Consider the following 144,179-nt stretch of genomic DNA (forward strand, 5'->3'; position numbering starts at 1 on the left):
CGGTGCCGCAGTAGTTTGCGTCCCAAGTGCCAGACAGAGCTGGGAGGGAAGCGGGCGCGGGGCCGAGGCCGGGGCTGGGGGACAGCCGCGGCGGGGGACTCGGAGCCGGGGTGCTCGGTACGGGAGTGGTGCGGTATTTGCCGGCCCGGGTCGGCGGCCCAGGGGGCTCCGCGGCGTCGAGATAACACCGACCCTTCGTCAAAAGTCCTCCGTGTCAATTCTACGTCATCGCACATTACGAGACAAAGAAAGAGAGAGAAAAAAAAAAAAAAGCCTCCACACCCTTGATGTCTAGTACCAAGCTTTAGCAGATTAAATTAGGCTTTCCAGCCATAGACTAAACATACCCTCCTCGCCTATGGCACACATATTTGGCGTGATTAATCTGAGCTTCGCAAACACGCAGGAAAACAAGAATTGAACTTTTCAGCCCCAGGAGTGCTGGTGCTTTTTTGTTGGGTGGGGTTTTTTTGTTTTTTTTTTTAAAAAGCCATATGGCAGATTGATTTGTTCGGAGGTCTTTCAACTTCCCCAGCGTGGCTGTTGAACAGTATTCCTCTTTGATCTTGATTGAGGACTTTAATGTTGTTGTTTCTGCGCATTTCAATAGATCCATAAATATTTTACCAGTGGAATTCGCCAAAAAAAAAAAAAAAAAGGAAAAAAAGTTTCTAATAGAAATGCATCTGGAGCAACTCCAGTCCGCACCTTTCGTGGCAGAGAGGTACGTGGGAACCGGGACGGCGACGGGCAACAGCCACGCGGAACCCGGCGGAGGGGCGGTACGCCCGGCTTCTCCCCCCGCCCCTGCGCGGGCCCCGGGGCGGCGGCGCCCCGCGCCCCAACTTTGCGGCGCGGAGACAATAGTGGCCGCGGTGTGGGTGCGCTCCGCACCGGCCACACCATCGCGGCGGCTGGGGAACGCGCGGGGCGGCGCGGCGGGCGGGGCGCGGTGGGCGCGGGCGGCGCGCGGGCGCGGCGGGGGCGGTGCGCGGGCGCGGCGGGGGCCGGCGGGCCGCCCCCGCCCGCGCCAGTGGAGCCGCTCGGCGGATCATGTGCAGCGCGGCGCCGTTCGCATGCGGCGCGTGGTTTCACCTTCAGGGCGGCGGGCGGTTCGGCGCGCCCTTCCTCGAACCCTGCCGCCGAGGAGGTGAGTGAGCGAGGGAGGGAGAGAGCGAAGGAGCGAGGGGCGGCTTGCGCACCAGGGGGCAAAAACCCCACAACTTCGCGCCGCCCCCCCGGGAACAGGAACTGTCCCCCCGGTCATCGGAGCCGCTCCAAAATGGTAACTTTGCGCTGTTTTGGGAGGAGAAGGAGGAGGTTTCACTGCAGTGGTGGTGCTGGGGGGGGGGGCGGCTTGCGGGCTCTGGAAGCCTCTTGGCTTTGTACGCTCCGTCAGGGGTGGAGGGGGGGAGCGAACTGCGATATTAATCCATTAAGAGACAAAGAACAAATTGCCTCACTTTAAAGTAAAATGCTTCGGCTTAATGAAGGTGGGTGATGGGTTTTCCAGCCTCGAGTAGCCACTTAAATTATTCAGTGGTTTGTTGGCTTTTTTTCTTTTCTTTTTTTTCCTCCCCCTCGGCTGATAGTATCGATTCGGGTGTGCGTGAAATGCCCGATGTGTGGCTGCGTGTCCTGTGTCGTTGTCGTGTCCCCCCGCCTTGTTTTTTAGCTACTCTCCGCTCCGTTGCGAGTCGATAGCTGTGTGATCCCAGTTACAGAAGTACACAGTTTATCAAAGGAAGTTGGGGGTGGGCGGGCAGAGAAAACAATTATTCACATATAGACAGCGAGAAGGACTCGAAGGACAATGTCTCCGTAGTGATTATTTCCAGAAGAGGAAAATGGCCCATTTGATGCGGGTGAGGTGGGGAGAGAGGCAGGGAGTTTAATGTATATCTTAAAAAAAGGCGGGGGAGGGGGGGTGGGAATCGAGGGGTGCAGGGGAAGGAGAGAGAAAAGAAGAATAGAAATAATGCAGTTCCAGACATTTTGTGCTATAAAAGCTTTCCTCCTCCTCGTCCCTCCTCCCCCCCCCCCCCCCCGCTACTATCATCGATGATAATTAGCATAGCGCCTAGTCGCGATCCTAATGCGAATTAAGTACTTGGGCAAGTTGAGGAAAGTTTGGATGGGTAAACTTTGCTATAAGGGAGGAAGGTGGGGTGTTAAAATCGGCAGTATGTGTGGGGAGGCGTGTAGAGCCTGACAGCCGGCCGTTGTTTTTTTCCCTCAAACCAGCTAACCTCTGCAATTAACTGCTGAAGGCAAACCCTACGTTTTAAGCCGAAAAGTGTCGGTTTGGAGTCAGCACCATTTATTAGGAGCGTTAATAAGCTCCCAGCAGCAGACAGAGATCTTCTGGGGAATGCGCATTGTGTGTACCCGCAGCTTATCCTTTCCATTACCCCTATAGATAGGGAGGCGCTCGGGCACTGGATGTGCAAATATAATTTTGCTTGCACTACTTTCTAAACATTAATTCGTGTCTTTATTTAATCCAGATGCAAGATTCGCCTCCCCCCCCCCCCCCATTTGCTGCCTTATTGTTGGTTTACGTTTTCTGAAAAGGCGACTGGTGTAACCTGTGGAATTTGAAATGCAAATAAAAGCCTGTGGGAGTTGAGGCAGAACAAATCAGCATTTATAAAGTGAAAAAGATTTAATGTCTTTGAAACCATTGCGAGATTTTTCCTCCCCCTTTTTTTAATAACTGAATCGTGACGTCGTTTGCGAAAGATTTTTTTTTTTTTAATGTCTGAAAATCGAGTATGCGAAGTGCTTACAGGAAAAACAGATTACAAGATTAACATCTGTTAACATGATCGTTTATCTCCAGCCAAAAATAGGTCAGTCCTTTCTTAAGGAAACACGATTGCTGGGCGCATGATTAAATAATGAAATTAGGCTGATGAGTTCATAAATTAGACGCTGTGCCGACATGTGTTAGGATCCGACCGGTGACAAAAACGTGTATTTCGGGGTCCGCAGGAGAGCGGTGCGAGGTCAAAGTCCCTTTTTGGGGAGAGGCACAACTCCCTTGCCTCCTCCTCCTTCCTCCCCCCCGCCCCCGCCCTCTTCCCTTTCCCACCGCTTCCCATCGCCAGGAGCTCTCCGCCTGCCCCCCTACCCGGGGGGAGAGCCGAACTCCTTCCCTACGAGCTCAGAAGTTTCCCCGGCGGGGAGGTGCGGGCGGGGGGGTGCGGGTCGGATGCCGCGGGCGGGGAGGGCCGGGGCGGCCGGCCGCGCCGCGAAGCACCCGCCTCCCCGCCCGCAGGCCCCACCTCTCCGGGGCGGCCCCAGGCCTCAGGGCCGGCCCCCGCCACCGCCCGGCCCCCGCCGCCGCCCGGCCCCCACGTCTTGGCTTGGCCCGGCCCGGCGCCGGGGTGTGGGAACGCGGCGAGGTGGGACGAGGAGCTGGGTTCTGTCGCTCTTCCTCGGCTCTCTGCGCATCCTCCGCCCGGCCTCCTTATTTATATCCCCTCGCAGTTTCCCCTCTCAGAGGTGGGGTTGGGCCTTTTTTGGAAGTAGGTGCAAAAGTACTCTCACGGAAAATCTCCTCAAACCTGGCGGTGCCATCGAGATAGATATCTATATTATTTTTTTTTAATATAATGTTTTTGGAGGCAGATTGAGTGGTTTCGACTAGAAGGTCGCAGCTTCTCAAAAGCATGGCCTGGCCACTCGCCTCTGGGCTGGCTCCTCAGCAGTCGGCTGGGGAGAGGTCCCAGCAGCCTGCCCGGTAAAGGGCTGCTGCTGCTGTGCCTTGGCCCCCTGCCATGGACTTTATTTCATGCTTGCTGCACTAAATGAGTTAACAGCCAAAGGGTTTTTCATTAACTCATCTTGGCAACCGTGTATTTGGTTGGCTCCCTACCCCCCCCCCCCCAAAAAAAAAACAAAAAAAAACCCCAAAAGAGAAGGGCATAATTTTAAGCAGAAGCTGAATGACGTAAGATGTGTTGATTTAGGAGTGTCAGATTTTTAAACTCTTCTGTCCGGTTTCCTTTGTGTCCCCCTCCCCATGCATGGCATATGGGTGGGTTGATAGCTGAGACTTCTATGTTGGGGGGCGTTTGTGTGTATGTGTCCTGATTTTTGACCATCGCTTTCTGTTCATGTGTTAAGGCCTTGCATGTCCTGGTGGGAACCAGGCAGGAGGATGCTGCCCCTAAGAGAGGGGAGTGGCTTGCAGCTCCTTCCCCTTTCATGACCCCACCATCCCAGGGGCCTATGTGTGTGTGTGTCTACATGATGGGGGCCACACTACTGCATTCAGGGCAGGTGCATGAGAGGCCAGGAGTTGGGGGGGGACTGTGTGTGTGCAACATGTATGCAGGGCTGGGGTTGGGAATGGGATGCGTTGCTTCATTGCACATGAGCCACGAAGCCGTGTGTGCTGAAGCTGTGCTCTATGGATGAGTGTGGATGATAGCCCCCCCCCAGCTCTTACCCACAGGCTGGCTCCTGCTAGTGGGCCAAAAATAACTCTACTGCAAGAGATGTTTGGTATTTTGAGGGGAGAACAGTGCTGGGGAGGAGTTGTGTTGATGGGATAAAAGGTTTCATCGAGGCAGGGAATGTCTTAGTAGTCTTACTCCTGTAGTTTTGTCTATGGCAGTACACTGGGACGAGTCATCTCTTGGTGAGCACCGCTGCTTTGTTTTCTGCCAACATGTCCTTCAGGTCTGTCAGAGCAAAGCTATATCTGCCTGGTTGGTTTGATTGTGGGCTGATCTGTACACTTCATCATGTCCTGCCAGGTGGTGAGGTGAAGTGGGCTGCCGTCATTTTTGGAGCTTTTCTCTGCGGTAAAACTGCAAGCTGAAGTTGTGCAGGAGCACCTGTGGTGTGATTAGTATTACAGTGCTGTTACTCCAGGAGTCTTAGTTTGACAAGTGTAGCTGCCATTCATCTTGAATGAGTTCTGTACAGTAAAGCAGTTTGTGTGGAGCTTTGTGTTACTGGCATGGTATGCACCTTTACTGCCTACTGGTGTAAAATATTTTTTAGGTATCTCTAATAAATCTTGCCTGGGATTTGTTTTCAAGCCTTTAGTTCTATAAAAATGAGTGATACTGAAGTGACATCTAGTTAGTGATAAGTAACTGTGTGGTCTGTGTGAACAATAGGGTATTACAAACCCACTCTAAACTTTTAGTTTAATATGCAAAGGTAATGTTTACAAAATAAAGAGATAAAATACGTATCAGTGATAATAATATTGTCTTAAGGAATGATTCAAAATGTATTTAAGGAGAGCACGTTTGTTAGCATGGCTCCTGTCTAAGCTCAGCACAACCATCTAAATTGTTACGCACAACTAAGACAATATGCATCAAGAGCTGCATACACTCTCCTTGAGTGTGAATGATTATTTCTCTGTGCATCATACAGAAGAAGACAGTTTACATCACTAAGGCGAAAGCTACCTATTATTTTCAAGTGACCTTGGTAATTTATAGCTGGAATGAAGCAAAAGCATTGACATTCAGCTTTTGTAGATTAAAGTTTTCCTGTGACAATGACTAATGTCTTTGCTTTGTAAAATTAGGTTCATCGTATGTTTTTATAGTTGGTCATAGTATCATGCTGTCACCAAGATTTAATAATAGCAATTATCAGTACAGAAGTACTCATCGACGGGGTGAAAGCGGTTGTGCGGTAGTACTGAACCTCTGCCTGTTGAACTGCCTGTAAGTGCAACAGTCCTTCATTTTAGCAAAGGAAGATGTTTATGCCTTAACACTTTACAGATCTGCTTTGAAAGGAGGGATGTTGGCTTCAATTGACTGAAAAGTAAGTAGCCTTTAAAATGCATCTTGCTGTGAATGTTTGTGTAGCTGGTGCTGTGGGGCTGGTATCTGGAAGAGTATCATTGGATGAATGATCCAGTGGCAGTGTATTTATTTGGATTTATTTTTAAGGTCTTTGTGTGCAGGTGATTACAACAGAGTTATCTGTAGTAGTTACCTGTAATTTTAGCTGGCAAGTGTTACTCTGAGGTCCCATGTAACGGAGGGCATCTGTATTTATTATGATCCACAACCTGTCAGCTCTGAAGAGCCTCTGTGAGCCTTCATATCTGTGAAGACTCAAATTCATGCTAAGTTACTTCCAGGACTTCTCATGGGTTTCATACAGTATGCAAAATGAGCCAGTGCATAAGCTTTTGTGAGACCAGTGATGAAGTCTATGCATGAGTACTCAAACTGGAAAGCTAGGTTTGGCTATGCTGTTCCTTCAAGTCATCAAAATAGAAAGCTGAAATACAAAGTGATTGCATTTTACAGGAAGCAACTTGTCTGAGCTTGCAGATTTTACAAGTAAAATGTGCCTGTTTAAATTTTTGAGACACAAGTATGAATTGGTAGATACATACCTTTTAAGCCTGAATGGGCATTAGATTTCTGCGTAGAAAGGGGAAATGGACTAGTACTGTTTTTCATAGCTTTGTAATGTTCCTCAGTTGGGTAAGAGCATGTACAACCATACTGTAAATTGACTTGTTACTTGTGAGCCTGGTACTGTGTCTGATAAGTGTACTTGCCACTCCCATTGACTATTAGGAGTTGCATTAAGATGTCTCTGAATGGAATTACAGTTTCTATATGTGAGTCTGAAATCCTTAACAATATTGGCAGTTAGTCATCTGAAACTTGCTACAGTGATATTTTTTTTTCTGTAGCCATAAACTTAATCCGGATCATTAATCACTGCATGGCAAAAAAAAAAAAAAGACAAAACCAAAACATTCGTCACATTTATTTGATTAGATATCTGTAATATAAATATTTGAACCTTGGAGAAGCATTGCTTTTTGAAAGCAGACATCTTCCATGCTGCAAATGTTTGTACACTTCAGTGCTAGGATAAAGCTGTTCTGACTCAGTTACTGAAGGGAAAATTCTGTTTTTCAGTCACCCACTGTAACTGCACAGTATAACTCTCTGGGCATCATCAGTACAGTACTAGGGAGCTGGAAGGACTTAACAAATAGCACTATTTCTTGACCGCCGCTTCTGTGTTAGAAGTAAGTGAGACTTCCTTTCCTTTTCCAGCGGATTCTAGTAAATATTATGTTAGTGAGCTTGCATTAAAACGTACTAGTGGGTGATGGTCCAGGTGGTTAATGTTCCTGTGGCTTTCATTAGGATGATGACTTCATTGCAAGTGTTTACTTTCATTACCTAACTGTTAGTCAGCAAATGTTACATCTCTTGATCTGCTGAACCTGCTCTGCTATTTGAAGGCAGTGATCTCTGTTTTTCTGATGCGATGATTACTCAACATGGGTTATTCATTTTTTGATGTTGTTTACATCTTGGTTATCTATAGAGGATCATCAGTGTTGCTGCACACTTTATGTTAGCAGTTTCTCCTTGCGTTCCTGAAACTGTATTACGGCAACAGCGCTTATGCAAACGGACTCAAAGCATTAAGCATGTGTTCTGAGATTAAATTAGTTCATGGATGGACAATACTCAAAAATACATCTCTTAAGTTACTGTCAAGCTCTTTATTGCCTATTAAGTTCTAGCAGGTATTTTGTAACAGTAGCACTGGGCTATTGGAAGATACTTCATTTGTTTACCACTTCTGAGTTGGTGAGCGAACATTGCAAATAGAGCCTTGCAAATAGAGCCGTGTCACAGGGACACCAGGACAATGGCTATTTGCATGGTGACAAAGTCACGTGTTAATGAAGATGCTGTTTTAAGTCTTCTGTCGGAGGAACAGAGGGTTTTATCTTGGATTCAAAACCATTTAACGTTCTGACGACTACTTAAAATCCATCTTTTCTAACCTTTCATTAAAGTGATTGCTGCTTATGGAAAAAAAAATTACCAGCAGGATATCGTGTAGCTTAACACTTATTCAACAAAATCCGTGTTTCGTGATGGGCTGTTACTGAGGCCAAAGGCCAGGCCTTACTGTTGTACAGTCCTTGCAAACTCACAGCAACTTCAGTAGAGTGACTCTGAATTTAGAGGTCTGTGTGTAGGAATGAATTTAGCACACAGCACTTAGCTCCTAATTAAAGCTTATGGTATTACATCCGTAATCAGGGCACTCTTAGAACCTCTAAGAAATTACTTTTTTTTCCTTTGTCTCCTCCCTTTTCTTTCTTGCCATCTTACTGTATGGCGTTGGGAGCTTACTTCTTTGTGTTGGGGCTGTCATATTTACGTCCCAAAGGAAATGTTTCCCAGCAGTGTACTCCAAATTGCAAAGTAGAATAATTTTGTGGCTTCCTAAATCTGTAAGGCCAGTTTCTAAAACGATCTAGTAGCTTTTAATCTTCTTTTCAAAGTAAAACAGAAACTGCAAAGTGTATATAATTACAATTTGTAGCTATTTTTAGACTCTGATATGTTCCATTTATAATATAATGATAAAAACAAATACTTAGCGCAGAAGCTAGACAGACAGTTCTCAGACCACTAGCATCCACTCCAGCTACCTTTTGTGCATTCATACATGCTTGCTTTAGTCCCTTTTTTTGTTGGTTTGTTTGTTTGATTTCTTCTTTTTCCTTGGGAGTGTACCGAAACTGTATGTTTCAGTAGGTGACTTGGGTGGGGGGTGTGTGCAGAGAAAACGAGAGCTCTGCCTATTGAGCCAGTCCTGTCTGGAGTGTTTGCTGAAAATCAGATCATATGTCAGTGAGTTTTAATGTATTGCGCACACACACACACACACACACACAAGCTTTTTTATTCCAACAGGTAAAAGAGAGAAGAACGGTGAGTTGACTCGTCACCCTTTTTAAACTGCATGGGAATGCTCATGTAGGTTTATTACAGGGATAAAGCTGGTCTAATAGTATTTTTTCCTTGTCTTTTTAAAAAAGATGGTAAGCAATGTAGTGGCAATAGTTCTTAGGAAAAAAGAGAGAAAGAGAGACTAGTGGAAATTGAGGTGCTTTAATCACAATTGCAGCTTCATTTTAAAATAATCACGTTTATTTAGCAATAGATTTGGGAAAGAAATTAGCCACGTTTTTTGTTTTTAGAAGGGTAATGTGTGTGTGCACTCGCCATATGGTAGCATTTAACCCATATTGTATGAGCTGACAACAAGACACATTTGTGCTCTGATTTATTTCAGTGTTTCAGAATGTTCTTTTTCTGAAATCTAGCACCATAAATTATGCAGTTAGGATTATGCAATGTATCTGTGTCTTTAGCTGTTTTGTCTCATTGTTATAATGATACCAGGTTCATGAGTAAGCAATTTACCCCCCCTCTCCCTTCTGAAATAATTTCCTTAAGAAATAGTCGGTTTCTGAGTGTTGTAATGATTTGCAGGAAGAGTTAGGAACAATAGCCCGTGACACAGTGTGCTGTAAAGGATTGCGGGGCGAGATGTTACGATCTCTGCTGGCTGAAACTAGAGCTGCTCCTTTGATAGTTGAGGATGTGCTTGGAAAGACTTTTCCTCCCCCTCCTGTTTCAGTCATTACAGAGGTTGCTTAGTTGCCTATTTTAATGGATGCATTCTGGCTTCTCTTGCGGTAGACTGTGAGGCACCTGTATTGGTGAGCTGGTGCCAGTACTGGCAGCCACAAGTATGATAAAACCATGAATCAGGCAACTTAAGGACAGACTTAAACTATGCAATTAGAGAAATAAAGTCTCTTATTTTCCCTCTGGATTTGGAGCCCATGGGAGTTGTATTTTTAGACTTGCTTTCCCCAGTGCCATCCTAGCTGTGTGTATCTTCAAGGCTTCAGGAGATGGGGCTTGCTTTGGCAGTCCCAAGGCGCACAGCAAACAGCAGTTAGCCCCATACAGTGCATCACGTGAGAACTTCCAAAACTTGGTGGTGCTCCTCGGTGAGATACCAGTTGCTCACCATCTGTCTCTTAAAGTTGTTTCTTTTAACCTTGGAATACAAAAATACTTCAATGAGGTTATTCACGTGTTTGAGTGAAGTGTCTACAAACGTACTGAAAAAACTGCCCAGCTTGTAATTTCAGTGGGGTGTTTGAATACTAATGTACACCAATTAGGAATAGCTAACTTTGTAATTTATAGAAGTTGAAAGGAGCATCACCCTACCAATGTTAAATACAGCTTTTCCTCCTGTGTGTAGCTACTTGTATGAAACCAGGGCTCTGTCTTCCAGGTTGTTATGCTAGCACATTGATACATCCTTAGATAAATGAACGGTCTTAGTATTATCACGTCAACCCCTTTGCAGCATCCTGTGTGTAACTGTACCTTTAGCTGGTTAACACAGTATTTTCTTAATACTGTTTTTAATGATTCTGTGAATGGTGACTGTAAGACCGTTTTAAAAAAAGTGTTGTCATCACTACTGAGAAAAGCCATACGAAATCTAGAAATACGTACTTCAATTAGATTTGCTCTTTTTTTTTTTCTTTCCCCCCAGATAAATTTTACCTCAGTAATGAATGCTGTGATCAGCAATGCATAATTTATATTGATATTATTAATGGTATTTGGAGAATGTTTTAATGCCAGTTTGAGAAAACATCGCAATTCATGTTGGTAATCCCAGTCCTATAAAATTTGAACAGATTTTAGTAGAGAGCCATGACTATTGGTGGTATGATGAAATAACCCACTTCTTCTCATTGTGTCAAGCAAATTGTAGAGTTCATCTTATCTTGAACAGTACATACCAGGTGTCAAGTGACATGCCAGACGCACAGCTTTGCTTCTGAATGTCTCCTTCCAATTAGAAAGTAATGGCTTTAATGGGATCACCCAGTAATCGGAGTCTCTCAGTTCTCCAGTGCCAGGAGGTGTTTATTTGCAAATGTTACTTATTTATCTGCTCTTCAGTGAGTTGAAAAATTGTTGGTAACCTTGGGTAAATTTAGGGAAGGGAATACTAGGTGGAAATTGTGGGATTAATGGTTTAGCAGCTGGGAATAAAAATAGTCTCAGCAAATTACCCTGTTGATACTGAAGCCAGAATCTGTTAATGGGGTTAACAAGCAGATTGGTTTATCAGTCATTTGTTTTCTAGGTTGATTAGGGATTACAGGTTGCCATGTATTTGTATCACAAAAGTAAGCAATGCAAAAGGCAATGATAGCTAATATTTACTTTCAAAGTTTCATGTACTTAGAAGAAGAGTTATCTGGAGCTCAAAAATGTCCTCAAGGCTATGGGCAGTCTCTTTGCCCTGAAGTGAATACCTAAGGAACCTGCATATTGTAAAGGGGTGGCTTGGCTTTTTAGAAATGTGAAAGACAGCAAAATCAGTAAGGTAATGTGCGAAATTCATGGAGGCCACTAAGCACAAAATTTTAAGTGCCTGTTGCAGAATTGTCTACAGTTATATCTCCTATTGTTTCCATGCAAAACCCAGGACAGTTTTTTGTCAACAATAATGTATATGATGTGCTGTTTATGCAATGGATAGAAGACTTTTGTGTGGCCTGTTCTAACTTGCAAACAAACTGTCTTCATGTGTACAAAATCTTTCAACTGCCACTTGTGTATTGCAGGTCATGTGTTCATCTCTGTGCTAGGTATAGAATTGCAAACTAGGATGTTCGCTCTGAATCTTCATAGAATGATGAGCCATGATGGAGTCCTTTCAATATTATTCTTATTTTCTACCTAGCTCAGGACACATTGTGGCTTTCACACTCTTTGCTATGTTGTCCTGGTGTACAGCTTGAGATAACCTAGTGACATTATTTGGCTTTTCAATACTTGCCAAGTGAAATGCAGTAAGATGGCAAATGAAAATTTCGCAGCTTTGTAGCTAGATGTGGCTGGAGAGGATCGGTGGAGGGACTTGTAACTCTTCTTGCTTCCTTGTCTTTGACAGAAATTAAGGAGGAGAAGAAGAAATTTAAGAAGATAAATACTGACCTAGTTTGAAAGAGAAATGGTAGATACTAAAGAGGAATCCACTGGGGATTGTCTAATCTGGCAGGCTGAGGAATAAGAAGGAAATGGATTCTTGAGGTGTAAGAAGTGAGGCCAGTTACTTATCCATCTAAAGCCTAGGTCCTTGTCTCCCCTTGCAAAAAGCTTGTCCAAATATCCTGCTGGTTCTGGGAGTGATGTCCAGCACACAAGGCTTGTATCATCAGACTAGAGAAGAAGACAGATGGTTGACCCCTTAATATGTCTCTACTGTGCATGACTTTTGTTCTGGAGGATGGAAGATGCAACAGAGTGTGTAATGGACATGGGGAAGGATGAGCAGCCCAGGGCAGCAGCAGGATCAAGAAGTTCCTCTGAAGGTTCGAGTCCTGTCTCTTGCAAGTCATTGTACAGACCAGTGCAGGTTACTCTGCAGTGTGTAGGAATCCTTCGGTGGTCCTGTTGACTCAGTGGGGACAGGAACACTACCCACTGAGTTGGGACTTCCCCTGCACCCATCACCTCTGCACCCCATCATTCAGGAGAATCACCATCCTCTGTTGTTCCCAGTGAAGAGGACACTGAAACTAAACTCTTCTTCAACATCTAAGAAAAAGGACAAGATGATCAGAAGTGTGAGTCTGACAGCTAAGAAGATGCTAGACATGAAACAGATTTTTGTTGTTCTTACAAACGCAGTTTATTCTGCTTTGTTTAGTGTATTTTACACTTTGGAGAAGAGAATGATGTTTTAAGGACTGAAATCCCAGTTTGTCATTCTAACAAGCAAAGTGAAGTTTTCAGTTTGTATTTTCTTATTAATCTTTTAAAAAGAAGGTATCTTATGTAAATATAGGGGTATGTGAATGTGGAAAAAAACACACAGAAAATAATTTTGTGGAGGAGCAATAAAAATGCTTTTCACGTGGTGCTCCCTACTTTACTTCCATGCTCTTAAAGTCTAGTGGGTGAAGTTTATTGATGAGTAGATTTACTCTCTGTGTAATTCCACCCTCAAGATTACTCCGTGTGTTTGGGATAGCAGGGCTGTGCCAAGATGAGCTGGTTGACTTGTCAAGATCTCTTAGCTGTTTCACAGCTGGCATCAGCATTGGTCTCTGCAGAAGCATTGAAGAGCAGGCACGAGCAGCAGCCACAGCAGAGACCGGAAGAGAGGAAAACACAGGGTATGAGGGACTGAATGCAGCCTTAAGGGAAAGAAGGAATTAACAAGAGTATATTGAAATAAGGGCGGAGAAAATGGGTGTTTGGAGGAGAAATGTGTGTCCAGCGAGACTGTTGAAGGTAGAGAACCAGATTCCCCTGTACCTAGGGACACGGGGTTTCTGTAGATGGATGTCTTTGTTCTTTGTTTCAGTGGATATTACCATGGCAGGAATCTGGAATTATCTGTGCTAAGATAGTAAAAGGATCATTGCCACTTTGTGATGCTTTTGTTCGTGAGCGATGAGGCTGAGGTGACAGCTGGAGCTCTCTCAGTCATTATGTCCCTGTACAGGGTCACTGGACGTAGCTCTCGGGGATGAGTTAACATGGTCTAACTGAGATCTTACTTGTTTTATTTCGCATGACTCTGGCTGCTGAGTGGTCTCTGTCATCCCACAGCAACAGGAGAAGGAGGTGGAGTGTGCAGAGCTGTGCAGGAGCAGGAGATGGAGATAGCTATTGTTCACCTGTCACACAGCTTGTGCAGTCATGGAGAAAATGATGGTGCAAATAATGGTGGTGGAGTGGGTTATGGAGAAGAAATGCTGAGCAGAAGAGGTGGTTGGCCAAGCATATGTGTTTGCATGTGCGTGAAGTAACTGAATTTTTCTTTTGAGTTGTTAAAGGACCAAAGACTGTACAAATCACTGTTTATCGTATACTCTTTTCCTGCCTCTTGTCCCCCAGCTTCACTTTACTCCTCAATCATCATTTCCTGTCTGCTGCACGCTTCTGAACTTGAGCTGGTGTCAACATTCAACATCAGAGGCGATGGCGACTTGGGATTAGTGCGTGGTTGTGGCGTGCTGAGCATGAGATTTTTTGGAGGAGGAATATGAAGTGGAGCAGGTTTGCATTTAGGATGAAAATGATAGGGATGCAAGTGTTGCAAGGGGCCTGTGAGAAGGATGAGGCTATGCCGAGAAACCAGGCTGTTGGCACAGGAGGGCTGGTTGAATGGCAGGCAGGATGCTGACAGCCATCTAAGGCAGATAAGTTTTTAGCACTGGCAGCAAATGTCCTTAAAAAGGAAAACAAAGAAATTGCTGTGAATGAGTAGAATTTGTTAGGACTAACCAGGTTTCTGAAAGATGCATGTCAGCAAAACCAGCCATTAAAAAAAACCCACTTGGGAAGTCTGTTGCTCATCACCTGTTTTTTTTTGGGTTTTTTTTTTTTTTTAATTGTGTGTGTGTGTAAATACTCATGAATCTGTCCTGAAAGTACATTTGCAAGAGGTGACTTTTGCTGCTACAACCTTAACTCTTATTTCTTCTACAAAGAATGTGCTGGATATGTCTCTGGTCTCTTAACAGTAGTAACAATGTTTTGAGCATTATAGAAGAGATGAATGAGGACAGACCGCAGTTTCTTTTTCCATCTTCCATAGTTTTGATCACTTCCTTTTGCTAACAGTCATCTTCTAAATCAAACCATGATGTGATGATCAGGTAAAGGTGTGTGGGAACAAAGCAGGCATCTGTTTTTATCTGACACAAAGTCAGCGGTTTAGGCTTACAGAAGATTGTGGTTTATCAGGACAGTATAATTATAGCTATTGTCATATGGTGGCACCCAGTAGCAATGATAATCTGTTGCTGTTGTTCCGGATGTATACAAACACATAGAAAGAATCAGTCTCGGGACTTGATTGTATCTTCTCTGTACATACACATGTGGTTGTATGGATCCATTAACAGGTCATTAAAATTCTTCAAAGAATATCTGCTGTCAAATGTTAATAAATGTCTGTTAATTATCACAGCCCTCTTCACAATAGTAAGTTATTAGAATTGAATTTACTGTGCATTTTACTAGAGTAGGGGAGAAGCAAACCTCAGTGTTTGATCCTTAGCTGGTGTTTGAATGGTATCCACAATAGGAGGCAGAAGTTTGGCCAGCTGTCAACTGCTTTCTACTCTCCTTCAAACTTAGGTGTTTTTTGTGTGGGGGTTGTCCCTGCCCAGGGCTTGCAGGAGAACAGCACCGTGAGGCTCTGGTTCCAGATTGCTCTGTGGGTGCCTAGAAATGCAGTGAAATGCCAATGTACCTGGATCATCCCAGAATTTGACCTGCCAGCTACCTGGGAAAATAAGAGTGTCTCATTTATATGTTTATCCCTATTTGTATCTTTTACAGAGAGGCAGTAATGAAAAGCAACACAAGGGATGAGAGCAACCAAGGAGAAAAAGTTTTATGTGCCATGTAGTATGGGTATATTCATATGAGTATAGTGATCACCCGTGGGATGAAGTACTATTTGTGCAGTGTTCCTTCACTGCAAAGATACGCTGTTTTTGCAAACAGCAGTAGCAACTTTTTGGCTTTGGTAATTCAGCTTATTAGTAAGAGCTGTGTGGCATAATAAATATGCACAGAAACAAAGCTCTTTTTTATGTATTTTCTGAGCAGTGCAGCTGGGAGTAAAACGGTGCCATATGCCATGAACTTGTAAATGGTTTTGTAATTTCTTCTGGACACTGGTCAGAAAACGATGCAAATTCTATTGCTTTGGGACCTTTTATCAACTTGACCTCAGAGACTAAGCCTTGCTCAGTTGCTCTTCATTTGATTGGTGTTTTTCCACTGTCTTCAGTCATGTTAATTGAAACTTACATCAGCATCTGTGAGACTAGAGTTAGCATTCGGTGCTAAATATGCACTGCGGCATAGAAAGGAGTGCAGTGGACTGAGCTATCAGAAGGAGAGATGGTAATGGCATATATCTTCTGCCTCTGCATACTTCACCCCTGCACTTCCTAAGTTATGTTTAGTCCTGGTATAAGTAGGCATAGCCTGCGCTGAGGTTTTTCCTACTTTGAGGTTATAGCATAGGGTCATTTATCTCACTTTCTGACTGCTCATCTCTAACCCATACTGCCTTGTAGGTTGATGCTGAATTCATGGCTTTTGGGTAGTCATGTGTACCCCTGTGCGTGTGCACACACATATGCTTGTATTACTGCAAAACAAAACCTTCAAAGCCCTCACTGAATAATCTTTACTGACATCAGTGAGCACTTCTTACTCATCTGAGGAGTCTTGCTGACTTCCGAGGCACTTTCTCGTAAGAATTTGCCAGTGTTAGCAATGGTTACCCAGCCTGGCTTCACAGGGTGGTGATATGACTTAGTCATCTCAAGGTTGGCATTGCCTGGGTGCAGACACACACATATTGGTATTACCAGGTTAGGACTTGAAAAAATGTGATTTTATCGGTTTCACCTGTGTAATTGATGTTGACCTTCTGTGTAAAACCAGGCAAACTTTGGCCACGTGGTGATGTAGAACCTTTTGTGTTTGACGGCACACTGTGATGTGCTTCTGTCCCTTTGCCTCTTCCTTAGCATTGCAGGCTGGATTCTCCTCCACTCTTTGCCATCAATACCTGCTGACATGGAGATTTCAGGGATGCAAATTCATCATTTCTGTACACAGGACATAGACCTGCAGGCTCGGTGAATGTATTTGTTTTAAAGTACAAGTCAACTGTGAGGAGAAAATGGTACATGACTTGTTAGGTAATGGGAAAATGAAGGCAATATTGTCATGACGATGACTTTAGAAGCAAATTGCTTTCAGTAGTTCCTCAAATATGACAGAAGATACCTAGCTCTGAGTGTTGCTAAATACCATACTTGCTTGCTAGGATAGCAGTAAGTGTATGATAAACTTAGTGCCAAAGTTAAGAATGCAGTTTAATATTGTGACTTCAGAATCCTGTAGTTCTTCAGTATTCTGCTTCTCTTACCTTGGTAAAGAGCAAAATATTTCTTTTTTTTTTTTTTCCACCCCTCCCCTACTTCCAGTTTTGTAGAAATAAGTTGTTCGTAATCCTCTGTAGTTTTGAGGTTATACATTAGCAAGCATCATATTAATTAACCCTTGCAAGTCAACAATGACTTTTTTGTGATGTAAGCATAGTATATGCCTATACATGTGGGAACAAAAGTCATAGATTTATTTTAAAGCCATAAAGGTGGATATGTGGTGTTGGCAAGAACCAGAGCATACCCTGAGGCGTCCTGACATTGCCATTTGGGATATGAGCTTTTATACAAGTAAATTTTATTGTCTAGGTTAAAAGCCAAATTCATTGAACCAAATTAATCTCTGGTTCATTTCCAATGTTGGCAGAGTTTAAACAGGGACAAATGTAGCTGGTTAAACATTAAAGAATATTATTGATTTGATATTTTTAGACTAATATTAGAGTGAGGTCAACATTAAATAGGTTTTGAAGTTTTTTCATGGATTTGCTGTGCTGCCAATAATAAATTGGATCTTTATTTATTTATTTAATAATCATACTTGCTGTGAGTACAAAGCTTGTAATTTAACACTCGTCCTTGATCTGGCAAGCTGATCTATGTAGGCAGATGCTAGTGGCCACTTGGAAACCTGTTGAGCTGACGGCAAAGATTTGCTCGTGTGGGTCAGTCTGTAAAACTGGGGATTTAATTTCAGAGGGAATTAACAACTCAACTGTTGCCTAATTTTAGAGCTCAAATAATTGCTTTGCTTATCCATGAAAAGAAACAGTGCTTGTCTTTACAGTGTTCCTATCTAGGGTGTAAAACCAGGTAATTTACGTTAAATAGCAAGAGAAGCAGTTTGTCTACTGCATGAAACCCTGCTGTTTATTTATCAATGTAATAACATCCATTAGTTTCTGGATTCAGAGTCCTCTTGGAAGTGCCACAAATCTGCAGTGTCCCTGTGTGCTAGATTTAGCACTCGACACTCAGATGCAGTTTTCAGCTCTGTTAAGTGTCTGGATCCTTACAGCTCCCAACTGGCTGTGTTACTGAAGACGTTCAGGCACTCAGAATCTCTCCCAGGTCAACTGTGACTTATGTGCCATCACAGAGGGCTCAGGGAGACCAAGCGATAGCACTGCAGTTATCCTAAGGGACACTGTCATCATCAAGATGACTTAAAAGCCTAGTTGGATGTGTAATGCAGTGCCAGTGTGTGGGTTGGCCCTGTTGCGCCTGCTGCTGCAGGCCGGGGGCTCGAGCCCTGGCTGATAGTTCCATCCAGATACCTGCAGGACAGCAGTGTCTGTCTGCTGCAGGTGCAGTGTCAGGAACTGCGGTATCAGGCAAGACTGGTGCTCTGGAGTTTTCTGAAAGCAATGGGGAGGGGAAAGAAGGTTTAGGAAAGCTGAAGTACCAATTTGGGTAAATGAAACAATTGAATAAATGCAATGCTGACATAGCACCTATGCTATTCTTGCCCTGTTACTCCATATGCCTCATCGTGGAGCAGGAGTGGTTGAGCAGGAAAACATCACTGCTCCCCTCCCTGTGTTTTCATGCTCCTTCTTCTTTTGGCCAGAAATTTCTCTCTGACATCTCTTTAGGAATCATGTTTTCACATTGCCTGTTTGCACCTGTGCTTACAGGGAGTCACTGCAGGTGTCACTGCAAAGAAGACTCTTCTCTGGTGTGAGATCAGAAGATTCCACAGCAAAGAAGTCAGTGAGAATCACAGAATCTTAAGGATTGGAAGGGACCTCGAAAGGTCATCTAGTCCAACCCTGCTGCCAGAGCAAGACTATCTAGAGTAGGTCACACGGAAACTCATCTAGGTGGGAATGTCTCCAGAGAAGCAGACTTCACATCCAATCTGGGCAACTCGTTCCAGTGCTTGCTCACCTTCACAGTGAAGAAATTTTTCCTTGTGTTTCTTTGGAACCTCTTATAGTCTTAAAGAGTAACTAACTCATCCTCCTGAAAGCAGCATAAATGTTAGGAAATGATGTATCAATGTTTGGATTTGTCAGAGGAGAGGTGATCTGTTTGAATATGACAGGTTTAGGAAGTTCCAGGTGAAGGACATCATATTACCAAGTTCAAAATTTTAAGGTAATGCAAAATAGTGTTTTACCATTTAAAAAAAATACTTGCTGTACAGGTACCCATTTTAACCAAGACTCAACACTTTTTAATAGATGAGCAGTTTTACTTAGCTGGGTGATCTCAGTAGGAAAGTACAAATTTTAAACTTGTAAGCAAGACTGACATATTCTCTAGATCTGTGTCAGTGTGTAGAGGTATATATAAACATGGAATAGTCACCATTGTGTGAAAGAAGAAAAACTTTATTAATATTTACAAGTATATAAATGGTGGATGTCAGGAGATTGGGGCATCACTTTTTTTCTGTTGTATCCAGTGATAGGACAAGGGGTAATGGAAAGAAGGAAGAACACCAAAAGTTCCATTTAAACATAAGGAAAAACTATTTCATTGTGAGAGTGAGGGTGCCCTGGCACAGGCTGCCCAGGGAGGATGTGAAGTCTCCTTCTCTGGTCTTCAGAACCTGCCTGGATGCATTTCTGTGTGACCTGATCTAGGTGGACCTGCTTTGGCAGGGGGGTTGGACTAGATGATCTCTAAATATTCCTTCCAACCCCAATCGTTCTGTGATTCTGGTTTTGTAAGCAAAGTTTGGATTCCAGAGTCGTCTTCAGAGAGTGAAAAATAGACCCTCTTGCCCAGTCAAAAGTAGAAATGTGGGGTTTTTTTCTTTCTTTGTTTAATCACAACAGTATATGCACTTAGGCATGGAAATGACATTTCACCAGATCATTGGTGCAGAGATGATGTTAAGAATTGTGGTGGCTTGGATGGGTTACTTAGCCTGCTGTGCCCCTTCTTTCAGAAAGGGATTGCTGTGATACTAAGAGATGTGGGGTTTTTTGTTTGTTTTGTAATTGTTTTTTTTAATCTGTGTGCATTGTTTCTTTTGTGGTTGTGATGTTTATACCTGTGAAGGCCAGGTCTGCTGAGACATCATTGTTAACACACTAGATGTCCTGTGTACTTTTGCAAGGGAAGGATTTGCTTGGTGTTTAGCAATTGGCAAGTATGCTCCAGTGTTGTAAGGCCAAGTCGATGCAATCACTGAGGGTGCAGTCAGATTGGGTTGTCCTCTGCTTAGTTACTCTTCCGGTGCTTACTGACAGGTGAGACATTCTGTTGTGTGGCAGGCGTCTGCATGTTTGAGCTGGGCCATACAATACCTGATCTTACTGATTTAATCATCTGGATAGGTTTTACAGTGTAACAAAAAAAAAAAAAAAAGGAATATTTAATTCAGATTAACAAGATTTGTCTCTTAAAGCAAGGGCACTAAGATATAATTATTTTGTATGTATATGACAGTTGTAGTGGTGTATGCTAGGTAACATATAAAGTTTTCTTTAGCATTGTTTCTTGTTACATCATGTCTAAAAGCTATTAGGTGACTGAGAGGGTTTTTTTTTAAATAAAAAAAAATAGGTTGCAGCTGTGAGGAGGCAGGAGAGGGCAGGGATGTGGCACAGAGGAGATGGCTCCCCTCCACTGAAGGTGTTGAGACATTTTTGTTTGAATTAGGGAGTACTTCGAAGTCTGATGGAAAGACTACCTCCCCACTTGCCATCTTCACTTTCAGGTGGTTAGGTTTCTCTGCCTACACTTTACCAGAAGTGTAGGTTTAACTGCTGTGCTTTACAAGGAGAAAATGTTTCCTGTGACAAGCAGAAATTGTGTACAGAAACGTATGTTTGACTTTTTAATTCTGGGCCTCTCTGTTCCTTCAGAAGAAAAGATTTGATGCACATCTTTTTGTTCCATTTGTTAAATTTCAAAGGACAAGATTAAAATTGTACTATTCAAGACCATGTGAAATATTTAACTACTTGACTTGGCCAGCATGGAAGACCTGAGGAAGTGGGAGGTGGAAAGGAAGAGGAGACGAAGACGCCTGTCTAGTTAAAAATAGGGGTGCAGTGAAGTTAAGGATCCTTTACTATTTTTATGGCAAAAGTCAGCAGTTTCATTTCAGCTGTTCATTGACATGATTGTTGCCCCTGTTGCAGCATCTGACTAACTGTGAGGAAATACCTGAGTATCTCCTAATTGCTGATGATGTCTTGATGACCTCATGCACTAATGTACCTGTTTTCTCCTCCTGGGGCCCGAACACACACAGCTGCCTAGGTTTTCCTCCATCCACTGGTGAAGAGGAGTGAGCACCAGGCTTCATCTCTACTGCTGCCCATCCTCAATTAAAGCTGTTGTTGCCTCCTCTTGGTAGATGGAAGTACATCTCTGGACATCGAATGTTAGTGTCTTAGTCTTCAGTTTGAAGCATAGACAGCCCTACCTACCTTGGGCTTGGAAAAATTGCTACCTCAGTGTGTTTTATCAGGTTCCTGTCTGTTTCTGTTCATTCTTCAGCCCTTGAAACTTGCCACTGTTTGAATTTTGAGCGTGAAATTTTAGTTGCTAAATAAAACTTCATTTATCCATGTAAATTATGAGGGAAGCAGTAGCAGCTTCATGTTTCTTACTGTTCTGGTTATGCCTGCTAGGAAATTTTAAGGAAATATATGGAACTGTCAAAGATGTAAAAGCAGGAGAGTCTTGTTCTTGAAGAGAAAAGACTTGGATGGCTGATGAAATCACAGCCCTTGGGTGCTGTGGAGAAGTAAATTGAAGTCATTATGACATTATGGCAGAGAGTGCCTGATCTGCCAAACTGTCAGCATTTGATGGACGTGGTATCTACTGACATGATGTTGCATGAGCGCCAGCCAGTTTCTCTTTCTGTCAGTGCAGTGTTGAGACTGCCAAGTGCCTGTTACACTCTCGAACTATTGCACGTGTAGGGAGAAAAAAAATGCTGCTGATCAATACTCTAAATGGTCAATTTATGTTTGGTTATTATCAAGTGTGTATTGATCTGTCTTTTGTTTATGAGTCTGTTACAGTAGGAAATTGTGAAAGGGTTTAAGTATTGGTAACAGATAATTTTCCTGAATTAAAACAAACATTCACAACATTTAATAACTTGCAGGATAGGAATAGTTTCCTGATGGCTTTCCAGCATCGGTTTCATTAGAGAGATGACTTGTTAACACTCTAAAATTGAAGAGAAGAAAAATCAATGAAAGTATTGGCAAGTTACCTTTTTTTTTAATGTTTGGTGTACTTTTTTTGTTTGTTTGTCATAGCACAGAGTGATCATCCCAAGAAAGTAATTTTACCACTCTGCTATGACTAAGTGCCTCCAAAATGAGTCTGGAAGCAGGTTCTGAAAGTGGAGATGCAGCAGAAATGAAGGCAAAAGCTGAAAGAGCAAATGCCAGCATTACGCAAGGTAGCCTATGAGAAATGATTCAATAATGGTTACAAGCGTTCATACAAGGGAAAAAACACCTCCAGGTTTCCACTTAACAGTATTGATTCTACATTTGAAAAACAAACTGCGTCTTATTGCATCCAAGTTGTAGAGAATGCAGTCTGCAGATACAGGGAGAGGCATGACAGGGAGGTTTTTGCTATGTGCTTAGACAACAAAGCAATGTGGTAAGGATTAAAGGACTTCTCAGGTGAAGTCATCCTGTATTAAATGCTTGTTGAGAAAGCACTGGCATCTTGTTGCATTGACTGAATATATTTTGGAGGGTTAAGGGTATTTCTGCCACTCTATGAGTGATGGTTAGAAAGAGGATCAAAGCTCTGGTCCTTGATTTGCATTCTCTCATGTGATTCATTGAAAGGGAGTGTGCTTTTTTTTTTTAGGTGTAAAATGATTTCTAGGGGGTTGGATTTGGAGGGTTTTCGTTTTGTATGTGTGAGATAGTTTATAATCTCTAAAACAACGTACAAATTAGTTATTCAGACAAAACCTGTGAATTCTGGATGACCTAATTATAGAATTCTAAATGTGCACTCTTGTGTCCTGGTATTAAGTATTCCCTTACTCAGAAGAGCTGAGTACTTAGAAATCCCATTGCAGTCAACGGGAATTGCAGTAATAAGCACTTTAAAAAGCAAGCTGTCCTTGTTAAGCACTTAAATGTGATGTTTTATAGAGATACTCAAGACTTGAAAAGTATTTGCCTAAATTAGTAACCTAGTTAATATTTCTAGAGCCAATTAACTGTTTGAAAAATATTTGCACATAATTTGGGAAATTTCATGTTTAATTTTGTGTAATTTTAAGTATTGTGTTGTGTTTTTTTTTTTCTTAGAGCAGATGAGTAGTGTTTGATCGAGTGTTTTAAGTACTGCCTTTTGGGAAGAAATCTTGATGTTTCATGCTGAAATCTCTGATTCCACTTCTTGTGAAGTCTACTGTGACACGATTCTACTCATACTCAGTAGATAGGGGTAGCTTTGAAAATATGTGTAGCCCCACTGGACTTAATCAGATCATTTGTGTGAAGCTTCTTGGTTGTGTGTTAGCAGAATTGGGGTTTGTGTGAAGTTTCAGTTAATGACTTCAAGTTTCTTTTTGTTCCATTCTTCATAACTTTTTTTTTTCTTTAAGATGTCTGAGAAGCCTGTATTTACAGCACAGCCCAACCTGTGCATTTGATTTCAGACTTTTAGGTCAACTTTGGCTTCCCTGAAAGGAAAATAGTAATGAGGAGATTGAGCAGATTTTGACTATATGTGTTGTTTTGTTGGTGATCCAGTGGATTCGTTCATAAACCTTTAGAAAGATGTATTTTGATATTTTTCCTCTCACTGTAAAATGTAGGTGCAAGTTTTCCTGGGTCATAACAACATAAAAGCCTTAATTTAGAGTTACAATTATCAAATGTGGACTTCACCATTCAGAGCAGTTTAATGGTTTTATGTGGAATGATGAGACAGATGAGGCTTTCTCTAATGCAGGCCACTTTAGGACACTCTAATTTTTGTGTATCAGATATTTTTAGTCAGGCAGTGTACAAAAAAACATAGAAATGGTTGGACTTTGTTTTTTAGTAAAGAAAATTTATAAAATAGCAGTTTTAAGTAAATCCCGTGGTACTGCCATACAGTTTGGATAAACTGTGAGACTCATCATAGATTTCCTCAGACAATATAAAATGCTTCTTGTTACTAAATTTTAAATGAGGTTCACTATGTGTCTTTTTAAATAGCTGTTCTGGGTAGTACCTGGAAGTTTAATAGCTTCAGACACTTCTTTGCTTGCTCTGCAACCAAAATAGGGCACTTTCAAATAACAATTAAAGCATACTGAACCCCCCCACATACTGAAAGGTAGACCAAAAAGTGCTTCCTTCAAAAAGTCACTCTGTAACCTCCCTCCCTCCCTCCCTCCCTCACTCTCTTGTTTTGCCCTTTTTTAAAAAAAAATTCCTCTACTGTAGGAGAGAGATTTTCTTTTATGGGTGTGCATTCTTGAGTGCTTACCACTAAATTATCAGTTAAACCTGTATACAAGAAAGCAAATGAGAAGACTTGGAAAAAGCATGGCAGAAGTTTTCAAAGGACTCTCCAAAGTAAGATGCCTAAGTTTCCTTGGCTACTTTGAAAATGTCAATTTACACCTCTTTCTTTGTCTAACTGCTATGTATCTGTTCACATACAGGGATATAAAATTTACTGTATTATAAAACTGGCTTAACATCTCTTTTAAGGTAGATGTAGGCATTGAGGAAAGGTTGTTTTAGGCTCAGGTTATTTTACAAGTATTCTACACTGAACCGATGTTCAAAACTAATACTGCCTGTAACAGTTTGTGTGATGCTTGGTTGAAAAGAGATGTCTTCATATGACTGCATGCGAGAGTGAGCTGACTGCTCAGAGACTTTTAATCTGTGGAACTCGCTATACCAAGATACCATCAAAGTTACAAACATCAAACATTACAGCTCAGGCTAACTAATGAAGAGGTTATGATGTAGGGTTTAATGGCAGAAGAGGGATGTTCAAAGCATGGAGTCAAGATGATGCCTTTTTGAACCAGGGTGCTGTTGCCTACTTCAGAATTAGTTTTCACTGTCTGAAGTTGAGGACGTTGGTATTGTTTCTTATGCGTATTCTTGTGATGGCACTGGTTTTAGAGTTTTTTTTTTTTTTTTCCCCAATGAATCACTGCTGTAGTGACATAAATTTAAAAAATGTTCTCATGATTGTGCGTGCTCTGTTATCTTGGTACCAAGTATGGACAGTGTACATCATAAAATGTCTTTTTACTCCAATAAAATGGTTTTAAAAAACTTAATGCAGCAGTTAAGCTCTGGGTCAGCCAAAGTAAAGCAACAGAGTGCCTGCGATGTCACTGAAACTACATGAGCTTGTACAACGATGAGTGGTGACCAAGCAGCATTCCTACTTGGTTATCTTCAGAACTTTTTGTATGGGAGACTCCAGTTCATACTGTGAATGAACACTGTATTATTAGTAAAGCGACACACCATTCTGCATTTTACGTGTCATGCACTTTATTGAAGAGCAGCTTTGTTAAAGCAGCCACTCCTTGCAGATCTTTTCCAGCAAGATCAAGTCTGAGGCTTTTCAAAAAAAGGTGCTGCTTTTCTTTGTTTTGTTTTGGCTTGTTTTTTGTTTCTCTCGATGCAGGTTGCTACTCCTTTCATGGGAAAGCTGAATTCAGAACTGTCAAGCCAGTTTCCTGTTTAAATTGCTAGACTTTTTGTTGCCCAGAAGTGGAATTCAGATGAAGCAAGAGCCAACTATTTATCTATGACCTTGACATGTGTTTGCTTTTCTTGACCAGCTGAAAAAATATTAGAACAAATTTCATGGCAAGACACTAAGAGACTAATTAAAACCTTGCATATAGTTTTTCGGTTGGTTGCATTTCTTAAGTGATTAAAATAATTAAAAAATAGTGGTAACACTCCCAGGAAGTCTTCCTGTGGGTGCTAGAATTGGTGGGTGAAGAATGGTGATTTTGTGCACGTTTGATGACTGATATTAGAACATGCAGGAATCTGTTCCTGGAAAGATTTTATTGTGCTGAATGAATGAGACCAACTTTTGGCTTCAGCCTTTGTTCTGTATGGTACTTTAAATGAGGAGTGCCTTCATTGCTCAAGCAGCTGCGTTTCTTCCTTTAGGGCTTTAACTAGTGGAGAACAACAACAATGTGGAGATAACCTAATTATAAAATGCATAGATATTGTTTCACTTATTTACTCAATAGGCCGGAGATAGGGGAATATGAACCAGTGAAGCAATAAGCATTCTTCTAATAACAAAATGTTTACAAATGAAATGGCTTTTAAGTTTGGTATTTATGCCCTATGCTGAAGGTATGTTGTGGTTTTATGCCTTGACGTTTAGTATGTTTATGTCAGAGAGCTATCGGAGTAGTTTAAATATCTTTGGGTTGCAAATCCCTTATAAGGAAATGTAAGGTGATACAAGTTGCTCGTTCATTTGCGCTTTCCAGTTATTTAATGTGTATGGAAACACAGTTCCCTTCAACTTCATGAAAAATACCAGTCTAATAATACCAGTATGAAATGAGAGTCCTTCCTCAAAGCCCCACGCTGCGCAGTTAAACCGAGCTGCACTATAAATCGTTTTTGCAATGCAAGTAGTTATAATGTAGTATCTCACAGCCTAGCAACAGCTCTGTATCAGCATAGCTCACTGTCTTAATTAGCTGCTCCCACATAGGCGTGGCAGCAAAGGGGACAAACTATCGCGAGCAGATTCCCAAATTTGCATGTGTTTTCATTTACAATGTTAACATCAATGATAAACATTATTTAGGGTAGTGAAAGTGTGCATCCATAATTTTGTGACATCTCTTCAGTTTGTTTAATTTTACATTGCAAGAAGCATTGCCAACACTGTAAAAGATGTAAAGAAAGATTAATAGAAGTTACAGAGAACAATTTGAGATTTAAATGTGAAAGCCTTAAATGTGAAAGTTCTTTCTCTTGTTCAGATATTTATGTATGTTTCATAGTTTCTAAGCTGCTTTTTTCATGGGCTTATATCCAGATTCTGGGTCAGGAGAAATACTTTAAAATTACTGTTGGGATGAAAGTTGATAATAGATGAGTCTGACTCTTCTTAATGATTTAAAGTTGTTACTCAGTTAAATTAGACCTTGCTGCACTGATACACATCTGGTCATTACTTACTTTTTGGCAGAATTTCCCTAACAGTTTGCCTTCATTAACAGCTACCAAGTGACTCTTAGAAAATAATTAAATTTTCATTTGATGTTATTTGTAATACGATGGCTGTATTGTTGCTGGAAAGTGAAATCAAGTGTTTGTTGCCTACAATATTTCTACAGATGAGTTTCACTCTTCCAATACAGAAACCATCCGTTGTGCAGAAAGCTGAGATGACTGGAGGGGTGTGTGCACAAACACACTGGTAATTGTCTACCCTTTTTCTTCATAGTAGCATGCCAGTCACTCAAGAAATCTAATGGTGGTCAAGTATGGAAAGCCATTTAAATCTTAAAACTTCTTAAATGTAGTTGCTTAAGAACACTAAATCTCTGCGATTAATTCCACATCTTTTTTTTTTCTTCATTTCTGTTCCTCCTCTTTGGGTGCGAGACACTTGGCTTGAATTGGTCACTTCAGTCCATTCAGTGGAGGCACAAGGAGGATGTCTCTGAAGCTCCTTGTAGACAGCTGTGGTGGTGTCCAGTTTGCAGCAAGGAAGATGTCCATCTTCCTGACAGCCTATGTGGCAGGAACTTATGACGCAGGAATGGAGCAGGTAGCAGGGTACGAGGAGCTGTGGGTGTTTTTTGAGCTTTTTTGTTTTGTTTTTGAATGTCCTAGGGAACCAGCACTATTTGCCTTCCCAGCTTGAAAGTTGCATTGTCAGCTTTTCTGGAGACTGTTGACCTCTCACATATGTTTATAAAAAGGCAGGGAATGGAGTCAGCTTTACCTTGGCAATGTGTGCTCCCACCACTCTGCCAGAGCTTCCGCCTGCGTGCTGGGCAGCTGCGGTGGCTGTATGGCAATTTGCCGTGAAAGATAAGGCTTGCAGTGAAATTCTACAGCCACATAAAAGTGGCTCCCCGCCCTTTTACTGGAGATGCTTGGACTATAAGATCTGAACGTAAGGAGGCCTTCAGCCTTTTCTTGTACTGTAGCAGACGTTATTAATAGTCATGGGAACACAAGACGGTCTGAACTAGATTAGGCTGAAGATTAGTGTGTTCCAGTATCCTCCCTTGGACAGTGCTTGCTGGCAGGTGCTTGGGGAAGGAGTGTGAGAAGTGAGACAAGCTTCTAGTGGTAACCTCTCTTGGGATACTCTCACGATTTGACTAGTTTGCCACTCAATGGCTTTCTAAGCTAGAGGTCATGTCTTTGCCTTTCTGATTTCCTAGCCCTGAATGCACTTTTCTTTCATGACTTAGTCCATCTACAAATGTTGAGCCTCATTTGAACTGATTAGGTAGTGTTGAGGCAGTAGACAAATTGGGAACTTTCCTACAGTTTTCAGTGCTTTGGTTTCCAGCTGATCTGTACCTCATAGGCTTGGACAGGGTTTTAAGTCTGATGCAATAGGAAATAATTCCAAATTAATGAAGGTAAGATAAATGGCAACCTTTCACTTAAAAATGAAAATTGAAGGGCTAGTGTCTCCCTTCCTGTGTGGGTATAAGTGTGCAGTGACTTTGGTAAAGTTGATGCAGTAAGTTGGGATGGGCACTCATCTGACTCAGGTTAGAATGGGACTTCCAGTTTGTAACCAAAAAAGCCTTGAACATGCCTAGACTTCCTGCAAGTCAAACTCTGCTGCAGAGGCTGGACCAGCCTTGGTTGGTCCAGTCATCTGGAAGGCAGCATGAGGAAACTTCGAGGTAGCAGCATGAGACCACTCTTTGTACCTTAGCTTTGAAGTCTGCAGCATACAGAAGAATGTCATCTTCACAAGGTTGAAACTGATAAAGTACTAGAGAATAAGATGGTGAAATAGATGCTAATCCAGACCTTTATTTTCCAGCATTATTGGTGTAGCTCAGAGGGCTGGCTTGTTGACTTCTCTTCTACAGGATACGTAATAATTTGAGTCAAAGTAACGCAATTCTTTCCTCATACTGATGTCAGTGTTAAATGCTGCAGCTGCCTTGAGTTGTACCCAAGACAGACTGACAGACTCAGTTTTGCAGATGGCAAACCCAGTGAAGACATAGTAGCATTTGTCTGCTCCTCCAAGAGCTGCCTTGCCTTACAATAGTAGTATCACCATCTATTCTACTTATATTCTGGGTTATACTTACTAGAAACATTCTGGTAGTATTTTTAGTACCACTCAGTGTTTTGCAATGTTTTTGCCACATTTGCACCACAAGGCACTTAGTAAGTATAGCAAATGACTTGTATCCTGCAGGAGAAGTAGCTGGGGCCAAGGAATATATGGCACTGGGTGTCTTGATTTTTTTATTTTTTAATGATTATACACATGTTTAACACTGTATTTTATCTTTAGTGTTCTTTGTTAAATGTAGTTTAAAACATTGAGAAAAATGTTTATGAATCTAGATCTCAAAGTGGCGCATACCTAAATCAAATGCCATTTTGTTCCAAACCAAATAAACCAGTCTGCCTTCTTTTGACCAGTTTTTTGATTACTTGTAAATCCCACGGAGTAAGTGGAGGATATGTATTCTCTGTACATCTGACTGTCCACCAAATGAGTATGTGTAGTGATTATTCTATCCCCCTGCATTAGATGTTTATAGGTAAGCTGCTGTAGCTTTCTGAGGAGTGTTTTATGAGTGAAGTGGTGGAAGAAAGGAATACCACATCTATTTCTTTCAGTTACGATGTTGCCACTTCTTATGATTTTGTCAGTGGAGAAGATAGGGATCATTTCCTGAAACCCCCTTTTCTACAGTCTGATGGTTGCAAAACAGAAGATGTAAGCCTCAAAACATAGTTCCTCCGCTTTGCAGTTATTGGGAGAAGCTTGAGACATGAGTGTACTATAAAAACTCAAAACACAAATAAGAGAATCCACAGCTGTGTTCAAAAACATCTCCTAAGTCTTTGGATGTATCACGATACTTGACCCATGAGATTTAGTCCTCTGAGTTGGCAGTACTATAATCATAATTTTTGTTTTGCTTTCAGTGTAAGCTTTAACCTTACCTGGTTTTGGATAGTGTTTTTAAGTGGAATTTATGTATTAATTGAATTAGTCACATGTGGGAAGCTTGGGAGATACTCAAAAAAGCCTGTCGGAGAATTGCATCGAATGAGGAGCAGTGCTTAGCATTTAGTAGTAAAGCTCTATTTTAAGAATTGTGATGTTGAAAGGAGTTATCCTACTTGATTAAAAACCTGATGAAAACTTTCATGAAAAAAAATTTCCTTCTGTTTGGAAAATAGATGGTTATAGATAAGGCACAGTGCTTGTGACTGCATACAGATTAGTAATAATGCTGTGTGTGATTCTCTTTGAAGAGTGTGTTTTTTACTGTTAGTCACGTTTTGAGGCTGGGATTATTTTTTTTTTTTTTTAATAATGGCAAGTTTTTTTCTGTGAGGAAATCTTCTCTTCAGATTATAAATAGTGACTTTGATCAACCTTTGTTACCTGAGGAAATAAATAGTGTACTTATCTAAACCTGGGTGGTGGTGTGGTTTTTTTTTTTTTTAAGCCTAACTCTGAAGTTTTAGCAAACATTATAGCTGACTGTTGTAAAGCTGCCAAAATTAGATTACACCTGCCTAAAAATTTAGGTTTTGCTTGACATTTATACTGAATTAAAAGTCTTTCTCAGTGTAGAATGCTTCTCTTTGTATGCTTTGTGTTTACAAAGCAAGTAGAGTAGCCTTGGAGTACTAAGGGTAGTACATAGTTACAAATGGTTTGTTTTGCCAGTAAGAAGTGTCAAGTAACTGTAGTGTGAGCAGTTGTTTCTATACAGAGCAAGTGTAATACTGTGCTTTTACATCATGATTACTCTGTAAAGTGTAAAAGTACATTAAATAGGGAGTAGGTGCATAATAAATTGATGAGATGCAGGAAAGTGAAAGTTATAAAAAGTGCATAATGGAAAGCAGGAGAATGGTTTTAATATCTGTGGGTAAGACAAACCGTGTTTGTGTGTTAGGAATTGCATCACAATATATCCCATGATGAACCAGCCACGCGGTAATCCATGCTTATTTGTTGTGTAACAGGTTTAAGGTCTTAGCGGTGTAACTCAAATTCTGCTCTTGGAGTTAATGTCACAGTTATGTTGTACTTTACTGATGGAACATCTCCTTGCTTCAGCATCTTCCTGAAGAGTAAAGGAACATGTATTTGCAGAACGGTGAAGTGTGTGGTATAAAGCAGCATGCGCATGCTGGAGGAAAGTGAGTTTGGAAAGCTTTTAAATCAGACTTACGGTCCCAGATGGAGAGAGAAACTAACCCCTTGGTAAGAAGAATGCTTCACTTAAGTGAGACTCACAACTAGGGATCTTTGAAACTTTTGTTTGGTGTTCCACATATCCTGCTTTTTTTTTCTGGTTGCTTGTGAATTAAGGAAATAGAGAAAGAAGTGTTTCTGTTGGTAGTATGTGGCACTTGGAATTTATTTGTTTCTTGTGTGTTATTAATATCCTGTAAATTGGTAAAATTGACTGGAAACCTATGTTTTAGAAAGGCAGGGAGATGAGAGGTTAGTTACATGATTTATGCTTTGTTCATTTCTTTTTGCTCTTCCTTGATCCTTTTGGCTCACTAAGATGAACTCTGGATAGCAGAAGAGGGGATCAATTTACTTTTGGGGCTCATGGGGAAAGAATCTTGGTTTCTCGACTTCCATCTGTTGCCTCTGTTGAAAAGAAGGACTTTGACTCTTTGAAAAGGTGAAGCTTGACTTTATAATGATAATTTACTCTTCGAAATTATTTGAAGTTGTAACATGATCTCAGATCCCTGCCTTGAGGAATATACACACCAGTTAGAATACAGCAATATGTACACATATTGTGCATTACAGAGGAAAAATCCAACAAAACTGGATGATGGATTTAATTTTGGAAAATAATTTTGGGTCATTTGTGGGGAAAAACTGCTTTTAAGAGTGAACAAAAAAGTAATGAAAAAACAATTCTAAACGCAGTGTTGAAACGCAAGGTCATAAGTGGAGAACCAATACAAAAGATGCATTAGGGAGAATGAATTGTTACCCACACAAAAGAATGGTGTGGAACTGTGGAGATCCTTGAAGGAGAAGAATGTCACTTGAGCCTAATGTGTGGAATGTTTGACCTGGCTGTTGGCATCCTTTGATTTTTAGGAGAGCATTATGCTGTTAGCAGCAGTTCCTTGAATAGACTAGAAGGGAACAAGTTCTGAGCTTTGGTGGCCAGAGATGACTGTAGTAACTGAAGATGGAAAAGCCTGAAGAATGGACATCTTCTAGGGAAGAGAACAGAGGGGACAAGGAGAAGGCACTTGAGCTCATGCTGAAATGTCTTGGCAAACAAGGAGCCAGTGAGCAAGCACTGAAGCTGCACGAGCGAGGGAGAACCCAAATGGGAGAGTTAGTCATGAAGAGCCCAAACAGGTTTGAGAGAGAAAAGGAGGTGAATGTACTTCTGAAGAAGCAGAAGCGTTGGAGAGAACTCAGAAGAGCGAGCAGACAGAAAGGGAGGAGTAGTAAAAGACGTGGCCATTTGGCAATGGCCAGGAAAAGGGATGAAGAGCCTGGCAGCTGCCTGCAGATGATCCAGAAGGGATCTGACAGGCAGACAGTGTGCATGGATAGCTTAGGCTTGGAGGCATGGTGGTGATGGAGGCGTGGTGGAGCTGGGCAGGAGCACAGAAGGAAGGAAGGAGGTCAGTGCTGCAGAAGTGGGGTGGTCAGGGACATGCACTGCGGCAGAAGGTAGAGTGATGTGTATATGGCAGTGATGGCATGCTGAGTTCTCTGTTGTGAGGAGTGTGTGAGAGGGGAGGATGTTGCTGTGTGTATGGTACATAGCCACATTTCTTTGAAAAGCAGAAATAAAATCTAACTGTGGTGTTTGGTGATGCAAGCAGATTTATATTCTTGTTGTGAGTGAGTAATGTTTGTCTTACAAGTTGATAGATTTGTCTTGCAAGTTGTAGTGTATGGAAAAATAAACAAACCAGCAACAGCCTGTGCAGCAGACCTTTCTTCCTTTCAGACTTGTTTGCTTGCTATCCTATGGGCGATAATTTCAGGTTTTTGATTTTGTTTTTAAGTAGCTGTACATCATTTGTGTGCTGAGGCTAACAAGAGTTTCTAATTAGGGAATGTAGGCCCTTCTTCATGGAGGATGTAACACAATAATTTTCTGCAGTTGGATAAATTTCTGTCTGGATATCTAGGAAAATGACTTGTATGTTGTACGTGAGAGATCGATTGAGAGATTCAAAGTCTTTGATCAAATGGCAAGGGTGGGGAAGTACACATACCTGTTTATGTAAGGAAGGTGGAGTAGTTCTGAACAGGAGATGTCAGGGTTTATCTTGTGATATCTACAATGTCCTGACCTGGCATAATCTTCAGAAGCATAGAATCATAGAATCACAAAATGGTAGGGGTTGGAAGGGACCTTTAGAGATCATCTAGTCCAAACCCGCTGCAGAAGCAGACTCACATAGATCGGGTTGCATAGAAACATGTCCAGACGACTCTTGAAGACCTCCAAGGAAGGAGACTCCACAACCCCTCTGAGCAGCCTGTGCCACTGCTCCGTCACCCACACAGTGAAATCGTTTTTTCTTATATTTAAGTGGAACTTTTTGTATTCCAGCTTCATCCCATTACCCCTTGTCCTGTTACTAGCTACTATAGAAAAAAAGGATATCCCAACCTCCTGACATCCACCATTTAGATATATTTAAATGTTAATAAGATCTCCCCTTAGTCTCCTCTTTTCTAGACTAAACAGCCCCAGTTCCCACAGCCTTTCCTCGTATGAAAGATGCTCCAATCCCCTGATAATGGTGACCCTGAGCTGGACTCTCTTCAGAAGTTCTCTATCCCTCTTGAGCTGAGGAGCCCAGAACTGGACACAGGACTCCAGATGAGGCCTCACCAGGGCAGAGTATAGGGGGAGAAGAACCTCTTTTGACCTGCTGGCCACACTCTTCTTGATGCATCCCAGGATGTCATTGGCCTTCCTGGCCACGAAGGCACATTGCTGGCTCATGGTTAGTTTATTATCAATCAAGACTCCCAGGTCTCTCTCTGCAGAGCTGCTCCCCAGCAGGTCAATCTCCAGCCTTTACTGGTGCATGGGGTTATTCCGTCCCAGGTGCAGGACTCTGCACTTGTCCTTGTTGAACCTCATGAGGTTCCTCTCTGCCCAACTCTCAAGCCGGTCGAGATCCCACTGAATGGCAGCACAGCCTTCTGGGGAATCAGCCAGTCCTCCCAGTTTGGTGTCATCAGGGAACTTGCTGAGGGTACACTCTGTCCCCTCATCCAGGTCGTTGATGAAGATGTTGAACAAGACTGGCCTCAGAACCAATCCCTGTGGAACTCCACTGGCCACAGGCCTCCAACTTGATTCTGTGCCATTGATCACCACCCTCTGGGCTCTGTCATTCAGCCAGCTCTCGATCCACCTCACTGTCCACTCATCCAGTCCACACTGCCTGAGGATTCTGATGAGGATGTGATGCGAGACAGTGTCAGAAGCCTTGCTGAAGTCAAGGTAGATGACATCCGCTGCTCTCCCCTCATCTAGCCAGACAGTTGTGCACTCATAGAAGCGTATCATGTTGGTCAAACAGGATTTCCCCTTGGTGAAGCCATGTTGACTCCCCCTGATAACTATCTTTTCCTTCATATGTTTAGTGACAACATTCAGGATGAGTTGTTCCATCACCTTTTCAGGGATGGAGGTGAGGCTGACTGGCCTGTAGTATCCCGGGTCATCCTTAATGCCCTTTTTGAAGACTGACGTGACATTGACTTTCCTCCAGTCCTCAAACACTTTGCCTGTCCTCCATGATTGTTCAAAAATGATGGAGAGAGGCTTAGCAATCACATCAGCCAGCTCCCTCAGCACTTTAGGATGCATCCGATCAGGACCCATTGACTTATGAGCCTTAAGCTTGGCCAACAAGTCTTTAACCTCTTCCTCTTCCACCCAGGGCAAGTCCTCTGCTGTCCCGGCCATCCTATTATCCTTGCTAGACTGGGCTTCCTGAGGGCCTGTGTTTAGCAGTGGGCCCACATTCCCTCTCATCATCCTTCTGCTGCTGATGTACTTGAAAAATGCCTTATTACTGTCCCTGGCTAAATTTAATTCTACAAGGGCTCTAGCCTTTCTCGTTGCACCCCTGCATGCTCTGGCAATGTTCCTATACTCTTCCCAAGAAGCCAGCCCCTGTTTCCACCTCTCATAGATAGCTACTTTCTGCCTGAGTTGTCCCAGCAGATCCTTGCTCATCCATGGAGGCCTCCTACCTCCTTTTCCTCCTTTCTTGAGCATTGGGACACACTGATCCTTGGCTTAGAGGAAGTGGTGCTTGAAGACTGACCAGCTCTCATGGACACTTCTATCTTCTAGAATCATATCCCATGAGATCTGTCCAAGTAGATCTTTAGAGAGGCCAAAGTTGACTCGCCTGAAATCCAGGGTCACGGTCCTGCTTTGTGTCCTGCCTCTTCCACACAGGATCTTGAACTCTACTACCTTGTGGTCACTGCAGTCGAGGTTGCCTCCAACCTTCACATCCCCAACCAGGCCCTCCTTATTTGTCATGCCTTACATTGTACCATGATGAGACGGAAGTTAACAGAGTTGGTAAAATGTGCCTTGAAATTTTATTTATAAGGAATTTTATTTATAAGAAATTTTATTTATAAGCAGTGGATGGAATTTGTCTCTTTGGACGATACATTGCAGTGATCTTCCACAGAGATAGTTCAGCACTTCATGCCAAACTAAACCACACCAACTGACAGCTGAAGGATTTGATTTTGAGTTTAGTATCTGTTCTCTTGAATGGGAACTTTGAAATCCAGAAAAAGTAATCTTGGGCTTTATATTCATTTGATGTACAAGACTGTTGCTTTCTTTTCTTTGTGTTTAAAAAAGTAAATAAAGAGAAGTAGCTATCGTACTATGTAAGTCAGCTCATGCTTTATGGTAGCATCACTTTTATTGTACTTACTATATCTATTTACTTTTCTGTGCAGACAGAATGGGCCAATACAAGATCCAATATATTTCAAAGTTGAATTTATCAAATATGTACTGGAAGTAGCCTTTCACGATGAGAACTACAGAAAACTCTGAAATGAAGCAACAGCAGACATTTTCTCAAAACTGATGGTGAACTTAGTAGTAAGGCAGATGACTGCTGGTAGTTTAAAAGAGGAGTCACAAATTTCTAATTTTAAACCTTGAATTTCTTAATTCTCCATGCAGCTTATTTCATATCAAATTATGTAGAAAAAATAATCTTTACCTTCCTGCTGAACACATCACTGGATCTAGTAAATTTGCACTGAAATAAGCTTTTGGGCTTTACTTCCTTATCTTTTCGGCTGTGCTTCTTTATCTTACAAACTCTTCATCACAAATTGTACTTGTGGATGATGTGATCTTCAGGGGTACTGTGTGCCATAGTGAAAAGGTGAAATGAAGGTATTTCTAGGATACTGGCTAACTCACAGATTGGCCTTCAGCACTCTCCTCTGCTGGTTTGGGACATGCATCACTAAGCCAAAGCCGTGTGCAGTTTAAGCAATGCAGCTGGTCCCGAGTCTCAGCTGGTGCAAAGAAAGCTTCAGCTTGGCTGGTTTGGGATCTCTGAAGTGCAGACTGACTGTGCCTGGGCCTGGGCATAGTCTGCATGCTTGACATTCAGAAATGTTGCAGAGAATGGAAAAACTGTGATGGAAAGTCTTAATTACCTGCTTAAGTTCTTAAACGTTTAAGAAAGCTTCCTAAAATAGAACTTACCCATTTTGTTCTGTGCTTTGCAAGAGCTTACAGTGAAATACTTTTATATATATATATATATATATATGTATATATAAAAGTAACCTGACAGCTGAAAATGAGGCTATGGTTCTGTGTGTTTTGTGTTGCTTCTCAGTGGCAAACAGTGGTACATCAGAAAGTAATATTTAACAGAGTGCTTTTATGGCTTATAGCATATGATGATCCTTGTATTTCAGGGCACAGTTCCTTTACAGTTCCTTTCCCCTCTGCCCTTTCTCTCTGTTTCTTTACACTCCCCCCCCCCCCCCCCCCCCAATTTTAAAATACAGTCTTTTTACTCTCTTAAAGTGGGATTTGAAAAGTGATAAGGAAGGATAGCCCAAAAGCTTGTTTCAGTGCTTTACAATTCCTGTATAATACCGCAGGGGGGTAAAATGTAAGGAAATAACTCGATGATATTACTTCAGAAGGATTTTTTTATTATTATGGTAAGGCTTTAGTAGTTAATCAAACAGCAGTGCTGCAATTCTGAATCTGTTAAGAGGTTAATGCCTGGAAACACTTGTATTTATAAGGTTATGGTTTTACTGTAGCAATTTCAGCAGTAGGATGTAATATGTATAAGAGAAATTAATTTATTACCTTGATTTTCTTAATTCTCCACATAGTTTATTTCATACAATGTACACAGAAATAATCTTTGCCTTCCATTGACATGCTGAATGTGTAGCTGTAGCTAGTAAATTTGATCAATATTAAACACAGTTTTTTGCTTTTGAGGTCTGCCATAGGCAGGTCATTACAGTGCTGTATGAATATACTAAAGCACTGAAGTTCATTCCTCACTGGTGTAATTGGTAGTTGTGATGGGGAGGAATTTGGGCATGTAGGGCAAGATTGCTTTGCCTGACTTTTGCTGGGGTGGGAAATCAACAATTCAATATGTTTACTTTTAATTATGCTTATGTTTTTCTTGCATTCCAGTCTTGATTTACACAGCACAAAGATATTCTGGTTTCGGCTAGCGATATAGCTTCTCATTTGATACAAATTGATCTCATGGCGCTGCATGCACTGACGGCAGCTGAGGATGTGGGTTGTGTGTAGCTTGCATTGATGGGGCAGATGAAAGAGGCAGTAACAAGTGGGGGGTGGATATATGTGTATGTGTGCAGTGTACTGCACCCCTGCATTTTATGCCAGCTGATGATCTAATACCTGTTCTTCTGCAGATAACAAAAAACCAGTAAAACTTAAGTATTTCCTTGTCATGACAATGCTAATAAAAACATCTCATTTTAAGATACAAACTGAGCACATAACAGAGCATATTGACAAGAAAATACCCTGCTCATACAGTTTGAAATGAACCCCCACGTTGAAGATCTAAAATGACTACATTACAACGTCATGTAAATTGGTTTGCAGTGGAAACCCTAACAAGATCATTAAATATAAAAGCACTGTAGGATGCTGGGAAAACAGTGTGCTGCCCATGTGTATGTGCATCTCCATAGACATGCATGAATAGACAGCATCAATGCCATTGATTTAAATAAGGAGGTAATATACAGTATTGAGGTGACTTTGCCTGTGTTTGTAACTGACTTGATGTTTGATTTTTTTGTGGATTTTTTTGTTTGTTTGTTGGTATTGCCAGAATTGTGGATGTTTGCTCAACTTTTAATTTTTGGTTGTTGAGAATACTGACACTGAAGTAGCTCACTGACTGATGTAGCCAAATAGGAAAACGTGATTGTTAAATGGAAGTAAAATGGAGTGCTTTTGTTTGTTGTTTTAAAGATTTTTTTTTCACCTAGGATTATGCTTATGTTCAGAATTAGCGGTACTGTTACTACATGTCAAAATAAGAGCTTTTGACTTTCCAGAATATATCATTAGTGACCTTAAGGGGGGAAAAAAAATCACATCTGCACTAGTGCAGTTCTTGGCTTTTCTAGGGCTGATCAATAATATCATTGTGTATTCATTTCCCTCACCCCCCACCCCACGAGGTCAACTTTAACTACTAGACTTTATATTTCAGAAAAAGGACATAGACTGCATTATGTGTTAATAATTTTGATTGCAGTGTTTCCCTTGGGTCTAATTTACTGTTACCTGTACAAAAAAATCAGTAATTTTGGAAGGTTTAGGGGTTTTTTTTTATTACTTCTTTTAATTTATCTGTTATTTTTCATGAGAGCTTTTCTTCTACTTTCTAGTGCTGTATTGAAAGATCTAGGTGGGAACTAGACTGAAGATGCTGAGGTTTGCTCTTGTTTTGCTATTTAAATAAATCCTCTCTTGATTGTGTTGTAGCATGTGACGGTGACAGTGAGAGAACAACAGTTTCAGGGTCTCATATCTGGATGGTAACACAGCTGCTGCAATAAGTCATGTTATGGTTGACCAGACACATCTGGACAGTTATTTGTAATTAGAAGTTCTTGTTTAAATTGCGTTAGAAAATAGTTTGAAGCAAACTGGTAGGTACTTGGATGAAATGAAGTTAGTTCATTTTTTCCTCTTTGCCTTGAAAGGTTAATGTTGCCTTTTTCTTTGCTTTTGTCCTGCAGCCAGAATAAGTAGTCTTGATAAAATCTTGCCTTTAAAATAAGCCTTAACTTTTTTTTTTTTCTTTTTACACTATAATGTAACGGTCTCCAGCAACTGCTGTAGAATAAAGGGTTATTGTGGGCAGTTCTGTCAGTGTTACACATCGCCACTGGTTTTAAGTCTCGTGATGGTAGTGTTTTGTGATTTCTGCATTGTTGTTTTTTCCATGAAAGTACTAGTGATACTGGTTCTCTTTTATTCATTTCTTCATATTAGAGGGGAAATATAGTGTGTTCATAATGGATTATTGATTGGTCTGTGAACAGCAGAAGCCCCAAGGCCTTGTCATCAATGGTACTTACTCTCCCAATAGTGAATGCATCGCTTCATGCAGCTATTCGCAACCCCAGTCTGTAGAGTATAAGCCCATAATTGTTACTCTCGTGCAGTGCAGTTTTTAGGGAGAGGAACTCTTCATTGTCATTATGGGATTTTCCCCCTCAATTTGTTCTAATAATGGTCTCTTTGTTTTGGGAGCAAGATAAAGCTTGTCCTGGATCTTAACGATATATTTCAATTCATTGCTTAGAATACTACAGTGTAACTAATAAAGTACATTTCTTTGTCTCCCAGAAGACAAATACACACAGTATACTAAAACACAAAATATGTACTGAGTGGGTGATGGCTCTTGTTTCTCAACATAGTCCGTAGCAGCGCAAAAGCAAACTAACCACCCCACCCCATGGTCTTGAACTGTTTTTTGAATAGTCACAAAAAGAAAATCTGGGTTACAAAGGTTTTGCTGAGTTTGTTTGGAGAGAGATCACCTCACTGCAAATGCCTACCTCCAGGTTTTTCAGCATTAGTGGTTTTATCTTTATTTCAGGTTATTCTTTCCCTTGCTAAGGGTGTGGCGCCAGTTGAGAAAGGCCCTGGCTGCTGCTCTTAAGCTTGCTGAAAAATGCCATTAGCTCATGGAGAGAGGAGAACACAAAAACACATGATGTATTTGGACAATTTCAAAATAATATCTCAGGCTTTAGACAGCAAACTTCTCAAATGGGAAGAGCTTCCCTGGCTGCAGAGGAGAGCCAATTTAAAGTAATTAAACAAAGAAGTATTGCAAAATGCTGCCAAAGGATTTTTATAAAGCCTAAGCAGAAATATACCAACAGAAATTCCTTGTTTGTTTTTCCAGGAGCTTTCTATTTTTCCTTTCCAATCCTGTGTCAGTTTAGACAGGCTTAAACAAACTTCAGGAGATCTTTGTCAAGACTACCACTTTTAATAACTGAATACATTTGGAAAATTGCCAGTCTTCTACAGCTGGCTTGGGATTTTTTGATAGCTTTTTCATTGGGTTGGTTTAGATTACTCTCAGAAAAATCAGTTTGGAGCTACATTGCCTTTACCTAATGGCAGGTTTAGTCTATAGACTATTAGTTGCAGAATGCCAGGATTTCCTCCAAATTCAAGTGTGAGCTTACTAGTTAAAGATCTATTTGGTCTTCTGCTCTCTGGTGTGATCTGAAGGACGCTATCAGCTTAAGGCAGTAAAGGGTCTATAGAGTAGTGACATGGTCCGTAACAAGCATTTCAGTAGGACTGTTGCCTAAATGAGGATGGTAGGTGGGATCTGAACGTTCAAAAGAAACCATGTCTCCTCATGAAGAGCGGGATGTGCAGGTAGAGCAAGGTAGGCACATGTGGAGGGTGGTGTCTTTGTGGCTTATGGAGAAGACATCTGTGGCTCAGTGAGCATGAAGTTCAGTGTGTCAGTTATAAAATGTTCTTTTTATTCCACTCTTCCTGCTCTTTGCTCTCTTCTGGCCTCTCTGCTCTGAACAGTAAAGTGTCCCAGGCTCTGGGGCAACCTAAGCCATCTCAAATCAGGAGATTAACTCTCCAGGTTGCTGTTCTTCAAAAGGTAAAACTTTCTCAGATTAACCTAGATGTTTCCATGCTATGTTCTATTGTTTCATCATCAACAAAGAATTTCAGTAAGATACTTTTATCCACAAGATCATGCCTCATAGTTTGCTTTGGTTTTTGTTTTGTTTTATTTTTAATTTGGGTTTTTTTTTCCCTTTTAAAGCCATTGTTGCTTTTGGCAGAGGAACACGGAGTGATTGCAGTGTAAATTCAGACCTCTTGGAGTCTAGAACGTATTTCTCCAGTGCACTTATCTTTCAGATGAGACTTGAAATACACCCAAACTGAAAGCAATTTTTTTTAAACACTATTTGAATAGATCTGTGTAGCTTCACAGATTGTATATTCCTGTTTGTTACTTACTGAAGAGTTTTCCCTTCTTGTCACTACAGCCATGTAATATGATTTTTAAAGTCAAGTTTAATTAAAGAGAAATGAAAAAACTATGTGTAGTCTTCTGTATCTTGCAATAGAAATAATTTTCTTGTATGTTTTCTGCTCTGTCTGCACTGCACAGGATGTTTGTATGTAATAAATTAATTTGCAGTTTCTTTTTCAGTGAAGTATCTCTTGCATTCTGTTTTTCAATTTTCTTGTGTTACTTATTTTCAATTTCTTTTTATTAATTGTTTTCCAAGAGGCCCACAAGGTCCTTAAGGGGATCTGTCTTGCTCTTTGGGAATTCCTCACAGCATGCCTGCTCCTCTTCCAGAGTATGCAGGTGGCATTAAAAGTAATAGGTGTTTCAGAATGCTCCTGTTTTATTTTTAAAAGTCCTGTTCCCCTGTACTGTTATGCATACTTCACTTCAAGACTACGTGATGAGGGTTTTGCAGAAGTTGCAAGGATGATGCAGCCAAGCACCAATGTATCTGCTGCACTGCTGCAGGGATGGTCTACCACAGCCTTGCTGAGGAAGCTGCAGCTGATGCTGGGAAAGGTGCTGGGGCTCCGTGATGAGAGCAGATTGTTTTGGCCAAATGTGTTTTTTCTCAAGCCAAGAACTCTGAGTTAATTTTTAAAATCAGAGAAGTTTTGATGCCTAAATCATTGAAATAGAGTAGATTCTGACAAATACTTAGTTTAAGCTTGTAGGAAAGCTTATTTTATCTTCAGGAGGGGAGGATAAAAAAGGTTTATTTGTGTTTGTTCCCATGTGGGTCAAGACAAAGATTCTGTGAGGCAGTGGGTGTAGGAACAAGCTTTGCAACTTAAATGTTTGACTGAGCGAAGGCCAAACACACCACCTCTCCTATTTTTGTGTCTTGATTCGTGTTTCTTTTCCACCTTGCTTTATATACCAAACCTGCACATAAACAGTGAAGATGTTAAGGGCCTCGTAGTATTTTAATGGGACAGAAAATGCCTCCCAGATACTGTTCATCAGTTTCTTATGTGAACTGCTGATCCCTAGTTAAACAAAATGAAGTGAATCGAGTTCATATGCCTCTTCAAAGAGAGTATCAACCCCACCTCAAGGAGTTACATGACATTTGGCATGGACTGCGATGCCATTAAAACACAGAAAATATTTTTAAAGACTATATATTAATTGACCAGTTGCATTCACTTGCGTTTCCTTCAAGCTTGTCTCTGTGCTAGTGGGGATCTCCAAGCTGTGAGTCTGGGAGAAAAATGCAGACTGGATATCATGCTGCTGTGGATTCTGTGTGACAAACTGGTGCTGAGGAACTGCAGGGTTGGTCTTGGACCAGGGCAATGAAAGGTCACTGGTTGCCACGTGAATTTACTAGGACTTTGAAACAGTTTTTAGCAGCTTTAGAGTTGCTGGAGATGGCTGTGTTTCATGTGTGATAAAAGAGAATTGTTTCAGAATACTTGCAAATATGTGATTGTGGCAAATACAAATACTTTTATCATCACAGTCAGACAGAAAAAAGAAATGAAAAATAGCTATGGCAAAATTTTATTCACAGTGAAAGAGTAATCAGTGTAGTGATGTACCAGTTGACATCTTCCATTCTTTGTACCATCTTTAATGTAGAAATAATTGTTTAATATTTAATACTAAGGTGGAAATTAAGTCAAAATGTTATTTATTATTGGTAGGATACTTGCTAAGTGTTACTTATTTTTTTTATATTCAGCCTTTCAAATTGAAGCTACTTTCAAAGCTGTCACTTTAATTTTGGTTTTGCTGCTTCTTTTTGATGAGCACTAGCTTTGCTATTCTACAGAGAGCCCCTTGAAAACAATTATTTTTAAGAGGCACTCAAATTATGTGAGGAGAGAGTTCTAAGTTGTTTGTATATGTTTATATCAACCGATTTACCAAAGCTTAAGGAACATGACCACACACCATGTAAAGCAAACTCAGATTGAGTGAACAGAAAGCTTTTCCTCCTCTTGAAATTTCTGTCTGTGGAAGATCAGAGTTGAAATTTTGTGAGTCTTAAGTGTGTATGAATTCAAATAATTTGAATCTAGGAATACTTTATTTCAACTGGTAAAGTTATGCATTTCAGTGCATTAGTCAAGATAAAGTAATAAAGATGAAATAATTTTTTTGGAACATTTTGGTGAAGGCAATACTACTTCCATTAAGTATTTTAGATTAATAAAGTAATTTGGTAATTTTTAAACTCTGACCTTTCTTCCCCCTCAGACCTAATTTAATATAGGGCTAGGGGGACATCCTGTGAGTGGCTAATATCGCTCTTAAAAAATAATGTTCTCTTCATATCCTCATTTTCACGACAAAGTTTCATTAATGAAAATACTGCAAATAATTACAGTGAAATATGTCAAGACTAATTAGCACAAGGAAGCTCTGGCCAAGTAAACAAAGGGACTCTGACACTTTGGATTTATGTGTGCCTGAACTGCTGCATGCCTAAGTTTGGCACTTTAAGCTCTTTTGACCTTTCAGACAGGAAACACTGTAGAAAGTTCAGTTAAAATGGGACTTAACATTTGGAAAAAAAAAAGAAAAAAGTAGTCACTAGTGTAAAAGCCTACCAATAGGCAGTGTTCTTATTGGTGTAAACTGTAGAAAATGCTGAGTGTAGAAAACATTGTATAAAATACCTAGAAGACTCTGTCCCCAAAGCTTGCTATCTTTTTTCTAAAACAGCTTTTTCAAAAAAAGCTGTTTGCTTATTCAAATATAATGTCATCTTAAATGCCAGAAGTTACCCTTGTGTTTCTTTGAGTGATTTAATAGGTTTTAGGTTAAGTCTTTGATTATAAGACAATATGAATTGTTACTCAGCAGATTTAGATTATGGGTCAAATAAATGAGTTGTTACTCTGAATTCCTTCTTCCATCAATATGCAGTGTAAACTGCTTTTGTATTTGCTGGTTATACCTTCTGGTAAAGCCACAGCTTCCAGTGGCTGCCATCCTTTTATATACCCAGGGAGCTGTTCCTGAGGCTCTCTCAGTTTTGTTTTAAATGGCTAGTTTGGGGGATTAATTTAGATAGCTGTGTTTGTAAACTTCCTACTCATATGGACTTCTGAATTTGTGATCTGATGTGAATTCTTTTTTTTAGTCTTAATAAATTAGTCATAAATAAAAATGTTTCATTCAAAATTGAAACTATATTTGTAATACATCCCCTAGATATTACTGACAACTGTCTGAGGAAAAGGTAGTTTGAGTAGATGACTGTTGATAAATCTTAACATTCTGAACAGATACTAGATACGCAGAAAATCAAACCTGCAAATGAATGGTCTTGTAGCAAATAAGAGGGCTAGATTAACTTAAACCTAATGGACTTACTCTTTAATGTGTAACTGAGATGAGGATTGCATCAGTTTTACCTTGCTTTTTGTTAGACTCATGCTGGTAAATGTGATGAGACTATTTATTTATTTACATATTGAGGAGTCTCAGGTGAATACATTGAGAAACCTTAAAATTTGCAGCTGTAGATCTGTATCTGTTTATTTATTGAGCCATAGATGACAAGTGATGGATGTGTGACTGTGTAGTCTTGTAATTGCTCTGCATATTTTTAGCTAAGTTTTGGGAAGCAGGGATTTTCTTAATGTAATAGTTTTCTTCTCTTTGTTAGAGAATACAGTATTCTTTGATCTTAGTGATGTGTATTGGTAGTATGTAGTGAGGATAGATAGGAAGGGAGATTATTGTTTTATGGTGTGGTAATTAGGAAAGAAAGAATCTATGGAGACCTTAACCATGGGGTTTTCTGTGTACAGGTAGATAATTGCTGTTGTATTGCATCTTGCATTACTGAAGTGGATACTGACCCTTGCATTTAATCATAACAAGATACAAAAGCTTTTAAACTTTTCTTGACCTGTTTTGTTAATCAAAGTTGTTTCTTATTTCTTTGCTTATGGTTAAGATTCTGTTTCATTGAGATGGGTGGTGCTGCGGTTTCCTATATGTCTCACATAAATCACTCACTTTTAAGATCCTTTGATACTTACACACCTTAGCAGTTTACTTTGTTACACTGAAACAAAATATTACACTTTGAGGGTGTTTTTCTTCCTTGTCCATCAGGAAATATCTTAGTTTTCTTGAATGTTATGTCGGGCTTTGGATTCTTGTTTTCTCTCTAATCAAAGTACTGAAAGTCCTCAGCTTCTGCGCCTGCTCTGTGCATGCCACATCAAGCACAGCAGAGCTGTCTGAGACGCAAAGTAATGCAGTTACCAGCAGGAATATGATACTTGCTAAAGTCTCTAGGAAGGCCTTTTATCTTTGGCAAGTGAGTATTTTACACAAAATTGCACATGATGGTAAAGCCACAGATTTAAAGTGTAATAACCCCCTCAAGAAACCCGCTTCATTTAAGGTGTATTTTTATCCACTTCTGCCTGGTTTTAAAACAAAAAATATTTTTTAAAATTTGAACTTTTAAAAAGACACTGTGATGTCAATGTATGAAAATGAATGTTTGCTCTTTATTGAGTTTTACTTGTTTATTAATGATGCTTGTCATTGAAGTCTAGAATAGCAGTGAAAGGAGAAGCTGCTGCTTTTTGGTGCAATAAATTGTACGGTAGTCGGCTTCTGAATGCGGGGTGAGTGTTGGAAGCTGTTAAATCAAAAATGCAGATAGGTTTAAGAATCTACTTACATAATTTCTATACATTTAAGTGATTTTTGTTCTTGTTTCAGGTGATCTATGTCACACATTTACAGAGCCCACAGAAATAAATCGGTGCTTCAGACTCTCTCTCACTGCTGGAAGGAGAAACATTACCCCGAGAGTGATGCAATAAAATATCTCTCTGCAGAACCGTATGATTGAAAACACAGTCCAGCTCTTCTCTGCTGCCGGACATGCTTTTGTCCTCCTGCCCTGCTCACCCAATGTTGCAGTAATACAGATGGATCGTCGTAGAGGGGCAGAAATGGAGTTACGAAGATCCTCAAGCCCGGGCAAGCTAAGCAAGAATGACATGGATGCTGACAAGACCATGTGCCACAGCTGCTGCATCTGTGGTAAAAGTTTCCCTTTCCAGAGCTCCTTGTCACAGCACATGAGGAAGCACACAGGCGAGAAGCCCTACAAATGCCCTTACTGTGATCACAGAGCTTCACAAAAGGGTAACCTGAAGATCCACATCCGTAGTCACAGAACAGGCACTTTAAGTCAGGGGCACGAGGCAGAGATGGGAGAGGCGCAGCTGGGGGAGATGGGCGTTGCGGAGGGCCTTGGAGGATGCACCAGCCCCACTAAAAGTACGTCTGCCTGCAACAAGATCTTGAACGGTACCACTCAGGTAGATAGCAGCAAGATCTTGTTGAGGAGCAGCAAGAAGGAGGTTGTGGAGGTGGCATCAGCTGAGGAGGATGGCAAGCTGACCTCTTACCAGTGCACCTTCTGCAAAAACAAATTTGAAAGGAAGAAGGACCTGGAGCAGCACCTGCAACAGGTTCACAAACCATTCAAGTGCAGGTTGTGTAGCTACATGACCCTGAGGGAGGAGACTCTCTTAAATCACATAGAGAAGGACCATATAACAGCTCAGGTCCCAAATGGGGAGGCCTATTCTGAGAACTGCAAGAGCGAGCTGAGTGCGGGTGAGTTTCCGTGCGAAGTCTGTGGTCAGGCCTTTAGTCAAACCTGGTTTCTGAAAGCTCACATGAAAAAACACAGAGGGTCATTTGATCACGGGTGTCACATTTGTGGCAGGAGGTTCAAAGAGCCCTGGTTTCTCAAAAATCATATGAAGTCGCATGGCCCCAAGGCTGGGAGCAAAAACAAACCAAAAAATGATTTGGATCTCATAGCCACTATCAATGATGTGGTACAGGAGGAGACGATTGTGACAGGCTTGTCTCTGTATGAAGTTTGCACCAAGTGTGGAAATCTGTTTACAAATATGGAAAGCCTGAAAGCGCATAACGCTGTTCACTACCGGACACAGCGAGGCAACACCGGGGATAAAGCCGAAGGCTTAATTGATGGGAGCCTAAGCTCCTCGGTAACAAAGCAGTTTTTCTTGCAGTGTCTCAGTCTAAGGCCATCTGTAGGGCTGGATAGAGTTACAAGAGGACAGCCTGGGAAAAGAGTAGCTGAGCTGGATCCGGTCAGTAGCTACCAAGCTTGGCAACTGGCCACCAAAGGAAAAGTAGTAGAGCCCTCAGAGTATGTGAAGTATGTGGGATGGGACGAGGCCCTGGCAGATGCCGATGTGACTTATGACAAGGATAAGAGAGAGTATATCCTTGTCAATCAGGAGAAGCGCAAGCGAGACCAGGACTCGCCTAGCTCTTCCAGCAACCCCAAGAAGAAGAACTGCACCAGCGGGCGCCAGGAGAAAACTGGCAGTGCCCTACCAGGGGAAAGCTACCCACTTGCCCAGGGGGACCTGGACTACCGCCCTGCCTCACGGCAGAGCCGGCGGGCTGCCCAGAATAAGTCCACTGAGTGCTTTGAGTGCGGGAAGATCTTCCGCACCTATCACCAAATGGTGCTGCACTCCCGGGTGCACCGCAAGGAGCGGAGGAGCTGTGGCGAGGGTGGGACAGCCACCCAGCCGGACCGCTATGGCTCCAGCAGCGAGGAAGGGGACTCAGGGTCTGTCAGCGGGCCCAGCACTCCTGGCTCTGCATCTGCCCCAGAGGACTCGTCTACCTCCGGCCTGGGAGAGGAGGGTGCTGAGGAGAGTTCGGAGGAGGGAGCGACCAACCCTTCACTAGGTAAGACCACTTCCAGCCTTGCGCTGTTTGTTGTCACTGATCCCTGTGTCTCTGGATGTGGGACATGGTGTTGAGCAGAGGAAATGATGTATGAAAGTAAATGGGAAGTTTAAAGGCAGTGTGGATGGGGTCCTGGGCCCACTGAGCACAGCTGCTTGTCTCAGCATGGCAACTCGTCGTTTCTGGCCCAGGTAGCAAAGGTGAGATCAGAGGACGTCTTTGTAATGTGCAAGTGAACTTGTGTTTTAGTGAAGGACACTTGAGATGTATCTTAGTAACCTATAGCAACACTGTAGGATAGGGTAGTCTCTTCCTTGGACATCTCAAAGGTGTTTTTTTTCCCCCAGTTTTTAGATATCCTGTGCACTGTTATGCCTGTAGCATGCAGGTGTATGTAGCAAGGGCATAGCCTCTGTGGTGTAGCCCTGAAGTGTGTAAACTTGTTAATGACCATCGTGAGAGGCATCTTCTCTCCTCTTCTTTGCTTCTCTTCCCAAGTTGTATTTATAACTCCAAAGGCCATAATTAATCTCTCTGGATTAAAGCAGTCCTTTGGGCCCAGCACTACTAAATGGAACAAATTATTCTCCAAATAACAGTAAAGTAAATATTTGAAAGAGCAACATTAAGCAATTTTTGTATCTTAAAAAAAAAAGTTTTTGTTAGAAATGTGAGATTAACCATTCTTTCTTTACTAGGCTTGTGCTGGTTTTTTGTTTGTTTTCTGTTTGGTGAACAACAACATTTTCCTCTCATTTTCATTCTTTTGTTGTGAACAACATAGTTATCTGTAGAGTTAAACTAATTTTCAAGACAATCACAGGTTAAGTAATCTGCACCACTGTGGAAGAGGGTGGGTTTATACAATTAGCTGTGTTCTTTCAAGATTTTACATGATGTTTCGCTTTCTCCTGGCTACAGATGCTGCATGAGCAAAGCAACATTTTCCAGAATAGTGTATTAGTACCTACGTGTTTTTCATAAGTTTTGAAGCAATGTTGGATATATTAATTTTTTGTTGTCATTAAACTTCTTTCTTGAAAGTCCCATGGTTTTAGGACAACTGAAGTTGGGGCCAACAGTACTTCGCAATATAACTTCCAGTATGTAAGGCACAGAAGGAGGAAAGTTACAAAGGATTGAACTTGTAAAAAATTAAACCCATGTGTTTGTCCTTAAACTTACAAGAATATTCATAAACTTGATTTTACTATAACTTGGATGAAGTCCTTGATGGACAAATTGGGAGTACGCTAGAGAATACTTTTTTTTTTTTAATGCTTTCTTTCTCTTTCCAGAAGCCACAACTCCAAATAGTTCTAGTGACAAGCAGACTTAAATATTTTCACTATGATTACTTGCCCATTTAAAAGAAACAAAATTTGTCTTTCCCATCTGCTGTGGGATTTTGGACACTTAAAGTTCCTTATGGGAGCATACATACTAACTTGGAGTGAGAATCTGTCAGCTGTTGCCTGAAACACCTCGGTTTAGTTAACACAAGATGGTAAAACTGCAGCTTTGGAATTAAACGGGGCTGCCATGTTTTAGCAGCGTAATATATAGTGCCCTATGGAAACTGCCGTGATGAATCTCTCTGGAAACAGGTTGAAAACACTGAAACACTTTTTCACATTATGTTCAAACAGGAAAGTTCTAATGCACTCTGTATGTAAAGCACTTCATTTCTATTAAGCTGTCTCATTTCTTTGCTTTGTCCTGCTTCTTCCCTCAACTGAAGCTTTGAGGCCTTGTTGTAGGAGTAAAAAGTGAGAGTTAAAGTCACACAGCAGTTTCTCCCACAAGAATTAAGGTGACTGGTGTAGCTGATGTCACTAGCCAACAGCTGGAAGCTTGTAACAAATTGATCCTTAACTTCCTTAACTGTAAAGAAGCAGCTATGTGCCCTTGTGGCTGAGAAGGTCCATGACATTCTGGGATGCACCAAGAAGTGCATGGCTAGCAGGTCAAGGGAGATTCTCCTCCTGTTCTACTTTGCCCTGGTGAGACCTTATCTGGAGTCCTGTGTCCAGTTTTGAGCTCCCCAGCTCAAGAGGGACAGGCAGCTTGTGGAGAGAATCCAGCGCAAGGCCACCAAGATGATCAGGGGAGTGGAGCATCTTTCATAAATGGTGGATGTCAGGAGGTTGGGACATCCCTTTTTCCTATTGTAGCTAGTGACAGGACAAGAGGTAATGAATGGATTGAAGCTGGAACACAAAATGTTCCATTTGAACATAAGGAAAAACTATTTTACTGTGAGAATGACAGAGCCCTGGCACAGGCTGCCCGGGAAGGTTGTGGAGTCTCCTTCTCTGGAGGTCTTCAAAACCTACCTGACAGTGTTCCTTTTTGATCTGATCTAGATGGACTTACTTGAGCAGGAGGGTTGGACTAGATGACCTTTAAAGGTTCCTTCCAACTCCTACTATTTTGGGATTATGCATGCGTAGATAAAAGAAGGGAAAAATCGTTTATTTTAAAAGTCTTTCTCAAGTAAAATGTAGTTTTAGATATGCCAAAGAAATAATTCAGCCTGTGTGCGTGTGGTGGTTAGTATTTCTAAGGCTCAACATAGACCTCCTCATTGTCATGGCAGTGAAGGTGTTCTAGTTTGTTACATAAGGCACTATGAACTCTTTCAGTCCTGAAGTGAAAAAGGAAGTATGATTTTTGAGGCTTTGACTGCTGCTGCAGGGGGGAAGATGAAGAAAAGAAGTTAAACTGATTCAAATACCACTTGGCACTCGGAAAACATGTGGTAAAAGTACAGACCTGTGATACTTCAGTCAGTAAAAGAGTGCCATAAAGGTACTTCTTTTTCGCATGTAAGTACCAGACTGTGCAGGAGGTAAATGTTAAAAGTAATCTAGGGAGTAAAAGAAAAACTAAAAATGAGTGCTCGATATGAATAAAGGAGAGAATGCTGCTTCTAGCCTTACTTATCAGAGAAGGACAGCAAGGAAAGGAGAGAGTGTTGCACCTCGGCATGCTGCTTCCAGTGAAAACCTGCTCATCTGTTTAATTTCCTTTATCTCCTGCCTCTTCTCTCCCTTTTCTTTTTCTTTTTTTCCTTCTGTAAGACTCCTCCAGATTTTTTAAATACTTCGTAAGAGACTGATTCACTCTTACTGAACACATGAGGTTTTTATTACATTGGCTAACTTGTGAACTGTTGTGCTAGGCCCCGTGTGAACACAGCTTTATGTCCAAGGATAGTTTGACTAGATGAGGTGGACACAAGTTGCTAGATTGCACAGAATATACATATATATATTAAAAAAAAAGTAAACCAGGCAGTGAATACAAAAGAGATGTATGGCTGCATGTGGTCTGTATCGGGAATTGCTGGTGGTATGGTGGGACTTAATCAGGGAAAGATGAGCTCCATGAAGGGGTGAGTCAAGAGATGGGAGTCAGGTACAGGGAGGAGAGAAACAGGAATGGGAGAAGGCAGGGAGAAGCAGTACCTTGGTGAGGAAGAGAGGGGAAGCTGAAGAGATCTGTGAGATGGTAGTGGGGTTCAAAGACTCCAAGGCAGTGCCGGGATGCTGGATGTCTTGCACTGAAGCTGTGAGGGCTCATGATGCCCTGTACTTGGAGATGAGTAAGTCCGAGAGGATCTCCATGTGAGAACCAGATCACACAAGTAGGAGACAGCGGCAGGAGCTTGCCTTGTCTACATCTGCCAATGGACCTACCATCTCAGTTATTGATCTGCTAAAAAGTTTGTTACATTTTAAAACATCATAGAAATCTATGGCCAGATTTAGTATCTTTATTTGGTGAATTGAAGGAGAAGAGACAGCTGCCTATGAATTTCTTCCAGATTATACAAAATTGGGGGATGTAACACATACCATTTATCCCAGGCACGTTACAAGAAAATCTTACATGTAAATTGGAATTCTTGAATAATGACCTCAGTAAATTTTGTGAAAGAAGAAGAGTTGGAGAGATTTCTGAAGCATAAATTTGGACTTTGTTTTGATCATATATAAATTACAAGAAATCCAAGAGCTGGAATGTTAATCAAAAGTGCCTAATTTCATAAGGCTTTTGATTTAAAATAAATCAAAAGTAAAAAATTGTCCAGAGTTGCTTTTATTTTCCAGTGAAATGGCAAATAGTCCTAGTAAATGTTTTCTGTTACCAAAGTGCATGAAACCCAGCTGCCAGTATCCAGTACCAAGACTTCATTGTTCTGCTTATATGAAAAATGTTCTTCTGCATGCAGGGGAATTCCTCTCCACTGTTTAAAAATAAAACATTTTTACAATGTATCTTAATCACATAATTACATTTCAGATATTTCTCATGCCAGACTCTCACTGTAAATCCCACAGTTTCTTGCTACTAAAGTCAGTGCTGTTTGGGGCGTTTTACTCCAAATGAAGTTCTTGTTCTGTATGTACAATCTTTATAGTGAAGTGAATTAGCATATTTGTTTTACAGAATAAGCATACAACAAATTGGACAATGTCTCAGTGATGAACACTGTCCCAGGTTTCCACGAAAGGAGGTAGTTTCATGGAAAAGCAGAGTTTTCATGGCCTCTGTTATATCCCTACCACAAAGGTAAAAATGTTATCCTGTGATTATGCACTTCACCGGTTAATTTTGGCATTACTGAGGAATAGTTGCTGGAATAAAAAATCCCCTCAACTTTACAACCTAAACTAATTGTTCTGGTGGTTAACACCAGTGGGATTAATGCCAGGACTTTAAAATACGGCAAGCTGATGATTCAAATTAGAGGGCAAGTTGAGCAGAGGCAAGGACTCAGTGCTGGCAGTAGTAAGATCCATTCGGTGTTGTTTCGTAAAGCAAATTTGTTGGATCAGGACTACCTCAGTTATCTAGTGTGAATGCATCTAATACTACCATTCAGAAATGTCTGTTTTATATCAGCCTTGCTGTGATGTGCATAGTCCAGTCCTGATGTACATAGCAAAACCACATGCAGTGTGGTATTTTCTCATGATTTGAAGTTTCTCCACAAAGCACTGCAGGTTGAAGCATTGTTTTTTGACCAGTACAGACCTGTGTGTACCTCCTAGCAGTACTGCATTACCTCTTCCCTCCTCTTGGGACCCTTGTATGCTTCTCAGGACTGTAAAGGGTATCTCTTATCTGTGTGTATATATATTCCTGTGGTGCTGCCTTCAGCAGTAGCGTTTTGCGTTCACTTATCTTTAATTGGGGGTTGACATGGACATGAATTAAAACTAAGGGAACAGAACAAAATAGAAATTGTGCCAGTCATAACACTGTGGCAGCCACAATCACTGAAGTGTTCTGGAAGGAAGAGGAGAGAAAAGCCATAGGATGTCTAGAGGTGTGATTAAAACTTCCCTTGGCATGTGAACCTCACATGTGAAGTTATTTGGCTTTATATTAGGTTGATAGTGGGAGCTGTGCTTCAAGAAACTCAGGCAAAAAGTGTTTTACTAGAACAGGATTGCAATACTTAGGGATAATGCAGTCTGGACCCTTTAATGCTTATACATTATCCTGACATCATACCAAGTAAGGAACGTGTAACGATTGCCCTGTAGGCATCTTGAGTAATTTCCACTGAATTCCTGATTACTGTGCTCTGCATTACTGGGCCCTGTTTTACTCAGTCTCATGTAATGTGGGTGGCCAGTGAGAGTGTTAAACAGTAGTTTAAGTTCCTCTCACAATGGGGTGGGGTGATGAGGAACAGATAACACACAGTCAACTCAAGTCAAAACTAGGGCTTGGTGGCTGAACTTGAGATATTTCAGTAGATGAATGACTTCTCGTGGCAGAGATTGCCTTTGTTGTTGCTCAGAGAACTTCTGCAGCATTTCAAAGTTTTTTTATCTAACTGTTGTACCATTTACTCCTTTCAAGCTTCAATGCGGGTCGTGTTTACTGAAGATTTTGTGCAGAGTATTTTTGATGCAGGATGTCAAAGATACTTCTATTGTATTTAAGTGTTCCCTTTTTGCAGATTACCATATACAATAAAGAGACAATTAGAAGTATTGTTTAGATAGTTTATTGTAGCTCTAGGTCTGTGATGAATGACCAAAGCATAGCTTAGTTTGGAAGAAAATTTGTACCGAGATGCTAAGGGAAAGATAGGTTTTACCCACGCTTTATTTTATCTGTTACAGAGCAAGGAAGTGAGTATGGTTTTTTTAAAGGTAGATGATAGTAGGATAAGCTTTGCCCTGAAGCTTACGCAAGATGCTCAAAGCAAGATTAGTTCTTCATACTTCTTGCACGGTGTTTATGAATGTTGTCACAGGAGCTACTTCTAAGGATTGTGTGTTTTCTTATGTTTAGTCCTTCTTGAACTGCCAATTTCCATTTCATACTTACCAAACACTAACATTAAAAAAAACAGACAAAAAAATGTTGTGGAAAGCTATTCTCTAGCTTTCAGGGGTATTCAAAAATACCCCTTTATGTTTAAGTCAGTTGCAGAGGGATTCTGGGTTTAATAGGAGGCTTTTAGCTCTTCCTTGACAACCATTACAAACTTCTGCATGTTGGAATGGCTGGTGGGAATCTAGTGGCACAGTAACTCACCTTTCTCAAAACCCTCACATCTTGACACCCAACCTGGCCTTGCTGCCTTGTAAAAGCCAGTTTAGCAATTCTGGTATTTCTTAGTACTGCATGTTTCTATTGCATCAAGCTATAGCATGTGAAATAGTGTTTTGTGACATTTATAGGCATAAGATCACATTGTGTTGTGCTTTTGTTTTGTATCAGTTTCTGATTAGTGAGAGAGGATTCCTTTTTGCTCAGCTAGTAAAACAAGATTGAGGCAATGGAAATTGCAATAGTAGTATTTTGAATCTGATTTCCAAATATTTAAGTGACTGTGTTTAGTGGGATTATACCGATCTGTAAATGACTGCTAATGAGGGACTTGTGTAGATGTATTTAACGTTAAATCTTTTTGCTGTTCTTAACATTTATGGTTTCCAATTTGAAGGCATCTTAAATGGAGAGCCAGATTTTCATTGTTAATGCTTTAAGTTTGGCAGTAGATGCTCTCAATGGATATGACAGGCTACATTCTACAGGAGCTGAAAGCTGGAGGAGTCCCAGGTCTGCATGGGGTATGAAAGCAATGAGTGGTTCAGCTTAGTATTGGTAAGTAATTTGTTTTCTGTAAGTGCATTTTACAAATACAAGTTTTACTAGGTCTCACTTGACTTGACTTTATTACTTTTTAACCTAGCAGTCTCATCCAAGCACTGGATTGCTTTAACTTAAAGAGGCCTGACTGTGGCACCAGTCATACCCATCAAAATCAAAAGCAACTTAGCTGCAGTTAAGGGAATGCATCATTAACTTGTTATTTTCAGTTTTCTTTTGATTGGCTACAAGATTTATCAGCAGCAAACACAAATTTTTATAGAGAAGAAAAGCATATAGTGATTTTTGTGGAAATGGTGGAGGAAAATTTCAAGTTTTTTCACTACAGTTTTCAATGCCCTTGTGGTTGAATGAGAATTTTGGATCTTTGTTGCCCTTGGTGTGTGACTGCTGCTGTGTCATATTTTATGACCAATACTTAGACTTTATTTTCAATGCCTGGATTTGTATATGTGTAGGGAACTTATTTTCATAGTGAATTTGCTTTCCTTGTTTATAGACAGCATGGGTTTGAACTGGCAAATTGCTTAATGCTTTGGCCCCGATCCAGAAAAACTCTGGATCAGCTGGCTTGATTTTAAGCAAAGGAGCAGTCAGGTTGGAATCATTGTTAACTGCTTAGTTGAACTACTTGGCACCTAATATCTTGAGGTTAGAGAAGAATAGAGAAATCTTTCCTTTCTGTAATCAATGCCAGTGTAAATTGAGTATTGTGAAATGTACTGTAGCACACAAACTTTGCACAGGATAAGACCTGGGCGGAGCAAGTCTCAGAATTGTCTTTTGTGGATACTCTGATAATGGATTCTGTTAAGGTTTAGTGATGCTAAGGGAAAAAATGCAATGCTTTGTCCTTTTAAAGTGCAGGATCTCTGTTGAGAAAGTGTCCATGTGAAAGACAGAGGTACTCTCTCAACTGATGCTTATTGTAACTTGGATATGAGTGCTTACTTAACATGGATTTAGAGCATGAGATACTCCTCTCACACAACCCGTGGGGAAAGATTTGCCCTCCTACTTTTCAAACCCTTGTTTTCGAGGTTGGTAGTGTCAAATCTCAGATAGTACTAACAGAAAAATAAGTACTATTGAAATTATTCTTTTGTAATATCACACCTGTAACTTTACTCTTTTTTGGGAGCCATAAGTTAAAGGTTAGTTACTCCAAGTCAGTTATCTCTCTTTTTTTTTTTTTTTTTTAAAGGATACATCACTGATTTACTTTATCTTTTTAAAGCCTAAATTTGGGTTTCATTTGTAATAGAAGACACTCCTAAACCTTGTGTTTCTTTGAGATAACAAATTCATCAGGCAGTTGAAGGCATCAGCTACACCTTAACAGCACTTCAGAGGTGTGTGTTATCTCAGGATAGCATATGTCTTATTGCTTAAATAGCATTTGAGGCAAGCTGCTGTCAGCAAAAACTAAATATTTGGCAGGGGGCAGAAGTAGAACCACAAGGGAAATGTATGGGTTCTTTTAGAAATGTGAACCTCAGCTCTAAACAGATGGGGTTTTTTTGGTGGTTTTTTTTTTTTTTTTTTTTTGGGTCTGCATGAAATGGTTTCTGTGTGTTTTAACAGCAGAGATGGCACACTAGTGTCATGATGGTGAAAGACTGAATGCAATAAATCAGAATGATAATGGGATGTACAAGACTTCATCTCTTCCCATCGCCTCTGTACCAAAGGTAGTGGAGCAGCCTTTTGCATGTTTTGCTAGGTGCGTAGCACCACTGAACCGAAGATGTGTTCAGTTTTCTGTGATTTCGTCTTCATTCAGTAGCTAGTAAAGCCTATTTTACTAGATAATGAAACAAATAGATAGTTCTCTTCCCATAAAAGAGAATTGAGGATGTTTGGTTTCCACTGTACATGGAACACATTAATCCTAACCTCTTCATAATACTGTGCAGAAGTCCTTTGACATGCCTTTATCCATATGCATATCAATTTCCCAGAAATATCTTAACCTGAAGTACTGTTGAAGCCTGGAGAAGCCTTAAAAACCAAAAAAGTCAAACGCAGAAGGGCAAGTAAAGTTGTAAGAGGGAAAAAATAGTATTTACTTGAATTGTTAGGGAACAGCAAAGTCAGTGCCTGTAAGTGAGGATCACTTATTTGCTACTGTAGTGCTAAATATGTTTGACAAGGAAGCTTCAATGCTAATATTTGTGTGGAAATATGAATTGTTGTTTTTTTCATTAGTTTATCCACACAGAGGTGATATTAGTTATAATTCAAATGTAATCACTTTAGTTTGCAAGTGAAGTTGTTACGGGTTTTTATCTTTGATGTTATCTGCATGCAAGTGCTAATATTAAGGCTTATAATAGAAATGAAGTGTTATTAATGCATAATGAAATTTTTATGTGCTAGTAAAATTTTCTGCTAGACTGACCTTTCTTGGTCAGTTATATTAGAGCAAGAGGTTTTTTTTAAAGAATCTCTTAGGATTATGTTCAGTAAGTTGAAATACAGAGTTCACTCAACCAAGGCATCGTGGAAAGCATTCTTCATGCAGTATTTACTCAGATTCCAGTTTTGCAACTTTCTTTGAGGCCTTCAGAAGCCAAAAGGAAAGAAACATGATACCTAGGGAGGTGAAAGTTGGAATAGGCCAAAAAGGTAATGTAATTAAAAACTCTATCAAGCTGAAAAAGGTTTGAGAAAGCCAAGGCAAAAACTCAGTATGTTGTGTGTGTATAACAAGTATAGATTGGGAAAAAGCTGATATGTTACTATTAGAAATGCTGTTCAGATGACATGAACAACTTGTTCTGGAAGCTCACTGACACTTCCAAGCAGAGCTCTGGTGCTGACAGACTTCGAGAGATCCTTGTCATAGTGGGGACTGGAGGGGATACAAAAGTGCAAGCCAGTCTTCTGCAATAACTACCCTGTCTGTGAGTTTGTTTTCTAATACAAGTATGTTCAATCTGAAGCACAGTATCAGACATATCATACACTGTATACATTGTAAGATGACCAACTTACATTTCATTTGCTGAGGGTCTGAATGTTGAAACCAAGTGCCATTTCCTCATGTATCTTGGTGGTGCTGTGGGGGAACCAGACACTCAGACTGGTGCTGCTCAGTGCTGTGGGGGGGGATGGATGGGACCTGGCTGGGGGCACTTCCCTTTGATACTGCTCATTGTGGCAGTTACAAAGGTAGTGGTAAAAGAGTTTATCTTGAAAAGGTTAGTCTGGATTCAGGCTCTTTGTCAGCTGAAAACTGTAGGTGAAATGGTAGCAAATGGGAGCCTTAGGAGCAGCTTTGGAAAAAAAGCTGAATTAATGGCATAAAGAAGTAGTCTGGAGGTGGAGGTAAGAGTGTTCTGTTTGCGTAAGTGGTGTCGTAGCATTAGCTTACTAATGGGAAAAGGGCCATGAGGATGGCCGAGGTTGAGTGGCGTGTGCTGGGGCGGTTGTGGGGAGTCGGCCTGTGTGGGCACAGTTGGAGCTGGAAACCTAGTGTTGTTTAAAGGAAGGAAGTGGGTGACTGCGGAGACCATGTGGAGAGAAGGTGCAGCACCAAGGAAGGAGGTACCATAGCTGAGCTTCACCCAGTTCATGTGAGGGTGTGGGAGTGCGTTGAGGCAGGAGGTTACACAATTCCCCTGCCACAACCCTATGTGAGCAGTCCCAGCGCTCAAAGCCATGCACGGTGGTGGAGCTCGTGAAAGAAAAACAGGTCAAAGTTTCTTTCAGGTCCTGAGAACAGTGGAAACTGAAAGAAAGAGAAGTGATAACAGTGAAGTGTACAAATGAGGAATTCCGTTTTGATATGTTGTGTGTCTTAGTGTTTCATCTGGTAAATCACAAGGATGACTGTGTTCCTTTGTACCTTTTCATCTGAGTGCTTGAGTGTCAGGAGATAATCGTTACGTTTGGAGAAACGCTTTGAAAGGAGACATTTGCAATTCTTCTACATCTGTTTCACTTTCCCGGTGTGTGGGGAAAGAGAATAAATAAATTTTTTTATCAAAAGTGTCATTGAATGGGAAGATTCAAAATGATAAAGTGCTGGACTTTGAAAACATGACTGTTAAAACTGGTGTGGCTGGACCTCTTAGCTTAAATGTAGTATGTAATTTCAAAGACACTAAAGCCAGATACATAACTTGCCCCAGATGTTTAGATTCAACAGAACAATCGCACATGTTGTGTAGAACAAAGTTGCCTGTACCCTAGTAGTGGGTATTCTATGAATAATACTGTAATTCCAGACACTTTTTTTTGCCTGTAGTTTCACTCAAATAATTTGGTTCCTGTGGCAAGCACTGTGTTTGTCAAACCGTCTTCAAAATATTACGTTGTTTTCTTGTTACAGATGCTTGGAAGTGTTTGGTATGTTTCTTTCCTTCAATGAATTTATCAGCTTGTTGAGAGCTCAGATTGCAAGTTGGATTCATAATCAGTTTTGCTGTATGGAATTTCTTATTTTCTGCTTTTCTTTCATTTTAGGGGCATTTATATAGTAACAGAACTTCCATTAACTCCTACTGTTTATTCTTTACCCCTAAGCTATAGTCCTTTGTTGCAGCATCACAGTGTTGACCCTGGAACCAATTACTGTGCATAACAACCAGAAGATGATGAGGCTTTTTCTGTAGCTGTTGTTTTCCAGTAGTGTCTATGTGTGTACACATAGTACATAGAACAGCAAGACAGTTCTGTTGAAGAACTTTGTAACACTACCTGGTCAAAGACAACAGTAAAAACAATACAGGAGAAAATAGACTCCTTTGCCAGTCTCTTGTTTTACAGTCCTGAGAGCACAGCTGGGGAGGCTACAACATTCTTCCTACATTCAGAGAGTTGGGATGTTCTCCATTAGTTTTGATGTGTGTCTCTTCCCTGGAAGCGAGTGCATGTGCAAATGTGATACAGATGTTGTATGAAAGCTTAATTACGCCTCTCTTTACTTTAAGATGTGGTACTGTTCTGTTTTGACCCACAGCCCCCACCCTAAAAGATTTTCCCTGAGAAGAGAAGGGAAACCATTTTCCCATTCTTCCCTTACTCAGGGGTTAATTATATTCTGCACTGTGACTGCACCTCAGCAAAAGCTGAAGGGAAAAACAAGACTCTGTTGACAAAAAGGCGGAAGTTTTTAGCTTAGATTAGATTTTGTTCTTTTTTTGGGGAAACAGAAGTCCTCACCAATTTCAGCCAAAAGAAGAAATCCCACCCTGAGGTTTTATTTCATCCACACACATTGCTTCTGAGGGAGCTTAAGTCTCTCTGTTTCTTCACCTTTGGTTACTGGTTGTTGACAGCCAGCTCAGTTAAATTGTCACAGGTGCAACTGTAACCAGCTAGCAGGAACTGAAGAAACACCGGTAATCCCACTTAGGAAATCCCCCAGTAGCTTGGTGCTCACTTGAAGCAGAAGACCAGAAATACAGTTAGTGTCAGTTACAAAAAAGGAAGAAGAAAGTCTTAGCTCATGAATCGAAGAGATATTATTTGCTCTAATTTCTGGGGTTATCACAGCTCTTCCTGTAAAGTCTTCTGTATCTGGACTCCTGAAACCAGTGAAGAAATCGCTTGATTATGCCCAGTTCTAATACTGTACTCTGGTTCTGGGATGCCAGATATGCTGTCAGATTGGTTAAATGTGTTTATTTTTGTTTTACTGCATTTATTTCTGTGTATACCTTTGTGCCCACTGACTTTTCATGCTTTCACAATTTCCAGTCTTTCTCGCTTTTATTTCTAAACACCTCTTCCAATAAAACAAAGTGAAACAAGCTGTTTTTTCAAGATGTCTGAGACCTGATTTGTTTGTATTTTCAGATGAGAAATAACAAGGATAGTGTCATAATTTTTATGAACAGATGTGCCATGGATTTTTTTTTTTAAGTTACCGGAGTCATGAGGTAATGAGATTGTCAAAATCAACTTCTAAGCTAATATGGTTTGTAATTTATGTTTGTGGAAGGAGATTAATTGAGCAGATCTGGGACAATTTTGGTGTGTTTTTTTGTTTGTTGCATTCTCGCCTCCACCTTGGAGTTGGGCTTCTTGTCTCTTTCTGGAAAAAATAAGCCAGCTTTTGCTGGGAGCGAGGGGAGAAATATGTGAAGTGCAATATTTCACATACCATTCAAAAGAAAGAATTATCAACCCCTTCTTGTCTATCAGCTCTGCGAGTTAAAAATACTTTTTTTTCCTTTCCCTTTGTCTCTTTCAAGGAAACAACTTACATTTTCACAAAATTGTATATATTTTTTTTTTCTGTTAGAAGCCAAGGGACGATATCGTGGAATAATTTTCAAGTGGAATGCTTGGCAAAATCTCAAAGGGAAAACGGAATGAAAACTTTAAATGGGGATCAAAATAAAGGGTTAATAAAGAGTAGATAATAGTATATCTGAGAACTATGGAAGTGTTTATGACCAAAATATTCCAGAAGCGTTTCTCACTGCGCGTTACTATTTTCAAACATACAGCTGTGTCTAATTATGTAAAGCGGCTGTACAATGCAATTAATGTTAGGCATCTGAAGAGCCAGGTAACAGGGCAGCTGCCCATGTACGTGAACAAGTCACCCAATGTGTGTACATGCAAATGCATGAGGATCAGATTAAGAAGATAGGAAACCTTTGCAAGCCCATCTTGTGGACCAGTATCATCCACTGCAGCGTGGACATGGATAGGTGGAAGTCAGAAAACAGGAGGGACAGCCAGTAAGTTGGGAGCAGTGTTTGAAGTTCAGGGAAAACATTTCTAAATTCAGTTTTGAGCCATAAATACAAACACGATGGCAATAATCACTGTAACATTAGAGGCATAGTGATGTTTTAAAATTCCTGATCAGCTGATATGATGATCCTGTATTCTTTGTTATTTACAGAAACATGTTACTTGCCAGACTGTGAAAATGGCTGCCTGCTTGTATATATATTGTTTCTGAATTCCTTATAAGTCAGCAGCTGCATTTTCACTGAAATCTTAATTAAAAATGTAAGCAACGGGTAAAACAACATCTTTTTATAATACGTATATATGAATTTCTTTAAATGCTTTAAACATTCACATCATTTGTGTGAAACAAAAAGGCTGGAAAGGCTTTCCCAAATAAATGACTGTCATCAAAGCTGCTTTCCATGGCTCACATTTCAGATCTAAGCCTAACTCAAAAGAAACATGTGATCATCACGTATTAATAAATGGCTGCATTCTGATAGTGCAGTAATTTTACTAGGCTTTCTTTAAAGTGCAATTATTTATTTTTCTTCATAATGAAGTTCATTTGGGCTTTACTTCTTGTATTTTGCTCAGATGTTTTGGATGAAGCTAATCTTCATAACTGATTTACTAAATCATAGAATCATAGAATCACAGAATGGTAGGGGTTGGAAGGGACCTTTAGAGATCATCTAGTCCAACCCCCCTGCAGAAGCAGGGTCACATAGATCAGATCACATAGAAACATGTCCAGGCAGGTCTTGAAGACCTCCAAGGAAGGAGACTCCACAACCGCTCTGGGCAGCCTGTGCCACTGCTCCGTCACTCTCACGGTGAAATAGTTTTTTCTTATGTTTCAGTGGAACTTTTTGTATTCCAGCTTCATCCCATTACCCCTTGTCCTGTTACTAACTACTATAGAAAAGAGGGATGTCCCAACCTTTTGACACCCACTCTTTAGATATTTATAAATGTTAATAAGATCACCCCTCAATCTCCTCTTCTCCAGACTAAACAACCCCAGTTCTTGCAGCCTTTCCTCGTATGAAAGATGTTCTATACCCTTGATCATCTTGCTGGCCCTGCGCTGGACTCTCTCCAGCCCTTCCCTGTCCCTCTTGAGCTGAGGAATTCAGAACTGGACACAGGACTCCAGCTGAGGCCTCACCAGGGCAGAGTAGAGGGGGAGAAGAACCTCCCTTGACCTGCTGGCCACACTCTTCTTGATGCATCCTAGAATGCCACTGGCCTTCTTGGCCACGTGGGCACATTGTTTGTATTATATTGTAAATGTTACTCTTTGTATTTACCTGTCCACATAAAATATTGTAAAGGTCTCTTGACTTTGTAACTAGCAAAGGAATTACGAGGGAATGACAGAGTTAAATTCTTCGCATGCAATCAAATCTGTTTCCCTCTCCGTCGTCTTCTCTTCCTGCCCAGCCACCATACCAAAAGCTCAACCAGTTCAAGTATAAGTTTCTTGGTGAAAACTACTCAATCTCTTCAACTGTCCTGATGCCACAGTGGTGTTTTGAAGCCCATTCATCCATTTGCTTGTAAGTCTATATCCCTAAGCCTCAGGACTGGAATAGCTGAGAATCTGACTCAACAAAAGCAATCACCAACTGTATGCATGCAAGTTGTTGCAACAGACCTTGGTGAGAGAAAAACATTATAAGCTGAAGATGGGAGCAGGATTGAGGTGTTACTGTTTTATTTGGGCAACTTGAAAATTAGTTTCTCTTCAAAAAGAGCGCCATGGAGTTGATGGAAATGATGAATGGGAAGTTATAAGAAGAACGAATCAGTATTACTGATCTTGAAGTCCACAAGACCAAAGTATGCGGGCTTCAGAACTCAGAGAAATTAGGCAACATTTATCTCCTGGTAAGAAAAAGTGGAGATTTGAACAAAGCCTCCTTCAGGCCGGTTTCCTAACAGGCTGAGCGAGGATGGCTTTTGGCAAGGAAAGTTTGAGTTTGTCAGAAAGACTGCAATGTGGGGGTTTTTTTTGCTTCTGTCAGACATAAGTCTAAGAACTGTGCTGTCTACAGAATATATAATACTAATTTGCCAAAGCCCAAACAGGTTTTTTGACAATCCTTATACTTCCAGTATACCCTGGCCTGCCTTATATGCAAAAAGAACGCCTTAAGGCTGGTGTCTAGACAAGGCCTTGTATTTCAGCAAACAGAATGAAAAGCAGGCTCTGATGTCCCTAAATTTGCAGATCTCTTTCTTTTGACTATTTTACTTCTCACAGGTAATGGAAAAAATGTTACATCTCTGTTGTGTCCTGCTAGATGTGAAGATAAGGAAGGTGTTTCAGGTGTTGCTCGTCAAAGGACATACTATATTTGTGGCTTGTTTGAATGCAGGGGCTGAGCTGCTACTGTAAAGGGTAAACAGTGGGACTGCTGTTCTTAGACAATCCCATTCAGTGTCTCAGGCTGTCGTTGTCAGACTAATCCTTTACTACATTATAAACCATACAAAGGCAGCTCAGTGAGCTTGACCTTCTTAAATCTAAGATGAAATTACGCTGCAGCGTGTACTTAGAGAGTCTGAGATGGTGATTCTTTAGTTCAGTCATAATGAGCTGCAAATAGATTGCCCTATGTTACAGGGCAGTAGTTAGTAGGACAGTTAGTAGTTAACAGTTCCTTACTTTGCTCCAAGTTTCAAAGTTACTCATACCATTGGAGTAAGTTATTTGGGTAATGGCTGTGTCAGGATTAATACAGTGTAGGTGATGTTGCAAGTCTTAGTTCCTCAGGCATCCAGTATAATTTGTAAATATAGCTATTCCTGGATAATTTTTTACTTATTTTAAAAGTATCATCAAAACTTTGGTCTGTAATGGTAAGGCTCTTTATCCTTGGATTGTAGGTTAAAATCACTTTATTGGGAAGATGCATACTAGATGCTCAGTGCAAAGTATGTAAGGGGATATGAGGCAAATGCACTTTTCAGCCGTCAACTCAAAACAAGCAAGCTTTTAAGAGATTTAAGACTGAAATCTCAAGTTCAGATTTAGCTGGTGTATTTTATTCTTGACAGTAAATTGTGCAAAATGAGTAGACATGAAATGCTGTTTTGTAGCTTCACGAGGGATAGTGCCTTGGGTCTCAGAAAAATTCAACTTTTGTTTTCTGATAATCTACATTGCCTCATCGCTGCTGGCATTACTGAAAATAGTTCCCTGTAGTGCCCCTTCATCATTCATCTGCAGTGCTCTTTGCTGTTGGTGAACAGCAGGTTTAGAGTTTTGAATAATAGGCTGGGACTCAAATGGATAACCTCTATCAATTATTCATGATAGATCTCAGGGTAGCTGCTGTACAACACTGGCAACGTTCATACCTTTCTACTGTAATATGAACTGTAAATGATATAGTGATTGATAGACTACAGATGACCTCTGGGTATTTTTATTAATTCCTGCTGCTGAGTTCTGTAACCTGTTTTTCAGAGCTTATGTCATGGAGCCACCAGATTTTTAAAAACTCCAGTTGTCCAGAGCTGGGAGAGTCTCTGCTTGTTATCTATTTATATTCTTTGGACCAGTTCTTCTTCCTTTGAGGTTAACAGTTGTATCATCAGTGACTTCAGTGGGATCACAACAGACTTCTTGTACATATTTAGAATAATACTAGGTGAAAGAAATAAAATGTGATTGTGGGAATTCTATACAGTGGATCATGGTGAGTAGGTCTGAGTAGAGCTGTGGGGAATTCTCTTGAAAAGTAGAGATGTTTGCCCTCTGCTCACAGCCTGTTTCTGTTTGCCTGGTAGGTTAATACAAAAAAAACAGATTGAAACAACGCGAGGATTGAGGTATTCTGCTTCTGAACTGTGTGCATGAGGGAGTTCCATTGTATAACTGTGCATTACATCTGCTGAGCTGTGAAGAGCCTCAGATGCAAATTTGACATTACAGACTAAGCAGAACTTTAAAGAATATTTACTGGGTTTACTCCTTGTCCTACTGGAAAAGTGCATTCTGAAGTTCAAAATGAGAAAAAACTCTTTAATTTTGTCCTTTTTTTTTTCTTACAGAGTAAATTTCTTGTACGTATGGTAGTTTGAGTTTTTGCAAATTTATTTGAGAATGTGCTGTAGCTACAGATCTACAGTCTCTGTAGACTTTAAGCTCTGCATTTGAACATGCTGCTTAGCAAGAGTTCACATGAAGGGCATATGTAAAAGATACAAATAAAATTCATCCAGGCTTGGGAGAAGTCACCACCAGCCCTTGTAGCAGAAGACAGAAGGGGATAGGAGGTAGTCCTAGTCTGTGTCAATAGCCAAAAGTAACCCACAATTAGAAGATGAGCAAGAAACATCTGCGTTGCAGGAGACCTAGATGCCCTCTGATGCCGGCTCTGCCAGCTAAATTGTCAGTGTCAGGTTTTATAGAGATGTCACCTGCTGACCAGTGTAGGTCTGGTGGAACACACTCCTAGTTTAGGTCCAATGATGTTAACCACCTGGCAGTTTTAACTGGGTTTTGTGTAGAAGAAGGGATTTTGACTGTAACAGCACAAATAGCAGTCTTGTCTGTATCCATGATGACAGTCCTGGGAGTATCTGATTTTTGGTTCCCGACTTGGATCCAGCCTTGGGACTCCCAGTGTGAGGATCCTTGCAGTGACTTCATGGTTGCTCTGCCTATCAGATTTGTGAGGCAGGTCTCTTGGTGAGGGATGACAGGGATGGTGGTGGCTTGTGTTGTAGTAACAGCTATGCCATGACTCCTGTTGTGGGCGAGGGTGCTGTTGTACTTGGCGTTCACGCAAGCAAGGAACAAAAAGTGTTTGGAAACCCTGCCATCTGTGCTCACGATGTTGCTTCGGTCACTGCATTAAACTAGGAACTCTCTTCCCTTCGGCTGCATTCCAGGCAAAGAGCTGTAGCAGGCTTTTGCCATACACGCTGCAGCACTGCAGGCACTCAAGAGGCTGAACCTGATGTGTTACGTTACCAAGAAGTCCTGCTGGCACACTTGAATTCTGATCTGGCTGCCCTGCCTCTCCACACAGCCCCAGGCATCTCTCCCTGGGAATGCCAGTCCTTGTGCTCTGCTTCCTTCTATTCACCGTGAGTCTTCAGTGGAGCTGGGTATAGGGCTGTTCTCCACTCACCAGTCCACCTTAACAGAGCATTAGTGGCCAACATATTTTGTTGATCAGTGTGATTTCAACTCTGCAATAATATGTAGACTAACCAGATGGAGGCCTGTACCTCTTGTGATTGTAAAATTAACCAGAATCATTGATAGTTACAAGAGTGATGATGGAAACCCAGGCGCTGTCAGAACAATGTGCTTTGAGGCATGCTTAAATCTGTTAGGACAGTATTTCATGTTGGTGCATGCTCAGTGTTCAACAACACAGCAAAGTGCATCTGCCCCACTCTCATCTTTGAGGATGGGTAAGGGACGAAGACTAATTGCTACTGAATTTGACTCAGCAAAGAAGGGGCAAGTCCTGCTTTGTTTACAGGCACATCCAAGAAATTTTAGACACAGGTCCAGGTGTCTGTATTTTAGGTTTTTGTTTGTTTGGGATTTTTTTAATAGGTCAAAATAGGATTTTGTGACTTTTTGAATAAAAGAATTTTTTGTAATTGGAACGTGCTGTGAGAACTTCCAGGGAATCTATGAGAAATTTGTAAGAAAGGGTTGGAAATGACAACAGAGAAGGCAGTGCCATCTCTATTCTCTTTGAGCTGCATGTCCCATAGACATACTGTAGATTTGTGTTAGCTTACATCAGTGACTAACAGACTTACTTGAATGAACTTTGTGAATTAATAAGTAGGGGGGTGCTAGGGGGTGGATGGGGAAAGAAACCTGCATTACAAAAGATACTTTGTTCTTAGATGTTGAGAGGAAGAGTTTGGTTTGGTATTTCATAACATAGTGCTGACTGCTCTTCCTTGTGTTTCATAATATACCCCTAGTAACATGAGATCACACCACAAATTTCTGCTATTAAATGGTTATTCAGACGTGTTGTGCTACCAGCAGCTTTTTTTTCTTGTATGTGAATTATTAGGTGTTTGAATTAGTAAAATGTGAATTTTACTAATCAGCAAAGTTTTTGCTTCACTAGAGGTACAGTAGACAACTTCAACCATTTGGTCGTCAGTTACAGTCGTTCTGTGTTTGACCTTCTTAAAATAATGCCTGTTAGGACCTCTACAATTAAACATCTGTCAAGATTTTCAGTGTGTCCTATGGGTTTCCTTTTCTGGGAGGGGAAGGCAAGCCCCTGCTTTTAGAATGAAAAATGGTGTGTGTAACAAGAAAATACATTTTGGCCATTTTTGCAGGAGGGCAAACTTAAGAGATCAGCAGCTTTCTTCTCCATTTTGGCTGATGTAAATAAGCAGTAAATTTATTGAGACATCCGGCGCAAAACTGATGTGAGAACAGAACTTTGGGCCTCATGTGGCAGCTTGAGCAGATGGGTGCTTTTTACTATTTCTTAAAAACTGAAATGACAAGGAGATTAGGGTTTAAAAATCACAGCTTCTGTCACATGCATTAATTAAAGGGTTTTGGTGTAAAAATTTTATCTTATTGTTCTAAAGCATATGGTCAGCTGCTTTCAATTTTTGAAAGTGCTCAGCCCTTCTCTGGGAGCCATGGCTGTTTGTTCACTTAAATTCCTTCTGATTAAAGCTCCCTGAATAGTCATTGACTTCATATACCAAGACCAACTCTGTTTTCTCTATGCTACGCTGATAATGGGGTCACTGGGAGGTTTCTGTATTGCAAGTTCTAACTGAAGTTAGAGCACTTCAGGGATGCTCTGCTGCTCAGCACAGTCTGATGCATCTCAGAGTACCATTGGAGCACTTGGGGCAGTGGCTGATAAATTTCTGTTCCTGGCTTGTTTTGCTCAGTGGGGAAGTACTGTAGCAATTTTGGTTACTTCCTATCAGGTCCAAAACATCATAGTCTTTCTTAATCTGGAAAGAAATTGGAACCCAACTTCTGCAGCGATTTAGCAGTACTAGCATTTTTGTTTTGGTTTGGGTTTTTTTTCTGTTTTTGTTTTGTTTTGTTTTTCATAGATATGTCTGCAATAACCAGACCTTTATTGCTTTTTCCCTGCAAAATACAAACCTGCATATTTTTCAAATCTGAAAATGGCAAGCATCAAGAGTGCTGATTTAGTTGCCTGGAATGGGAGAGGTGGGGTCCTCCTCCGGGTTCTTAAACTGATGGGCTCTGACAAGATCACTTAAAAAAGGCAGCTGTTACTGTAACTGTCACCAAAGTTTTACTTAAAAATATCAATCCTGTGGATACTGTGGATTTCTTAATGTTTTTGCTTCTTCCAGTAAAACTTGACATTCCCTGGAAGAGCAGATGTTCATGGAATGAACTCCTTGTGGGGAATTAACTAATTAAGAAGGTTGAGCTTCTGCGTTCTTCGAAACCGTGTGTCCTGAGGCTGTAGTGTGGTGTCAGGGCTCTTCCTTGCCATTGCTTGATAGACATATAGGTTAAGACTGGGTGAAGACTTGTAACTGTTTGCCAAACTGGTGATCTGGTGCTGGAGTTTAGCAAGGGAAGGGGAAAGAGCTGCCAGTCCCAACAGCTTTCCTGTTTCCCCTTTAATCAGGGGATGTGGTGTAGGTGGAGTTAATTTCCAGCAGCTTGTTGGAGAGTCTGTCCTGGTCCAGTTCAGTGAGTGAGTAGGTAAAGCTGATTTATCCTTTCCATTTCTGGCCAGCATCACCTGGTAAACATGGGTTTTGTATCTGGGATATGCAGATATTGTTACAAACTGAGATTGGCTTAGTGTAATGAGTAGTAAAATGATGATGAACACAAGAATTGGTCCTCTCTCCCTCTCCCTCTCTCCTTCTCTCTTCCTCTTTCTGTCTCTCTCAGTTGAGAGAGGCACCCCAAAGGAGCTGAGTTCTTCTTTGCCTTACTAAATGCTATAGCTCTCTGTAACAAGCTATTAAGCCGTTAAGGCAAGCAGGTCTATCTTTAAGCTGTATTAACCCATTATCACCCAGAGTCTTCATGTCTTAGAGTACAGACCACACCACATAAGGTATTTCTTAGATGCAGGAAGGAGCTTGGTAGAAGAGGTAGGTTCGTACTTACTCTCAACAAGACAATCACAGTAGAAAGGGCTGTTGATAGTGCATTTCTGGCTTTTGAGGAATGGAAAACTTGTCAGAGTGTTTCAAAGAGAGGTGAGACTTGCTTAGTGGTGGATTTCCATTTTGGGGGGGTGCAGCGGTCTCTTGCAGAGAGAGTCTGCAGGATGGAGAAGATTAAATTGATGAGGATTTGGGCTTGAGAAGACTAGCAGAGTGACAGAGAAAGTCTTAACCTGTATTGGTGCCTTCCAGCTTGGATTATAGAACCTGTCAGCCTAAAACTTCAAGTGAATTTATGCTGATTCACTCGTTTCTCATACTGAATTTTAATATAAAAGCTAGAAAAATTTTGTGAAAGCTACTTAAAATGGTTCTAGTATCCAAGTAATTAATTTCTTGTGATTCAGTAATGCTGTTAAACAAGGTATTGCTTTGTTTTTTGTGTGTGTTTTTTTTTTTCAGCCTACTAACAAGATGACTCAGATAGTAACCTGGATAATTAGGTTTCGCAGAAACGATTTCTGTTAAAAATTTAGATTTACCATCTTAACATTACAGTTTAAGTTTGCTACCAATAGAAGTGGAAGATATATAGAAGTTAGTAATAGAAGTTTTGAGCCAAAGCAGGGTATGCATAAAAAATTTAGCTCCATTTGAAAGGTACTTCTCATTGTAAACAGAGGTACAACAGTGCTGTTACAATGCATTTTTTACATAAACAGAATGAAGAGATTTTTTTGAAGATCTGCTATGGTACTTGCACTTTTGATTTGTTTGAAAACAAAGCTTGTATTTTACCACAAGATGAAAAGTACTTCATAGTCTTAAATGTTTTCAGTTGTTTCTGTTGAAAAGATTTCCAGGTTAAAGCTTTACTTCACTTTGAAGTTCAACACTAAGCATGAAGAAAACATTCAGCCCTATGCAAGTGCCAGTAATATTCAGCTACATGGAGATTCTGGTAGTCTAATTGAAGTCTGAATTTTATGTTCAGATTGAGGGAAGCATGAATTTCTTGGACATGGAATTACTGCCTGAAGGAAGTGTTTTGACTTTCTATAAGCACAAATATAATGCACCGAAAGTATAAAGAAAGTTGAGAACGACTGAAGAGTGCAGCTCAGAAATGTTGGGGACAGAGAAAGGCAAAAGAAATGTAATCCCCACAAGGACTGGGATTTTTTTTTTTTTTGTCTTACATAATTACTTGGAGCTTCACTGCAACTAGTTAATTTGACTGGAAAGAAGGAATAACCAGACTACTGACCCCGATCTAAATACTCAGTTTAGTAGATTACAAAGACTGGATATGATGAGGAGTTATGATCTGTATGGTTGTTCTCAATGCATTACGTCTTCAAAAACTGCTTATGAAATTCACTGTCCTGACGAGGGCAAATGGTCAAGGAACCACAGCTGAACTTCATGCAGAGACTTCTATGTGGAGAATTGAATTGGGCAGCAGACAAATCTTCTCAGTTAGTTGGATCCAGCTAAGAGGCTCTCACTTCTGAGTAACAGTGCTCCTCTTCCAGAGGATAGACAACTTTAATCTCATGAGGACTGAAAAACTTTCTCATGGTTGTTTATGGAACTAAAGTATGTGGTAAAAAAACTGTAACTTGGAATGGTTTTGGATGCCTTTAAGGGTGGATGGTTTTGTAGTTAAAGACTTTTTTTTTTTTTTTCATGAGAAGCAGAGAAAGGAGCAAGACAAAAAAGGACAGAGAAAGATTACTTGTGAGTAGCAAGAAGGATGTGTTCTCGAGATATGGAAAGAGTATGGGGAAAGGGCACCAGAAGGCATCTTTATGGTTTTGACCAAGGGAAAACTAGATGTAATGAGCTTTTCCACAGGGTGGATAATATGGAAAAATAGATGGGAAGTTTCAAACAGAAAGGGCAAAAGAGAAAAGTTAGGGTGAAGTCCTTTTGTGGTAACTCAGTGGAGACTGAAAGGTTGACTCAGCTTCCTAGTCAACAGAAGGTACGTGCAGCCGAATTCTGCAGGCTGTTGTGGACTGTGGCTTTCACACCTGTGACCTGAAGCACAGACCACTGCAATCTAGAAACCATTCTAAGGATTCCCTTTTCATGGGAAGCCTGATTTCAAACCCCAGGCAAGACGAAAAGAGATACCTAATAGTGTAGACTTTCTTAGTTACAGACAAAAGAAAACTTTAGAGACTCTTTTCAAAACAGTAAAGGAGGAGAGGGAGTTGTCAACAGTGAGCTTGTGAAAGCCAGTATTTCGTCAACAAATGTGCAAAATAAAGACAGAGCCTTGGAAAGTCCCTGGTAAGTTCTTTGCTAATTTATGTTCTGAATTTTTTTTTTAATTGCAGGGAACTTTCATTCTGAAATAATGAAAGAATTATTATGTGAATTAAATGTAAATCTTTAAACCAGACAATTTTGTGAGAATTTTCTTTGAAAGTGCCGCTCTTCATTAAAAATTTCATAGAACACCTTTAAACTGCATGTTCCGACTTTGCTACCGTTGCTCTCCATTCCTGAATAATCAAAGGGAAGAGTGCAGCCATCAGAGAAAAGTTAGTGGCTTGCTCTCATTCCTCGATGGAATGGAAAATAGATGCCGATGAGAGTACCAAGTGCACTTGGGTGCTTAGTGACAGGTGGCATTTCCACATTTTGCAGAATATGACGGAATATATTTGTCTTCTGAAAGCTATGCCCTCTCAATGAAAGCATATGTAGTATGTCTTAATGCTAAAAAAGAAGAATGCTCCAAATCCCTTTTTGGTTTTACAAACCTGAGCCTTTGTTTCAGAGACTCTGTCCCATAAATACTTGGGTTTTTTTTTTAAATTCACCTTTTTTTGTTGAGAATAGAGAGTTGTCTCCATTTATACTACTCCTGGTCTTTGTCTCTTGCTTGAAGTTGAATTTGATGCTTACTTTTTTTCATTTGCTCACTACATTTGGCAGAATCTGAAGGTTTTTATGCACCTGGCCTCTATAATGTCTTAGCTTATCCTCCTCTGACCGTAAACCAGCAGCCCGAAGCAGTTTAAAACTAACCTGGTTGCAAATGTTGGATACCATCTCAATAGATACCTGTTTACTTGTTTACTACTCATTCGTTTATTTTTCTATTAGTTGTATGTAAGTGAAGGTTCTCTGAACCTCACAGCACTTTTTTAATCTGCAAGAATATTCTCTCAATTAGCACTCGTCAGGCAAATGTTTTTGCATTTGTGAGGTCTTTGTATTTTCTTCTCCCATGTTTCTGTGTGTTCCACAGTTGCTGTGCTCCGGAAGTTCAAGTGATCCTTTCCTGCAGGGAGATGGATGTGGGCTAGCTTATTACTGTGAATCAAGAAGAACGTTGTGAAAAGAAAGCTAGTTGTTGGTGTTATTGCCTCATCTTCCTGCTGACTCCCCACACTCTAGCCTGTTTTGATGGAGACCTTTCTACATAGTAGGAACAGTGAACAAAAGACAAAACATCTGTGGAGATTTCGTTTCCCCTGAAATGGATACTTTTCAGCTACCCACGAACACAGTGCTTCCTGTAAAGTAACCTACATTAGCCAATTGGGGGTATTTATTTCAAGGGAGTTTGGGTTTGGGTAAAAAAAAAAAGAAAAAAAGGTATAATACAGCACATTATGTAGAAGACCCTATCAAAATACTGTAGTTTGTCTCAGTTCCTGATGTTTCTGTACTTAAACCCCAAATTACTGGACCAGACACAGCCTCATCTGTGAGACGGTTTTTATTCTCTTTATTTTCTCGATGGTTGCAAACACTTTGACCTAGGATGAGTAGCTCATTGTCGTTAAACACGTCCGCACACCTCAGTCCTGAGCAAAGTGTTTGTCGTTTTGAGAGTGCTGGCAAACACGTTACACTTGACCACTGAATTACCTGAATCCTCATCACACTGAGGCATAACAGCATGGATGATTTTGGTTATGGATGGAAGGGGGAGGTCAGCTTGGGACCGAGTTTCCCAAATTCACAGCTGGTGAAAGGTGTCATGGGAAGATATGTGAGATGCTGGCTGCTCCTTTGCAGTCTTGTGGCTAGTTATCTTTCAGCACTGCGAGATGGAGGTTCTGTCTCTCTGCTTCGGAAGTGAATTGGTAGATGCTCACACATGCTTGTGCCAGTGGTTCGATCTGCAGGGTCCGTGTAATCAGCTCAGATCTGGGGCAGGCATGGGGCTGCCCCGAGTGGGTGGTAAAATAGGGAGGAATCCCACTGAGGGTTGCTGCTTCTGGGAGTGATGTCCTGCATTACCTGGGAATGTTTCTATGGGGTAAGCCCTTTTTTGGGGGTTGGGTTGGTTGGTTTGGTCGCTTTTTGTTTTGTTTTTTTAATGTAATTATTGCTCCTTTATAATGTTTAAATTTTGCTCCCGACTGGGTGGTGTTCCCAAGTACAGAGGACCCAACTGAGGCAACGAGTGCTCATGGCAATGCTCATGGTGACTGGAGGAGTGCATTCGCATGGAGGGGAGGCTTCTGCCTGTGTGGGTTAGCCATGCTGAGGGCTGGTGGTCCTGAGCAGCAGCTGTGGGAGTGCTCTCGCTTGTGCAGTCTTTTTGGTGGGGTTTTAGGGTGTTTTTGATGTTTGGGGGTGTTTTTGCACAGTGGGTAAGATTTTCAAGCAGGAGGCTCAGGCAGCACCCGGACAAGGTGCTGCCAAGACAAGGAGCGTTTGCAGGGGGTGTGTTTGGAGACTGGCCCAAGGCCGCGGCGGCTCCGGGCGGGGCGGGCGGCGGCGGCGGCGGCAGCAGGAGGCTCATTCTCTGGGCGGCGGCGCCACCTGGCGGCGGTGAAACGGAGCGGCGGGCGCCGAGTTTCTCCCCCTCCCCTTCGTCCATCGTTCTGCCGGCCCGCTCGCCAGCTCTGCAGTCCGCGGCTGCACGGTGGCTGCTTGCTACCGAGCCACGGACTGACACCGGCGTGCTGGGAAAATAACACCACCTCTAGTGACGGTGAAAATACTGGAGTTCTGGTGTAGGCGATGTGTTGTAGAAATCTGATTTAACTGTGCTCCTTGGGTCACAGGAGCTACGTTGGTGTGTTTGTGGAAGGATGTGCTGCATGCGATGATAAGCTCATAGGGGGTTTTCATTCATGAGGGTAGGTAACTCATGTTAGCTATGCGAACTCTTGTAATTGCTTTGATTCATTTCAGAAGTTACGTGTTTCTTTTGAGTAACGAACTAAAACTGAAATGGGCTTGATGGCTGTGGCTGTACCGTAAAGACTTGTTATCACCCAGCCCTTGTCTGTAGGCAGGTGCGCGGGTGGATTAAGTCATGGATTAAGCATGTTTTAGTGAATAGATTTAACGTGACTGTGACTTTGAAGAGGATTTTTAAAGTGCTTTAATTTTCTGACATTGGCCTAATCTGATGCAGAGAGGCAACTAGGAAAGCTAAAGCCTCATTGGAGTTATACCTCGCAAGGGAGGTCAAGGACAACACGAAGGGCTTCTTCAAATACATTGCAGATAAAACTAATGCTAGAAGCGTTGTAGGCCCATTGTTGAATGAGATGGGTGCCCTGGTGACAGAGAATACAGAGAAGGCAGAATTATCGAATGCTTTTTTTGCCTCTATCTATACTACAAGAGACTGTCCTCAGGAGCCCCAGACTCCAGAGGAAGTCAGGTTAAAGGAGAAGTTTTGTTTGGTTGATGAGGGGTGGGTTAAGGATCTGTTGAGAGGTCTGGATGTACATAAATCCATGAGTCCCGATGGAATGCACCCGTGAGTGCTGAAGGAACTGGTGGAAGTAATTGCTAAACCATTCTCCATCATCTTCAGTAAGTCATGAGGAACAGGAGAGGTGCCTGAGGACTGGAGGAAAGCAAATGTCACTCCAGCCTTCAAAAAGGGCAAGAAGAAGGAGCTGGGTAACTACAGACTGGTCAACCTCACCTCCATCCCTGGAAAGGTGATGGAACAACTCGTCCTGGGTGCTGCCTCTGGGCATATAAAGGACAAGAGAGTCATTAGGAGCAGTCCGCATGGCTTTACCAAGAGAAAGTCGTGTTTGGCCAACCTGATAGCCTTTTATGAAAATGTAACCAGGTGGATAGATAGTGATAGCGCAGTGGATGTGGTTTATCTTGTTTTCAGTAAAGCATTTGACACTGTCTCCCACGGCATCCTCACAGCAAAACTGAGAAAGTGTGGGCTGGATGATCAGGTAGTGAGGTGCATTGTGAAAGGGAAGAAGACAAGAGAGTTGTGGTCTATGGGGCAGGGTCTAGTTGGAGGCCTCTATCTAGTGGAGTTCCTCAGGGGTCAGTGCTGGGACTGGTGCTGTTCAATATATTCATTAATGACCTTGATGAGGGAACAGAGAGCACTGTCAGCAAGTTTGCTGATGATACTAAACTGAGGGAAGTGGCTGACGCACCAGAAGACTGTGCTGCCATCCAATGAGACCTGGACAGGCTGGAGTCTGTCAGGGTGGGGAGAAATCTAATGAAATTCAATAAGGGCAAGTGTAGAGTCTTCAGTCTGGAAAAGAACCCCGTGTACCTGGAAAGGGACGTGGGGGTCTTGGTGGGCAGAAGCATGAGCATGAGCCAGCAATGTGCCCTCATGGCCAAGAAGGCCAATGGCATCCTGGATTGTATGAGAAGGGCTGTAGGCAGTAGGCTGAGAGAGGTTCTCCTCCCCCTTTACTCTGCCCTCGTGAGACTGCATCTGGAATATTGTGTCCAGTTCTGGGTCCCTCAGTTCAAGAAGGACAGGAAGCTGCTGGAGAGAGTTCAGCACAGGGCCACCAAGATGATTAAGGGAGTAGAACATCTCCCTTATGATGAAAGGCTGAGGACCTGGGGCTATTTAGCTTGGAGGAAACTGAGGAGTGATCTCATTAACGTTTACAAATATGTAAAGGACAGGTGTCAGGAGGATGGAGCCAGGCTGTTCTCAATGATATCTAATGATAGGGCAAGGGGCAATGGGTACAAGCTGGAACGTAAGAGGTTCCAAAGAAACATAAGGGAGAATTTCTTTACTGTGAGGGTGAGGGAACACTGGAACAGGCTGCCCAGGGAGGCTGTGGAGTCTCCTTCTCTGGAGATATTCAAAACCCACCTGGACGAGTTCCTGCTCTAGGTGGTCCTGCTCTGGCAGGGGGATTTGACTAGATGATCTTTTGAGGTCCTTTCCAACCCTTAAGATTCTGTGATTCTTTGTATTTTTGCCAGAGTATTTATGGTAGTAAGTACTTATTTGTGTGATGGTACTAGGGACACACACATACACAGACAACGTGGAATTGTTTACCTTAGTTGTTTTGGAAATACCTGGACAAACATCTGTTTTATTCTCCATGGTTTTCTGGTATTTAAGAATTTAAATTGATCTGATTCATTTATTAAGCCCCTTCTTCTTTAAGCAATCTTTACTTCTGTCTGGAAGCACTCCTAAGGAGTCAACTGTGATTGAGATGGGGAGTGTCCTGCCTCACCCCTGCTCAGTGGGGTGAGGAAATGGTTTGCTTACCTCAGTTCTCCTCATCCCCAGTGCATTGTTCAACTCTTCTGGAGTTGCTCAGACCAGAGCCATCATGTGCTGCTGGGAAAGCAGATGGCCTTCCCGAGTGTCCAAAAAATCCGATCTCCATAAGACTTGAACGCTGGGAAACAACACTGAAGCTCCTCAGGAGGAGAGGTGTCATTACTGCTTTTTGCAAAAATACACCACTCCACAGCCCTTGCCCAAGAACCAACACAGCTTGTTCTTGTTCCTGGCGGGACACTCCTCCATCTCCACTGGGTTTGCATGTCTGAGGAGGGAAGCTTTGCGCTGAAGTGACAGGCATCTTTTGGTTTAAGGATAGCTAATCATCGGCATTTTAAAATCTTCCTTTGTTAATCTCATGGCAGGCACAGGGATTCTTCATGCTGCTTTCTAGGTGCTTGCTTGCAATATTGAGGCAAGAGACATCAGTGAGGTTAACTAAGCCTCTTGCCCAAAATGGTGTTGGCAGGCTACTGCAGATTACAGCTGTAGAAAGAAGCTCTTTCCTATCAAACCAAGTTTGTAAGTTGCCCTTAAACTTAATCTTCTACTTGCCTGTATGATATGTAACAGAGTGAGGACTGGAAAAGGAAAAAAAATCAGAGGTACTTTCCAGCGCTTCTAGATGTTTGTATTTGAGTTTTTGGTTTTTTTTAAAATTCTTTTGAAAAGAAGAAATTCCAAATTAAGCCAGCCTGTGGCAGTGTTTTTCAGCATTTCATTTGCTTCTGCAGCATTCAAAGCTGAAGCCTTGGTGCTAATTGAAAAAGTTGGGAAGCTCCTGTGCTCTGTATGCAATACTTGGTTTTGGTACTTAATAATGTTTCAACATTTTAACATAGCCCTTATTGAAATTAGTGTGTGACAGAAATAATCATGACTCACAGGGGCAGAATTACTATTTCATTGTCTATGAAACATATTTTAAAAGTGATGTGTCGCTAATGCCGTTTTTCAAATGGATTTCATTTCTCGCTCCACACCCCCCACCAGCATAACAGTGTTTTTATTATTTGAAAGGTTCATTAAAATGGATTGACAGCTTCTCTTTTTTTTAAATACATCTTAGAGACATCGCTTTATCTCCTGACCTTTCTGAGTTACGTTGTGAACCATGGGATTCATCTGACTTCTTTCCCAAACAGAAGGCTTCCTGTTTGTAGAAATTGGAAGCTTGCACATCAGAGATTAATAAATGCTGAAATATATTTTATCTTTTAAATAACATCTTCTCTTTTTGCCCCCTTATTAATTTTCTAGATTATTAAGACTTTCAAAAGTAAGAATTTAAGTAAACCCAGAACTTTGGTGCTCTCATAAGCTCTCAAATTTACTTTTTGATATAAAAGGAAAAGTGTCAGGAAAAATGCTTAAAAGTCCAAATCTCTTTTAGAGTGCATTTAGCCTGCAGGCAGCTGCCCTTTCTGCTGCTGCACTGGTGGTGGTAGGTTGCAACCTGCTTTGTCTATTAGCTCTTCAAGGGGATTATGGAAGTTGCCAGTAAATGGCTGATGTCTTTAGTGATCTGAGTAAGGCTGTCACAGAGTTGTTTCAAGCCAGGTCTGAAAGGCCATTTACTTTGCTGGAAGTGCCTCCCACAGTTATTGTTACCTCTGTTACTACACAAAAGAACAAGGGAGGACGCTGGAAAAGAAAGGGAAAGAAAGGCTCCTTACCTAGCAATTAGCCAACCTGCAGATACCCCTGCCCTGCCCTGGAGGGCAAATAGGAGCAAATGCCAGAAAGATGTGTGGAGCTGGAGGCAGGGTGGAGGGGAGCTGGGTCTTTTGAGCAGGACCTTGAGCTGCTTGTCCAGGCCTTTGGCTCAGGGATGCAGGTTCTGTGGCATGTGCACATTTTTAGAATGTTTGGTGCAGTTCAACTGCAGTTGGTACTGAGTTGACCTGGGACAAGTAGCCAGAGGCTGCCCTTGTGCCTGCAATCACATCCTCCTCAGGAACTCTGGTTCCCTTTGGTCCAGCCAGAGCAGAGATACTAAAAAAAACCCACAACTTTTGATCTATCAGTAGCTTAGAGCCTTGCTGTGCCTTAAGGCAATTCTATACATCCTACACCCTGCAGGGCTCAGTCCCTCATCTGTCCTCCTGCATCCTTGTGGTACCACATGATGGTGATAATTGTGATGTAGCAGTGTTGCCTCTCACCAAGGCTGTCCAGTTTCCAGTGGTGGTGGTTTAGTCTGTCCAGCCTGTCTTGGATCTGAAATGCCTGTTTTCCTATTCCAGCCATATTTTATTCTCTTTCCAAAGTCCTCATTCCTCTGAAAGCCTGAAAAAAACCACCACAAGGAAGCAGGTTTTCTGTCCAAGTACTGTATAATTAGTGAATCTTTAAATACTTGTACTATTTAAAATCTAAGTTTCCTTTTCTGTGACGTGCCGCTGTGTTTTGTGTGACTGACGTGCACAGTAGAGATCCTTGACTCCTTGGAGTCTGGGAACAGACACCAGCCATGGTAGCGTGGCCTTTGACAGAAGAAACAAGGTAAATTAGGTCGTACAATGCTCCTTATTTTCATAACTGTGCTACCTCTGTTCACATACTGTGCTTGCCAGCAGTAGCTTAGGTATTTCTGCAGAATGCTGGCCTACAGCACAGCTGTACCCTCTTTTTAGACCAAACAGCTCTAGGTAGGGGCATTATGATGTATGGGAATATGCTACCCATGCTTAGAAACAATAGGAGAAATGAAATATTTGATGAGGAAGGTTAAGCCGCGTAGGTTGGCTTAACAGTCCTTCCTGGTCTGGAAAGCCTTTCCCCTTAATGCACTGGAATACAGAAGAACAGGTGGTGGTAAAGAAGACACTCTGGAACATGCATTGTGGGAAGGCTGACTATTGGAATGAAAGATAAAATCTTCAGGAAGATTTACAACTGTTTGGGTCTATTTTTGGAGTGGCTGTACAGACAGGCTGCCTCTTGCTTTAAAAAAAAAAAACCAAAAAAATCCAACACAAAAGTAACAATTTTTCATCTCCTCTCCAAGTAGTTTTTATGCATCAGACCCAATCACACTTTTCATTCTGTGCTTTACACTTTCTGTTTTCCTCTTTCTACCTGCATCAGACTTCACAGGCAGGGCCACACACACAGAAATGCCTAGCAGCTACAGAGCATACTGGAAGTACCCTGCTTAGATTTTGGACCAGTTCACACTGCATTGCTATTAACTCTGGAATTACGACAAAGCTGTGTTAAAGTCAATTTTGTGTCATCTGGCCTAATCACTTCTTAATTTTGTAGAGCATTCCAGGGGTTTTATATCCCATAATTTTCTTGAAGTATATTTTAAGCAGCAGCATTTAAGGCAGTGCCAAATTGTACAGTTTTCATTCTGGCAAGCACTCGTCTCTGCAAGTGTTCTTGTACTGGTCCTGTGCATGTATTCATCTCTCTCTCAGTTTGTTCTACCTGTAATTTACAGACAAGTACTTCCTGTTCAGTCTTGTGTAACTGTGATGGTATGTGTTTTAAGCTGATGTAGTGCCTTTGCTCCAGTTCAGTCCATGAGTAGGAGTGATGGACCTTTCTCCTACACCCACTTATGTGCTTCGGTGTTTATATTTCCTACAGGAAGAAAAGCAGGTTTGATATTCTGTGAGCTGAGGACTGAATTGCAAAAAACATATGTGACGTGGCAACTCACTTTAGTTTCTTGGTGCTGTGCTTTGCCCAGATGTAGGTGGAGCAGCCCTGTGTGTGATGGGAAGACGTGAGGATGCTCTTGGAGCATCACAGAACAAAGAGGGACCGTGGGACACAACTGCGAACTCCGGTCCTCAGTCCCAGAAGGGGCCATGCTGGAGATGTGGGAAGAATGCAGCAACAGCAGGGGGGTTGGATATGTTAGTTGCAACCTTGCTTTGTGAGACTGGACAGACTGATGTCACCTCCACTCAGCTCTTTTATTTAAAAAACAAGCTTTCTTCTCAACTGGCAGAAGTCCCACCAAAGTCTTAATTACCCTTGGGTCAAGCTAGTGTGGATCAAGGGTGAAAAAGGCACTCGGAAATATGCTGATAACAGGAGCTACAGCTTTGCCTGCAGATAAGTACATGTAATTTTGTGGGGCTTTTCCGCTGCTGCTGGGCAGAGATTACTCTCATGGACCTCTCTGGGAAATACAGAAGTGAAAGGATTTTTAAGTTATTGCCAGCTCTGTCGCTGCCCAGAGTTCCTTTGCACCATGTATATAATGACTTAGAAAAAAATCCCACTGAGGAGGTGCAGAGAGATCTGATGAATGTTAGAAATGTCGTGTCTGTGGCATGCTGCCAGCAGCAGCCATCTTACCCTCACCTTCATTTTCATTTCATTATATGCCCTACTACAGATGCTTTCCTTCCCTCACCTTCAGGTAAAGTCTTTGTTGACCTGCAAAGGCTAGTATCTGGGAGGCAGATCCCAAAGCACCCAGGGTAACAAGAGAGTTTGTATTTGGACTTCAACACAAAGCTTTTTGCACTTGAGGTGCACCTATGCAAAGCTGAGAGTGGTGAAAAGACACTACACCAGGGGAGAGTAATTTGCACATGGAAGTTTTTGCAGATAGTTGGGCTTTGAGCAGCTTGCAGCATCAGTACCCTAGGTAACAAGAAAGCCAAATATTCATCAAGGAATAATGATATGCAAGTACCTGGAGAGACAAGAGTTCACTTGTGAACTTCATACCTCTGGTACTTAAAAATGTATACTTCAGCCTGACAGATTTTGGACCTACTCTCTTCCGCCTAGTTCCTCAGTTACTTTGATATTGACTATTCTCTGATTGTGCTTGAAGTTCCAGTAACCTCACTGGCATTTGTGTCTGTGGCTGTGCAGACTGAGAGATGATTCCAGGCCTCACTTTCTTTTAAATTTTTTTTTAGAAGAAATTTGCAATTTGACTGAGTTAGGGTTGTATCTTGTAGAAAGATGTCCTTTGTGCGCTCCAGCATAACAGTTCTCAGACTCAGATTTCACTCATCTTAAAAGGTTAAGTTTCAAATTTAATCAACTAAAATTTTGGTGCTTTTTGTCGAATCACCTTGACCTTTCAGATTCATTCAAAAATGCAAAACTAATGCAGTTAGGATCTCTGATGATGATAATAATAATCTAAAATAATTTTAAAGCCTCAAGATGTGAAGTCTAGAACCAAATAAACTTTATTGAATTAGTTTGGTGATTGCCTATTCATGTTTTTTGCTGCCTGGATTCTAAGGGCTCAGTAGGTTTTGTTTTCACAAGCAGCAGGTGTTCTCCCAGACAATGCCAGAGAGATTAGTCGAATGGCAACTGGGGAGTTTTAGGAGTGGTGAGCTGAACTGGCCTGTTGGGCTTTCAGCCCCTGAAATGTCCCCACTTCTGCCAAGGGAAGGAGGTGAACAGTGTAATGAGGGCTTTCAGCACGGTTAAAAAGTAACTTCCAGGTAAAGTTAGAAATTGTGGAGGGTAAAGTTAGCAAAATGAAGCAAACAGGACTTTGGAATAAATCCATATGTTGTTATTCAAGGAACAGAGGGAAGTCTGAAAATAAATGTCTAAGAAAATCAGTTGAAAAACAGCATGATCATAAAAAAAGTTGAATTTAGACTTCTAAGCATTAGTTACTTAATCATCATGGCAATGGCAGTAGTACCATTTGGGAAGAAAAAATAAGCTAAATTTCATTAGAGAATTACAATTGCTTTGGTCAGAAAATAATTTCCCCTCCCTGGGCCCACTCTAAAAAAACAAGGATACAAAACTGCAGTTCTTTCTCTGCTTATGAGATCATGTTTTTTCATAGTTGGCATCCTTTCCCAAGCAATACTTGGTTGAAAGCTGACAGTTGCTGTTGTGCCTGAAATTGTCAGATGCGAGAGTAAAAGTCAAAGAGAAGTCATTTTGGGAATTATTTAGGTTTTTTAGTATTTTAGGAACTGTTTTAGGTTTAGATGTAGAAAAGGTGAAAGGAGATCATAAATGCAAACAGTACTGAAGACTGCTTGCTAAGAATGGAAATATTATGTTAGAAATGTGTAGCTCATGGTGTGGAAGTGAAAAGGTAACTACCCAGCATCTAGCCATAGCAAAAATAGTAAAAAAGAACTGTTGAAAAGTAATAAGGAAGAAAAGTGCAGTATAAACCAGAAACACCTTGCTTATGACCAGAGGCAGGACTTCTTGGGGCACCAGGGACTTGTTTTCCACATGCTCCCAGGCAGTGGCTCAGGACTGCATTACTCCCCTTTCCCTCTCCCATAGCCAATGTGAAACCCCCCCCCCGAGGGCTGGGCTGAGCTGGCTGACTGATAAACCATCTGTAGCAGCCAGCATCTCAATCTCAGAGCCATGTTGAGTTTCTGCCCTGTAAAAAATGTCAAACCTCAGCCAGAAACACTCACTGTCAATTCTGAAATTAGTCCGAGAGGAAGCAGGGATATTAGTTGATGGTGAGCTTTCTACCCTCTGGTATCACACCTGCTCACCCGCCCCATCCTGCAGTACTGAGTACTCCAGTCTGATCCTTGGTCATCTCTTTTTCTGAATGACTGGGAAGCTGGAGTAGCTGCATTGGAAATCATCTAACAACAATGTGTAAAGCAAAGGGAGCGTTGTAGATGAGCTGGATCTCGTATCAAAACAGCGTAATTTTTTCTTCCCAGTATCTCTTTCTGGCACTTGGCCTTGTGCTGTACGAAAACCAAAGAGGGTTTGTAGAAGTGTATCACTGTTGAATGCTCTGGGAGTCTTTTCCTGAGCTAACCACTTACGGAATTACTACTAAAGAAAGACTGGTTTTGGCATATATGTACAACGTAGTTGTACTGTGTGGATATGTGGATATAGTTCACGAGGGGTTTTGGTTTGCTGTGCTGGTAGGATGAAGGGAAGGAATAAATCATGCTTTCTGCCTCCCTGTGAAATGGATGAACTTTTATCATGTGCTGATAATCTGTGTTTTGTCCGTACAGGTTTTAGAACCCAAGTCCTGTTACACCTCTTTCTTTGACATATATTCTACAAGTAGCAAATATACATAGTTGTTTGGGGTTTGATGTTTGTTTGTTTTGCCTGTTTATCATGAGTTTTCCTGTGTGCAATTACATCTGGTTGTTGTGATAGACATAATTCTCTCTTTTCGAGCTTGTTGCTCCTACGGAGGCTGCAGGCGTTGGCCTGTCACCCTCCCATGTTCCCTCAGCCGTGTGAGGGACATTTAACTCTTTTCTGTTGAAGTTCTCTGAAGTCCTGACTTACATGTATTTGCAGATATGCAGAGATACTCTGGTGGCATGGAGTGTTTCTGTTGGACCTTCCTTTCACAAGATAAAAGACCGTGACTTTTTCTGCAAACCTGCTGCCTTTCTTCCCCTTCTGCATCTCATTGTATTCTGTTTACAGTGGGCTTTTACATAGCACCCATTACAATGGTATATATACTATATATAAAAACTCAATCAAATCAGCAGGGCCATCATATAAAAGGGATAGTCTTATTTTTATAATGCATCTTTTATTTGTAAAAGATAAGCTGACGAACCTCACCTAGTACATTCATATTTAACTTGCTGTCTATTGTAACATCTGTTACTTTCAACATTGCTGCTTCCCAGGTTTCGCCCTCCCACTGCATGGGGTTTTTTTAGATCGTTTCCCTCCACTTGTCTTAGCCGACTTCTTTTTTCCCAGAATGAATCTAATTTAATTATTTTCAGATTGCATTTCTATTCTAAGTCCATGTGCATTATTATCTTATCCCCATGATTGTTGCAGCTCCTCCAAATGTGGTATTTCCTAGAGATTTGAATTAGCATGTTGTCTAGGGTCTCTTCTGGATCATTAAGGAAAATACCAAGTGAAATAAGACTTAATACAGGTCTTTGCAATATTGTGTCTTCTTCCAGTGTCGTCCTTTGCTTTTATCATGATTTATTTGCAGACAGTTTTCAAATGGAGCCACAGCATTCATCTCAAAGTGCAAATCACTATCAAATGTTTACTAAAAATCAAACACTTCACATCTGTTCCATTCCCTTCAACTCCTAGTGCTGTAATGCTAGCCAGAAAAGGGGCCAATTTCTAGCCAGTTCTACTCTTCTGAATAGAAATCACGGTTTCATTGTCCTCAGGCTTGTAGCCTGGTTTACTTTATAGGAAGCCTCATGAATTAAAACAGCTGTGCAGCCTGCTCTGAAATTCAGTTTTGTGGAGAAACAGAGCTGTGAAGGAAACAAGTGGAGTTGATGCAAGTGAGGGTGAGAAAGAGGAGAGGGATATATGTTTGTGGGAAAAAGAGAGTCACTTGTATTGGCCTGTTTAAGACCAATACGAAGTGATGGCAATTAGATACATTTCTGAAGAGCAGATTGAATCCCTGAATGTTCCAGTGTTTCTAAACCGTGGCTTCTTAGAAGTTTGTTTAATGCTGTCCTGCTTTGCTCTCCTGTGGCCTGTGATGCCATTGATACTTGAAGCTGTGGCCAAAGTGAAGGCATGAAATGGCATCAGCAACTGCCTCCTAGCTGGGAACCTTGTAAAATTCCACTATGTGAGCTTTTGGCTGGGTATCCATGGCACAGAAAAACTAACATATCAGGAATGTAGTAAAAGGACCTTTCTCACTCTTAAGTACAATAAGTAAACGGCTGTTCTGAGTAAGAAACAAAGAAATTGAGACAAAAGTGAGGTAGGAGATGACAGTGACCGTAGAATAAAAAGTGAGAGCACACTTAGCCAAGAACTCTTTCAATGGTGAATGTGAGTTATAGTCTCTGGAGATCATGCAAAAGGCATCCCATTCATGGCTTTTTGCTTTGACCTGGCCATAATAAAATCTCGAAAGTTTCTGGTGACATTAATGCCTGTACTATGCTGGTTAGAGCAATATTTTATACCAATGATTTAAGAGAATTGCCTCAGTTTTCGGCTGGGGCAAGCGGCTGGGAGCAGGCAGAAATAAATTTAATCTATTTAATCTATTTTTCTGTAATGTAGATTCTGCTTCTATTATCAGATTGCATACGGTCTCCTCTGGTTTTTGCCTGCATCCTCTTTCACCCTCCCGACTTTTGCCAGCCTTGACCACTGCCCGTGATGGGAAGGAGGGCACGTGGCTGCACTTCAGCCTGGGGCTTAGTTGCTGTATCTGGAGTGTCGTGTTCCTGGTGGACAGTAGGATGGGGCTAGGGAGAAATCTTAGACTGTACTACTTGCTGGTCAAGAAGCAGAATTTGGCTTTCAGGTGGAAAGTGTGTCTGTCCAAGTCTTGGGGAAGGGCGTGGGAGTGGGGCTATTTTGGTGTTTTGTTTTGTTTTTTTTTTTGCTAGAAGAGCAGCTTGAACAATTAACACAAATGCTGCGCTTGAGGATCCCTTTTAAATCTAAGCTTTTAAAGTTATTCCTAATGTGTTCAGCACTGTTTGTGAGACATCAGAGGAATTGAATCTAACAAGATGACTGTGAAGAGATGTTAGAAGCTATGTTCTCTAATAACCTTACGAATTTTCATATGTGGTACTGACAGCATATGCCTTCAGCATTGTGGCAACTGCAGGCCTGGATATGCCTCAGATAGTTCTTCATCATTTTCCTGCTCCCTGTGCTACATTTTCCACTGGAAAATCCCTTTTTCTTTGATGGCTGCGCTAAAGCAATAGGGTGAAAAGAACTGTAGCCACCTCAAGGTTTTGCAGTCCCAGCCTTCATACCTGTGGTTATTGAGGCACATGGCACTGTGGTTTGTCTCTCTGTTTCCTCCTCCTTCTCCCCTCCTACCCAAGTACTGGCATAAACTGAGCAGTCCAGACCTAACCCGTGCCACCTTACAGTCCATTTGACTTTGTCCTCTTTGCTGAAACAACGCGTTTCGTAGATGTTGACCGAGCCGGGAAGCGTTGGGCAGTGTCCGATGTATGCAGGCAGAGCTACTCGGGAGTGGCGGGGCTGTGCCCCACGCTGCATCCCTTCCTCACCGCAGCATAGGGGGCCTGAGGAGGGTCATGCTGGAGCCTCCCAGCTCCACAGGCCCCAGCTGGGGTGGCAGTGGTCCGCCACCTCCCCTCTCTGCTCACTATAGCCAGTAGGTCAGCTCAGTCTCTGCCCAGTGCTGCTACCACCAAATGATTTGGTTTTGCCTTGTTTTGTTATTTACTATGGTGATTAAAGGAGCCTCTCCTTGTGGTCATAAAGAGAAGCCTTAAAAACTTATTTAAGAGCACAAGTATTTGGGGCTTTGACAGATGTGCTTGGAATATAACACAGATGTGCAGTGTCAGATTTCCCTGCTATATGCAGTATCTTTGTTTCAAACCGTAGATTTGGCTAGTAGTGCTGTGCACGTGCTTTCCCAAAACCTTACCCCTGCATCACAGAAAAAACCCAGCTTTCTGGGTTGTGGAGTTTCTTTCCGGTGAAGTTTAGCGCCTTAGAGAGTTTGAAAAGAAAATGTTCTTAGGGGAGTGAGCACTGAGCCCTGGCAAGGCTGCAAATCTATGGGTTATTTTTCACCTAATTACCTCAAATTAAACAAAAGATTAAGATTTTTTTTTGCTTGAGTTGAGGGTGAGTAGCTAAGTAGACTTCACTTGCAATGAAAGTCCAGCCAAAGACATGCTTCTTGCATTGCGCCATGCACAATAACGCCTTGTGGCACTGCACTGACGAACAGCACTTGATTTTCTGAAGCGCTAACCATTATTGAGTTGATGTGAGTGGATATGCAGCTCAGAACAGTTCACTCGTTTCCCATTCTCACCCCTCCTATGGATGCAGTGATCACTTCGGACTGGTGACATTTTAGATGGAGCATGGTCTCCTTACACTTGCCTGGCAGTGGCTCATTAACTACATGTTAATTGAAACTGAAAGTTTGTCAGATGATTCAATTCAGTTACATGTTAAATGGATTCAGTGCAGTGAGCTTTACTGCTGTCTTAAAAATCTCTGTGGAATTGATTTGTGAACTGATTTGGAGGGATTCAACAGCTTTATCAGCAGCTCTGAGAGTCTGGCATTGAGAGAGTGGGCAGATGTAGCCACGCTCCCATCAAGACAAATCTTGCTCTTCTCTTTCACCTAAATGGCTTTAATTGCCACCCAGTATGTTCCCTTTCCAGGACGTGTGTTAGGTAGTTAGGTAGATAAATTTACTCTGGAGAGATGAGAAGTGAAGACGAAAACGAGAAGAATCTGAAGTCTGGTTTGAATTCTCTGTTCTAAATGGTTGAAAATGTTGAGTTCTTCTCACTCGGTGAATTGAGCAGTCGTGAAATTTTCCTAAAGTTTGATGGGAATGTAAGGTTATGTTAAAAAAATGGTGTCTGCTTTGAACTAATGGAAGAAAAAGTCAAAATTTACATCCTCCATAAGTCATCCTTTATACTTGGCTACTGCAAAAGCCCCCTTTAAGTGAGCAATTCATTCGGTATCTTGTACCTGCTTATGTGCTTGGTTGCTGTGTGGAGCCAATTTTTATTGCCGAGCTATAAGCCTTTGAAAATAGGCACTTGTAATGGAAGCAATGACAGACCTTTAACTAGGTCAGTCTTACCTGGCTCTGTTTGCTTTTGTTAAAGCATTAAATAGTTGCGTATTTGTTTATTTTTCTTGCAGTCCTGGGATTTTAACATGCATATATTATTAAATTAAGTCTTTCTTCAAAATGTCATGAATATGCAGCATTAGAAAGTTTATCCAGACTTTGTGGTCATCTTTGAAAGTAGATTGGACTGCTGTGTCCTATTTCAAGATTTTCTTGCTTCTGTAATACATTTGGTCTGTAGTATGTTGTTACGATACTAATACCAAAGTTTGCTTTTTCTCCTGCTATCTTATTCTAATCTTGAGCTCTGCTTTGTATTTTAGGCCCCTTTCTGCATAAAATGACAACGATGTGTTTTTATTTGTCCCATTCAGATGAAAAGCCATACCACTGCAACTTTTCTGAAGAAGGAACCCCAATGGTAACGTCTCAGTTGGATGAACTTCCAAAGCTAGGAAGCCGCAATGCCAGAGAAAATGAGGCTAGGGAGTCTAAACAAGAGATTCCTGCCCTGGTATCAGCACTGGAGAGTGTCATCAAAGAGCCCTTTTCTAAATACCAAGATGTAAAATATTCTGCAGACGTAAAGATGCCAGCATTTCACCGCAGCCAAGGGCTTCCTTGCTCCAGTCGCATTGCTAGCTTTGCTTCAGGTATGGGTCAGATATCTGCAAACATGGTCATGGACTTGAAAACGTCGCTTGAAGTGCAGGCTAGTCGCTCTAGAGAAAGCTTGCTGGACTTGCACATCGAGTACCCTCTGGTAGAAAAAGGTGATGAAGCTCAAGAAGTAGCTGCACTCGATTTGAGTGAAAAATCAACAAGGGATAGTTCATGCAATAAAATTCTGAATACATCATCGCAGACTACTTTAGTTGTCTACCCTTGTCCTTTCTGCAGTCACAAGACCTACTACCCTGAAGTCCTGTGGATGCACAAAAGAATTTTGCACAAAATCAGCTGTAACTCGATGGTCCCCCCTTGGGTTCAACAGAATGGATTCAAGAGTATTAAAAACAACCTGGTCTTTCTGGCGAGGAGTGGGCGTACTGGCCCCCCTCCTGTTCTTGGTGGTAAAGAATGCCAGCCTTTGCCCATTGCCAGATTTACGCGCACTCAAGTGCCAAGTGCGTTGCCAGGGCCCAAGAGCAGCTCTCTTCCTGTCGGGGTGACTGCAAAGTCCGGAGGTACGCATCAGTCAAAGGACAGTCATGCCTTCAGTCACTGTGGTCCACGCTTAGCAAGCCTAGATGGGTACAGACAGCCCAAGGTAAACCATTCCCAGGAGCAATACAGCATAGCAGCACAACAAAAAAGTAAATACGAAGCGAATTCCAAACTTTTGCAAATGGCAGCCTATAGCAGAAGTGTAACGCCCACTCAGACGGTCATATCCAGGCCCAGCACGCAGCCCAGTAACAGTAAGCAAGCGGAAAAGTACGTAGTTCCCCAAGGAAGTACTAGTTTTGCCCCTCTAGGGAAGCACTGTGTGTCTGACTCCATGAAGGCCAAATTCAACCCGCAGTATCACCCCTTGTGTAAAAGTGAGCAGTACACTAAACACGAAGAGCCATCAGTGCCTCAGAGGGAGCCTCACGTGAAGGCTGGGAATGAGATGAGGACTTTGGCAAACTGCACAGCGGTGGCACGAGCGAGTCCGCTGCTGCAGGCCCAGCCTAGCGCCGCGGGAGTTTCTCCAGCTTTACACTCCAGCAAACAGGATCTAGGGTCAGATGGGCACGAGAAACGTTTGGACGTTTTAAATATTTTTAAAACATACATTCCAAAGGACCTTGCTTCCTTGTACCAAACCTGCGGTGCCAACAGCCCCGTCCTGGATCACACAGGTAAGATTTTCATTAACCCTTCCGTAGCTGAGGATACAGCTTGCTTGTTCTTGCTTCACTCAAAGGCACAACATGCAGTTGCACAGTTTCTTCCTACTCTCCCTTTAGCTGTTCATTGTTTTTATCGTTTCTGGATAGGCTTGAATAGGTTTGTTTACTGATCTCTTAACACTGCAGCATCCTCCCTCCTGCACCGTATGATATTCCTGTCACAGGTTAAATGTATCTGGTTCCACCTGGAGTATTACTGTTCCTTTGTACCCTCGCTTAAAGCAGGATAAAGTTACACAGATGTACTGTCACACAAAGATCCCCCTGATATGCTGGTGCTGGCAGGAATCATCATCTTTTTTGCTTCGGGCAAAGTAAACATCCTCTGGGGCTTATCTGTGATGTTATTTTGGAGGTTTTGTTCAGTTTCATCTGCAAACAAGTCTTCCAACAACAGAGAGATAATCACTTGTCAGTGTCCTTTGCCTTTCTTGACAAAAGTCTTAAGATCTACCTTGTCCTTATCAAAGACTGCTATTGTATTTTAAAAATGATTCTTTTGATCTGTTTGTATGCTTACAATTAAAGAGGTGGGGCTGAATATGTGCCTGCTAATCATGGAGGCAGGAAAGGCAGTCGTGCAAATACCCTGGCCAGTTAAAAAAGTTCAGCAACTAAAGAAGCAACAAAACTCTCCTTCTGTCTCTTCTATTCTTTTACTGCCATATTAAAACAAGGAAAAAGAAAACAAAAAAAGGAACCTCTGCATTTGCATTTGAAACCATGATCTTCAGATGGTTTGCCAAAATTAGTTTGTATCAGTGGAAACTGAAAATCATACTGATTTATTACTCTTGAGGTGGGGATGTGTATGTAGGGAGGGGAGAATGGGAGCCATAGTCCTAGCTCTTTACCATTTGTAAACCATCCAATTATTTATATATCTCCTCTCTTTGTAGAAGTGGCTTTTGCCCAGTGCCTGGGAATGTTACCTGAAGTTTCACTCTGCCTGCTTCCTGCTCTAAATGCCAGTTAATTGTTCAACTTGGGAGTCCTTGACATGGGTTCCTTCGTTGATGTAACTTAATACTACACCGTGTCAGCCTGCTCAGAGAAATCTTACTGATCCATTGACCTCCCAGCTGTCTTAAGAGCGATGGAGGGAAACAGTAAAAGGCAGGAACTGCAAACTGACTTAGTGTATGTGGGCACCAGAAAAATTGCGAGGACTGTTGTGGCACACAGTAAAGTAGGGGCAGGTCTCTGTTTACCTGCTTTTTGAATGAGGGATTTTATTGCCAAAATGTTTTTGCTGGGCAGTGATTTCCAGAGACACTTTAACTGGAAGTTATTTAGTGCCGATCTCTGCTCTGAAATCTCTTCTTTCATTCCAGGTGTTTTACAGCAATCAAGTTTTCAGAATTTGAAACCTTTTTTTTTTTTTTATGTAGCTTGTCTTCGTTTTATATACAACTTCCAGGTTGTTGATGGTTCTCCAAACCAATTGGCATGATGGCTGTTTTTCACAGCACTAAAATAAAAAGCTGCTGCAGGCAACGAGATCCTACCAACTGCGAATAGAGGAGGGTAAATGAACCTTGTCCGAAATAGCACACAGACCTAGACTGAGCCCTCCGAGTCAGTATGCATCACACAATTCAGCCTTACTCTGGCAATGTGAATGTGTCAGTCGCGACATAAAGGACAACCAAAAATCCCCCTTAGGTATGCTATTTGTCATGGAGGGTTTTTTCCCAATTGAATTTTCCCAATAGACTTTGCTTGGGTGTTTGTATACAACCTTATCTTGGATCATGCTAGAATAGAATATTTTAGTGTGTGATAGCACAGTGTTCAGCTTCCTTTAGAGTGGCTGGATTTATTTCCTTTACATCTGTGTTTATTCCAGCGTGTCCTTGGAAAAGTGAGCTGCTGTATGCACTGTTGTGATACAGCTGCACGCAGGCCAGGTTTATTTCACGTTACCCAGTCTTCCTAAAAACTTTTATTAAACTCTTATTGGACAATGGCAGCAGATGCACTCTTTCCCAGGGGCTCCTTTGAGACTACCATTGAGCATGAGTTTTCCAAGAACTCAGAATTAAGTCATTTGCCTTAATTTTCAAAAACCTGTAGCCATCCACCCTCTTTTGTTCATGTAAAGGATAACCTGAGTGTTGAGTTATAGGGGCATTACATTGTGGCAATGATGCCTATTCCTCAAAGCTCTGAACTATCAAAAGCCTTATGGTACTAATTAGGTAATGCAACAATGGTGAATATACCTGGAAGCAATCCCATTTTTTCCCACCTGGTTTTTAAATAACTACTGTAAAGTGAGTGCCAGGGAGGGATTAGTTAAAAGTCCTAACCTGCTCACCTTCTGTGCTTGTGTACAAGGTACTTAACATCCAACAGAAAAAAGTGCCACTCCATCCTCTTTGACATACACCTTTTAAATACTATGTTAATTAGATCTTTCCTTAGTCTTCTCTAGGCTAAACAGCCTCAGGTCCTGCAGCCTTTACTCATAGGAGAGATGCACCAGCCCCCTTATCATCTTTGCAGGCCTCTGCTGGACTCTCTCCAGAAGTTACCTGTGTCTCTTGAGCCCAAAACTGGACACAGTACACCAGATGAGGCCTGGTTATGGCAGAGCAAAGAGGGAAGAGGACCTCTCTTGACCTTCTGGCAACACTCTTCTTGATGCATCCCAGAATGCCATTGGCCTTCTTGGCCACGGGGGCACATTTCTGGCTCATGGTTAGTTTATTGTCAACCAGGAATCCCAGCTCTCTCTCTGCAGAACTGTTATCCAGCAGGTCAGTCCCCATCCTGTACTGGTGCAGGTCCTCAATGTGCTTTGCTTTTGAGCTTGCAGCTGTAGTTCTGGTCAGGGAGAGGAAAATGCTAGTAGCAGACTAGAAAACCTGCTTTAATCTTGACTGCCTTCCAAGGCAAATTTTCTTCATTATAGTACAGTGAAGCTCTCATGGAAACACATGACCTTTTTTAATTTCCTTTTTTGTATATGTATGTGGATATACGGGATCTGGATGTGCCCCTACATCATGATCTTGTATTTGACTGCCAGGAACTTAACTGTGTGTTGAGCTACATTGTGCAGGCTGTGCTGCCATCTGCAGGAGGTGCTGTTAGAAAAAAAGAAGACAATTTATAAGTGGGTTGAGGATTGGGGTTTTTTTTTGTGCAGACAGACATTTCTTTTCAGTACATGATGTGGTAAAAACCATCACAGGACAATTGGGGCCGTACCGGCAGAGTAAATGGCAGCCAGTCTTCTCTTCCATTCATTTTCAGTCCAGAATCCGTGTTTCGGATGAGCCCTCTGGCATCCTGCAGTTGATTTTTCAGTTGGGAGAGTTTGGTTTTTTTTTATTATTGCCACTTTTTGTTCACAAATTTATTCTTTTTAAATGCCGTAATAGGGGAGAAAAAAGAAATAAATCTGAAGCTTCACTTCCACTGACAACCCCCTGAGAATTTCTTTAAAAGCCAAAGTACTCCAGTGGCAAATGGAAACATCAAGTCTTTCCTTCCGAGGAGGGTGTTTTACCAAAATAGAAAAGATGATGTTGAAACATATATTTTTTTAAATAATAATAAAAAAGCCCAATAAAAGTCAAATGTGTCTTTTTTGATCAGCAGCAAAAAGATAAAGACCAGCCCTTTAAGTCAGATGCTGTAAACTGACCTTTGGAGAAAAAGGAGAGGTTTGAGTGGTTTTCCACAAATGCTAATGGCCTAGAAAACATGTTTACCCAGGGCTGGGAGAGGGCTGCTGTGCCGCTACCAGCTCAAAATGTCCGGAATGACACTTTCATTCACAGATGTCTTTCGTCTGTGCCTCAGAGGTCTGGGGTCAAAGCAGCACCGGCAGGCAGGTAGGCAGGGGCGAAAGGTTTGATCAGTCTGTGATGGCTCTGCTCGCTCTGCATTTGTCTCTGAGGTATTGCCGCCCAGGGGGGACAGTCGGGCTCTGGTCCTACTCACTTCCTATTATCCATGTGACTTGTCTCCGCCACGCTGGAGTCACTTTGATTTGCCTGATGTACTGCTTGACAAAGCTGGGTGATGGCTGAGAAGTGGATCCAGCTGCTCTGAAAAGCGCACACCTGACATGCCAGTCCTGGTGCGGGCACATCATGGGGAGTATTTTTTAATTCAATGTAATTTATGCATTCTTGCAGTCCTGTGTGTGCCTGGCCTGTCAGCCGGTGCCTAGATGAAGGCTGACAGTTGTCATCCAGGGCCTGAAGGTAGCCTCACATAATGACACATTAGACATACTAATGATGTTTTCTTCTGGCATAATGTTTTCTTCTCAACTTTCCTCTCTCCTCTCCCCCCACCCCTCCTCCCTCCTGACTACAGGGATGCTCAGGACACAAACACGCCAAGGAGACTGCGTCTGCAGAGAATGTGGAAAATGCTTTACCCAACCCAGTCACCTCAGGACTCATCAGAGGTCCCACGCAGGTACCTTTTCACACTCGCTCTCACATTCTGCATTTCCCACTTGCCCGCTTTCGGATCTGGCAAGCAAAATGCCAAGAATTACGCTGGGCGTAGCATGTTAAACGTGGTAATTCCAGTACCTAAATCTAATAGACAGGATTTTTCATTTTTGTGACTGTTGCTCTGGTTCTCTGGATATTGCTTACCTGATCCCTGCCCGAACTCCATAGAATTGCAGTGCATTTAAGATAAGTCTGTTTGCAAATGTTTTGTTTTAATTAGAGAGCAGGGTACTCAGAAATGAATATGCTAATGAATTCTCTTGCCACCAGCACAAATTGAAATCAAAGTACCCCTTTCAGCACAACATAAGGCTTTGTTTTGCCTCGTAGTTGCTGTTGACAGGAACGTTTTTGTGGGAAAAGAGGTTTTTTTCCACAGACTGGTCAGCCCTAAAATGGGAAATCCCTACCAGCCCTTTTTAACCTGGCACTGTCTGTGGTTGAGGCCACAGGAGGCTAAAGCCACCGATGTCGAGGGTCCTCCTGAGCATCTCACGAGACAGTGAGACCAGTGCATTCCTCTTGAAAAGTGTGAATGATGCATACATAAGCCAGTCTGATGCAAAATGACAGAGGCCAAATGGTAAGTAATGCAAGAAGAGGGTCCCTTTACACATATGCTGATAATTAATGTTGTCAGTGATTGCTTTCTTCAGCGCTGAAGTCTGAATTAAAAAGGGCAGTGGCCCTAGGCTGCCATTAGCACACTCTCTTACAGTAAGTGTTACGGTAAATTGGTATTTTCCGGCCACAGGCTAGTAGCTGGTGTCTTTTTTTTTAATGTGGTTAATCTGTAATGGTCTCAAATAATGTACACACACTAACGAAGCTTGAATGTTCATCTGTTAACAAGCCCCCTTGTTCCCACAGTGGTATTTGAGTCTAATGGACTCCGAGGTACTGAAGTTCACACCACCTCCGCAGATGCCCCAAAACAAGTATGTTTTACAATTAATTGGATGTTTGGTTTTTAATGTGGTAGCTGGGAAAAAGTTGCACAGTGATACTCATCACTAAAGTGCTGCCTGGTTTATAACATGTATAAATATAACAATGGTGTGGCTCGATTTTTAGCTCTTAAATTTTTTAGGTGTTTTATCGAAGTCTGTTACGGAGAGAATCAGTTAATTGTAAAGCAGCTAGTTCATGTTTAAGTAAACATGTGACCAGCGTACTGAAGACTGAGTGGGATAGGTAACTCTAATGGGCAGTGATACCTAATGGTGAGATAGTATATAAAGAATTCCTAGAAATCATTTGCTTTTACTACTAACATATTTCTGCTGCAAAAATACAGACAAATGCTTAGTCTGTATTTTTCTGGAGAGTACTCATAGCCCGATATCTGGCCTTGGAAAAGCTCTCACCCTCCATTTTCTATGCGTTCTAGATGGCAATGTACTTTCCTGTTTCTAGTAAACAGTTTCCTCTCTTAGGAAGCACTTCAGCACTCTAAATTACATGTGACAAAGCTGTTGCGTATAAAAGCATTAAACTGAATTTCTCTCATGTATCTGCATCTTTCGAGACCAGTGTCATAACCTGGGCCTTCCCACTCCATCTTCCAGCCTGGAAGGTGAGCTTCAGGGCACTCCCTCTCATGGGCAATTTTCTTTCATTATGAAGCTGCCTCCAGCGTCACTCACTTTTCCTTTCATCCACATTTTTAGTTTAATTTTGACTACAGCATTTTTCCTGTCCTCCTGTCTCTTACCAAATGATTGCAGGTGCTTCTGGCCATGCTTAGAGAGTGCATCTCCTTGGAAGCCATGCCTTTGTGAGGTTTAAGAGTTGGTTTCTACTTGCTCAGTAAACATTCTGCCCAGCCACCACTACATGGCATAGTTCATATGCTGCACCCTTTACAGAGACTTATAGCCCCTTTCCTGTTGCACATGCATCTTTCTGGACCGAAGGCTACGTGGGGAACCCAGTTGGTGCCACAGCAGGATCTGACTTGCTGTCAGGCCACAGCAGTGGCCAACAACTCTCCTCGTGAAGTTTTCAAGGTGGCATAGCACTTCAGTAGTTGTTAACTGGGGGCAGTGTTTACTTTGCCTTTGTGAGACAGTGACAGCAAAGTTACGCTATAGTTGGAGGACTAGATGGAAGTGCTCTCCTTACAGTGCTTATATAATACAATTGTGCAAGGACATACCTGTCAGTAGAAGCGACAGAGTGAAACAGGGCAGCTCTGCAGACTAACTCAACTAGTCTTTGTTTCTAATTTGTTTAGTAATGTGCATTTAGTAAATCTAAACATCTTTAAAAGACTGTTTCATATTTTCATGCTCACAGTTTTATCTAATATGTAGTTGAGGTAAGATTCTGAAGACATCTGGGCTTTATTTCCTCTAAAAGAAAACGTGAGGTCAAAGTTGGAAATATATGCCCAAAAAATTCCGAAATGGCCGTATCTATCAAAAAAGAGATGTGCAGATCAGGCCACATCGGGACTCTTTATAATCTGGGTTATATTACTGCACTATAAATTTACTCATAATCTTGTCTTTGTAAACTGCTGCTGTGCCAGAATTTATTGACTTCCATGGCAAATGTAGCTTGCTCTTGCAGTCTCAGTCCGTGTCAGTCTGTCTTCAAAGTATTTGATTAAATTACAGCATCTCTCAGTACGGCAGAGCACGGGGTGAGGGTTAGCTCCATCAACTGCTTTGCCTCTTGCCAGTCAGTGTTCCTTCCACAGAAGCTGCGCCATGATCACTTCTACAGGAGATAGTTCCCTTTCTTTTGTCTTGTTTGCTCCTCAGTATCAGCCTTTGTCTCAATTTGTCAGCATCTGTGTTGGTTAGGATTATTCAGTTGTCTGCTGTTTCACTTGCTCTCATCGCAAGCAGGCTTTGTGCTTCCCCAGAAGACTCCACCTGCACAGTCCCTAGGCATTAGAGAGGGAACACGCTCATTTCTACCTGCAGCTGTAGGGGCCTTTAGAAGCGAGCTCGTGCTGAAAACGATGCCTGCAGCATTCTGGTAACATTACCATTTCCCACTTTAAATATTGTCACTCTGTGTCTTCATCTCATTTCTTAATTGGGGACAGATCTATTCATGAGAGTTTACAGTGTAAAGTCAGTTCAAGTTACAGAAGTGCCATGCACATGCTCTGAGCAAGAAACAATAGTTAGCACATACGGTAGCTTGAGGATGAAAGGAGGTTTTTTTCTTAAATGTTAAGTGGAAATGATTCACTTTACATAATGTTTCCTCCTCACAGGTAAAATATCTTCCCCTGAGTAGTCTGTTAAAGAGTAAAAATATTAACATTAGTATTTCACAGTTCCCTCATTCCCTTCAGTAGTCAAGCAGAAGATCATCTCTAAAGGTTTTCTTTATGAAAGAATGTTAGGTAGGGCTTTCAAAACCCCCCAGCACAGTACCTTACAACAGTGCTACATTGTATAGCAGTTTTCTCAGATTAATTCTCATTCCACATGTCAAAAATAGGGTCTACAGCCAGGTTGACTCAAAAATGAGGCAGCTAAACCTATATTTAGATGTCTAAATAGGAAATCTCCCTTAGAGTAGTGAACCACTAACAGGAGATGCTGGTGGTCAACATCACTGAAAAACAGGCCACCTATAGGGGACTGTAAAGGTCGTACACACCCAGGTCAGCTAATACTAGCACTGGGCTGTGTTTCATGCTTTATTATCAGCATCCTACCTTATTTCTTACTCCTACCTGAATGCTTTTTTAATTTTTTTTTTAAAAAGGATATTTTTACTACAAATGAATTTCCTGTGAACTCTGGAGTATTTCCTACTCTTCTTTGTCTAAAGGACAAAAAAAAAAGTTTATTATGTACCTTGAGTCAATACAATCTCTGCAAAGTCATGTAGATTCTCTTGAAATGCTGTCATATTAAACATACTGAATATTATGACTTTTTATATATGCTAAATATCCCAATACATCCATAATTAAACTTGCTTATCCACAATGAATATGTATCTTAATTTCAAATACACTAAGCAGCATCCAAGGACCTGATTTAGTAGGCATGAATTCGGGGAGCACACTCCAGTTGCTTATACATGGCAAGACAAAAACTTGCTCCCCTTTGGAAGGGTCCCTGCGACTACATGTATGTCGAGGCTGCTGCAGCTCTCGGAGCAAAACTCTCCTAAAGCATGGGGTCATTGCAGAGACACTGCCTTATGCCGCAGCATTGCAGCCAGGAGCCTGATTCCCAAGTGCATTCCGTGGCACAGGAGTCAATCTGTAGCCTGCTTTTGCAAAATGGTGACAGCAGTGGCAGCAATTTCTAGTATACGTGCCTTGTGTTTCACTTCTGCTGCTGTGTTTTTAAAAACACACAAACACTTGGCCCACTTTAGGAATATGGTTTTTGTCCTCTGCCACTGCTGTGTCAAACAATATGCTCTAAAAATTCAAAAGACATGATTTACTGGTTAGCAACAAGGATGAGTTCTGTCTAATTGAGAGTGTATATATGTGAAGCGTATTTGTAGTGCTGGAACCAGAGACAGAAGTGAGACTATTGATTTCTGAGTTTGGTTGTTTTTAGGGTTTTTTTTCATTTGAAATCTTAGCACTATCTGTTAGAAGTCCTATTTATGACATTTGTTCATATGAAATGTCTTGCCCCAGTTCCTTGCAGAGTTTCTTCTAAAGATCATGATTAATAGTTCAGTCCTCATTATTGCAAATGTTATTTTTAAATAGTTATTCTGAGAACAAGAATTCCATTAATCAAAATAATAGATAATGAACAAATAAATGGCAACCTAATTTGTCTCGTTCATACATATGGAGATTATAATGCAAACAATCAAGGAATCATGGAGGCTGCTGTGCCAGTGTCTGAGTAATATGCATGTACTGTGTGTCCATTAGTGTATGAGCATTCCAGACAGGATAAGCAGCTGTAGTTCTCCTGGCAACACTTTCCCCATGCCTGCAAACTAGGACAGTGTCTGCGCTCCAAAGCCATCATTGCAGTTTATTTCCATGTCATGTGATAATCTGCCTCCATTACATTAACATGAACAGAAAGTGATTTTCTCCTGTTAACCTGGGAAAAGCCCCAGAAGCTGGTATGAAAGCAACTTTTGGCATGGAAACTATGGGTTTCACATAAAAAAAAAGCTCTGCTGCTTTTTCCCCTTTAAAATGCTGGAAGTGAAGAACGCCTTACTTTGAAAAATGGAGAACGTTTCACTTCAGGAAGGATCCAGTCCATCTGCATATCAGGCCATTCGCACCCTGCCTGTCCCCTGCCTGTACGACGGGTTGAGGCACTGGGTGGGTTTTGTCACAGGAGAAGCTCAGGTGCTGTTTCCCAGTGAAATCTGGACACCTGGGGAGTCGGGCCAGCCAGCCCCCCACGGCCCCCAGCTCCTCACGACCCCCAGCCCCCTTGCACCTCCCTACCAGTGGGGAGGAGGATGGGTTTAGCCTTTTTGCAGGGCCTAGTGCTGTGTGGCCCATGGGCGGATGGGCAGGCCTTTGCCACCCAGCACCCTGCAGGCTAACCATCGCAAAAAAGTGGCCCCAATTATGCCCCTTTTTCTGGCTCTTACCTAGAGAAACTGAGACAAGGTGCCTGCCACCTCCTCCTCTCTCAGTGTCCTTCCCCCAAAACCCTCCCGTGCTCCCCGATGTGCATAGACACAGTTCGATAGGAGACGTTTTAATGATGAATGCTTCCTCCAGGAATTGTGGCTCTGTCTCTCAGGCATGATGTAGCCGCGCAAAAATGTAAAGCATCTTTCTTGGTTTACTGCAGGAAATTCAGCATCCAACTAAGGAAGTTTTATCACATCTCTCATTCAGTTACTGTTTCCTACATTTCAAATATACTGCGGTCTGTACAGCAGCTTTTTTTTTCTTTAATTTTGTTGCAAATCTTTCTGACTTAAACCAAACTTTGACTGGTAAATGTCATGAATCTTGGGCCAGGTTTAATTAGGAATTTTCTAAATCTATTAACAAAAGAGATGCACTTAATACATTATGTCAACCAGAGCTGGGCTTTCTTTAGCTATTTCGAGGGCTGCCATAGGCACAGCTTGAAACTTGCTTGGATTTTACATGGGTGCCGTATTTTATGTTGCATTAATTTAAAATGGTCTGTTTCACTTCATCAAGACTTTAGCTTAAGGATAATGCATTTATGTAAGATTAATCTTGCCATGTTGTTTTAGGATCAGGATCGTAAACTGCATTGTTCCGACAGTGATGTTCTAAATGTCATTTTAAAGCTTTTCTTGGGAGCTGCAGGCTCCTACTTATTCATGATGTTATCTTTAATTTCACTTGATTTTAGAATATCCCTGCTATTTTCTTCAACATGGTAATTACTCCTGAAAATTGGCTAAAGTATACAAGGAAGATGACAAGGGAGAAAGAAAGTGCTGCTTTAGTGTTTGACAGACCTGCACAAAAATTAGGTTTTTCTTCTTTTAGCTGCCTCTGTGACCTGAAACTCTAGCCTTTTAAAAAAACCGATCTAGTTACAAATCCCTTTTTGCTAGCACAAAATTCTGGTTTTTGGAGGCCTTTTCTTCCCCTTCTTGTTCTCAACCTTTTCCAAACCTGCTCTATCAAACGCTATTGCTTGCTCTTCTTGGTCCATCAGGGACTTTAACTGGGCCCGACATGCTGTGCTCTTGCTGGAAGTGCTTAAAACAACCACAAAACCAAAATGTTCTGTTGCAGAGGGGCAAGATGGGAGTAGGTGATGCTAACAGAGGCTGGCTGGAGGGTTGCGCGTGGCAGCAGATATGAAAATGAGCTTTTTCTTTTTTCCTTCGTGTCGTTCTTCTTGCAGGGGAGAGACCACGGCGGTGCAGAGGTCGCCCACACGCTGCCCCTGCGGAAGGGAACCTAGAGCCTAGGTGGCGTGTCCCCCTGCTCCCGGCTGGGTTGGGCCAGACCAGGCCGGCTCCTGAGCAGCCTCCCCCCAGCCAGCCAGCACCTCGCCCGCCACCGCGCCAGACCCACACCGCTGCGCGAGGAGGGGCTGCCTCTGCGCGCTTCATCATCGCAAAACAAATGAAGATGCTACACGAGATATATATAAACTGACGTACTAATCAGTCCCACGGTTCCTTATTTCCTTTATAATAAACAGTGGAGTTGGCAAGCACTGTGGCAGCGCAAGGCATCTATATTAATCAAGAGAAGTTTGAGACACTGGAAAAATTAAACTTTATGTGATTTGGACAGCATGAAGAAGTTAAGCACTGTAACAAAAACCTCCCTGATGCTCACAGTGACTATTTGATACGTTTGAAAAACAGCAGTGGATTTGAGGGCTGGAGAAGTATTAATTAATGAAACTGCCACTGCCTGTCATGCTGAAAAGCAAATTAAAAAAAACCCAAAACAGCAGAGAGAAGAAGAATGGGGGGTGCAGGGAGAAGGTGGCATTCGGTGCTGAGAAAGCAATGCTTGATGAAGGATTAAAAGGGACTAAAGAGAAAGAACCGTCATTCTGCAATGATCTGTTTCATTACAGTTTGGGGACCACTTGCATTTCTAGTGCTCTTACTCTTGACTGCGCACCATTAATAGTATGTGAATATGGAAATTGAAACACTTCCAGAGAAAAGCTTCTGTTCTGCTTTGGAAAAGAAAAGATAGTCGAACACTAAGAAAAAAAAAAAATCCAGGCTTCTGTGTTTTACTCTCAGGACCTTTTTTTTTTTGTAACAGGGCTACTTTCTTCGACCTGATCACAAAGGAAGTCTTCATGGTCAAAAAAAAAGGAGAAATAATTAAATAAAATGCCTAGCTGTCTAATGCCACTGATCTGTGTGTTTAGAAGAGAAAAGGTGTCGCTGAACACGTTGAGGATGCCTTTGGGCCTGTAAGGTGTGCTCGGCTCCTTCCTGCATTTGGTCCTGCAGGTCAGCCACCGCTCCTCCTCGGGCCCAGTGACGTTTTGGAAAAATGAGGAACTCCTTTTGTGGTGGCAGGTTAATGTTCATATAAATGTGTCATGTCTTGTACTTGGTGATCACTGGTGGTGTTAGGAAAAAAGGAGAAAAGAAAAAAAAAAGCTTTATATACCTCTTCTACAGTAACTCTTTAACTGCAAGTTTTCAAGGTGGGGTTGTGGCACATAACAGGTTGTTAAACCATGCAGTGTAAGCAATTAAAATGTATTCCACAGATATAAATATTTTCTTTTCTTATTGCTGTGACACTATGTGTGATGGTAATATTTCTGAGAGTTTCAGATTTTGCACATATAATTTTATGCATTATCAAAAGTTACTGCTGCCTTGAAAGAAAAATGTTCTGTGAAAATTTTTGCAAAAGCTTTACTAGTTTTTTTTTAAATTGTAACATTTTGTAAAGGCAGGAAATGGATTTAAAAAAACAGACCCTAGCATGCTAAATATATTTTTCAAAAAAGCAATAATTTTACATGTACAGAAATGATGCTAACCTTTAATACAGGTGAGAGCAACAGTTTACTTAATACAATAACGGAATAGTGCTGTTTTTGTAGAAACGGGCTTCTGACAAAAAGATTTGTTTAAAAAAAAAGAAACAAAAAGCAGAAAAAAACCTCTATAGAGCGTGATCTTTCTGTTCTAACAGTTTTAGTGGGCGGGGGGTTGCTTTTTTAAAAGAAAAAAAAAGATTAGTCAGTAATTGGTCCTGGATACTACTTGTTACTTGTTTTAAATTACTTGACAGTTTTGTTACTTTGCAACACTTGCAACAATGCAAATTAACTTTCTTATGTATTTTTTTTAAACTAGTTTTTCCTTATGCTGTTACACCAGATGTATACCAGAATTCTCTGTAAGTCTCGGTATAGTTAGGAATGTCTGTGCAAATACTTACAAGTGACTGTAATTAACTGTTCTGTGAAGTTATTTCGAGGGAGGTCGCATAGACACATTCCATTGTAAACCAAAAAAAAAAAAAAAAAGGGAAAAAAAAGAGGAAAAAAAGAAATATTTTGCTGTGTTGCTTAATGATTATCATTTTGGGGTTTGCACTAGCTTTGTCAGTTTGATTTGTTTGGGATTTTTTCCCTTTGTTTCACTTTTGTTTTGTTGCTTTTCTGAATCATACTTTCCATGAGTGAAAGTAAATGGTCACAGTTCAGGAATGCACATGAGCTAGTTGCTTAGCTTATCTGTTTGTGTTTTAGTTATTAAAAACTCTTCTGTACCCAAAATGACATGCAAGTGCAGTGTACATTTGTAGTATCTCTTGTTTTAAAAATACAGGGGTTTGGTTTTTGGCAAGCTGAACTAGAAAATCTAATATTTAGAGCCAAAAATCTTATTTCTGGAGCTTTTCTTCCAGAATCTCTGACAGAGAAACTAGTGTTGTCACTGCTATTACCAGGGCACTAATCATTAAAGTTTACAATCACAATTTAGCGCCATGAAGAACAACAGTAGGGGAAATCAGTTTAAATAATTATATGCTGTGGATAGCACAGAAATGTGATTTTCACATAATTAAACAAGACATAAGAGTGTGTGGGGGAAAGCCAACCTTAAAGACCATCTGTTTTGAGATGCGAATCCCGCAATTTCTGTTTTCTTCTTTATCATTGTATTGTATTGATTTGTTATTTTAGTTAGGCCATAGTATTTAAAATGAGTTGTGTTTCTTATTTATTTAGTCAATGAGCTTTGATCGGCTCTTTTAAGCAACATGATAACTTTTTTAGGCATGACACACTCCTGTAAAGCCCTTTTATGACTGTTCAAGGGACTTTCTACTACCTCTACCAATCTACTGTTTCTTCTTCTTAACAGGTTTTTATGGTGTTGCAAGTCTAATGTAACTTAGACAATAAAGGGTTTGATTATCTATGCTGCAGATTCTCAGTGTATCTGCCATCTCTCTCTCTTTCTCTCTCCCTCTCACTGATTTTTGTGCGGTTTATTGTAGTTAAAGTGTAGAAGATCTTTTTTAGTCATAGGTAAAGTGGAAGAAAGGCTTCCTTGCCAGAATATTTTTGTGTCCTGAATGTCGTGCACTGACCGAAAGTTGAACTTGGGGAAACTTCTTCCACGAAGCTAATCGGCTACTGCATTGCCATCATGCTGATGACATTCTTGAAATTCCTCCTGTCAGAAACACTATGAATAAATGGGTGCATACTGCAAAATGGAAAGCAAACTAGAGGGCCAGGCAAGTTCTTAGTTTTGTATTTCAAACACACTGAAAGTCCTGAGAGAAAAGCCTTAGTGTAAATTGCTATCCCCATCCTATGGAAGGCAGCTTGTAGGAAAACAACTGGTTAAGAAAATTATCTTTTGCAAAACAGTATCTTTTCACTGGTGCAAAACCTGTGTTTGCCTCTGAGCTGACTGTGGGATCAGAATCGGTCACTGGAGGGATTTCCAGGCATTGCCATCACACCGATTTCGGGGTCATACCTGTAGATGTGATGTTGCCTTCTGGTACTTTGGGACGGTGCGTATGGCAGAGCTCAGGCTTTGGCATAATTGTGTCAGTCCAGCCAGAGCATATGCCCTATTTTACTCATTGTTATGCTCAAAGGGTTTGCGACGAGGCCTCTGTTTGATTTTGTTCTCCTTCCTTGCTGTATTTCCATGCTGGACTATTTGAAGCGTATCTCAGCAGCTTCAACATGGGTGCCTGAATTCATTGACACATGTGGAGGTTTCTCCTTGAAAAAACAATCTGTCAGGAGAAGACCTGGAACAAAGCAAGAGGTAACTTCTTCATTAGGTTCTTGCTACACACAGCTGTTGGGTGAGAAGTAGGAAAGCTTGCATTTTATGTTAAGTCAAATTTCCCGCTCTCCGTGCAGGCCAGTATTTTTAAGCCAGCAGCTCTCTGCACTGACTTGCAGAGAGCCCTTTTCCCTTGCGCTTCTCTCTTTTTCGCTGGGTTTGACAGCCCCGTATCTGAGGGCAATCCAGTGTTCATGGTGGATTCACTGGAAGCTTGTATGTAAGGAGTGTGTGGTTGATCCCAAAATTTAGAGAGTAAAACAAATGAAGTACATTCGTACATACAATAAAACAGTTGAAGATCAGTGAAAGCACAGACATACTCCCCTCTTAACAGCTTTCTGTAGGGCTGCCTGGGTGCTGATGTTCTTGAGAGGAACTCTAGCCATATGTTGACATCCTTAGCTGTTTAAAGTAGAAAGCAGCTGTTACAAATATATTTATGCCTATATTTTTTCTTCAGGTTCAGTGGTGTTACTAGCTAATCGGTGAAGCTGTTGCTTTGGGTTCATTTATTTTGTAGAAGCAAAAAAACACCCAATAAACACCCCAAACCCCAGGGGAAAAAAGCGCCTTTCATTCAAGGCTGATGGACAAAGGGCAAAACATACACTGAAAAAAAAAAAAATCTATATGTGTTGTGTATAGACAAGTATTTCCAAACTGATTACCTGTTACTTGTCAAAGTGAGGGAGACTTTCGCTATTGAAGGAGAAAACGATGCTGTGTTGGGAGTAGGAAGCAGGCTGGGGACAGGGGATCGGTTTGCTGTGGTTGGGGTAAAGGAGTCAAAAGCATTCATGTGACCTAGCTCTTCAGGTTTAAATGTTGAGGTGGATGTTGTCCATAGAGCCATAAGAAAAAGATAGAGAATGCATGTGAAAGATCAGTAAGGGGCTAAGTTTTGACCCTCTGAAATTCAAGTAAGTAGGCAAAAGGCAGTGTCTGAGAAAGGGCAGAACTGAGGACAGGACCAAGGAGAAGCTAAGACTTGAAACGGAGATTTAGAGGAGAATCTCCAAAGAGTGGAAATTGTGGCAAAAAGACAAAGTCAGCAGTGCTAGAGATCAAAAGGTTGTGGAGATGGAGCATAAACTCTGAAATCTAACGAGAAGAGGTCTGTGGGCATTGCAAAGAGCTCCTGTTTGAATGAAGGAGAGGAGGGATATGCAGGCAGCTTCTGGGGAGACAGATTGGACAATTCAGAAAATAACCATGTAATTTAAACTCAGTGAATCTTCCTATTCTGCAAAAATGTTCTTTTGTGATATGAGCCTGAATGATGTTCTGACAGAAAAAAAGGAAATGCCTTTTTGGATCTCTTGTCTCTTGACTGATGAGTGAACCAGAGTTAGGACTATTAATTATGAGTAGTTGGGGCTGAACTGAAGGGCCCCTCCAATACTCAAGGAATTTTACAAAGCATGTTGGTCTTTTTGAGAAACAAGCAGGCTCTTGATTAGCCCCAAGCAGGAGAGGAGAAAAAAACCCACCCAAAGGCAGGCAAGAAGGCATAGTGTTTTAAGCAGATGCTGAACTGGAGCCATCCTTGGAGGATGCTAGAGGGCACATTCAGATAGCATTCTCTGGTACAGAATATTTTAAGATATCTCATAGTATGTTGGATAAAAGAGCTGGGGATGCTCAAAGCTGGAAAGAAAAGCTATCTGATATTAAAATGGCATCAGACACTTGACTCTCTGTGAAATTCTTTGTCAAAGTTTAAGTTATTAATGTAAGATTGGTACAGGTGACTTGATTTGTTTGTTCCCGTGTCATCAGTGCTATCTGCAAAGGTGAGTAACTTGTCAAGAGTTTAGAAAATGTGAGGTAACCATGTTACCTTTCTGTAAGTGAAAAATCTCTGTGTGTCATATTTCATTAGCATCAACCCAAGTACTGCAGGAGTCTTAGAAGATTTTTCGAAGGAGAGAGTAATCATTTTTCTGTCTTCTAAATACTCAGTGTTCTGGTGTGACATAAAACAAAAAAAACCACTAGCCCTCCAGTTCATCTTCCTCCCAGCATTCAACTATTTCTCAGAGGCAGGGTGGTATTATGCCGTGCCTGGGACAGTAAACGAGGCAACAATGGTTGCTCAGACCTGTGGCTTGCCACAGAGCACTGGAGCCGTGCTCTGATAGACATGCTTCTGCTGGGGATCTCTCTTGGTGAAGTCAGTCAACAACCATTCTTGCTTTTACCACAGGTTTTCATGAGAGTCATGCTGATGCTGTAGGGACACTGTTCTTCCAGGTGAGAGCCAGTAGTGGAAGATTGCTGCAGTTAGCGGGCCCATGGAGGTCCATGGGCTTCAATGGTAACTGATTTGCTTGCTACTGCTTTCCCAAACCTACCTTCTTCATGTGTTCCTCTCTTCTCTCAGAGAGCACATATGCAGGTGGTTGGTTGCTCCATGAGGAGGTGATGTCTCCAGAGCAGTAGTGGGAACGGGCAGCAGGGAAGAGTTTCAGTCATCAAGAAGTCCACGTCCGGGGCTTGCTGAGGGTCCTATCCCTTCTGCTAGGGTTTCCTCCCTGCCTCTCCATGGGAGTGATTGGGTTTTCCCCCAGATTATTTTTTGTCTTTTCAAATATTGGCAGAGTAGAGAGCGTCCCTGGACTGCATTGCTAGGGACAGCCCGCAGGAAGCCTGGTGCAGATGTGATCTTAAGTACATTTTATTGATGTTTGTAAGAACGGTAGGTCTACTGGCAGGCCCTAGGTCCTCTTTGCAGTGGCAGATTTGTGGAAATTTGATAACTAGAAGGTGGAATTATGTGAAAATTTGCTCAGATACTTGGTCTCTGGCTCATCATCCCTGCCTTGAGGGGCTGCATCCCTGCTGCCCCTGGCTCTGGGCTGGCACTGGGATGGTGAGGGGGGGACATGCTCTTGCTACTTGCCCAGCAGTGGTGCAGCTGCATGGCTCTTCCTTGGGCTCCCTCCCCTTACACTCACTTCCCCAGCTTACCACAAGCAGGCAAGAAGCTCTGTTCACTGATGTTCCATGGGCCACATCCACCAGGACAGAGCCATGAAGGAATCAGGACTACTCTGAGCTCTGCTATCAAGAAAGGTGTCTGCTTTGGCACAGCTATATGGGTTTGTTGTTTTGTTTTTTTCTTTTATACCAACCATGCAATGGGAGCAGCCCAGGAGCCAGGAGCTTCTTTAAGTGGGGAGATGTTCCAGGCCTCCATGGAGGACCCTGCATGTGATGAGTGACAGAAGCTGGGCAGTGGTGTCTGGGAAGGCTCTCTGCAACCTGGTGTTCACCATTTGCAAGTAAGGGCTCCCTATCATTTGGCCAGAGGTCATTTATTGGCAGAAGTGATCTGCAAGAAGCTTGTGGGAACTTCCCAAGCAAGGCCGAGTGCAGCAATAGGGTTAAGTCCAAGCAGAGCCAAGCAAAACTCCAGTGAATTCGCCACTTGTTATTGCAGAAGATCATCTGATAGGTGATTTTATAGATCTGGTTCTTTGCTCAGTGGTGTACATGATGTTTGACAGAGCAATTTGCCAGTTACAGTGTTGAGGGCAGGGGAAAGGACAAGTAGTGTGGAAGTGTCAAAAATGACATAGGCTTTTCACCTGCTGCTGGGGAGGCTGATGATTTACTTCACACCACGTTGTTTGTGGGCTACTCCATTTCCTACATTGCCCCTGGAAGTTTTAGCGCTTTCAGGGTTAGAGACATCTAAGGAATTCTCTGCAAAGTTACTTAAGTTATTTTCATTTTGTCTCGTCTGACAGCACACGATGTGAGAAATTACATGTCTTTTAAGGTCAGGCAAGTAGAAGGGGGCTAGTCCAAGCAGCAGCAGTGTTGCTGTCCTAAACTGCTGCTTTTTCAGGGCATGACATTAAATTACTTGGTAACTGAGTTCATTCTCCTCTGCATCAGTTCTGTTGAATAAACAGTGACTTTAAAATAAGGCACAGCTGAAGGCACTATTAAACCCTCCAGAGTTTTGCATCTCAAGTTGTATTTTATGAGTATTTTGCAGAAAAATGGATCTGTGAGAGTTTTTAGAAAAAGAAAAACAAGCTTCTAAGTTTAGAGAAGGTGTTTTCACAAGTACAGTGCTTGAGGAATTTGAACTTGGGAGAAGCAGATGAGCACATGGGAAGAAGCACCAACACTGTAAACCTATCTGGATGTTGACTTGGCTCTGTTTGGTAACTGACTCCAGGGAGTCCATGTGCCTTTTTAGGACCTCCTCTGAACATTTCTCATACTACTTTTTGACAGGATAATCTTCTTTGTAGGACTACAGTTTTGTTTATTATATAAAGGACCTCTTAGGTTGGTGTGTGTCTGTGCTGGACACAGTGTGGTAAGAGAAATTTCCTGATGAGAAAGCTGCATGTAAGTTGCCATGTGGAAGTGACTCTGAGCTGGTATCGAAGGCAAATTCACCCTCTGCCTACCTCACTTACCTGCTTGAATGCCTTTAAGCTGCTGTGAAGTAAACTAGCTGCTGCTTTGAGATGCCATGCACAGGGGTCACAATGCAATGCTCTAAAGGCATTACCTGCCATGGGGATGGGCCCTGGCACTCCTGGTTTTGGTCTGCCTTGAACTGCTGCTCTTATTTCAGCCAAAACATGAAACAAATGCTGCTGGCTCGGTGATGGACAATGCTTGCCACAGGGACAGGTGGGATGTGTGGGCAGTCTGGCTGCAGGGCAAGTTAGGCGTGAGGGTGCAGAATTCAGCAGCTTGGGTAAATACATGGTTGTGTAGGCAGGCTGTGGAGGAGCCTTGCCTTGCCTTGCCTCGCACAGCTCCTTGTGCAGAAGAGTGTGCTCAGTGAGCCACAGACAGCACTTAAAGGACCTGGGGACAATCTCTCTGCTGTGCCAGCACAAAAGGGCTGCTCACTGCCCTACAGCAGTCACTTCCAGTCACTGATGCACGGAAACTTGATATGTCCCTATTTGCATAGTTATTTTATGAAGGAAAAGGGTTAGAACAGGGATTTCAGGGTGATTGCAAAATGGTTGCATGCCCTATGCACATCTGGGGAAACTGACAGCAGTTTTAGAGCCAAGCTCTAGTTAAATCAAGAGATTAGTGTGAAGCTGGTGCCATACATTAGCTCATAATGTTGTAACCGAAGTTTCTTCTTTTGACAAGAAACCCATCTCTTTTTTTTAACAACAAAAAACCTTGCAATAAAGTAGTCTCAGAAGATGGAGGTAAACAGGTGTAGTTGTCCTAGGGAATCAATTGTGAAGAAGCAATGAAAATGATACTTAATATACTTTAAAAGATTTGGCTTTAGTATGGAAATGATACCAGTTGAAGTGAAAGCAATACTATCTACGTGGGAAAGTGGCATTGAAATATTCTTTCTTTCTGCCGCCTTTTGTCAATAAGAGAGGCTTGAATTATGCATTAGCAGTCTATAGAGTTATGGGAGATAATACAGCGAGGTTATGAACCCAGAACAAAAGAAGGGGAAACTAGGTTCAACTCAGTGATATATCACTTTGAACGTGTATAAATGGTTATAATGCTTTGCACATTATAAAGACAGTAGTCACATATTTAAATGGGAACAGAGCCATTGCTTCAAGATTTTCTTCAAATATTAATTTGGGCATTGTAATTAGTTCATCTTGGGAAGCCTTGCAGTGTTCAGTATGTTTAGAGATTTGTGGAATATTCTGGAAAATGACTCTCAAGTAGATGTAGTTGAGATGTAGGATTTTACATAGATATCAGTTTGTATTCACATAAATGAAATTTCGAATGGCTGGCTGTGAGTAGTCATCTCTTGAAATGGAAGCGGTCTTTGGACAGAGATGGCCAAAGCAATGCTAATTCTAAATACCAAATATCTGGAGGAGAAGCTGTAAGAGAAGAATTCGCGGCTTTTAAATTTTTTTTTTTACATCATTAGTTTCTTTATGATGTGCTTTGCTCCCTAAAGTGGCAAAGGGAAGCAAAGCTAATTGATTTGTTATCTGCCGGTAGTTATGGAATGGCGTGTTTCTGCAAAGCCTTTCCCCTCAGTGACATCCAGCTGTGGTTACCCACTGGGTGCTGCTGCTTCTCCGGACCTTGGCATCCCCCTTAGCCCACGAGGCCTTGTCCTCCCCACGTGTGCAGGATACTTATCTGCAGCAGTGGGTAGACAGAAAAGCTCACACTTAAGCCTGACCTTGGCAGCCCCAAGTTTATTCATTACATTGCTTTGTGTTTATATATTTACACACACAAGGTGCACCATTCCCAGGTCAGTTTTGTTTGGAGGTAGTGCGATTCCTTTCCAGTTCCTAAAGACAAAGTGTCATGGGGTGAGGAATGCCAGGGAGGCACAAGATGACCCAGAGAGTTTCTGTGAAGTCTCCTTCAAGGCTCTCGTCCGCCACACCACAAGTGGCACTTGGGCTTGGGTGGATGTTGGAGCTAGGTCTGCTCAAGTCCTCACTCAATGTGGAGCAGATCCACTGTGTAGTCAGTGTGGAGCAGGGAGGCTGCCATAAGCCTGTTGAGATGGCCTCTCCCTTTCTTACTTGCCTTTAGAGGCAGTTTGGAGCCTGGCTCCCGTGGTCTTCTGTGCTGGGCTACGGCTACCATCAGTCCTCGCTGTGACCAGTGCCCGCAGGCACAGGCATAGCTGCCTCCTGCTCCCAGAAGTGCTCTGTTGAGGAGGTTGTCTGGCCTCCTCCTGCAGTGTAGGGAAGAATGACTGCATGTTTTTGTTGCTCTTGCTATGAATGTAGCTAAAATTTAAATTTTGTTTATAAATAGGATTTTGGACAGACATCAAGTAGGGAAAAGTTAACTGCACCAGTTTCAGTTGTTTTGTTTGTTTTAAAGAGAATTATGGACTTTGAAAACCAGGTCTTCCAGTGGCTGAAGCCATGGCTGAGAGACATTTGATGTGCACTCACAGTTACTTCCCTGAGCTGTATCATTAAACAAGTGTTACGTTAACCAACCTTCAGTCGGTTCTTATTTGATTTGAATCACAGCTGAGGAGCTGCTTAAGAAAACTCTTGGGAAAAGCAAACCATTTCTTGAAAAGAGGAATAGGGAGTCCAAGGTAAGCATTTACCAGTTGCCAAGAATCTTTAGATCCATTTAATGTCTCATTATTTGGTGAATAAACCACCTGGCATTGCTTAGAAAAACATCAGTGTAATTCCTTTCCAAGACAGACCTAATTGTATAGGAGTGTGTGGCCATCATTTTCTTCCACACCCAATCTGAGGCTGGGAGTACATGCCATATAGTTTCATTCTCTTTTCATTTCACAAACAATGTCCTTAAAATATGAATAGTTGTGGGGAAATAGTACTGTGTTTGGCTACTCACGCTTAGCTTCCTTACTTAAGAAAGGTGCCAGATGAACCCTTACAAAAGAAGTAAAAATACACACACTTGCCCCAGCATTATTGTGCTCTGCAGTGAATGGTTATGATGAGGAAAACAGAGGAGACTTTGGTTTTATCCTTTGTGAGCTTGCTTTTCAGGCTCATAGATGAGGGCTCCATCATCTTGAATTAGTCATCAAGAAGCCTCTTGTTTTCTTCCTCCTTGTTACACGGTTACAGACTCTCCTGCATATAATCATGAGGGTTACAGCTCTTGGTTACAAGAGAAGAGGCAATTCCTGATGTTTGATCATTCTCACTACCTGCAGATTTTGAAAACTGATTCTGGAAAGTGTTGGATGGGAGCTGGTTGAGGTCTTGCAGTGATAAACATACAGATCCTTAATCTTATTTAGTTGAGAGACTACTGCAAATTGCACTGGGCATGGAGGGGTTTTAAATTTGGGGTTTCACTCCTGAGCGTATGGTGCACTGCCATTAAATAAGCCTGACAGTCAAGGATGCACAGGTCAGTCTGAGGAAGCGATTTCTACTTGGAAGAAACTGTCCTGGGACCACCTAGGGCAAGAGGTAAATGTATCCTTGCTCCTGTTGTCAAGAGCATAGCAGGGCTGAGCACTCAGGTACTGATGTGACACAGGTGGGAAGGTCACAATTTCATCCAACTGTTTGCTTCTGCTTGTGTCTCACTCCTTGTTGCTGAGGTGTGGCTCACACTTGCTTTTTGGTGAGTTCAGGCAGGCTCTGGGAGAACTGGGAAATTGTGACCTGTGGAGGATTGATGGCTTTTTTTCCTGACTACTGGTAGCCGCTGTGGTACGCAATGTCCTCTGCAGCTTGGAATGGGTGTGAGGTAGGAAGCATGAAAACATACAGCCCATGCAATGTCAGGCTGCTGGTGCTAATATTCTGGCTGCACAGCCTGAATCATGTTGCACTTTTCGTAAGATTTTTAGAATCTTCAAACTCTTGGCAAATTTAATTGTTGATTTAACAGAAGTTAATGTTTGGTCCCTAAAACATAACACAGCTTGAATGGAATTAAAATAAAAAACAATGAGGATACAGATAGTTTCTGGGTAGAAATTAAGTCTTGAGTGCTTTCAGACCAGCTTTGTGTCTCCTGTAGGCTGAGGAAAAAAAGCTGCTGCTGCTTTCCATAAAAGTAGGAGCCTGCCTTTGCTCTTCATTTCCAGTACTTAATATTTTTACCACATTCATATTTTTATATTTTGCTTTTGGAAGACACAGGGACAGAATGATAGTCCCTTACCCCTGATCTTGCTGTGATTATCTAGCATAAATCTTCCTTTATAATCTTATCACTGGGCAATTTGGTTATTTTAAATGGGAGCCTTCTTGCCCACTAATCAGTTCATCTTCAGGTTTTTAAAAGCGCTATTTCATAATTCTGCACATTCCAATTGCTTCTGAGTGTCCAGCCGGGCTCTGCCTTCACTTATCCCCTTCTCTTTCCTTTCTGACAAGGCAGGCTCTTTCCCTCGCTCACAGTCTTCACATTCCTTCCAAGTTGATGCACATAGTCATTTGTAATCAAGGCTGTAAATTGTATTTAAAGCCGTGCTGCACTATCCGTGGATATTTGAATCATAAATGAGAGTATTGTCCTGCCTGTACTCTCACTTATTCTTTCAGCCGTAATAGATCCTTTCATTTGTGCTCAATTAGCTTTTCCACTCCTGCATTCAGACCCTGAAAGTTTCTACTCTTTTCTTCAGGTCTTGAATGCTGATGGTGTGACCACGTTTGTCTCTGCCCCATAATTTGTGTAGCTCTTTTGTGCCACAGATTTAACTGAATATGGTTTGTTTGTTTTGACAAGTCCAAACGCTGTGACTATATTGTGCCGTAACAGAAAAATGTTCCCTTTAATTACTGTCGGGGTGCTGCAGCTCTGGAATGGACCCCTTAGGTGTTCGAGCTTTTATGTGTCCAGGTTGAACGTAACCAGGATTTTTCTAAAAGGCTGTTTTGGAGTCGTTGTTTTGAGTTTGGCTTGGTTTTTCTCTTTTTTTTTTCGAATTCTGATAGAGCAGTGAGCCAAGTCCCAGCAATCATGTGTCAGAAGAGTCATTTTTAGAACAGCACCCTACAGCGTTGCAAGTACACAGAGTCCTCTTCCTTTTGCTGCAGCATCCTTCTGCTGCGGTGGGTAACCCCTTCCAGTGCCCGCTTAGCCCTCTCGGCCCAGGGCAGTAAAACCTTGGGGTGCGTCAGGCCTTACGGCTCCCCAGAGACTCCAGCCTGGCGCGCAATAGGCGGCCCCTCGTGCTGGGAGTGATTTGTCCTGCTGCCCACACAGCTTTTTGTGTTTACTGACACCTCTGAAGGTGGAACTAGAGGGAGTCTTCTTGCGAGCCAGTGTTTCCCTTTTTCACTTCATGTTTCCACCCCCGTTTTTTTTTTCTTTTTTTGTCTTTGTTTTCCGAGAAGAAAAAGAAAAGCAAAACTCATAGAACATGAGCGAGCTTCACTTCCTTGCTTTGTACTGGAAAATGAGCACATACTTTTTTCAGTGTGATTAGATGGGGTTTATTTCCCTTCTCATTCTGTACATTTAGGCTTTCTTTTTTTCAGTTCATTTTTTTTTTCCTTTAATCGCTGTTCATTTCTGGTTTAAAAGTATTTTTAAAGGAATTCTCTTTGAACAAAGCTGGCATGTTTAAATAAATGTTTCTATTCAGTACTGAGCCCTGGGATAACATTGCAGGCAGGGTAATTGATGTTTCTTTGAAGCTTGTGTCTCAAAAATGATTTTATGATTGTCTTCCCTTTGCAAGAGAATTGTGACCTTTCTTTCCAGGACTATCCAGGGATGGAGGGAGAACTTCTTTGGATTGTGTTTCAGATGAAATTTGTCCTTAGTATTTGTGAGGGTTTTGAGTAGGTTTAAGCTAATGCAGTAGAGGAACTAATCTCTGGTTTATTTCTCTTGCTAGAGATGGGCATCTCTGAGTTTCCTAAATTTTATTCAAAAGCTTTCCTACCCCGGGATACTATAGAATTGAAATATGCAATTAAAAAAAAAGTCTTTATCTTTGACAGATTTAAATGAGGAGTGTTTCACTTTATGTGCAAGTGCACAAAACCCAGGGAGGGAGTGAAAAAAAGACAGTAGAGATCTTACGATATTAATCTGAAAGCAAGCCAGGAAAATACACCAGCTAGGAAGACCTTTGCTGACCTGCGTTTGGTGGGAAGGACTTAGGGAAAGAACTTTGTCCCTAAATCTCTACTGTAAGAGATGAAAAATTTAAGCAATAAAGTATCATGCTTGGGGTGCTACATCAGGGGCACCAGAGCTTGTTGGACAGGACTTTCTAAAGCAATCAACTCTAACATTAACCCCTTTGTGAACACCCCCTGTAGCTAGATTTTATTTTCTCGTTTAGGGATGTCTTAAGTATAAGCTTTTGGGGGTTTCCCCCCTCATTTTTTTAATTCTTTCTTTTCTCTCCTGTTCGAATGGGCTTGAAAACTCCCCTAGACCTCATTTATTTGACACTTTTGATTTGACAGCTTTAAAATGTTTAAATTTTTGTGAATCCACAATCTTTCTAGATCCCCAAAGAGACCTATACAAATAACAAAAACGTGCCATCGCTGTTCAAAGCCTTTATGAATGTATGTATAAAATTTCAGTTACCACTCTTTTTCTATAGACACCTTTCTCATTGTGAGGACCCTACTCATCTATACAGTAAACTCTATTTGAAATCATCATTTCCTCCTGAAAGGAGGGTCAACGTGTGACTCTGCTGATACGGACTTTTCCACGTAAACTGACCTTGTGCAGCATTTCTACTTAGTGAATTAAAATCAGTGGAGAGAGACAGCTGGGTACAAGTCTCAGTGGCCTCATTTTATTACGTTGCACTTTAAGGACAGACTGTTAAGGAGGAAGGTTGCTTGGATGGTGGTGAACAGTGATTCAGGCAGACAAAGCACAACTGAATTGCTGGGTTTGTATCCAGATCTGCAGTTTTCCCTGGCTGCAAGCCCTGTGCCATCCTCCCTCTTTGTACATCGGTACCCTGTGCATAACATTATGTCTTATCCCCAGAGTTACTGTCATTTATGTATGGCATACTACAGTTGTCACATCTAATGTTGCTACCCATGTTTTATTTTTCTTTGGATTTGGACACACTCGGAGTTTCAGACTCCTGACAGCAGGGAGTGATTCTCTCTTCTCGGTCCAGAAGGCCGCCATCCTTTACCACGACAGAGGTTACCAGCAACCATGTAATCATTGTGTGACGTCCTATACTCTACTCCAGCAAGATAGCTTGCTCTGAACATGGATTTGTATTTCTACATGTTTCTTCATCCCTTGTATCCCAAGTTCTCCACAGTTTAATGATGGGCTGAGAGGTAGATGGAAGCCAAGCAAAGAGAACGCTGGAAGGAAAATATGATGCAAATCACAAGCATCAGTATCAGCCATGTGCCAGAAACACTTTAGGGGGATTTAGATGTAAGGAGCTCTGAGCCTGGCTTGTGATGTGGAAGAGAGGATCTCTTTTTTTGAGAGGTGGTCAAATACAGGAGGAAAACCAAAGCGATCCATTCCTGGCTGTCCCCGTGCTCTTCGAAAGCAGACTCAAGCCTGTATCGTTTGACATATGTCCTTTGGGCACCTACCAAACTGCAATTGCCTGGAATCAAAGCAGTTGTTGTTCAGGATATAAAAATGACCCTATTCAAATTAGAACTGCTACTGCTGTAAAACACTAGCTGTTCATTACCCCCACACACCATGGTGCGGTGGCTTGTGTGGAACACCGCGGTGCTCATTGACCAGAGACCTCCAGGAGGTCTTGAACCAGAGATGAGATGTTAAGGACAGATTTTCTTCTCTGAGAAGAAGTGAGACTCGTACCATTATTTTATCATAGTGTTTTGGTATTTAATATACAAGGATTTGACAAAGTGCTACTGTATAATCTTCTAACAATACCCATTTTGTCCCATAAAATTATTATATCCAGTCTTAAAATGTTAAATATGTCACTATTAGGGTAGAGTATCATAAAATTCAGTTTATAATATTAAAACTCAAAAATGACACAACGTTATCAATCACATTCCATGGTAATATTCGACTTTCTTCATTTTTCTTTAATTTTGCATTTTAGTATAACAAATTGAGATTAAAGCCGCAGCCTCCAGTTCAAGGTCTCTTGGCGGTGAATGGCAGTAAAGTTACAAGTAAAGTGATAAGAAAACAAATCACACTGAAATCTAATATTTAATAACATTTCAGACAGATTACAGAGATTTAAGACCCTGTGCTGTAATCAGCATTGGATCAGGCCAGATATGCTAGTAATTGCAGAGGGAAATGCTCTCATCTCCTTGAAATAAATGCAGATCGTCGGTGGAAGACTGGAAATATACTGAACAGCTAGTATAAAACTGAGCTTTCTTTCTGGTAGGATTTAAAAAAAAAAAAATTCTGTTGTGCTCCCAGAGCCTCCCTATGAACTCTGTGTTACACTGTTTGCTTTTTAACTGAGGAAATTGTATATTCCCTGTTCCCTTCCATTCCCCTCCCCATCGCCTCTCCAGTTGGTGCCGGTACTGCACACTTTCCATCTCGACCTCTACGTTTCTTGAACAAATGTAGGGAGAAAGCCCCTAAAAATAAATAAAGAAGCCCCTCCAAAGGACTTGAAATGCTCTGATGTATTTCTGCTTCCATTCTATATTTAAAGTATCTTTGTCCTGTATTTTATTTTCAGAATACCAGAAGGAAGCAAAATTGTATTTTTATTCAGCTCATAGGGGACTAAATCTCCTTTTGAAAATTTGTTCAACTGACAATGAGCTGATGGCCAAGTTGCACAATAACGTGTAAAAAAAGAAAAAGAAAGTTACACTTGAGTTCGCTGGGCTTTCTTTGCACGTCATGTACATACCAATTACTTAGTGATGCATTATACGGTATAATCTAATTCAGCATGTCAAACTTTTCAACCCAGTTTATAAATTCAGCTGCATCAGCCTCTGCATCTTTTACACCAAGTAATTTTTAGCTTCTTCAGAAATCAGCTCCTATGGAAAGAAAAAAAGAAAAAGGCTAGATGGCTAGATTTATTGTATGTGTTGTACTCTGGGACCTAGTTTGCTCAGTGAGCAAAATGAATGCAGCGAGTTTCACACAGCATAACTAGATATTGTGTATTGTATTTTGTATGCTGAGCCTTTTTCTTTCTTTTCTCTCCCTCCTTCTTTCTTTTTTTTTTCCTCTCCCCCCTCCAATAGAGCTATCCAGTCTTGAATATGTCAGTATGCCTTGAATGTGCAGTCACATTCTGAGGTATGTCTTTGAACTCTTCAATGGTGCTTTGCATTTCTTTGAGACCTTTTATGGGAAGGAAATAGAGAAATGTGGACTAAAATGCTGTGCAGTTGTCTCATTATTTCTCTTCCATTAAAAAAAAAAAAAAGGAGTTACTTTTTGTTAGACAGGGACACCTCAGTTATATAGTATATTCAGCATCTACTGTGCGTGGCTCCACACTGATACTTGCAGACAGCATGGGGTATGGCGTACCAATTTAGAAGGCCAAGACAATAGTTCTGTATCTGCTTCGAACAAAGAAATTATCATCCCCGGCTAGCAATTACTTTGTCAAAAAGATAAATTGATTTTCAACACATATCTCATTCCTGGATGTTTTTAAATTTTATTATTTTTAAAATAGCAAAAAACATGACCCCTAAACCAGCCCTAGAGAAAGATGAAGACTAACGGCCAGTAATCAGGGGATAATAAAGTGTGACCAGAAAAATTAGAAGCTCCCCTACAGTTCTAATTAAGCCAGTAGGAAACATATCTGCAGAAGGATGGCAGAATGGGACCTGTAAATACATGCTCCTCTTTAGGGTAAGGTTCCTCAGGCAAAGTAACAGTTTGGTACCTAAACGGTCACGAGCAGCAGACAGTACAGCATTTGGTGAGTTTCAGCTGGAAAATCTTGGGCTGCAACGGTCACACTTGGGCTATAGTCAGCTGCCTCGGTACTGCAGGGATGTTAAGTGGGAGTGTCACCAGCCAGATAGATATAAATTAAAGATATTTAAGAGAAGTTTCACAAAGGATTATTCTGGTACTTAAAAATGGAAAGGCAATAAAAGTTTGGTGGAGAGGAATAGTCACAGAGGTCGTGCTAATATATTTTGTGGGGTCTCTTTTAATTAAATTTACAGTTTAACAGATTTTATTTCTCCATGTGTTAGGCCTGAAGAGAAAAGAGAACAGTCTAAGACAGTTTTTCTAGAATTGAGGCAAATGTTTACCTTTTAAGCGGTGTGGAGTGTGGGTTTACTATCTCAGTTAATTCTCCTCTCTGACGCCCATAAAGCGTAATGCATTAAACAAGTTTAATTTTTAAAATGCCTTTTGCGATGGAGACATTCCCTGAGCAGATACCTTTTTATACTGTATGTGGGGCACAGCGCCTGACAGAGATTACTGTATAACCTGAAGTAAAAGTATTAGTGTAAAATACAGAACTGTATACATGGGATTTCATCCAGAGCACACAGCCAAAAGAAATACTGAACCGCCATTAAATCATTCTAATGAGTTAAGTATTGTGTGTGGCTTTGTTATTTTAAGCAAATGCACTCGTATTTGTTTCTGGAACTGTAAGGGATCAGTCAAGCAAATGTTTCCGTGAAAGGAAAAAAATATATGTTCATAAAACTTATACCGCCTTGCTTTCTTGGTGGCAAAGTATTTAAAATAATTGTTCAACAGAAGACTAAACATTTTCTTGGAAAACTCATTTAACTCAAGAATTAGCCATATAGGGTGTCCACTCCACTATGTAAAATAATAAACTCGGTTCTTTCTTTCTCTGTTTTATTTTTAATACGTAGCCACCTTTATAAAACCCATATGTTACACATAGCGAGGCATTTTCATTTAAAAAAAAAACCAACTCCAAAACCTCAACAGCCCAAACCTATAGAGAATGAGACTTACAGGCCTAAGGAAAACATTTGACTGGTTTCCAGTTTATTCTGGGAGTGATGGAGGCAAGAGAAGGGCAAGATAAGAAAGAAAAGGTACATCGCAGCTCAGACTCAGTGCTGAGTTGCCAAAACAGGGGCTTTCAATAGGATCAAACAGAACTGCCTCAGCCTTTGTGCTGTTCTCCAATTTTCTGTGGGGATAGGGATTAACTACTGTAGCTTATACATGAATGGTTTCCCTCCCAGATGTGAAACATCTTCCAGACAGCTTGGCTGGGAGCTTTGGAAACATCTGCTGCTCTCTCCTCTCCCATCCCCACCTCCTGGTCATCTAGACTGTGATGGGGATAGTAATGGGAAAACAGAAAGGGTAAATCCTGAGTATTACCATTGTTTGCTTTCATACAGGAGATACAAGGGGGTTTTTTGCATGATTAGCACAGTGTTCTTGAAGGGTAACTCTGGTGAGTAACACACATTCAACATGATTCTGTTTTGCAGGGGCCTTCCAGACAAGGACCATTTTGACATGCAGCCTAGGACAGTGGAGGGCACAGGAAAAATATCTCTTTAGAGGTCTCTGAAATCTTGGCTCACTGAGAGACAGAGTTCATTCTTGGTATAATTTAGGTCAGTCACACATGGGACCCAGTAACTCTGGGGAGTTCTCCTATCAGCCTGTAGCCTTGGAGTCCATCAATCTGGGACCATGCCACCCACTATCTCAGTTGTCTGTTAATCAAGGATTGTCCTTCTGGAAAAGCCTTCAGATGGTAATTTAAGGCAATATTTGAGACTCTCAGGAACAGAAGAGAGGGAACCTCCCTCTACTGCAGACTACAGCCTTTTACTTAGCCTTCACCAGGCAGTCTCAGTCCCAGCAGCACTGATTTGCTCATACATGCTATGTGGATACATTGTTTGGGCTGGATTTGTTGGATTCACACCTCTCCCCTCCAAAAAACTCCTCAACTCAGCCATTTTAGAAGATATTTCACTGAGCAGCACATACAGCTAAAACGATTTAAGGGATTTTCAGTCTATGGTATAGAAAGACAAAAGCCAGTGTAGAACTGTTTATTTGCTTTTCCTTATACATCTTCAGTATTTAAAAATTGTAAAACCAGATTTTCATGGGATTTTAAAAAATAATCCTTCTCACCTCTTCAAGACAAAATACATTTCAACTAAGCCTCTTATTGGTGTCTTTTTTCCAGCTGTAGCCAAAAAAAGACCTGTTTTGGCAGAGATATCACCACCTTGAAAAAGCAGAGGCCTATAAAGAGAGTGTGGTTTCAGATTTATCATTACAGGCTAAGGCACAATGTGTCCATTACCAACGGCTGGAAAATGAGACAATGGCTAAAAGTGGCACTTTTGCGTTTTTCATGGATTCTTTACTGGGAGAGTTCAGAGAAGTGGAGACACTTGTGACAGAGACAGCTCAACAGGGATTTTTTACTGTGTCACATGCTGGTTTTGAAAAGAATCTACTAAGAGACGTCAGAGGTGAACTGAACAACTGGGGTCTAGTGCAAAAATCGATGAACACAAATTGTTTAAGACCCAGTTCTGCTTTACAGTATATGTGTATGTCACAAATCATGAGTTTATCTATCTGAGAAATCATGCCTTTGGTGTTTCCTGCCCACTTTATCTCTGCCACAGATTCCTGTCTTGAAGTGAGGTCAGCAGATGTTTGTGTAGCTACTGCAACCTCTTCTTTGCAGGAGAGGACAGCAGAGTCCTAACTGGACATGGTACTGCCGCTTTAGGAGACGGTGATTTCCTCTCTTCGAGCTCCAGTCATTTGCCTACGCTTCAGCCTACTCTATTGAGCAGCTTCCCTGTCAGCCGCCTGATGGGTAAGGATATTTCTACAGGACACCTTTTTCAGGCAGAACACCCACATGCTGGGCTGACTGGAGTCCTGTGGCTATGGTGAGCCACTACCCTGGGCCGACAGTCCCGTGGCTAGCATGAGCCTGAGCTCCTCACCCCAGCAGGCAGGTGAGCCGCTGCTTGGTGCGGCGCTGGTGAGCCTACAAGCACACTGGGCTGGTGGGAGGGCAAGTGGCTCGACCAGGGCAGCTCCTTTAGCTTTATTGTTTTAAGCGAAATCTAACCTTGATTAAGTGTCGGGGGCCTATTACATTATTTGACTATCAAGCACTAAATACATTTGCAGTACAGTATTTGGTTAAAAGATGTTAACAGCATTTGCAGTATTGCTACTAAAAAGGCTTTACTGTGTCACTTCTTTTACAAAATCTAGAGTAAAAGACAGTCCTTGTCCCCGAGACTGTGAAATTTAAAGAGAGTCATGTCTGAGTCCTGAACGTAAGCACAGAGAAACTCAGTAACTTGCCTGAAGTCTTAATAGCCAGCAGGGGAGAGAGCCAGGGATAAAAATCATGTTCCCTGAGCTCTGCTCATGCTGTGCTCACTTGATCATTTTAAAATAAATCTGGTGTTTAAAGTGCTGTTTATAATTACCATTCCAAGGGAAGTTGATAAGGTCAATGCACAAGCACCTAAGACAGAAGAGAGTTATATTTGAAGGCGCCGTAGTGCACAGGCACTGCAAACATGCACAGGGGTGGCAAATTTTAAAGAATGGTGGTGTAATAAACAGAGTTAACCAGTAAAGTGGAAAACATATCAGACCTTCTTGTCTGAGCAAGTGTCAAAATGAGAGGGAGTACTGAAGCAGAGGAGGGAAAAGCACAGAGGAGAACATATGGATGTGTCTTCCGCTCTTGCAGTCAGTCTCCTATACAGGAGAAGGTCACAGTGTTCTTAAATACAGGCAATGTGCCGCAGCTGTAAGGCGTACAATCAGCATAATCCACTAAAATCCATATGCATATATGGAGATATATGTTTCTGTACATACAAACACAAAACATTCACTTGTGGTAGAAAGTTGACCAAAACTGAATTTACTTTTTACTTGTTATTTAGTTGAGAACAGGTGACTCGCATTCACCTTCAAACAGATGCTAAAAACATCTTGTCTAACTAAATTATGGTGGGTGTCTGGTACGTCAAAACTGTGTGTGTAGCTAACTGATGGGACATGGTAGGGATCTGGTGATTCTGGCCTCAATAGTGGCTCCTCGCATTCAGTAGCGATGCTTGAATTTATTTATCTTCTTCAGTTTAAGCATAAAGAATATATCAAATATTCTCCTGAATATTGCACTTTTATATAACTAGGTTTTGCAGAAAATAGTTGAAGGATTTACCCGAGGAAGAGATCAGAAATGCAGTATTTATCTTGAGAATATTAATTCTAAATTAGCTTTTAAAATATAATTTTTAACTGTGCAACATGGGATTCAGTCTTCTCTTGCTGAATCTGGTCACAAAGCATTCCCTGGCTTCTTTGTAAACACACAGTTTACTTGGGTCTTGTTTTAGGAAAACATTTGTGTTCCAGCTTAACTAAAGGTGGGCTAGAGGCCTGTTGGTGTCCAACAGTTTAAAGTTGATGTAAAAGCTTTGATGAGTGAGAATTAACTGCTTAACTATTAGAAGTAAGCAAATTCTCTTACAAATTGTTGGAGTTTAAGTAAACTTCCAGGAGTGGCCCACGTGGAGCAGAGTTTGTGGTGTCAGTCCAGTTCTCTTTTTTCATATTACCAAAAGAATGGCTGTTTCGGAGTGATGCTCCCTTTGTGTATCTGAACTATGAATAAACGTGCATTCCCCAGGCAGACAGAGGCTTCCAGCCCAAAGGTATCTGTAGGCCTTCTTACTTACACTGACAAACAGTTATATATGTTAAGGAGTGTCCGTATGCCATCTGTTCTTTTCAACCAACCATGTGAGAAAGTTTGCTTTCAAAGTGGTTTTACTGCTTTGATCCCATTCCTTCATGTCTTTTACTGCTTCTTACTTTCTATTCTCTATTACTTTTCATTGTTTCCCATTATTAATCCTTCCTTAGCCTTGATACATCCTCCAGGGCTCTTATTCTGTGGGTGGTGAGCACTGTCCCATGCATGAAGCTTCTTTTGTTATCAGGGGATAACTGATGAGGTTTTCTTTTTTCTGAAATCCCATGAAAGCTCAGAAAACCAGCTGTTAGCTGTGTCCCCGTAGAACAACCTTGACACCTGCTTACACATTTCTAATGTGTGATTAAGTTTAGGTACCAATGTATGCTGCAGCAGTGCCACATCTGGGTGAGACGGCTGGGATCCCTTCTTGTGCATTTGAGGCTCTGTCCATGTGGGTCAGATACCACATTCACCTGGCGGAATGCTGCCTCCTAGCAACTCTGAGCATAATGCTGGAGAGTCGGTAGCATTTCAGACTTTCAGATCATGAAGTGGCTAGATCCTTGGTGCCATTTTCAGTATGCCCCGTGGTTGGTCGTTCTCCACCTCAGATTCCTATAGGAAATGTCCTCAGCTTTGCTCCTGTGCTCCTGTGGTTGTTGGCTCTGTGTCATACCCTTTTCTGATCCTGTGGAATAGAGACTTGCTATTTGCCTTTCCTCTGGTTCTGCCGAGCACCACTTGGATACATATGTGAAAGGTGAAATAAGATGGGGCACATACGATTCCATCCCTCTGAGTCTGGTAACCCTGGGGGCTTATGAAGCCTGATCAATGAATTTGCCCACGCCAGATATTGCAGGAAAATGACGTTTCCTAGGTAGATATTTGAGCCTTCTGCCCGTCATGGATAGGCCTTTTGATGTCTCTTGTGATTGAAAAGGTATTGTTCCTCCATGGTAAGAATGATAGAGCCAAAGGGTCAGTTTTTTCTCTTGGGGTGTGAGTAGATCTGCACTCTCAATTTCAGCTCCTAATGCTTAGAAATACTTTCCTGAATTGAAAAAGTCAAGCTTACTATCACCTGACATACAGTTCATACAGTTGACAGTCTTTCCCTGTCGCTGTCAATTTAAAGGTGATATTGTGTATTCTACTCCCCTTAAGGGTGGGTTGGTTCCAAGCCATTGCAGAAAATCACCCAAATGTGGAGTCTCTCTGCCCTTTAAGGCTGAGTTTAATTTAAACCAGGAGATACATTTAAATGCTTTACCTCCTTCCTTTAGACCTGCAGCCACCGGAAGAAAGAATGCACAGCTGTGACATCAAAAGTCAAGTTTTCTACTCAGGAGGCCAGGCCATTCAGACATGCTCAACCTGTTGCAAGCTGGTCAAAGAGTACCTAACAGAAGCAGACAATCTTTTGCATGTTAAGACATACTGTAGATCTACAGAGATGACAGTCCTCATTGCTGATCACAGATCAGTCTGCCAGAGCTCTGTCCCTACAGGAAGCATCCAGCCAGACCGTGTCTCTTGTTGATATTTGCAGGACATCAAGGAGTTCTTCTCACATCTGAGTTTATGAAACTCTGGGACATCCAGAAGTAATGCTGGATTTGGCAGGGTTTGCTGAGGTTGCTCTTTGAACCAAGGATTTTGAGACTGACGTCTAAGCGTGACCTTTCAGTTGGACTGTAAATTGAAAGGAACTGGGGACCAAAGATGTCCACTAGCCTATATGCATGGTCATGCATTCATTTAGTGTAAAGAGGTAGACCCTGAATGTTTATTTTGGAAAATTACTGCTTAGTGCACATCTGTTAGCAGTATTATACTTCACATTTAGGTAAGGGAGCCACAAGCAACATGAACAAAACACAGGTGGTCTCCTACTGCTTATGACTTGAGAATTTCAGTTCAGTTGAGGTCATCTCAGACACACACATGACTGATTCTAGCTGTGCACCATGAATGTTATACCCTTTGAGAATGTTTTCCTTGAAATATAGGAGACTGTAGAAGAGCACCTCAACTACTCAAATATCTGGGAGACCAGCTTAGTATTGTTTGACAAATCCTCCCTGCTGAGCTAAATCAACCAATTAGTCATACTAATACTTGTTAATGACATTTCTGTTAGAAGAACAGTGTAATTTGGCTTTATTTCCAAATACCAGCAACTAAAAAATAACATGTATTGATCCCGCATTGCAAATTAATGATGTTTCTGCACTACCGAAACTCAAGAAGTGCGTGCTTGGTGACGCCTTGCTACCACTCAGGAGTGTTCTTGCACCTTCCAGTAAAATCGCATGACGTGGATCCCAGTAGAGACCACTAAATCAAACATGGTACAGGCATGTCTACTTCTCTGAGAAAAATATAAGAGGCCTGAAGAAGCACTAGCAGTTGGCTCATGTAACCTGAACTGACTAATTGCACCAGCGTCCACCTCCTCTTTGTACTCAATTATGAGTCCATTTTGAAAGGGCACTTTGTCTTTAATGGGTTAACTGATGCCACATCTATAGAGGAGCTATAACACGATAAACAAATATAGTTTAATGCACCCTACTTTGAATGCAGGGTTCATATGTATTCCAGACAAAAGGCCAAACAAATTTACAACACTTCATGCATTTCTATAGCTGAGCATTTTTTACTGAAGGATATGTAAATCCTGCACTAATCAGAGGTTCTGGGATTCCAAATGCCACTAAAGGTTATGACCTGAAGCCCTGCTAATAGATGACTGAGGGCGTAGACTAAGTAGTTCTGAATGACAGCAACCACAGGGTGTTTTGCATGAAAAGTAACCTCTAATAAATGACCTCTGCTTTTTTCCTTTCAAAGCTATGACAGTAATGAATATGAAAGGGGGAGCTTTGTACACACCGGGTGTTATTTACACCTAAACACTACAAGAGTGGGGATGGCATGGGAGGGTTTCAGTCAGCTGAAAAAAGGAGGAAAGGGTGTTTTTGCTGCCTTAACAAATACTGCTGCACTTCTGCTGACTTCATTAATAACCTTTCTCTTAAACAGTGGTACCAAACAACAAGGTCACGTTATTAAAGGAAACATTTCCCTGCTTCATTATTTTCATGTGTGCTTATAAACGTCGGTATATATGTATGTATGTATATATGTGAGCTGGATGGGTTACAGGCTTTATGTGAAATCTCTTGGACTGCTGATGGAAGCATTCAAATTTCTGCTGTTTTGTGACCTTTAGTTAGGCAGAACACTGCATCTTTGGTGGAATGAACAAAACAAGGATGTTTTTAATGGCAGAGTCTCTCCTTGTCAATGATACTTACACTTGGACTTCTGGCAGGAAAACCATTCTGAGGGAGTTTGTTGGTAAATGCAAGCAGAACCAGAGTTAGGAAATCAATTTAAAAAAAAAAGGATTTACTTTGAACAATGGTGATCAATTAGCAAAACTCTTAATGTTTTGGTGGAGATCCTGGAACGGAAGAAGAGTGATTATGAGTGGATTGTCTTGTCTGCGTTCCTACGAGCTCAGGATTGTCTTTGATTGCTTACATCACTTTGCCCCAGCTACCTTCCTTGTAAATCGCTCACAAGGTGTCTTTCACTGCTCTGGGGGTTCCTTTCCCTTCTCTCCCTGCTTTCAGTGCCTAAGGACCGGGAAAGACAGGCAGGCAGGAGCATGCTGGCTCCTCCGCTCAGCTGGGAACTGAGCCAGGTAGGTCCCCTTACCGCAGCGATGGCAGAGATATTGTGTGGGGACACTGCCACAGCAGATGAAACTTGTCCCACTGGGTACACTTAGCCACAGAAACTAGGGCCAGGTCAGAGACCTCTGAGCTTGTGACGCAGGGTGTGAATATGCCTGCTGGGAACCAGCAATATGGCCAGCTCAGGTGTTGCTGAGGGGGAATTAGCCCTGCCCTTCCCTCTGCCAGCATGGTGGCACTGTGGCCTCCAGTTTGGGAGCTTGTGTGCTTAAACCTCACCTCAGGGTTTCCTGACAGTCCTGCCTAGCAGGTGTATGGAGGGCCCAGCATCTGCAGGATGCTCAGCTGCCTTTCTTGCTGCTGGAAAGCCTAGCCTCATACGTTGCCACCACCACAGGCCGCTGTGCACAGACTGCCTCCAGACACATCATGCATAGAAACAGGGCAGCTCTGATGCTCCAATTGCCCCCAAACCCCATCAGCTTCCCTGCACAGACCCTCTTTATTTGGGATGCAAATATGTAAGCATGCAGTATATGAAGAGAATCTTCCACAGCCTAATGTATTTCTGTACCTCAGGAACCTCTCGCCTGACGTTCAGTACAAATTTTTTGCTTTTCTGAATACTATCCAAATATTTTTTTTCATAAGTTAATTTTTAATATGGATGTTTTATGTGCAGATCATAGTTATGTTTGTTTGCGTATGACTGCCATTTTGTTAGGTGGCAATTCTGCCTGGGTAGGAAGGCCAAAGCAGGGCTTTAAAACTCACTCCTCATAAAAAATTAAAGAGCTATTCTTTATTTACATATTTACACAACACTCAATCCATCGTGTAAAGCTTTCTCTGCCTTAAACCCAAATCCCCGGGGTGTACTCCGTGCCTGGGGAAATTGGATGGCTCAGAGAAATGATAAAGAGATATCTGTCCATCCACCTATCTATCATTTTTTATACTGTACTCATTATCATGGTCTCTGAGCTCCTATTACATGTATGGAGCCTTTCCCATTTCAGTACAGAGCTAGCTGGTCAGCAGGGACAGCAAAGCCATCATTATTTTCTGAAGAGCGCAAGCCTGAGGAAGGACCGGTTGCTCGGTCTGCAGTGGCCACTTGGCAGCAGCCAGTTTGTACAGAAGACAAATCCCTTTTATTAGCTGCCCGGGAAGTCTGGTTTGGTTTCTGGAAGATGCAGTTCGAGTGGACTACGTGCAGAGAGTTAGCCTTAGGTATCAACATTGCAGCTCCCACATTCACTTCACATCACCTCGAGAGAGACTACCTCTTCCCTGCCTCTCTGACAGCTGCTTACCAGGAGGGGGACTTCAACTCTGAAAAAGCATCAAAAGACCTGGCAACTTTAACTTGGATATACTGTCCGAGGGACTCTTCAAATTAACAGAAATAGCCGCATTTCTCATCCTCTTGCATGTAACTGTTTGGCTACTTTCAGGCCATGTCATCACACATTTGTCTCATTCTTACCCTGGGGTTCACCTGTTTCTTTGCAGAATTCACTTATTATCTTTTGACTAGTGCTTCAATTTCAAGCTCTGGAGGATGGCAGCTTTTTATTAGGTTGTATTCAGGGCCAGCCATAGCGGGGGCCTGATCCTTGACAAGGACCTGTAGGCATTCGGCAGACAAATATAAGTTAACACTGATCATTACTAAGAATAAAGTAACACCACCACTCTGCAGCTTGCTTCAAGGCTGACTCTATTACAGGTGCTATTGCCAGTGATGGTACCAGCACTATTAGCCATCCTGTTGCCCATTTATTTTAATCTTTTTTCCTTCCGCGTTAGGAGAAGTTTCAAACTCATCTCAGTTTGGGCACCAGCTCTGTCAGACACACGGCAGCAGCCCGGAGCGCTCTGTGCTCCCGAGGAGGGCTGCTGCTGGGATGTGGCAATGTGGCCTGGGCATAACGCTGAGGCATGGGCTCCAGCATCTGCAGGGTGGATGGGTGCTCCAAACAAATACCTTCTTCTCCTTCCACCATCCCTGTGTCACAGAGCAGTGGAGCAGCAGGGAGAGGGGTAATTTTGTTCCTCTTCTATTGGTAAAGGGCAGAGTGGTCTGTCCCAAATCGACAGCCTGAGAATGAGATTAGAGCCTAAATCTCTCATACGTCTCCTCTACCGCAGCCATCCCCGTCACCCCAGCCTGGCTCAGACCTGCTGCAGTCTACTCTCAGTTTTAATTTAAAAACAGAGGCAGGCTTCATCATTCCAGTCAGCAGGAGTGGCAGCAGGCATTCGGTTCATGAAACATATCCAAGACCAAAGGAGGAGAAGAAGATTGTGGTTTTGAAATAAATGTAGGGGAAAAAATTATAAATGGCAAAAGAAGATCTGGACCCCTCCCCCACTCCTCAGGCCAGACTATGACAGGGCTTCGTGGATCGTCTGTGTCTAAAATGGGAAGGTTTTGATTCAGGCTTTCCTGTTCTTCACTTTCAGAAATCTTCTGGCACGACTGTGGGCCAGCTGAGTAGAGCCAGGACAAAACACAAAAAGGGATGAATAGTTTAACTTTAAATGCTTTCTGGAAATGTTTCAAGTTTGATAGGTTTGTGGTGGAAGTCTGCCCTTTTTTCCTGGTCAGCTGTTGGGACCCTGGGCTTCTGGCTGCAATTTTGAGATTCCTTTAAAGCTGGAGTTCTTTGCAGCCTTGGAGGAGCTTATTTTAGGACCGATGACTGGCTGGTGTTTCAAAAAGAGACCATCAGACCTCATACAGTACTTTGAAGTTTTTATTTTCTCCTCCTTTCTTACGGCTGTCTTATGGAGGCAACAAAAATTAATTTTCTAGTAATGTACAGTAGAAATGCATTTTCTTTTCAAGATTACAGACCAGACTTTCAGCTCTTTCCAGTCAGCCTAACTCAATTGATACTTATGATTTATGCCAGCCTAAGGAAGAAATTGGGCAATTTAAATTTTAACTTCCTCTCCTAGGAGCAATCCTTTCGTTCCTGAAAACTGCAGATGAGGAATGAAACTCTAAAAAACCTGCTCAGCCTGACCATGGCTTGACTGCAGGACCCTGACAGCAGCAGCCTTGCATAGTGTGGTAAAGAGGCGATTAAAAGTTTTACTGTCCGTTTTATCATCTCAGTTTTTACAATAAAGAGAGCTGTCATTGTTTTAGGATTATTTTACCTATGTCTATTCATTTTGTTTCATCGTCTTTACAAGCCTCATTCTCACTTCGTCCTGCTTGGGTTCTGCCCTTTCCAACTCCTTGTGGATGAGTGGGGAAGGAAGAACAGACTGGCCAACAAATTGGGCAGGGAGAGAGCGTGAAAACTGAGCTTCTGAACTAATCTTTTCCTTCACTTAGAAGGAATGAAAACACCGCGGACTGGGGTTTTTTTTGGCTAGTTGTTTTTCTTTCTTGGTTTGTATGACACTTGTGCATTTTACAGGGACATTATACTGTTGTTGCTTATGTGACGAAGCTGCATGACAACATCTCCAACTGACTGCTTGCATGGATTTCAATTGCCTTGGAAATCCAGGCAAAGGTGCGGTCAACATGCTGAGATATAGGCAGGGAAAACAAATGTGAAGGGTTTTTTTCAGTCTGGCATTTGGAGGAAGGCAAGGGAAGAATGGCTGGCAGTGGAGACAGTGGGACACAAGAAGATGGGAGATGGGAAGGCAGAGAGTAGAGATGCAAGTAGATTGTAACATTTTAAAAGGCACCTTCGGGGCGTTTTAAGCTGCTTTGGTAGTTTTGAAAATCTCAACAAACACATATTTGTACCATTAGGTGATGAAATTATTTCTAAATTCTGTGTGCTGTGGCTTTAAACTTTATGTTTAAAAGGAGAGACGATCATGTGTGAACTTGGAGGCTTTTCTTTCGTATAGACAAAAAGAGTTCTTGACATACTCAGTTTGGGGAGAGACTGAGGACAGTATGTTTTCCAGGTGTCATGCAAGTTCAGAAGTCTTACAATTTAAAAACACAACTAAATGCTGAAAATCTGTTCTGGGAATATTCATTCCAATTTATTAAAGAATTAGAGTCCAGCTGTGCTTACTTTCCACAATGGTTTGCTTTTGGGACATTTTTCATTTGCTTTTCCAGCAGTTTCTGTATCAGAAACATTGTTTTAAATGTCACAGTTGTCAAATCAATGAACTAAAACAGTATCATATGGCTTAATTTGAACAAGTAATGCACTTGGAATTTCAGATTTGGAATAGCAGGCTTCCTGATCTGTTCACTGTCCCTCAGCAGTTCAAAACAGAGAAATTGGAGTAAAGTTAGGTTATGCCCTGTCCCACAGGGCTGAACGGAAGGAGGAGGAGGGTAGGACATTTGCTTATGTGTTTAATCTGGAAGTACCTATTTATAAGGGAAGTTCAAATCCCAGCCAAAAACTTGCTGTTTTGTCTATATCTATCAGTATTTAATTTTGTTTCTGAGGCGTTTACCTGAAGTCCATCTAATTTTCAATGGGCTTTGATTAGAGTTCAATGAGGTCCCTATTAATGCCTACTAAAAAACGAAATTCAGGAAAAACTCTCACAGGTGCCAAGAGGAGGAAGGCCCTTTGCTGTAGGCTGACATTCTGATACCACTATAGAAAGACCCCTTTACCTGACACTTGGTTTATTTACTTAGGATACTAGGAAATACCTCAAGATGGACATCCACAAACTGAGGCACTCATGTCTACGTCTGAAATCTAGGTAACCAGAGCAGATCCATGGGTGAGCGTTGTGGAGCTGTCCTTTCCCCAAATTTCTCCCCTTGATTCAGTGGCTTGCCGTCCTCTGCCTTTTCTTCTTCCTCTGTTTTCTTCCTAGCCCTCCTATTGCCTGGTACTGCCCTAGAGAGTAGCACAGGATTTGGCATAGCCCCAAAACTTATCAAGTCCCTGTCTAAGCTGTTTTCTTCTCCTTGCCAAGCATGGAGTGTGAGGGATGAACCAGCCAGGGGCAGCTCAGTGCATGAGCAAATATGGGGCCAGGAGATGCTTTCAAAAATGAATTTTGCTTCAATTTTTTCTTCTATGCTATGAAGTATGGATGAAACAGGCAAAATATGGAAACGTCTGGAAAATCAAACCACTGCATAAGATATGCTTTTCAGTCAATTTCAAAGAATTACGTTTACTTACCTCTGGGGTTTAACCTTCACTCTGCAAGGGAAATATCAGCAAAGAGCTTGACTGGTTTCGTCAGAAATGCCTACTCTCTGTCTATCTATTTATTTTTCTGGTGAGTATCAAACTCTTGTCCTTCTAAAGAACAGAAAATTGTGTACTGTGTAAGACTGTGTTTCGAGAAGAATGATTTAAAAAGGAATGATCTTTATTATGATGATAAGGAGAAAGACACAAAAAAGATTACAGAAACTGTTTAAAAATTGCAAGGGTTTGGATTTATCTGCTGGCATAATTGTTTTCAATGTTCACATTTTCAAGCTTTAGCTTGTGGCCATTACAATTAGAAACTGATGTTCAGAAAATGAACAGGCATCCTAGCAGGTATCTGCAAGCGGAGGTTTAAGAAAAGGCAGTGACACAATGTGAGTGCACAAGACGTTACTGGAAGAGACTTCTTTCACTAGGGATTGTTGGTAGAACATATTTTGTTAGGAGCAACAAGCATTCTTGCTGCAGTCACAAAGTTTTTCTGCCTCGCACTAGTCACAGCTCAGGTACATCCACTGAAGTATGAAGTCGGTATCCCACGACACAGAATAAGTGAATACAGCCACTCATCACAGGAAACTCCCATATTATAACTTTACCAAATTTTCCAGCTCTTGTCACCTACTTGCCCTACTGTTGTTACTTATTTATGGTCATGAATCCCTTAGCAGTAACAGCGAGCATTCAGGCTGGTATAGCACTAATAGAAAAAGTCTCCTGAGCAGAAATGGTTCCCTGTGTTGACTTGTGCCATGACTTTGTTTTGCTGATACAGCTCCTCTGAACAGGGCTGGGAGCTGCTTGAGAGGTCACCTGACTCAGAGGAAACCCAATGAAACTACCAAAAAGTGATTTTGGTACGTGATAGTGTGATAAAGCACTCTTCTGACTTTATGTTAGCAGACTCCTGAAGTTCGGCCATCAATGGGGAGAAAACACCCTTTATTTAAGTTGCATCGAGATTCTGACTTAAATCTGTGAACTCAAAATCATGCCTAAATGCCAATCCAGCCAAACCTGACTTTTCCCATTTGCCTCCATGCTTGCAGTTTGGATGTTCCTTTCATAGAATCACAGAATGGTAGGGGTTGGAAGGGACCTTTAGCGATTATCTGGTCCAGCCCCCCTGCAGAAGCAGAGTCACCTAGATCAGGTCACACAGGAACAAAAAAACAGGCACAAAAACCATTTCTGCAAACTCTTCTTTTTTTTTTAAAGCAAGCAGCACAATTAAGGTTTGAAAAGTGGCTAATGTTCAATTAACTTGATTATATCTATTTGCTGGCTTTGGAGAATGGATCATCTTATCCAAATATGAACTGTTATGAATATGTCTTTATGCATTGTGTATGCTTAGCCTGTCTCAAGGTAAAAGTCTTGAAAGGATCATGGATTTCCTAAATACGTGCCTAAGCGACTGGATCACAATAAATCTGAAAGGATCATCACAGTGTGCCTATTGTAAATTCTTTTCTTTCAAAGGAGTTATTATGGTTCGTGGGTAAATATGCACCAGTGCCTTAGGGAATAACAGAAATTAAACCATGAAATGTATATAAAGTTGATGGTCTGAGTAAAACTGAAAAACACCAAGAAAAGAAGGCTGAAATGTGGCCTGACGCAGTCTTTATGTTGCCCCATGCTTCCTTTCCATGGCAAAGTTTCCGAAGTGTGTGTGAATTGCCTTGGTGCAATGTAAGTGCTGCCTTTTAATTTGGGGCTATGACGGCATGTGTTAAAAGAGAGAATGTCAGCCAGATTGGCTTTTCAGCTTTGAACATACCTGAGGTGTGTTATGGTTTTAAGTCAGGGCTTAGCTGTCAGTCTGAAAAAGGACTATTTTTTTACTTTTCTTTCTTTTTTTTTTTTTTTTTGCTGTTGACATATTTAATTACATGAAACCAAATGCTCAGATGAGTGAGAAGAACTAGTAAAACTTTTCTCAACCATAAAACTGGGGCTGCCTTTATATCCAGCAAAAGTCTGTGGTAATGGCTGCGGTCAAGAATACTGAATTTGCAAAGGAAGCTCAAGTCAGTGCAGAGCACAAGGAGTATTAAACTTTGTGTTGGTAGCGCTACAGTTTGAACTGGGATCCACTAATTCTTCTGTTAGAGTCAGAATGCTGTCTTTCACTGATGCAATTCTCAGTAGATGAGGGACTTACTGAGCTAAGTAAGTAGTAAGGCCTTCCTTATGGGAAGATGTCCATGATGCACACTCAGGGTCGGCAACGGACGTGCCACAGCTAAGACTCGTTCTTTAGCAATTTGAGACAACTCCAGACTTGCCAGGCTCCTAGAAGGGTCTTTGCTCTGTATTAATTTCTCCACTTTGGTTTAATAACTCTGACCTTACTAGCCTCCTGAAATGCTCTTCCCACACTTAGAGAGGCAGCCCTCTCTTTTGATGAGTATCGAGACATTTCTTAGCAATGGGATTGAAAGACCAGTGTAAGCCCTTCAGTGATGTAGCTGCATTGTGATGCCTTTGGACACTATCAACTGCCTGCTTTCAGACACAGACAGGGATAAAGAGTAATGTCAAGGAGTTCCTTCACCACAAATCCATCAACAGGGAGCTGATTTCATCATTCAGACGGCCTGACAACTCCCACACACAAGCCCAGACATTGTTTCGAGCCCAGAACATAAATTCAGGCTGGCTATGTGTGAGAAGACCAGTTACTGAAACGAAAGGGTTGCTCTGAAGGCACTGACCTCCAGGCCCCTCACCTGATTCCTGAGACCCTCCAAGTGTGCTGCAAAAAACCCCACTTCTGCAAACGCTGCAGCCAGGAAACCGTTCAGTGGCCCTTCTTTCCACACCAGCTGTTGAAATGGAGAGCGACATGGAGGAGACCAGGTACTGATATCCCAGTAACATTGTTCATTCTGTCTGCAATATCAAAGCTATTCAGTTATTGTCTTCTTCCAGCTGGCAACACTCCTCTCTCCACACAGGAGCACATCAAAATAGACCGGTCTAGCACGGGGGCAGCATCGGCGGGCTCAAGAAAGGGAGGGAAGAAGTCCCATGGCAGGGGTACTACCACTCTCCCAGGCCACTAGCGTCACCCCCAGGTGTTCGTCCAACAGAAGTGACGTCCTCATGCAAGAATCCTGACAGCTGAGATACTAGACCACTGTGAAACGCCACACAGAATAGACTGCTCTGCTCCTGCTGGATCCACACATCCTGATGCAAAATCAATGGCTCTGTGGTATTTTTAGGTGCTGACACTTACTTCTCCTTTCATATCATGGCATAAAGTCAAGGAATTTGCTGTCAGGCCAGTCACCAGAGCAGTCAGCAGCCAGAGAAGGCAATTTAAAGTCAACTATAATAATATGCCATTATATTAGTCTTATTATAAAATTGTATTATATTGTATCACATTATATTATGTCCAAGGGACACGATGGAAGGCAAAACTTGTACCCTATATATAGCCTTAGACAAAACATATCAGACATCTCCACTGCAAACTTCCAGAGTGTAGAGTTAGAGCTGTAGCACAGGACAGAAGGCACCAGTTTTCAGAGATTAATGACAAATGTGCATTTGACACAGGTATGGCAAGGGTATTTTAAAAGCCCCCTAAAATAAGCTGTGTTTAATAAAAATATATCTGTTCCCATTTTGGGCATTCAGAAGCAGTGCAACCAAAAAGTGTTACCAAATCAAATTTGTGAGGGGGGTTGGAGAATGTTTGTGCTCCATTTATGTTGCAGGAGGAAGAAAGAAGCCTCTTTCCTCCAGGTGGCAGAAATATAGCTGTAGTTGTATTATTCCTGGCGCCAGACACTTCTCACTTTAAATGAAACCAGAGGGAGGAGAAGAAAGGTGCAACGGCTCCTATTTGGCTTAAAAATGGCCTTTTTTCTGTATATCTGTTGATTTAAGTTCTCACTGAAGAGTTTTCCTTAGATTAAGGAAAGAGAAGAGCCAGGAAGAAAAACGTGTTTCTTAAGAAGTTTAATAGTTTCCCAACACCGACCCAAAGATGAAATAGCTTTCTCATTGTCCACCTAGACATGATATCCTCAGAGAAGACCTCTCTGTTCTGAAAGGCTGTGCCTATATATAATCTTTGTTGTTTTTCTATGCTGAGACCTTGTTTCCAATTTTGTGGTCAGTTATCTCAACATACATTTTACTGGAGTTAAAGAGACTTCCTTTCTGTCCTCAAAATTTGTCTAACAACAGAGAGGTAGTAAGAGGGTTTGAGTGGACACCGGGTGCTTTGTTTGACCTGGTTACAGCTGGAGGTGAGAAGTCTTCCAGCGTCTGCTGCTTGAGATGAAGTTCAGATGGCCAGCAACTGGGTATGGTCCTTCCACCACAGTCAGTTCAGGCCAAATGGCAACGGGATATACTGGGTGGACGACTTTCCCTGTGCAGGCCAAGTCTGTGCTAAAGTCTTGGACCAGGGGCACAAAAGGTGCAGCAACTACCACTCTAGCATCTCCCCAGTCTGCACTTCTCCTAATTCAACTACTACCTGATTCTTGGTGATCTTCCACTTGTATTCCCTTCAGCTGTGTGCAGAGGATGTTTAAAAGGTCCCAGAGCTCTTGAGGGTCTGTACTTAACAGAGGTACAATGCAAAAAAATTGTGTACGTGTGTGGGATAACGTTGCCCAAACATCCCTTTTTTGTGCCATTTTAGATAGTCTTGAGTATCCCACCTGGCAATCAGCCACTTCTCCAGAAAGATGTGGGTCTTCTGCAGCTTGTATGTCATCTCTTTCAGCTCATGCAGATGTTTTGGAAAGCTCATAGCATCTAAGGAACCTGAAATTTTCCTATGGTGGTTTGCAGGGGGAAAGGCTAATGGGAGATTCAACATTATGTGCAAAATGTTTATATACTTCAAGTTTAATATATCCTGAAAAGCAAGAAGCATCTACACCCTTTTCTGTCTGTGAGAGTGGCTGTTACAGAGCTTTTCAATGGTTTGGTTTTGCTTATTTAATATCTCTGGAGAGAGCAGGTGGCAGTACTGAACTGCTTCATGAGCAGGAGGTCCCTTAGTGGAGGTTGTGGCCCTGCATCACGCCCTTTCCACTGTTGTCCTTTCTTGGTTAGCAGATCAAAGTTTACAGGCATTTTAAGGGGCAAGGAAGGGAAGGGCTGGTTGTATTCTTTGCGGCCTCTGCTCGCAGAGGCCCTTTGAAAGCTCATTTTCTGACAGCAGTTACAACTTCTTTTGCCTTTTTGGCACGCGGAAAGCTGTCAGACGAGGCCTGGAGTTTGGATTCTTGTGCCTGTTCCTAAAAGAACAAAACCACGAGTGAAGACACTCTATCTGAAAGACTTGGGGAAGCACCAAAATAAACAAAAATAATTGAGGACAGACTTGCAGAGGCCTAAACCACAAGCATTGTAATTCTGTTGGACCCACAAATGATATCATCACCTTCTTGCAGTCTAAATAAAGTCATCTCCCTACGAGGACAACCGACTCAGAAACTGCACCGGAGGCTCCGACTGGGGCACGTTGTGTCCTCCTCCTCCTCCCGCAGTCTGGCTGGCTCAGAAATGGGCTGCTACGAGGAAGGCGGGGTGAGGAAGGTGAACTTCCTCCCTCTCCTTGGCCTGGGGGGAGATCCTCACTCCCGCCCTCCTCACTCCTTTGCCCGCAACCGCCCGACATGAAGCGTCAAAGCAAACGTCTCCCGCGGCTGCACTGAAAGTTACGCGTGAGGACGTGTTCTCCCTCCGGCACTCGTTCAGCCTGTTGCTCGGTCCCGCAGCGGCCCAGCAGCGGCTGCCGGACCCGTGCCCCGGCACAGCCCGGCACGGCCGGCGCCAGCGGGGGCGGCCCCGCGGCGGCAGGAGGCGCCCTCGCGGCGGCGGCGGCGGTAGGGGCACGGGGTGCTCCCGCCTACGGCCACAAGGTGTCGCCCGCGCCGCTCGGCTGCGCGCCGCGCCCGCGCACCGCCACCGTCACCGGGCGCCGGCCGCCCGCGAGGCCGCGGGAGCGCTGCCGGCCGGCTCTGCGGAGCGCGACGGGAGCCCCGCCGCCGAATCCTGCCGCCTTTCACCTTGAGTATTTTATTGTGCTTTGTTTCGCTTTCATCTTATTTTACCGATTTTTTTTTTTTAAATCTTCTCTTCTCTTCTCTTCTCTTCTCTTCTCTTCTCTTCTCTTCTCTTCTCTTCTCTTCTCTTCTCTTCTCTTCTCTTCTCTTCTCTTCTCTTCTCTTCTCTTCTCTTCTCTTCTCTTCTCCTTTTAATTTCATTTCGCTTCCTTTCATTTCATATTTTTTTGGCTCAGCCCCAGTACATCTCAGTCACTAGCAGAGCTTTTGGGGCTGGCTGCCTGCCCCAGGAAGGGTAAACCAAAGGATAAATGTAGGAACTTCGGTGCTTGAGGGACTGTCACAAGGGGGAGAAGGCACGGGCTCCTGCTGGTTAATAAAGTTTATTCATAACCTTAATTCCGGTTTATTAACTATAGGTATAACAAGTTGTGCGGTAATTGTCGTTGTTAAGGGAGCACAGGGCAGTTTTTTCCTAGAGGGTATCAAATTCTGTGTTATTATTATATGTGCACTAAATCTCCATTAAAAGGCTTTCTGTGAAGGTTTCAAGGCTATGCCAGATAGAAGGGTACTTCATCTTGGTTTCCAAACTGGGTATTATCTATTTTAAACATCCTGAAATAACAGTTGCCTTATTTGTCTACCACCAAAAAATAGGGTGGCTTACAAATGCCTTGGGGGTTTTTTTGGAAGAAAGACACAAACTGAACTTTAGTGACTGCTGTATCGGTCATTAGTAAATCTGGGTTCAAACGTGCACTCTCTATAGAGCCTGGCCGCAGTCTTTCACAGCCTAGCAAAATAAGGAAACTGCAGGATGGAAACTCAATGAGCCTAACTATTCTGCTTCCTTTTATTTTTTTCTCCCTTTCATATAAATCACACTCTTTTGAAGCTGCTGCTTTTCTTTCGTGCGCGCAAACCCCGCATTTTTTAAAGTCTGTCTTTCAAGCTTATTGTTTCAACAGGCCAAGCAACTAGCAAAAGACAGCTCCAGCCTACCTCTATATTGCCTCCCCGGAATGTTTATAAGAGAAATATACATTTGTACAATAGATGTGGCTGTTCAAAGGCTGACTAGTGAGGGAACATTTTTAATGAGATTAGTTAATAGGGTTGTTCAGTGCCTCCAAGGAAAATCGTTGGGGCTGACAGGGCAGAGCCACTGCAGCGCGGCCAGAGTGGGCAGCAGGTAGTGGATGGGCTCCCAAGGATTTCAGCTGCTTTTGAATGAAGGACTCGGCGACAGATACAAGAAGTTGAAAAGTGCAAGCGGCAGCATGGAGAAATAAAATGGAGAGCAGCAGGACAGATGCGAGCAAAGAGCAGTGATGTGTGAGCCTCCGGAGGTGCTGTTGATGTTTGTGAGGAAGGTCTGTGCTATTAAGTTTCAATTTGACAGTGTCTTTTAACGAACATTTCAGAGAAATACGTTTGCAGGAAAGGATGGGAGATAACCAAATCTTTGGCTGCGGTCAAGCATCAAGTGAACCCGAGTGTCTTAGGGAGATCTGGCAAACTTGAAATTAGGAAGAAAAAAAGGACTGGGCAAGATGTTGCACTGTTTTTGCAGAGGCAGTGGAGTAAATGATGTTGTTCTTGTGGAATTTCTGACCTGTCTGAAACCAAATCTACCTGAGTCTTATGTTTGATTTTCAGCTTGTGTTTGGATCCCAGAAATTCGCAATCCTTTAACAGAAAAAAAAACAAACCAACATTTTTATTTTTAATGATAACTCATCGCTAGATATTTTAGGATCTGATCCTATCAGTCTTCTGGCAACGACATTTACTCCTGTCGTTGAGACCAATGTTTTGCTTGTGCTCTTGAAGCCAATATGATTACTCAGTCAAACAGGGCCTAGGTACGTGGATCGGTATTGAGAATGCAGTCCAGAGTCTGTAAATGGAAAACGTTAGCTCCAATAGGCAGGCTGTGTGTCTGGTTTAGCTCTCAGCTCTGTTAATATATCTATTACTTAAATGAGCGAGATAGCAGGCCTGCCCTAGAGTCACAGCTCCTCCACTATCCCATTACAGGAGGCCTCAATGTCTTGTTATTCCCCCTGCTCCCCCCCGCCATTCAGCAGCCTGTGCAATGTGGGATAAGGCTGCTGGTGACACAGCCATGACTTGTTTCTGAGGAGCAGGATTTTCTAAATGTGTCCACTAGATAGCACAATAAACTTCCTTCTTTTCCCATTGAAAAACTTTCTCTCCCACCCAAAGAGCCATTAGCCCGTCGGCCTTGGAGTAATGGTGCTTCAGGAGGAGATCAAAGTTTTTCAGATAAGTGTTCCTCTATACAATGTTACCGACACTCTGCTTTGTAAACAGGCTTCTTTTTTATGGTTGAGAAGGACATATAAACATGCCAAGTGAGATGGATAGACTGTCACTTTTTCTCTTTGTATGTGTGTGTGTTAACTGCTCAATGAGTATCATGGTTGGGCTGTGCTGATACCATTGAATGTGGTCTGTCTTTTGTGTAAACAGAGGAAAAAAGAGAACGGCAAGAAGTAATCCCAAGTGCAGATTTCTTACTGGAGTCACTGCAGCTCCAGACCCACTTTCTGCTGCCTTTGATGAGAAAACGATGACGTGTCCTTCTGAAAGAAGATGGAAGTGTTAGCCCTCAAATCCATGCGCTTGGATATCCGCTTGTACGGACACATTATTTAGGACCCAAGCTGAGTACTGTAAAACTTAAAAATGAGGTTACTGCCTCAGTTAAGGTTTCCAGATTGCCTCTGCTCCCTTTAGGTTGAGACAAAGAAGAGCATGAGGCCCCTCCAAAGACCCCTGGAAAGAGCTTAAATTCCCCTTGGGGACCACATAGAGAGACTTGTCCCTGCTGTAAGGAAAGTCATCATGTCTCCGCACTGAAGGGAGGGCCAGCTAGAAACAGCTGATGGGAAACCTGAAGAGGTGGAGGGAAATGTTCCAGCTGAAGCAGCATGAATGCCTCTTGTAAAAGGTATTGTGCAAGGCATCTTTTGTTTGTCTGGAAAAACCTGAACGGAAATTTGCATTTTGAATCTATTTTAAATTAAGTGAAATAAGCAATGGAGATGCTCCCCTGCTTGCTCCTTAGGGAGACGACGGCTTGCAAAAGTAGATTCAGCTCTTCCAGCTGGAGAAAAACATGGGCTGTGGCCCCTACTCATGTCTTGTCATCCAGGGAAAGAGTCAATACCCTCTCTTGTAGCTTGCTTAGTTGTTACGCTTTGAATAACTGTGTTCTCTGTCATGCATTATCAAACACTATATATAAGGTAACAAAAGAGGAAAATACAAACAAAACCTTACTCTTCCTCCTTTCAAGCCTCTCAGTGAGTTCGTTGCCTCTCTACCCAAACTATGAGCTCCTCAGGCCAAGGACCAGGACTGTGTGGTAGTTCTAAGCACTGCAGCATTTCCCCAGCACATATAAGGGAGATGCAAAGTGTCTATTTTCGTTCCTCCTTTCAAACTGGGGGCCTGAGATTTCTGGATCCTTGACTTAAAAATATAATGACAAGGCCCATCTTGTCTTTCACGTTTCAGAGCTCACTGTAAGGAG

At 41.8% G+C, this 144,179-nt stretch overlaps 1 protein-coding gene across 5 annotated transcripts; it reads left to right on the forward strand.

Moving 5' to 3' along the window:
• Nucleotides 1-1,045: 1,045 nt before the first annotated feature.
• ZNF516 (zinc finger protein 516) lies at nt 1,046-105,652 on the forward strand. 5 transcript variants are annotated; one of them, XM_061995826.1, is made up of 6 exons: nt 1,046-1,150; nt 46,381-48,411; nt 89,810-91,282; nt 95,669-95,773; nt 96,685-96,752; nt 102,627-102,767. In XM_061995826.1, the coding sequence occupies exons 2-6, from the start codon at nt 46,506-46,508 to the stop codon at nt 102,684-102,686; spliced, it is 3,612 nt and encodes a 1,203-aa protein (XP_061851810.1). In that variant the 5' UTR covers nt 1,046-1,150; nt 46,381-46,505; the 3' UTR covers nt 102,687-102,767. The 5 variants fall into 5 exon arrangements, with proteins under 5 accessions (XP_061851810.1, XP_061851805.1, XP_061851806.1 ...); XM_061995821.1 differs by lacking the exon at nt 96,685-96,752 and having other exon boundaries at nt 102,627-105,652; XM_061995822.1 differs by lacking the exons at nt 1,046-1,150; nt 96,685-96,752 and adding an exon at nt 1,179-1,285 and having other exon boundaries at nt 102,627-105,652.
• The last annotated feature ends 38,527 nt before the right edge of the window (nt 105,653-144,179 follow it).

Source organism: Colius striatus, chromosome 4, assembly GCF_028858725.1.
Source record: "Colius striatus isolate bColStr4 chromosome 4, bColStr4.1.hap1, whole genome shotgun sequence".
Classification (NCBI taxonomy): domain Eukaryota; kingdom Metazoa; phylum Chordata; class Aves; order Coliiformes; family Coliidae; genus Colius; species Colius striatus.

Bases quoted from the DNA above. Each gene is read 5' to 3' on its own strand.
- ZNF516 (XM_061995821.1), top strand. From the start codon at position 46,506: ATGATTGAAAACACAGTCCAGCTCTTCTCTGCTGCCGGACATGCTTTT. The intron at 48,412-89,809 runs GTAAGACCACTT...TGTCCCATTCAG, and splicing joins AGCGACCAACCCTTCACTAG to ATGAAAAGCCATACCACTGC. The intron at 95,774-102,626 runs GTACCTTTTCAC...TTCTTCTTGCAG, and splicing joins TCATCAGAGGTCCCACGCAG to GGGAGAGACCACGGCGGTGC.